A 144,179-nucleotide genomic window follows, 5' to 3' on the forward strand; every position below is an offset into this window, starting at 1 on the left:
AGGTGGGCTGGCTTCATGTAGATGAGTGGGGCTTCATGTAGATGGGGAAAGGCCTTAACAACTAGGCATAATAACTGGAATAAACTATAATGGAATTCAAGATTGTCCAGCACCAAGGCAACAGATGCAGATTCAGATTTACTAATAGTTGTGCACCTCTTAATGAATTTGCTGAATCCATGAAGAATATGGGCAAGAATATGGGCAGGATATATGTTTTCATATAACAATTGCCGTTGCAACACCGGGCGTTTTTAAATGGAAAAATACATTTAGTTGATTTCAATAGAATCATGGCCGGAGTGTATACACTCTGTATACACTCCAGCGAGGATTCCTTCTGGCCGCACAAAAAACTGACATGTCAGTTTTGTGCGGCCACTATTCATTGAATAGCAGCCGCAAAAAACTGACAGTGGAGACAATGTGAATTGGAACGCGGGCACACCGGAATGTGCCCACATTCCAGTTCAAAAGAAATGAAGTTCATCCGGCAGTACGGTCCAGGATAAACTTCACTGAAAGTGGCTGTTCTTTGACAGAGCTGTGTCACAGAACATCCGCTGTCATACATAGTGTGAACTCGGCCTTTAAGTGGTTATAATTCCAATAATACCTGTATGATATGGAACTGCTACCTATGCAATTTCATAATCTAAAAAGCAATGTTAGTGCAAACCAGAGCATTGCTTTAACTACACAAACTTCCACCCAGTGACAAAAAATATTTTTTAAACTTCTGAGAGCAAGCACCAAAAGGCATGTCCTTTCCAGTATATTCTGGGGCCAACCTCGCTATAAATATAAATCTTTAGTTTTTCTAATAAGCAATACATCCTCTAACTTGTCACAATTTGGGAACAAAGAGGTCTGTGGAATTACAGTGCGAATGTTCTGTGCAAGAAACTGGCTGACAACAAAAAAAAAAACATTATCCTGTGGTTGCACAGCATGTGGCCAGTAATGCTATTTCTGATGTCAAGATTTCAAATGAATACTTGATGGTACCCCCTTTAAATCCAGACTGAGGCACATATTAATAAAGGAATTTGCCAACCGTGCAACTTGATTTAAAGAGCTGTGACCTTCTCGCTCTCAAGAAGAAAAATCCCATTCGCTCTGCTGCATCTTTGCTTTTCACCACTTTTTACTGTCTCCTGAAACATTAGAGATCCCATTCTCATTTGGGGAAATGCCAAGAACTGGCAAGGCATTCTTTATGATACTAGGACACAAGGGGAGAGTGAACACCTTTGGCAGTTTAAACTTCACTTATGTTTTGATGCTTGAATGATACGTCTTAGTAAGTCATGGGAAAACTGTGAAAAATGATTTTCTGCACCATGTCTTTTGGCTTTAAATGGAATCACAATCATACACAACAACAATAACATTAGTGTGAGAACGTTATGTTGCTCAGCTATTTCCAAGAAAACCTTGGAAACTTTTTTTTTCCATGGGCTGAGCCTTTATTGTGTTTCTTTCCACGCTCCTTCCACTTGTGAGGACCACAATCATACTACTGTATATGGACATCATAACATAGTTTAGATTTTAGATCAGCAAAAGACAAATAACGGCAAGATTTTCCAATTGCCGGACTCTAAAATACTTGAATTGGATCCAAGTTAGGTCAGTTTTCCATCTAATAAATATTATTTTAGTAATGAATATGGAATTTAGACATTGCATTTGAAACACTGGAAATGGCACACATCAACATATCAATTAATTTGATGTGACTATAAGATTCAGTAGATATACATACCATGAAATAATATAGAATATTCTAGAATATAAATTATAATGTATTCATAAATAAATAAATGTATTTAACAATGAGGCTATGTTCACACAGTGTAAAAGTACGGCCGTTGTTGCTGTACTTTGTGCGCTGGAACACACCACCTTATCTTCTATGGGATCCCGGCCGGAGCGTATACGCATTGTATACGCTCCGGCCGGGATCCCAAGCGGCACCACAAAGAACTGACATGTCAGTTTTCTGCAGCCGCAATTCAGTGAATTTCCGCCGCAGAAAGGCATGTCAGGCCGTTTGCTTCATTGTGTGCTATGAGAGTTCTGATGGGGGTGCGTGCTGATGCGCCCGCTGCGGTCTTTGCAGAGACCGGCCGTTCCGTGACCCGGCCGGTCCTTTACGATGTGTGAACATAGCCTAAAATAGTAAAAGTCTATGTTTTTACTCTATATAAGATAGATGGCTATGGGCTATATCCCCACTACGTTTGAACTTGTCTCGGGAGTGACATCCCGCTCAGCCAATCAGTGACTAAGACGGGACAGTGTCACTGCCAGTGATTGGCTGAGCGGGCTGTCACTCCCGAGAAGAGTTTAGAAGTAAGGGTGCTGCAGTAAGCAGGGGCAGGGCCGGTTTTAGACTAAATGTGGCCCTGGGCAAAGTTGAAGGTGGGGCCCCAAATGCTGAAATATTGTAGCAGCAATTTAAGGTTCCCATACACGTTTTGGTGGTACCTGCTGCTCGTGGTGGGTTCGGCCATCAGTGTAAGGTGAATGGGGCTCTTTGTACAGTCCTCTGACATGATATCAGTGGACATATGGGGTTGGGCTTGATGGAAAATCAACATCCAACCTCTTTGTTCTCAGAGAGACAAGCCGACATCAGATCTGTCTGGCTATGGCTTACCCCTTCTATAGAGAACACAGAAACGCTCAGCTGTGCCGAACATTCCTGTGTATGGGGAGGATGGGGCCAGATGAGATTTTATATATATATATATATATATATATATATATATATATATATAAAAATCTCATTAGTGATGTGTGTGCAGCCCTTGCTGTATATAGTGAACAATGAAGATATATACTACCTGACCACATTCCCTGGTGTCCTCAGGCCTTGTCTGTGGGATCCCCCAGTCCCAGCTCTCACTTCTGGTCCTCTCTCTGAAGTGATCGGCCATTCAGCCAATCACTGGCCGTAACAAACAGACAAGGCCTGAGGACTCCGGGGAAAGTGATCAGGTAAGTACCAGCTTTATTATGTTATACGCACAATCAGCAGACAATGATTTTTACACTTGCCAAAAGACAATGATCATTTGATTACTGTTGTCTCTATATACACAGAGCGATATCGGCCAGGTTAGGACAATTTTCCTCCGTGTATTATGGCCCTTAGTCACATTGAGTCAATTCAGAAGGTTACATGCCGGGACTGCCGCTACATGCCGGGACTGTAGCTACATGTCGGGACCGCCGCTACATGTCAGCACCGCCGCTAGTGGTGTAAACACAAAAACTATCTATATGCATGGTTTTAAAAAAATAAAATAAAAAAAATCACTATATCAGGACCAAATATTATCTCCATACCGTTATTGATGAAAACATACTATGTATAGGCCAATATTACCACCATAAAGTGACCGCCCCATAATGACACTATATACACGCCAATATAAGCACCACACCATGACCGCAACATAATGATTCTATATACACTATATACAGACCAATATTACTACTATAGACTGACCATCACATAATGACTCTATATACACTATATACAGACCAATATTACCGCCATAGAGTGACCACCGCTTAATAACTCTATATACAGACCAATATTACCGCCATAGACTGACCACCGCATAATGACTCTGTATACACTATATACAGATCAATATTACTGCCATAGAGTGACCACCACATAATGATTCTATATACAGACTAATATTACTGCCATAGAGTGACCACTGCATAATGACTCTATATACACACTATATACAGACCAATATTACCGCTATAGACTGACCGCCACATAATGACTCTATATACAGACCAGCACACACCATGACCACCACATAATGACTCCATATATACACCATATACAGACCAATATTACCACCCTAGTGTGATCACCACATAATGACTCTATATACACACTATATACAGACCAATATCATGTGGCGGTCACTGTATGGCGGTAATATTGGTCTGTATATAGTGTATATATAGAGTCATTATGTGGCGGTCACTCTATGGCGGTAATAACTCTCTATACACACTATATACAGACCAATATTACCACCATAGACTGACCACTGCATAATGACTCTATATACACTATATACGGACCAATATTACCACCATAGACTGACCACTGCATAATGACTCTATATACACTATATAAGGACCAATATTACCACCATAGCCTGACCACTGCATAATGACTCTATATACACTATATACGGACCAATATTACCACCATAGACTGACCACTGCATAATGACTCTATATACACTATATAAGGACCAATATTACCACCATACAGTGACCGCCACCTTATTTTTTTCTCAATAAAATACACTGTGTTGCCTTAGTGACATCATCATACACTATACATAGGAGCTGCAGCCAATCAGCGGCCTCAGTGGTCACCAGAGAATGGCTGCAGCTCCTATACATTATACAAATCCAAACCATCCAGTCTATACACTACACACATGACATGTAACAGACACTACATTCATCCATTATACACCTGCATTCATACACACACTACATGTACAGTATACTTACCCCCTCTAACAGCATGCTGGGTGTAGTTGTCCTTGTCCATGGCAGCAGCAGCAGGAGGTTCTGCTCCTTACACTGCAGCCCTCTCCTCTATCGTCCCGACAGCTCCACACCAGGAAGAGAGAGGAAATCACATGGTACAGAAGGGAGGGGGAGGGGGAAGCTACACACTCCGGAGCAGAGCGTCCTGTAGCCTCTGTGTGACCCCTGATAGCAGCCATAAGCTGCAGCCAGGGATCACTGAGAGAGGCTGCAGGACGCTGTCTGTGCGGTCCTGCACCTAACACTCACTGTAACTGGGGCAGGGGGCCCCTGGGGGATGGGGGCCCTGGGCAACTGCCCTCTTTGCCCCCCCCCTAACGCCGGCCCTGAGCAGGGGACACCAGAGTGGACCTAAGCACAGCCTGGCTCTAACAGTGATGTGATGTATTGATGCTGAGCACACCATCACTAGGCAGGAAGGGGCATAGAGTATACATCAAAAGTTAATGTTTAATGCCAAGGAAAGCATAGAGTTTTCCAGAGAATACAGAGCTCATCAACTCTGGAAAAGGGGGAAAAAAAAGAAGTTGGTGCATGCAGCATCAAGCTCCAGCCCTTCATAGATAATCAGCAGTTTTATTCATCAAAAATATGTAACATTCCATCAGTACAAACTGTTGTTTCTGCATAAAACAATGAAATATGCATACATATATACCCCACCCAATACATCATTGATTCAATCTATGCAATCACTATAGCAACTAGTGTAAACAAAGCAGATAATCAAAGTAAGGCTATGTTCACACAACGTCAAAAACATTGAAAAGGCGGCCAATGTTCATATTTTAAAAAACGTCAGGTTTTGCAGCTTTTTAACTGACTGCAATGGCAATGCATTGAAGTCAATGAGAAGATGGACGTCCAATGCACACAGAGTATTGAATAATGGAAGTTTTTGCCACGGACGTCAAAATAATGATCATGATCATTATTTCCGGCCGTCTTTTGCAAACAGCGGACGTTTTTAATTAGTTGTTCACACACAGTTTTTCTTTTGTCACCGTTCTTTCTCCGTTTTTACCATTAAACTCAATGGACTTTTCAATTAAGACACACCCAAAGTCCAATAAGTAACCAAACTAGAAAAATGTACTAACAGCCGTCATTGCAAGGGCAGGCCAGACAGCTGAATAACGTCCGTTATTTTAACCTCAAAATAACAGACGTCATTTTAAACAGAGCTCAAAAGACGTTGTGTGAAAAGAGCCATCCAGTGTACAGTATATTTATATCAATCACCCCTAGTGATCAGAGATCACACATGGTGCCTATTATAAACATAGATCTATGGTAATCACTATTCATTTGAAAATGTGAGCTTTCATGTTATTATACAGTGTAAACGTATATACATAGTGCACATAAATACATACAAAAATACTATGCAATAATGTATGCTTCAAAAGCAACCAAACCTTCAAAAGCATCTTGTAATTGTTCCGTTCAGAAACACCTACAACTTACAATCTCTCCTACAATCTTCCCTTGACTTTGTAGATTGTAAACAGGATTGTCGCTGCATATGTACCAGTTTTTAATTTATTCTCTATTCTCTAACAACAGGTTAGGTAATGAGAATGCCTCTTTAAGGGGTTCATCTTATGTATGATAGTGCTAAGAGTATTCATGAGAATGGATGTGAGTCTAGGGATGGGCAAATTTACAGCAGGAACGAAGCGAAGCACTTCATTCCTACTGGCATTCTGCTTATAAGTCTGCTCCGCTCGTTGCCGCTTCTCCCCAGGTGCTGGGAAAAGATGGATCCCTTCCTTCTCTCAGTTTCCCAGGACTGGATCCATTTTTTTCCGGCACCCGAGGAAGAGCGCCACGAAGCGGAGCACAGTTTAAAGCCAACAGCCCAATGAGGGGAATACTTTGCTTCGTTCCTACAGTAAATTTGCTGATCCCTAGATGTGACAAAAGTAAGACATTAGGGGTCGTGGTCATGCGGATGTAAAAAAAAAAAAAAAAATAGTCAATGAAAGCGGTTAAAGGATGTCAACAATTGTTCCGATGAACAGACACAGTGCACAGTAGAGAATTTAATAGCCAAAGAAACAAATAGGGGGAGATTTATCAAACATGGTGTAAATTGAAACTGGCTCAGTTGCCCCTAGCAACCAATCAGATTCCACCTTTCATTTTCCAAAGAGTCTGTGAGGGATGAAAGGTGGAATCTGATTGGTTGCTAGGGGCAACTGAGCCAGTTTCACTTTACACCATGTTTGATAAATCTCCCCCATAGTGTTTATGTCCAAATTTACAACTCAGCATCCCTCAGCATAAACAGTTTTCACATCTTTATTCTACAATCTTTTTTTTTGCCCAGGCAGTTTAAACCTTATCAATACCTCCATGTACTATCCTGTAACAGTTAAAGGACAACTCCTGCGGGACCCCCCCCCCAAAAAAAAACAAACACAGACACACACAGACACCATACTCACCATCCCTCCAGTGACGATCGCCACTCCATTCTCCCGCCGTCCGCCTCACTGTCACCTGCGTCCGCCGTCCAGCGATGTCTCTGACTTCCGGGTCCTGGGGATTGAAAAGGCTGCCAGTGCGCTTGCGCACCGGCAGCCTTTTCATTGGCTGGAGCGCATCACATGGCTTTCAGCAACCTCAGCCAATCAGGGCTGAGCAAGCTGGAAGCCATGTGATGCGCTCGAGCCAATGAAAAGGCTGCTGGTGCGCATGTGCACCAGCAGCCTTTTCCATCCCATTCACTCTCTATGAAGACGCCGAGGAGGAAGAAGACCCGGACCGCCCCCCCGGCGCTGACGTCGTCGTCACCAGATGCCGCCCGGGAGAAGAGGACCATGACGATCGTAATAGGTAATGTATACATTCTTTAACTTCCGGGGGAGGGGGGTCCGAAAGTTGGAGAAGGGTGCCAGACCGGGTATTTAACCACATTACAAAGTTATATAACTTTGTAATGTGCTTTAAATAAGCTAAAAAAAAATCGTGGGAGTTGTCCTTTAATAGCCGCATAGGCCAATTTTACCACGTAACAATTTCAGCACCTAGTGGAAGCTACACCATGATAAATTGCTGTTGTTCAGAAGGCAAAATGAACTCCAATGCACTACTGGATAAGTATCTCTAATAACGTTGCCTTTTACTGTATGTGTATATAGAAAACCTGGAGCTTTAACCTATGTTCACACAATGCAAAAGTAAGCGCAGATAACAACCATTGTTGCAAAATAATGGCCACTATTAACCTCTTAAGGGCCAGGCCGGAAATGGCCTTAAGGACCTGGCCAATTGTAACTTTAGCATTTTCGTTTTTTCCTCCTTGCCTTTCATTTTTCCATCTACAGGGCCACATGAAGGCTTGTTTTTTTCAACAGGTGTACCTTGTAATGGCATCTTTCAATCTGCCATAAAATTAATGACGGAACCCCCAAAATATCATTTATGGGGTGAACTTGGGTCAAAAAATGCAATTCCGCAAATTTTGTGAGGCTTCCATGTTTAAGTAATGCACTTTATGGTAAAACTGGCATTTTTGTATTTATTCTATAGGTCGGTCTGAACACAGCGATATGCATGTTTACTAGGTTTTCTAACGTTTTACTATTTTTATTAGCAGTAAAACTTTTTTTTGCAAAAATGTATATTTAAAATGTCCCTATTGTAACTCCTATGGTGCATTTATTTGTTCACCTATCTACGGGGTCGTATGGTGTGTCGTATGATGCGTCATGATCTCTAGATTTTATTAGTAACATTTTTTTCTAGATAAAACGTATTGATCGCTTTTTATAAATTTTTTTATAAATAAAATGTTATTAAAAAAAGCAATGTCTGCGTCTTTTTACCGCTTTTTGTTCACGCCGTTCACCATGCGGGAATAGTATTGTTTTATTTTAATAGATCGGACGCACGCTATGGTATATTATATGGTAATTGACTTTATTATTGTTATGTGTTTTATGAATAAAATGGGAAGGGGTGGATTTTCACTTTTATTGGGGGAAGGGCTTTGGGGCATTTTATAAAACATTTATTTATTTATTTTCCATTTTATATTTCCCTTAGGGAACTATCACATGTATACATTACATTGAAGACACTGATCTCTGCTATGCCTTAGCATAGCAGGGATCAGTGTTATCTGCTATCTTCTGATACAGCCTGCCTGTGGCAGACTCTATCAGAAGACCGAACAGAGGACTGCATGGAGGTAAGCTGTATACCTCCGGCAGTCAGGAAATGCGATAGGGACCTGCGGAGGTCCCGAACGCTAAGTGACTGGAGATGCTCTGGTCACTTATAGTTAAACGCCGCAGCGCGATCTCCACGCTTAAGGGGTTAATGGCAGGTGGCCGGGTGATTGCGGCAGCCCGCCATTGAGAGTAAAGGCCTGGCTGTAGATAGCAGCCGGTCACCAGCTATGGAGCGAGCTCAGCTTTTGAGCCCGCTCCATAGCCCGGGACCACTCCAGGACATACATTTATGCCCTCCTGCGTTAAGCCACAGGCAGTGGGGGCGTAAAAGTATGCCACGATCATTAAGGGGTTAATGAGCTTGAACATTAATAACAATAATGGACATTGTTTGCACTTATTTTTACAGTGTGTGTACACATAGCTTTTAAAAATAAATAAATAAGAAAACAGAAACATGGAAGATTCTTAACAGAAAAACACCACTGGGTCCATCTAGTCTGCCCTTTTAGTATTTTCTTTCTTATTATCTTAGTATATATAAATGTTTATCCTAGCCATTTTATATTGTGTTATTGTACATTTACCAACCACATCTGATGGAAGGTGTTCCAAGCATCTACTACTCTTTCAGTAAAGTAATATTTTCTCACCTTGCTCACGTCGGAACTCCGACTACAGTAGAGATAAAATATTTAATTAATTCACAGTTTTGACCAAAAAACTACAGTATATTCAATTGAATTTCCCCTTAAAGCACAGTATGTTACCATGTACAAGCGCGTGCACAAAATATAAAACAAAACTTTACGAAATTACAGCGTGCTACTCGAGTGTACATTAGGCTTGTGAGATAAACCATATGGATATATGAACATGACATCATATATCTAATAATGCCTGCCAAGATTATTTAATTAACAAAAATTAGGTTTATTTTTACAAGGCAAATACATTTAAATGCCCATCACATCAGGAAAAGTGCTTATGATTCTGCCTTAGTTTTTGATATCCCCTAATTTCTCCATGCTGAGGCAAATTTGTCACACACGCACAGGTCTGTTTGATTTCATTAAACAGAATATTTAAGCATAAAAATTGTTTAATCGTCTTGTGTCATTAGAAGATGAATTTCATTTTGCATATATTTGCATATTTCAGGGAAAATTAAAGCTGCTACTATGCAAATGAGGCGCAGGTTGTGGTTGAGGTGTTTATTGTTTTAGCTTCAGGCTCCTCCACTTGAAAAGATTTCAAGGTGGTTGTAGAAAGATGAAGAGATTATATTTCATTGAATCACTTAAGAAATCACAAACATTTTCTTTTTGGTTTAATAGCTTAATAAGATCAAACAACAATCTTCCTTTTGGGTACAGTAGACATAAATTTCATATAAAGGGGACATACTGTATGAACTGACTGATGGTGCTATATGTATCACACTGATATATTAGTTTGACCTTGGAATACTAAACCAGATAAGAACACCAGAAAATAATATACTATTGGTTTGATTCATTTGACTTTAACTTGTTTCTTTTAATTTGGTTTTAATAGGATAGAAATATCTCATTTAAAATAATGTTATGGCACATAGTGATACTATATTTTGTTGCAGGGTCTCCATTTATTATATTAATTTTGTCCATATAGATCACAATATATAAGTTAAATACCCGTATTTTCCGGCATATAAGACGACTAGGCGTATAAGACGACCCTCAACTTTTCCAGGTAAAATAGAGAGTTCAGTATATACTTGCTGTATAAGACTACCCCTCTTAAAACACACATTAAAATGATAATAAACATCAGACAATAGTGAGATCTAAGAGGCAGAGAAGGAGTAACAGTAATACCGATAGGACACAAGGGCGGGCTAGACGAGTCAAATAGGTGTGTTTTTCTGGGTACAGCGCCACTCTACCGTATCACTTTTTTCCATACCCAGGATGCCTGCGACTTGCTATTCCCTTAATACTGTTGCAGCATTCGGCAGGAATGTGGCTGTTTTTTTTTTAGCTCCCCCAATGTATGTGGCGACCGCAGATTCTCCAGTCCGGTTCCAAAGTTTTTCAGCACCCACCCTATAAGACGACACCTGGCGTATAAGACAACCCCTGATTCTTAAGATGATTTTCCAGGGTTAGAAAGTAGTCTTATACGCAGGAAAATACTGTATTTACAATATTTATATCTTTCAGTTATCTATTACATAAATCTGTTTGTGTTTACACAACCTTGCCTCTGTCAGAACAAAAGGTATGGGCATTTGCTTGCAAAATCCTTCTCTCTCCTATGTAATCTAAAAGGGAAGTGTTGGAAGGTCAATATATATTTTATACAGTCGACCAACTTAAAGAATATGAGACATGTTAAAAGTTATTGATTGCTGTGGGTCTCACTGCTGAAACCCCCTGGGATCAGGAGATATAACCGGACAGAGAGCACGGTAGCTGTGTGGTCCACTCCACTGGCTGTATCTCCTGATCAACTTATTCCGACAATGAACTTAAAGAGTCAATGAGGCTATAATTGTCAGAATTAGCGAGTGGCCAGGGAGTGAATGGCACGCGCACCGTGCTTTCTCTCTCTGGCTATATCTACTGATTGCAGAGGATCTCATCAGTCAAACCCACAGTGATCAATAACTTTTAACATGCCTAATGACATGTCAAAAGTTATTTTTAATGACAGTGACTCTTTAAGTGTATGGGGAATTAAGGTAAACAAGACAAAAGAATCAATGTTAGTTACAGAGTAGAACGTACTATTATTAAATATATTTAAAGCGACTCTGTGCCCACAATTTGTCCCCGCAAAACCACTTATACCTTTGGATAGCTGCTTTTAATCCAATATCTGTCCTGGGGTCCATTCGCCAGGTGATGCAGTTAGTGTCCTAAAAAACAACTTTTAAACTTGCAGTCCTGTGCCCAACGGCCATGGCTTGGAGGATCTGTGCCCCTCCGTTCCTCTTCCCTGCCCTCTTTACCATTTTTCCTATTCCTTGCCAGTGAAAACTACACAGGTGCCTTAACGATCCAGCCCATGTGCCGTGCTAACACAGGTGATGAATAGTAGAAAATCTGCCTGGATAATTCCTAAAGATGAAGAGGGCAGGGAGGAGGGACAGAGAGGTTGTGCCAGCCTACTGCATACACAATCTAGGCCACGTCCGTTTGACACAGGGCTACAAGTTTAAAAGTTGTTATTTAGGACAATAATTGCATCACCTGCCGAACAGACCCCAGGACAGATCTTGGATTAAAAGCAGCTATCCGAAGGTAAAAGCGGTTTGGGGGGTCAGATTGTGGGTACAGAGTCACTTTAACCTCTTAAGGACATAGGACGTACCGGTACGTCCTATGTCCTCACTTGCACTTCAAAGCGGGGCCGCGCGGCGGCCCCGCTTTGAAGTGCCGCGATCCCGGGTGCCGCGTGTAGCCCGGGACCGCCGCTATTAGTGGGCACGGTCTGATCGCCGTGCCCGCTAATTAGCTAATCGGAGGCAGCTGTCAAAGTTGACAGCTGCCTCCGATTACCGGAGGCAACGTTTCCCTGGTGTCTAGTGGGGGAGATCGCTCCTCCGGGACCTTGTCCCGGAGGAGCAATCTCCGTTACTGATGCCGGCCGGGGACGCGTCCAAGATGGCGCCGTCCTCGGCTCGGCACTCGTTTACTTCCGGCTGCAGCAGCCGAAAGCAAACGAGTGCCGATCTCATGGATCTCTGCAGCATATCTATGCTGCAGAGATCTCAATGAGAGATCACAGTGTATATACTAGAAGTCCCCCAGGGGGGCTTCTAGTATATGTGTAAAAAAAAAAAAAAAAGTGTTGTTAATAGTAAAAAGCCCCCTCCCCTAATAAAAGTCTGAATCACCCCCCTTTTCCCAGGTTTTAAATAAAAGTAAACAAATAAATAAATAAATAAACATGTTTGCTATCGCCGCGTGCGTAATCGCCCGAACTATTAATTAATCACATTCCTGATCTCGTACGGTAAACGGCGTCAGCGCAAAAAAATCCCAAAGTGCAAAATTGCGCATTTTTGGTCGCATCAAATCCAGAAAAAATGTAATAAAAAGCGATCAAAAAGACGTATATGGGCAATCAAGGTACCGATAGAAAGATCAAATCATGGCGCAAAAAATGACACCTCGCACAGCCCCATAGACCAAAGGATAAAAGCGCTATAAGCCTGGGAATGGAGCGATTTTAAGGAACGTATATTGGTTAACAACGGTTTGAATTTTTTACAGGCCATCAGATACAATATAAGTTATACATGTTATATATCGTTTTAATCGTAACGACTTGAGGAACATGCATAACAAGTCAGTTTTACCCCAGGGTGAATGGCGTAAAAACACATTTCCCCCAAATAAAAGAAATGCGTTTTTTTTTTCAATTTCACCACACTTCGAATTTTTTTCTGGTTTCGCAGTGTACTTTATGCAAAAATTCAGCCTGTAATTGCAAAGTACAATTAGTGACGCAAAAAATAAGGGGTCATGGGGGTTTCTAGGTGGAAAAATGCAAGTGCTATGACCTTTTAAACACAAGGAGGAAAAACCGAAAACGTAAAAACGAAAATGGGCCATGTCCTTAAAGGGTTAAATATAAGTGCCATCAACTAGTTAAAGTTAAAGTTTGGAATTCCCTAAAATCCTTTTAGATTAGTTGCACTGATTAGTTGCACTACAAAAGATACTTGTATTATTTGTGTGGCCATTTAATTAATATTGCTATCAGCTGTACATCCCCTGTTTACACAGGGAGATGTGTATCTTATATCGATATATTTTAGCGCATAACAAAAGATACGATCAGCCAAGGATCTGGTGTTTTCCTGATCCTCAGTTGATTGCTGTCACTTTAATAATAAACATACTTGTCACGGCTACCCGATTCACTCCCTGTTTCCTGCTCACCACAGCTGCAACTGATGCTCTGTGCAGTGACAGGCCGCTTAGCCAATCACTGGTCGAGACAGGACTGCACTACTGCCAGTGATTGGCTGAGCATCCTGTCACTTTACAGACAGCTTCAGAAGCTTTAATAGCAGCTGCACTGAGTGGGTAAATGGCAGCAGGGAGCCTGGGCAGGTAAGTATAATCTTTATTATTATACCTTACATCCGTTAGCTGCTGGTTGGGCATCACTATTCCACAAAACCAATGATTTTTAAACTTGATAAAAGTCAACGATCAGCTGATGATTGGCCCTTCAGCTGATCACTGTCTCCATGACACAGCGTCATATCTGCCCAATTAGCCTGATTCGGCAGATTATCGCTCTGTGTCATAGGGCCTTAAAGTGTCACTGTCGTGATTTTTTTTTTTTGCAGAAATCAATAGTCCAGGCGATTTTAAGAAACTTTGTAATTGGGTTTATTATCCGAAAAATGCATTTTTATCATGAAAAAGCAGTTTGAAGCTCTCCCCCCTGTCTTCATTGTTCTCCTATGGAGAGAGCTAAAGAAAAGACCAAAACAGGACAACAAAGAGTTAATCTACAAATCCCTCACGGGATATCTCTACTGACCATCACCAGTGACCTGTCTGAGCTCGGATTACAGCTGTCACCCAGCTCTGTGCCTGTAATCCTCTGTTATCTGCTTTCTGCTGCCGGCTAACTCCCTCCTTCCTCCTCCCCCCTCCCCTCTCCCTAGAACAGACAGGGTACGACTCCTGCAACAAGTCACAATTTTCAGATTTTTCAGAGTGGATGAAAAAGAGGAAGGAGGGGGGGACCTGGGAAAAGGCTTTTTACATGCAGATAATGGCAGATTTGGCTAATAAACCCAATTACAAAGTTTCTTAAAATCGCCTGGACTATTGATTTCTGCAAAAAAAAAAAAATACGACAGTGACTCTTTAAGTATCCTAACTCTTTTGCTTATTTTTGCTTTGCAATAGGTGTAAAGTAAGTGATTATCTTGTGACAAGTGAAGTGAGTGACAGTTTTATGTATTTTTCTTTTCATAATATTTAAAGTGTTACATCTGTCTTTTACATTTTAAACAATGTAGTGGACACAGTACAAACCTGTCCATTACACTAATATCATAGCTATTTAGATTAGATAAACATGACTGAATTTCTATTAGGGTATAATAATCTTTTCATAGTTTATGTTGCATACTATATGGCTAGAATCTACTTGGAGTTGTGCCAATGCCCTGAGCTACTCATCTTGTTTGAATCTAAACATTTACACCTTGTCTTGTTTTACAGCACCATGTATACCAAAATGACAGCACTCTAATCATAGGAAATTCTGTTTATTGTTATGTAGCAAACATCGCTCCAGTTGTGACAACATGTATGGCTTTTCCATCACAAGCCACCACTTCATAGAACTTTTCTAATTCACAAAATGCCCCTTTTATGCAAAAAAAAAAAAAAAAAAAAGAGGCCATTATTATATTGATAAAACAGAATGGTGACTGCAGAAGTAGAGTAACCTGAGAGCATATTTTCTGACTGTCAGACAGGGTCACCAAAACCAGACTAAACAGTCTGACTGCAGGGTAGAGAACTAGTGCTGTCTGAAAAATGATCCTCGGAACAGAAAAAGTAAAGTGAAAGAGGAACAGAGCAGACAAGAAGAAAAACCAGCATTTAAATTCCAAATATTACGCAGGATAAAGATTACCACTGAGATTAAGCTTATTTTCTTCTTGAAGAATTTCGATTTTCCTAAGTACCTTGCCACCTTGTCCTATACATGTCTAGTATAACACTGCTAACAATGATTGCTCTTCTATAGTTAAAATTGTCCTTTACATCATGTATGTAGATCAGATCTTTGTACTCTAAGGCTAGGTTCATACTGCGTTTTCAGCATCCGTTTAACGCATCCGTTTTTTGCAAAAAACGCATGAAAAACGGATTGTAAAAAACGGATTCATTTGTGTGCATCCGTTTTTCCATTGACTTCCATTATAAAAAAAACGGATCCGTTTTTTTTGGCGGACCAAAACGGACCAAAAAACGTTGCTGACCCTATTTTTCTGGACGTTAAAAAAAACGGATCCGTTAAACGGATGCTGAAAACGCAGTGTGAACCTAGCCTAAGGGAAATAGATTTCCCATTTGTGATATATATATATATATATATATATATATATATATATATATATATATATACATTTTTTACTTTTTTTTTCTTTTAACTGTGCAGAGCTATAATGAAAAACTATATACAAAATGATTGTTGGAATTTACTTTGGCCTATGAAGTTTGCCAAAGTATGACATTTAAAACAGTGAGTATTCCGTGTTTAAGATATACTTCATCTGTGTTTAATTCAGCATGCAAAAAAATTTGATGCCTCATTGAAATATACTTGCTTTTGTACTCAAATTGGAGCAGACTACTGATATAAGTAGACAAAACACATTTGGCTTTATTTAAAACCATGTTAGCATGAGAATGTCAATTTTTTTTTATTTTTTTAACTTTACTGTTGTTTTCTCAAAGGATATGTAAAGGAATTTGTTGCTATTAACATTGTTATATTTAAGACCTGGGCTCTAGAGCGAGCAGCATCCTATTAAATAGAGGACAATGCTTTCTGGTACAACATCAGATTTCAGTACCGGGGGTAGATATTAAAGACTAAATTCATCACCTTTTCCAGTTCTATAAAAGCAATGGTGGACACAAATGAACTATAGAAGGTTGTTAACAACATAGAAAACATATGCAACTTTCTGCAAAACAATTCTTTGTAATATCTATGTGGTAGTGAAAAGGATATAAGGCACTCACCACAATCCCCATACAAATATTTTTTATTAGGTGTCTATTACATCTTGGTTCAAATGCAGGGAGAGAGGGCATGATGAATGCTACAGCCATGATCCCTCTTTCTGCATTTGACCCAAGATGTAATGGACATTGAAGAAACAATATTTGCTCGTGGATTGTGGTGAGTGCCTTCTCTCCTTTTCACTACCACTTGGATGCTATGATAGTACTGTTTAGATTAGTGTACCCTGAAAGCGAGCATAGTGTCCAAAGTGCTAGTGCCTCTGGTGTGCTGGGTTTCGTTGTACTCAGTCAATTTCTTTTGTTGTTCAATTCTTTATAATGTGTTGGGATTTTGGTTATGTGCTTTGAAGTGTTTCAAGACTGGAACTGGTTTTTATCTTAGGCCGGGTTTACACAGTGTATGACAGCTTACATTCTGTGACACAGCCACAGAATCAGGCTGGTCTTTACTTTGTTTTTAAGTGTTTTCAATTGCTATACAGCATGTTTTCATATTCTTGTATGTGACTACTGCCAATGGACTTAAAGGGGAACTCCAGTTAGAGGTTAAAAAACCTTCTGCAGAAACATAAAGCATTACTTACCTATGTATTCCAGTTTTGAAACTACAAAAAATCCATTTGTTTTGGGGGTTTTTGTTCTGTTTTGTGTTTCTGCACTTCCTGGTTGTGCAGTTCTACACAGTACTACAGGTTCCAGAATGCAATGCTTTTTCTCAGCTGTTCATCACAGTCCTCCACCCTGCACATTCCCCGCCTAAATCTCTTGCAGAACATCTAGGCTGTGTTCACACATTGCAGTTTCATTGTGTTACTGAATTATTTGCAGTACTTTATCATTTCATTGTTGTCCCACCCACACAGCACGCTGTATTCTCTACCTGTAACACCACACAGTACGCTGTATTCTCTACCTGTAACACCACACAGTACGCTGTATTCTCTACCTGTAACACCACACAGTACTGTATTCTCTACCTGTAACACCATACAACACACTGTATTCTCTACCTGTAACACCACACAGCACACTGTATTTTCTACCTGTAACACCACACAGCACGCTGTATTCTCTACCTGTAACACCACCTAGCACACTGTATTCTCTACCTGTAACACCACACAGCACGCTGTATTCTCTGTCTGTAACACCACACAGCACACTGTATTCTCTACCTGTAACACCACACAGCACACTGTATTCTCTACCTGTAACACCACACAGCACACTGTATTTTCTACCTGTAACACCACAAAGCACGCTGTATTCTCTACCTGTAGCACCACACAGCACGCTGTATTCTCTACCTGTAATGTCACACAGCACGCTGTATTCTTTACCTGTAACACCACACAGCACACTGTATTCTCTACCTGTAACACCACACAGCACACTGTATTCTCTACCTGTAACACCACACAGCACACTGTATTCTCTACCTGTAACACCACACAGCACACTGTATTCTCTATCTGTAACACCACACAGCACTGTATTCTCTACCTGTAACACCACACAGCACACTGTATTCTCTACCTGTAATACCACACAGCACACTGTATTCTCTACCTGTAACACCACCTAGCACACTGTATTCTCTACCTGTAACACCACACAGCACACTGTATTCTCTACCTGTAACACCACACAGCACTGTATTCTCTACCTGTAACACCACACAGCACACTGTATTCTCTACCTGTAATACCACACAGCACACTGTATTCTCTACCTGTAATACCACACAGCACACTGTATTCTCTACCTGTAACACCACCTAGCACACTGTATTATCTACCTGTAACACCACACAGCACTGTATTCTCTACCTGTAACACCACACAGCACACGGTATTCTCTACCTGTAACACCACACAGTAAGCTGTATTCTCTACCTGTAACACCACACAACACGCTGTATTCTCTACCTGTAATACCACACAGCACACTGTATTCTCTACCTGAAACACCACACAGCACACTGTATTCTATATCTGTAACACCACACAGCACGCTGTATTCTTAACCTGTAACTCTGATATTGGAACAAAGTAAAAAACCTTAGGATTTTCTTTTATTATTTTCATTTCCACACACATATTATGATCAAGCATCTTTTATCTTTGAAGTTGAGCTCCACAATTAGGCTCTGATCCTCTCTGCCGTTTGGCATCATTTACTTGTGTTACTGCATAATTTTTGTGAATATGCTGCAGTACTGCAATGACACTCCAACATGTATGAACAGAGCCCTAATTTCACTGCACACTTCTGCACATTTAGAGAAATCAGTGCAAAACCTGCTTCTGGCTGGTTAGAGATGGTGAATCACTCAGGGGGTTGGGGGATACAGCCAAGCCTTCTGGGACATCATGCCCTCCCCCCTGTCTGCATCATCAGCCTGTCCTCAGCAAACACACACAATGTGAGACAGAGGCATGAAATATTTGTCTCCTAAGGTGGAAGAGCAGTAGGAGCAGGAGACAATGTGGATTGGCACAGAGGCCCTTTTTTCTTCACTTCCTGGATTTCTATCAGCTACCAGTGTGGCAGAACCATACAGATATGGTAATACATAATATAGACACATCTACATAACTTTTAACTTCTGCGGAATAGGAGTGGCGGCAGCAGACCACCGCTATCTTCTATGGGCTGCCTGGACGATCTAGCAATCACCCTGGCAGCCCCCCGAGGCTCCCTGTGCCCCCCCTGTACTTACCCGCTCGCATGTGTCATATGCACTTACTAAATCTGACGGGATTTTCACAAGACAAAACAAAAACCCAATCTTGCCAACGCACTAGAGATGGCTGATTGTAAGAAAGCAAACCTAAAAAAAGACAGTTTGTTTAAGAAACATGTTGGTTATGGCAAGTATAAAGGCACATGCCCAAGACACGTCCCCTTTTCAGGTGAGTCATGTTTTTGGTATTTTTGTGTCACACAGCATTAGTTAATAAGGCAAACAGTAAACCAAAAGGGAAGATGGATTAAAAAGAAATAAAAAAAAAATAAAAAATCTAAAATTGGTAAATCCAACCTCTCCACCTTGGCCAAGACTAAAGGACACCAGGCACAAAAGGTCTTGCAAAAACTGTAACACACCTGTCCTCAGGGTGTCTGTGGTATTACAGTTCAGCTCCATTCACTTTAATGGAAATTAAATTTATTTGAGATAACAAATGGGTGGGGAGAGGACACAGTCATTGAGACCTACCCTGGTCCCACCAACCTGATGCTGCCTACTTGCCTTAAATGGTCCTAGGCATCTGCAGATAACCAACATGTCGGTCCCTTACTTGAGGCTATGGTGATAACATATAACACAAACAGGACACACCAAGAGATACTGTAGTCGTACAGGCTATCGGACGATGCAGCAAAAAAAATCAGGAATCAGATAACAAAGCACACAAAGGATATAGGAAATGTTTGCATGCTGTTGAAACTACTATAATAGCCAGCGAGTACTGGCAGAATGAGGGGATGTTATAAAGGAAGTCAGGGACCACCTACCAGCAGAGGTGGTTGGTAAATCTACAATAACAGAATTTAAACACGCCTGGGATAAACAAACATCTACCCTACGATAATAAGAAAGAAAATACTAAAAGGGAAGACTAGATGGACCAAGTGGTCTTTTTCTGCCGACAATCTTCTATGTTTCTATGACCCGGTCCAGAAAGTGATTGGACCAGCTCCTTGATCTTTACAATAAAGCACCTGTAAAGAGCTATACTGACTGGTAGGGAGCTGTACTGACTGACCCCCGGTGCCCTGGTTGCTGAGAGTCACTGCCCGGGAGCGCTGCATGAAAGACTCGGAGCATGCTCCCACAACATGCTTATTGTGAAGCTGCCAGAGTGTACACTCCCGGAGGTCCAACCGAGGAAGAAGACACCACTGGAGCACTGGAAGGTACATATATATATATATATATATATATATATATATATATATATATATCACATTTACAGCATTCTATCATCTCTTTCTTTACAATGTGTTGTAATTTGTAGAGTGTAAACTTAAGGGAATCCAGAAATAAAGCTCCGAATCAAGAGTTTGCCTTGACTTCTGTTTGTGACTGTGCCAGATGAATTCAAGGAAAAGTGAGAACCAACCTGGATTGGATCCAAATAAGACTTCTGGAATTCCAGGAATTGCGAGCACACTGAACCAATGACAAGTATATGTGACAATGAGTAACCTGTTTTCTTGAAATAAATATTTAAAAAACCCACCGTACATTCAAACTATTCTGATTTTTACAATTCTTTACTTTTAAGAGACGAATGGCACTACTAACTAAAGGAGATTGTAGGTGCCTTTGATTAGAGTGTATTCTGTTATCAGGATAGTGCCAGTCATAGGGGAACATTTATCATGCCAAAAAGGTGTATTTTTTGGCGGAAAATGGCCAGATGCAAATAAATTTTTTCGCAAATGGCCGTTTTGCGAATAAATTTTCGCATCTGCCCATTTTCCACAAGCTTCACCAGGGGGGGCGAGAAGGGGGTGTGGAGGGGGTGGAACAGGGGGTGCGGACTCTGGGTCTGTTTGATTTATGTATTTTTTTAATGTCCCCCATAGTATTTTAATATGATTGTTAGGCTGTTAGCTCCATAATTGTGTTTCTGAACCTGATCATCAGACCCTTAAGGTAGTATTACACAGCACAATATTGAGGAGGAAGCATGCGCCAACCTGTCAGCTAAGTGCTTGCTTCCTCCTCATTCTAGGCTTGCTGCCTGTCCTATTACCCACACAGACAGCAAGCGGGGGACAGTGGGAGGGGATACCCAGACAATGCTTAACCCATTGAAGTGAGCGGGGGTCGCTGCTGTTGCTCCTATTGACTGATGTACAGCAGACTGTTGCTAATGTGGTTGGGCCAATTTTAACGTTTCCAAAAACCACAATCAGCCAACGTTGCCACTATTACACCAGATGGAATGGCAAGTAATCGGACAAGTACAGCTCATAATCAATAGTTTTGTTTTTAAAGGCCTTTAGACTTATATTCTCAAAGCTATTCATACCAGCTTCATGGCTACAGACAACCCTTTAATCTGGTGAGTTATTTCTACTTAGGTTCTCTCTGCCAGCTTGACTAAAGGAAATGGCCTGTAGAAAGCCATTGGGCACCCAAACATTGGAGCAAGCAGGAAGTGAGCAAGTGTGTTAAATTCTTTTGAAGGGGAACCGATCACCATGTTATAGGAAAATATTTAGTGTACCTTTTGAATTATTGATTGAAATCTCTGATGTTTCCATGCTAAAAAGTCCAGTCCATTGAGTGTTACCGCCCACTAGACTCCTTAACATAGAATAATCCTGGATTTCAATCATCATGTTACTGAAGCTTTTAGCTCACAAATATATATCAATCTGCTCAGTGTTCGTGCTCTATAACAGAATGGCTATAGATTAGATAGCATTGTCTTGCTTACAGGTTGCCTTTCAACATATTTAAGATATGTATGAAGAGCAAAGCAGAGAGGGGCAAAGCAAATCACCTTACAGAACTGTTCTTTGGTGGGGGCAAGGGATTATCCATAATCCCTAACACTCATCCAATCAGCTGCAGGCCCCACTGTGATGTCAGCAACCCCTCGCCCCATCTATATAAGGCGACTAGCTTCCTGGAGGCAGCCAGTCGGCTGTGTATAGTGGTAAATAGGTTGCAGCAGGCAGTTAGAGTTTGGAGAGAAATGCAGAGAGATAGGGACAGAGAGGAGAGGAGGGTGGATTGTAGGTGGTTTTCTGTGGCAGCAGTGAAGCCATTTTCCAGTATACCAAGTAACTGGGTGACTATTGTTCATTATACCAAGTCACTGGGTGCTGGGTGTGCATTATAGGAAGTCACAGTGTCCATCTTAATACCTTACTGGGTGCTCATTTGCCAATGTTCACTGCTGTCCTGGGAGGGTATTGATATTACGCCACTGATCCACCAACGTCCACTACTGTCCATGGCGTAAACTGAATGATTGACAGGCTCAGTGACATATTTTTTTAAAACAATTGACATTTTCCAATTCTGACACTGTCATGGCAACAGCTGTTGAAAAAAATGCTACTCTGTAATAGTCCCACTATTGTAGCTACTATAGTTTGCCTGTTTTAATAAAAATTTGGGTTTGTATGCGATATGCTAATACTTGCGAATTCGCAAAACGGCTTTCCAAGTGATTCGCTCATCTAAAATTATCTGCATGGCAGAATAATGGAATATAAAGTATATAAAAACTTGGAGCAACAGCTCAGTATAGATACTATTAAGAATACATAATTAAATACAGTACGTGAAGCATTAATTTCTAGAGAAATAAAAATAGTGATATTACTGAATGATTGGACTCCTATAATTTGTGTGCAATTGTGGTACTTTTATTAGAACGCAGGTGAAACCAAAATAAATACTTTCCTCTTCCTGTAGTGAGATCTTTATTGTTTCCCATGATAAAAGTACATTGTTCTTTATTATTTTACCGCACACCACTTGCTTCACTTTAAGAGCAGAGCATCTGCAATGATCCTACATTTCTTCTCCTCAATGTGTTGAGGCAGGGATACTGACAGGGACAAGTGACAGCTCTCTAATTATACCCTTACTGCCACTGCTGTTCTTGTTTTGGATGTGTTGCTCATTTTCTTCTGCTCTTCTCACTGAATAATGCATAGTCCTTTATCAGTATTCATGCACTAACACTGGAAACTGCCAGCCTAACTAGCTGATAACTGATTCAGTTTGTAACAAGTGCCTTTGGGACTTGCTAGGAAAAGTAGCCAAGAACAGATGTACTTTAATACTTCCTACGGACATGAAAGAATTCCATAGAATGCTACAAGCATAAAAGCTATTATGGTTACTCGTACTTTACAGTATGTTTCCAATATAAGTGTGTACATCATTTCGTGCATTGATATTGCATACAACTACTGTTGTATTATCAATATTGTCTTTCTTATCCCATCGCATTTCTTCAAATATATTAGCATTTTGGTCTATGGCAAAATGAACGAATGAACGCTATAAATCACTCATAATATACTACTCAGTGAAGTCGCATGCACACGTCCGGAAAATCTATCTGGATTTCTTATCTGGAAATCTGGATAGATTTTCTGATCCATAGGGTTCTATTACACATGGACACTATAGGTCCGGACATTATAGGACATGTCCAATTTTTTTGATGCCCCGTAGAACCCTTACACCGTATACAAGAAGCTGTTCTTTTTTCCAGCTCTCTGGCATATGAGCAGAGTAAGACGAAGAGCTGGAGAGCTGCACTGCTGCCATGCAGAAGGTAAGTATGTGCTTGTATAATTGTTTTATTTCCTTTCCATTTTTAGGAGATATTGATATATTTAAAAGTAACCCCTTAAGAACCGGGCCTGAAATGACCTTAAAGGGGTTGTCCAGGATTTTTCAATAAACTATCATTACATTGACCTCTGTGGATGTTGCATATTCTACATACACTTCTATTTTTTATTTAGAGCGCTTACTGTGTTCTCAGACTTAGTCACATGACCACTCTGCCTGTGTTTTCTTTACTTCCTGTGAAATTCTGTTCCCTTCTGTTTCCTGTTCCTGCCAGTGAGGGAACAGTGAGTCATCAGGTGGGTGGGGTTATGCATATATTTCTTTAGCCACATCCCTAACATCTAACTGACATCTAAACCCAGAAGAAACTGCAGCAGTAAGGACAGCATGACAGACTACAATCTCTGTACAGCACTGCAGCATGATTTGGAGCTATAAACAGTAAATAAAGGAACTATGGGAAGCAGTTGCCCATAGCAACCAGTCAGATTCTAGGTTTCTTTTTCCAAGGCCTTTTTTAAAAATAAAAGAAGCAATCTGATTGGTCGCTATGGGTAACTGCTCCCCTGCAGAGGCTTTGCTAAATCTTCCCCTATATTGTTACTATTGTAGTGTAAAGATGTACAGTGTTAGGGCAGTGCTGCTGCTATGTGTGTAATATGGAGAGGAGAGAGAATACTTCACCTCATGGCAGTCACCATGTCATCTATCAATCTATTGCTGAGGTAAACTTGTAACAGAATCCTGCCTCATTGAGACCCCGCCCACCAGTAGGATGGCTACTGCAGTGTATGTGTTATCTAGGACTACAATTCTTATCATGTACATGTGTTCTGGGGTTTGTAGTCCTGCAACAGATAAAAGTGTGAAAAAACTAGTTGATGGAGTTGATAACATAAGTAATTGGCAGACATTGAGCCACCATGCTGCTCAAAAGTACACTTGTACAGACATTACCTGCCTATGGTTAGAGTGGGTGGAGCTACAGGCTTGCAGAGCTGTGATGTCACTGCTGACCCCTGTGACCTGGAAGTTCTTTATGTAAACAAACACAAATTTAAAAAGCAGCAACAGAGGAGGAGGCCGGGGACACAGAAGAAAAAAGGTGAGAGAAAACAACTCAGGGAAAGCGACAGATTACAAATTATTCACATTTCCAATAAGAAAAAAAATGTTGGACAACCTCCTTAAGGACCGAGCTAATTGTCACTTTTGCTTTTTCGTTTTTTCATCCTCGCCTTCGAAGAGCTATACCTATTTTAATTTTCCACTTACTGGGCCATGTGAGGGTTAGTTTTTCTTTTTAAGAACACGTGTACTTTGTAATGCCATCTTTCAATCTGCCATAAAATGAATGACGGAACCCCAAAAATATCATTTATGGGGTGAATTTGGGTCAACAAATGTAATTTCGCAAATTTTAGGGGGGTTCCATGTTTACGTAATGCACTTTACGGTAAAACTGACATTTTTTTCTTTATTCTATAGGTCAGTCTGAACACAGCGATATGCGTGTTTACTAGGTTTCCTAACGTTTTACTATCTTTATTAGCTGTAAAAAATAATTCTTTGCAAATAGGTATATATAAAATGGCCCTGTTGTGACTCTTATAGTCCTTTTATTTTTTTCACCTACGGGGTCGTATGGGGCATCATTTTTTGTGCCATGATCTCTAGTTTTTATTAGTTTTATATATTTTTTTTTCTAGACACGTATTGATCACTTTTTCTAAATTTTTAAATACATAAAATGTATCTTAAAAAAAGCAATCTCTGCATTTCTTTACTGCTTTTTGTTCACGCCATTTACTGTGCTTTATTCATTAATAGATGGGACAATTAAGCAAGCTAGGGTATATTATATTTTAATAACCTTTATTATTTTTATGTCTTCTATGTATAAAATAGGAAAGGTTGGTGACTTTCACTTTTATTGGGGAAGGGACTTTGGGACACTTTTTAAAACTTTTATTGATTTTTTTTTCTTTTTTTCTTTTTTACACTTTTTAAGTCCCCTTAGGGGACTTTTACATTATTAGGCTATGTTCACACACCGTAAAACTACGGCCGTAGTTCTGAGTGGCGGAAAATAACCTTACTTTCAATGGGATCCGGGCCGGAACGTACGTACATCGTATAAGCTCAAGCCGGGATCCCATGCGGCGCTGGAAAAAACCTGACAGGTCAGTTTTCTGCGGCCGGAATTTAGTGAATTCCCTACCGCAGAAAGACCTGTCAGTTCACACAGTGAAACGAGCGGCTCCGGCTGCTTGCTTCACTTTGTGCTATGGGAAGCTCTGATGCGGGCTGGGGTCACGGAAACGGCCGGTCTTTTCCGTAGTGTGAACATAGCCTTACATTAGATTTCATACACTGGTCACTGCTATGCCATAGCATAGCAGGGATCAGTGTAATCTGTGAGCTTCTGATAGAGCCTGTGGCCTGTGGCAGACTCTATCAGAAGATAAGACTGCACAGAGGTAAGGAGTTCAATGCGTTTAAGGGGTAGCACAATCAGCCCACCCATACAATGGTGTCTTTGGAGCCAGCGGAAAGGCACACGGCCGTGGGCGCGTTCTAGTGACGGAATGCGGCAGAATTTATCCACGAGAATTCCTCAGTGTGAACCCACTCTTAAAGAGATCTCTCTCTGACACAGAAAAAATGGATCTATGTGTAGTACTATTTTTGTTCTCTTTACATATATAGACTTATAGAAGTTCATGCAGGAGATCTATGAAGCACAACTATTCAATCAAAAGGATTAATTAGTGGGAACTCTGTAGAAAATTATTCAGGGAAATAAGTTGTTACAGCACTATATATTAAAGAGATCTCAGCAGCTGAGTGTAAGATATTGTTTTGTATACAGCTCCATGGAGGGAGACAGGAGAAGTAAGCAGTGGTAACTAAGGCGTTACCAAGGGACAGCAATGCACTGCTGGGAAATACCACAGCCTCCTGGTCACATGATCACACTGGGTACAGAAAGTGAGTCCACCAGAGCTCCAGAGAGGTAAATAAATTAACTAAAAGTGTGAAAATGACACTGAATGGCTGTTTTCACACCATTAGTGCCAGAATGGTATATTGTGTATTATTCCAGTGCTCTTTTATTACCATTTTTATTTAGTGGGATAACAAGTGCTCCACATAAGCTGAGCGTTTGCATATGAGTACACAAGATTTAATATACATTAATTTAACACTACTGAATATTACAAACATACTTGCCATGATGGTGTGGGATGCCACAAAAACTAAGTACAGAAGAGAGAGTTCTGCGCTATGTATTATTTACTGTATGGCCCACAGGGGTAAGTAAAAGGCAAAGCTTTGCATCTGGCACGGAAAATGTAGGGCCAAAGTAGTGTCAAATCTGAAACTAGTTTGACAAGTCAATTTGAGTGAAACCTCTGAAAATAGGTCTTGAGAGGTTTGCTACTTTTTGATCTGGACCAGAAGGAGCACATGAGGGACACTCACTCAAATACGAGTAAGGCTATGTTCACACTACGTAAAGGTACGGCCATTGTTGCCATCGGCCGTACTTTATGCAGTGTGGAACATTGCCTACATTTTTATGGGATCCTGGCCAGAGTGTATACACATCGTATACGCTCCGGCCGGTATCCCGTGCGGCCGCAATTCAATGAATTGCGGCCGTAGGAAACCCTGTCAGTTAACACAAAGAAGCAAGCGGTCCCGGCCGCAAGCTTCATAGTGTGCTGTGGGAGGTTCTGATGCGGGCGCGCGCTGATGCCCCCGCATCAGAACCCTGCAGCTAGAAAGATCATCTGGCAGGTGCTAAAGTACCGGCCGGGATGATCCTGGCAGAGACCGGCCATTCCGTGACGCAGCCGGGGTCACGGAAAGGACGGTTGTTCTCGTTGTGTGAGCATAGCCTAAAAGTGAAAATGCAAGCAGTAAGGGTGCTATAAGGCAAAACCATTTTTAATGATTATTCATTGCAAATGAGAGCTACCAGAAATCGTTCACCATATTTTATAGAATGATAGTCCTTAGTTAAGATCGTTACTACGTTCATTTACTCCACCTGATCCAAGCAAAAAAAGCAAACAATGTGGAATTATGCTGCGTTTACACGGAACGATTATCATGCGAATTTGCGATAACGATCGAATTTGAACCATAATCGGACATGTAAATGCAGCTAACGATTAAACAACGAGCGAGAAATCGTTCATTTTCACCTTTCAACAAGTTCTCAAATCGTCATTGATCGTTTGCAAAAAATTTGCAGATCGTTCCGTGTGAACAGTTGTTCACCGATTCAACCAATGTGGGCAATAGGCTTTAAGTGATCGCAAAACGAATTTCCATACGATATATCGTACCGTCTAAAAGCTGAATGTTATGAAAAAAAACGTTACTCCGACATTGTTAATCGTGCGATTGGGCGAATTATCGTTCTGTGTAAACATAGCATTACTCTAAATAATTAGCGAACAATTAGCGAATGACTAACAATGATCTTGTTGTCAGCACAAAATCAATGATCAACAACGCATGAATAATTTTGCGTTGGTCGTTTGACCATTGCCTGTTTTTACACAAAACGATCATTGTTTCAATATGAATTATATAATAATTTTTCGCAAAATAATCATCCAGTGTAAGACTATGTTCACACAATGTTTTTTGCGCTCCGTTTTAAATGACGTCCGTCATTTTGAGTCTAAAATAACGGACGTCATTTAGCAGCCTGGCCTCCTCTTAGTGCAAAAACTGGTGTTTGTAAATTATTCTTTATTAATTATTTATTATTAATTATTGAAAAACCCATTGAATTTAATAGTAAAAATGGAGAAAGAATGGTGAAAAAAGAAAAGCTGCGTGTGAACAACTAATAAAAAATACCAGCTGTTTGCAAAAGATGTCTGAAAATAATGATCATGTTAATTATTTTGACGTCTGTGGTAAAAACGTCCGTTATTCAATACATTGTGTGCACTGGACATCCTTCTTTCCATTGACTTCAATGTATTGCCATTGCAGTCAGTTAAATCATAGCAAAAACGGACGATATTTTAAACTTCAAAATCAGCCGCCTTTTCTCTATTTTTGACGTTGTGTGAACATAGCTTATTAGCGCCCTAAGTGTTCCTCAGACATAATTTACTAACCCCGTCTAAGTGGTTTTTAAACATTTTTGTGCTTACTCTTAAAGTGAAAGTTATAATCTGCTGCTAAATTCTAAAAAGGCAGAGGACAAAGAGTGAGGCTTTTATTTTGAAGGTCAAGTACTCCATTACTAATAAAACTTAAAGTGACATTGTCACTCCCTTTCCATATCAGGAGTTCTCAGCACCATTCTTAAGCTTATATAAATGGACCTTTCATGTATTACGGTAAAAAGGATATCTTGGTAGTTTCTCCTCTCAAAAATGCATGTTATTGTGGGTGGACAGTGCCATATGGGTGGAGCTTCACAGCCGTCATTGTCGCATAGGCCCCGCCCCCTGTAGCATCATAGGAATGGGCCAAAGTAGAGGTATCGGCCCCAGTAGAGGTATAGGGGATGGGGTCTAGGCCTCTAGGTCGGCCCATTCTGATGACGCTGCAGAGGGGGTGGGGCCTATGTGGCAAAGATGTCACAGATGGGTGGGGCCTACTGCCCCATGGTTAACAGGGATATGGGGCACAATGGCTGCAGAGCCCCGCCCATATGGCACTGTCTACCAACAATAACATGCATTTATGAGGTGAGACACCACCAAGAAATGCTTTAGGCCAGTTTCACACTATTAGAGGTGACCGAACCTCGAGCATGCTCGAGTCCATCCGAACCCGAACATTCGGCATAGCGGGGGCTGCTGAAGTTGGATAAAGCTCTTAAGCTGTCTGGAAAACATTAATACATGGATATGTTTTCCACATAGCCTTAGGGCTTTATACAAGTTTTGCAGCCCCCGCTATGCCGAATGCTTGGGTTCGGATAGACTCATCGCTCATCTCTACACACTATGTAAAAACAAAGGCCGTATTTCATAACAACGGCCGTAGTTGTGCAAACAACGGCTGTTGTTAAGAAATCCGGACATTGTTTTTACATAGTGTGAATAGGTGCAGAATAGGTCTGTCTTTTTCCTGTAAACAGATACACCAAGAATATAGTTTTGCAGCTATTTTTAACTTCTCTCCAGGTCTACAAAGGCTTTCTCTTTTATTTCTGTCTCAGAGAAGGACCTTCAAATAAAATTTTCTAACTCACCTCTATCCTTATCTAGATTCAGAGCTATTGCGTTGTCAACATGTATGGAGGGTAAACCCCATCCACAGGCTCCAACTTTCCTGGGTGCAGATGATTCTGCTCCATAGACATTCCTTTTTTTTAAATAGAGATTGAAGATTGTGTAAAATGAATGTAAAGTCATGTTTATCCTGCTCATATACACAGTGAGCTTAGAATCCAGTCATTCAAGAAAATATCAGGATAAGGCTATGATCACACTACGTAAAAAAACACAGCCGTATTTCATAACAACACAATTACGGCAGGTGTTATTAATTACTGTCGTGTTTTTACGTAGTGTGAACCTGGCCTCAGCTTGTATCTAGATATAATATAAAATAAATGTTATAGTGGTGTAAATTGCAAAAGAATGTATCCCATAACAAGACAAATTCTGCATTGCATCCAGTTTAATTGTATTCCTTTTTTTTTTCTTTTTTTTACAATATCAGAACAATGGAATTAATGTGAAGCCCTTGTGTGCATTTTACATGCTGCAATAAATATATAGCTCCAGGTTAAATTGCAATGTACTCTGAGCGGCTGAAGACTCAAAGGTGTCTTTGTCGCATGAAGAAGGCATCAAGTATCTGAAACAAGATTATATTTCAAGATTCTGAACATGGAGCCAAGAAACTCCTAAGCTCAGTTAAACTTAATAAGAATGCTGTTCGGGGCTTTAAAGTTTAAATAGACCTTATCTTAACCCATTAACTGAGAAGAGAATCCAATGTTCTTACTGACTAAAGGTTTAAAGAGCCCAAACTCAGAAAATTGGAAATGTCAACTACAATATTGGCCACAGACACAATGTTTGGCTGATTAAAACCATTTCTACCATGCAGCAAATAACAATCCGGGCCAATTAGATTTTAGCATATTATAGCTGTGGGTCATGGTGGTAAGAATTGTCTTTTAATTATTTTAGTGGAAATCTGTGATACAAAAAAAAAAATGTTATTTGTAACTGGCATGATATTCAGGCATTGTTTGACTTGAGTGTATGGGGCTGTATATCTTGTTTTCCTCTGATCTGGAGTCTGTATGTCCAGATATAACAAAGGAACTAATATGGGGACTGTTACGAACACAGATAGAAGGACTGAGACAGTGTATCCTAAGCTAAGCCCCGCAGTGGGTAACTGGGCGACAGTACTCCAGGAAAAACACCAATAATCAAGTACGAAGAAATAAGCTTTAATTTAATTTTCGCTACAATTACCACAGTGCAGGGATCCCACAGAGAATAGATGCGTTTCAAGTGCAGTCTCGGCGACAGTCCCTAGTAGTGATTAGCGAACATGTTCGTAAATATTCGTATAAACTTGATGCTAATTGTTTTTTGTAACCAAAAAGACGTACCTTGGAACTACTACCGGTTGCGGTACTGCAACAAAATTGATGGAAAGCATTTTGTCTTTTTAGCCGGGAGGTTGATTCAACCGCAGTGGTGCTCAACCCACAGAATACAAAGATCTTTATCCAACTTCAGTTTAAGAAAGAACGTGTGGCACTCACCAATGGGTATTTGCAATAAAAAGGTATTTTAATTTAATTCAAGTCATGGAAGAGTGACATATAATACAGGCAATTGACTGTTTAACGCTTAATACATCCTGGCCGAGAGGAAGCGTGTGATGTATTAAGCGTGAAACGGTCCGTTGCCTGTATTTTCTGTCACTCTTCCATGACTTGAATTGGATTAAAAGACTTTTTATTGCAAATACCCATTGGTGAGTGCCACACGTTCTTTCTTAAATTGTAATTGTTTTTTTTTTTTAATTTGCAGATCACAAACAATTTGATCAATAATCAGAATGGTTAAAACGATCAAACATATTGGAACTTACAAACATATACAACTGCATAATTTACGCTTTGCGCCTAATGATCTGTACACATGTGCGTAACTCTAGACCAAAACGTACACTTTTCCCCCTCTCTTGTCTCCAGATTGGGTGGGGTTTCAAACTCAGTTCCGTTGAAGTAAATGGAGCTTAATTGCAAACTACACCTGAACTGGAGACAAGAGGGGGGAGGGCAGTTTCCGTAGCGCTAGATAACCCCTTTAATTCTGGCTCCGTTTTACTTTAATTTCTCAAAAACATCTAAAGGATTGATAAACTTCTTAATTATCATGTTTAACACATTGAGGGGATGCAGTTTTCTAAATTAGGTGATATATGAGGGCTTCCTAACATAAAAGCCTATCATATCCAATTCATAACTGAATTTGTTCCTAAAAAAATTAACTTTCTTAAAAATTGCCTGTGTTATCTGTCACTCGTCCATGACTTGAATTGGATTAAAAAACTTTTTATTGCAAATACCCATTGGTGAGTGCCACACGTTCTTTCTTAAACTTTAATTGTTTTTTTTTTTTTTTATTTGCAGATCACAAACAATTTGTTAAATAATCAGAATGGTTAAAACGATCATTTTTAAACATATTGGAACTTATGAACATATGCAACTGCATAATTTATGCTTTGCGCCTAATGATCTGTACACATGTGCGTAACTCTAGACCGAAACGTACACAATCTGTACGCAAATTAATACAAATGAAATGCATGAAATGCATGAAATGCAACTGCATGTTAATTATTTGTTTGTGAACGTTCGGCAAACACAAACCAATCACAATCTTTTTTTTTAATGTTCGTGTTCGGGATACGAACCAAACATTGGGATGTTCGCTCATCGCTAATCCCTAGCCTGGGCAAATGTAGCACAAAACACAGACAGATGAACAAATATGATAAAAATAAGTCAAAGTCCAATGTCTAAAAAAACAGTCAGTGAACAGAATCCAAATACACAGTCAAAGTCCAAGCAAGAGATCAGGGCAGGCAGATAAGTAATGGCAAGGTAACAGGAACAAATGCGCTTAGCTGAAAGTACAGCAGGTCTAGGAGACAACTACAAGTGAATCAGAAGACTTGTCCAACAGTCCCCTGGATCTGCCTCCTGATCCCAGAATGAAGTACAGCTGAATACAAGGGAACTGACTGGCAGGGAGATCAGTCAGTCACAGAGATAACAAAAAACTAGATCAGTTTAACCGTGAGATGACCAGAGGAAACATGCAGTGCATATGGGTGTGGTTAGAAAAACCATTACCGAGGCAGAGGGAGTAGGACAGTGTTCAGAAAAGTACAAAGCAATCCCAACACCCTGATTATCGATGCAGTCTTGGCCGTACACTGGGAGCCGAGGGATGCACTAAGCTCAAGACAAAAACAGGGACAAAAACAAACAAACAGGGACAAAAACAAACAAACAAAAACGTTCTATTTGGGCATCCTCCAGTCTAATCAGGACAAAAGAACAGAGCGAAATGAACAATTGGTTGCATTAATTATCATATGAAATTAAACATAACTAAATAACGGAAATTATATTATATACTGTATGGTTACAACAATACCAAAATGAGAAGTTTAATACTATTAGAATATATTGTGATGAGATGAGACCTGTACTAGAATTAAGGAGTGTAAACAAGGTGTTATATATCTTTTCCTGGCTTTTTACTCAAAGTATGAGGTAGGTTTTTATTAAGATTTTACAAGGAGAAGATGACAAACATTAGCTGCGAAAATATCTTTATACAAATAGTCAGGTCTTAAAAAAAGACAAGTCACCTTGCAGTGGGGCTCTATGTACTGTACAGATAATTCTGTGCTATGCTTTAAGATCTCTCTATTTTTCTGCAGTCATGTGGCATTACTAATCTCTTTGGGAGACAGTATTGCTTCCTATCAGCTTCTGGAAGATTACAGTAAAGGATATTAAGAGAAAGAAAAAGGTGGATTGTAGGCACAAATAGCCAAGCAGGGCTTAGCCACTTGAGCAATAGTGTAAAACATACTTTTGTGTTATGATATGGATAATATATGGATTAAGCATTTGCCAATTTACAGTACTCGCAAATCATGCAACCCTTATGATAAGAGGTCTGTATTGGATTATATTCAGATACTTGCTGTTACTCCACACATACTATGGTTATGTAGCTTTTCGGCACCAAGTTTAAAAGGGTTATCCAGCACTACAAAAACATGGCCACTTTTCCCCCCTGTCTTGTCTCCAGATTGGATGGGGTTCCATTGAAGTAAATGGAGCTTAATTGCAAACTTCACCTGAACTGGAGACAAGAGAGGGGGTGGGGTGCGGTGGGAGTGGCCATGTTTTTGTAGCGCTGGATAACCCCTTTAATTCTGGCTCTATTTTACTTTAATTTCTCAAAAACATCTAAAGGATTGATAAACTTCTTAAATATCATGTTTAACACATTGAAGGGTGCAATTTTCTAAATTAGGTGATATATGAGGGCTTCCTAACATAAAAGCCTATCATATTCAATTCATACCTGAATTTGTTCCTATAAAAATTCACTTTCTTTGAAAAAAAAAATCTAAGACCCTAACAAAGGAAATTGACATTTAACAAATAATTGCAACATAAAATAGACATTGACATAATTTACACAAGAGTTAAATTTAAATTTAGATTTTACATTTAGAAAAATGCAATAAAAAAAAATAAAAAATAAAAAATAAAACGTTGTTACACAAAGTTTTTCTCACTGAATGTAATCCCCTTTACCCCCTCATGTCAAAGATTATTTTTTTTTCCTTCTCCTGTTTAAAAAGCCATAGGGCTTTAATTTTTACGCCTAGTCTAACCAAATATACTTTGGAATGAGACTTCTAATTTTTTTCAGTAAATATGCTATGAAATTATACAGTATATAGCGGGTGAAATTGAAAGGGAAAAAAAAGTTTTTAAAATGTCCTGCTTATAGGGATCAATGCAGTACAAATTTACTGTATTGATCAAAGTTATCTTCACTCTATTGTTTCGGGCTGCTAAATACAGCCTGTAGCAATTGCCGATGCCAGGCAGCCTGGAAGTTCTCAAAGAAGCCTTGGACTGCAATGAGAATAGATCGGCTTCCTTTGATCTAGATGATGGGGGCCAATATCACCACCGGATCACCAATGACAGGTAATCCAAGCCATTTCAATGCAACCATCCATTTTTACAGTGACATTGAAATGGTTATGTAGTGGCCCTTAGCTTTTGATAGCACTTTGTGACCCCTCTCTATACCCCCTTACCTGCACTGTGACGCTACTGTACATCATGGTGTGGAAAGGTCCATATGGTCAATATGATGGATATTTTTGTTAGACAGCTGTCATTTAACAGTAAATAAAGGCCATTATTTTAAAACAACGGCCATTGTTTTAAAAGTGTCCCTTATTTGTTCTTACTTACCCTGTTACTTACATTCTACTATGTAGGAGAACAAAAGGCAGACTACCAAGCATAATGGAATGGAGTGCTCAGGGTCCTCGACGTTCATGTGTATATAAAAAGAATGACTGCACAGTACAACGTAAGTGTAAGTTCTGTTTAGCATTACTTTGACTAGGCTATGATGTCCTCATAAAGGACGGCATAAATCTTGGGACAGAGCTCTTTAAGCCAAAAGGTGAACACGCCAATAACTGTTTGGCAAAATTGCAAAAAATCCTAAAAATCACCCCCTATTCTCAAATTACTATTGTATGTATTATTGTTGTATGTGAATAATTATCTGTGCCAAACTTTTCACAAAGTCAAGACAGAACCTTTCAGCACCATAAGATTTCATGCACGTAGCAACACCTATAGGAAACAGTTCTTTAAAATGCTGTCTCACTAATAACTTAATCCTATATGTATTTTCCATATTTTCTGACAGTAGGGAAAAAAAAATCTCTCGGAGAAGTCTCAGTAGATGCAAAGATAGAGACAAAAAACCTTAGTGATGTCTAAGGAAAAAAGGTAATAAAATATATTATCCGCCCTCACACCTCCGTCTCTCCACTGTATACTTTAAACAAACTTCTCACATCCTTAAGAAACATCTCCTTTACAAGTAACATGGACTTTTTACAGCAGTAATGCTGATCCTTTGTCAGCTTGCACAATGTTAACGGGCTATGTAAGTTTTTTTTTTTTTTACATTGCAGAATGTATATTGCAAATGGAAAATCAATATTATAATAAATGACTGCATTCACAGTCTGAATCTGAACAGGTAATGGGTTAATCAAACATTCAGTGCCGGGGATTTATTTTCTATAATCCTTTAAATCCCAGGATAGGAGCTGCGCTCCACCGCTCCTTCCTGCTGTGTCTGAAGCGAAGGGAGTTGCATTTTGTAGCACATTGATCTGCCTCAAATTCCATGAATGAAGTTTCCTTCCCCGTTGCCAAAAATTACACAGAGCGAGCAGCTATAAAACATGGCATTCTGCCAAGCTTCATAACACAGCCATGATGTAAGGGCCTAAATACACAACAGAAATAAATGTAGTCTTGCACAGAACATTAACACCTTCACTGCAACAAGTGGCCATGAATCTCCAGACATAGTTTCACATGGTATTGCGGTAAATATATGTGCAATGTAATGAAGGGAAAGCCGTTACTTGTTCTCATTTTCTTCCTCCCCATTTTTTTTCTAATGCAAACGTTCTGTCTCAGTACAAAGGATTCCGAAGCGTACAGAGTGTTTTCTGGCATTGATAGAGATACATAATATGTTTGTACTTGTCTTCGAGCCTCATATTTACCATTAGGAAAAGCAAATATGACTCAAACTAAATTATTCTTGCTAATATGTTCATAACAGTTTGAGCTTCTTGAAGAGAACCATTTGTACCGACTGTCTTCTAAAAATACACGGCAAGGACAATTGTGTTGTAACCAAATTATTTAGGAGAAGGTCAGAAAAGATTATTTGCATGACTTATTTAGAGTTATAGGGCATTTTGGGTAGCCATGTGAATATTATTAATTTATGTAAATGTATTATTGGTTTATTTCCCCTCATTTGTAGAATGAAGGCTGTGACAAGTGGTTTAAATATCTAAAACAAAGGCCTGAGGGGCTAGTAGGATAATGCCCTATAAATCTCAACAATGGAAGAGATTTTTTGACTGCCAAAACAGAATATTTTCTGCTGGTGAAGAGATCACTCTATAGAAATATTAAGCCGAGAATTCAAATCAAATATGAACAAGTAGTAGCTGCAATAACACTAAATGACTAAAGAATCAAGTGACCTCCATCTCGCTTTGTGGGCCTGGTTAGATGTAAAGGACAGACCCCATACATGTGTAATGTATGTAAGCCAGGCACCATTCTAACAGCGACAAAATCCTCCACGCCACAACTGGGTCCAATGGGCGCAGGTCCAGGTAAAAAAGCAAGGCAAAATAAAGTACAAAAAATTATTACAAAAGGACACAATGCATTTCGAGATCGCACCGATCCCTTTCTCAACTGTCTGACACTTGAGAAAGGGATCAATGCAATCTCGAAATGCGTTGTCGTTTCGTAATAAAGTACTTTATTTTGCCTTGCTTTTTTACCTGGACCTGCGCCCATTGGACCCAGTTGTGAAGTGGAGGATTTTGTTGCTGTTACTATCCCGTTGTGGTTGCCTGGGAGTGGCTGTGGTTCATAAACCTGCTGTGGTCTAATGTTGTGCCTTGTATTTGCACAACACCATCAGGTGAGAATCTCCATTTTTTTCTTTTTCCTTATGCCCTTTTGCCTGATTTCTACACTATGGAGCGCCGTTTATTTTTATAAGGCACCATTTTAGACATCAGCATGTCAAATGACCCGTGTAACAGAACGGCCAGTGTCAGTGAAGTTCATCCCTGACAGTACTGCTTTACCCCCCGGATGAACTTAATTTCTTTTCATTTGGAATGCGGGCACACTTGGGTGTACCCACACTCCAAATCACCATAGCGCACAATGTAAAGTGTGGCTGGAGCCAGACTTTACATTGTCTGCACTGTCACTTTTGTGCGGCCGCTATTCAGTGATTAGCGGCCGTACAAAACTGACATATTATTTTTTTGTGCGGCCGCTTGGAATCCCGGCCAGAGTGTATACTATATATTTTTTTTTCTTTTCCAAATTTCCTTAATGAATTGGCGGGAATTCGCTTCGCTCATCTCTACCTACAATATTAACAACATAAGCTGATGAAAATGCCCCTTTAAGGTTTCTGTTTCTTTTATGATCTAACTTAGCATTAAAAATTACCTTGTATAGAAACACAATAAAACCTGTAAGTGATTGTTAGTGTCATGCATCAGCTTCTGACTTATTTTCTACTGGTGTATATCAGGCTTATGATTAAGGTAAAAGATGTGTACATTTCAGAAAACCCTCTTATAATATCATTAATGAGCTTTCTTTCCTAGTCTGCCCATATTCAGTAAGAATTGCAAGTTTTCCAAAAAGCAATGAACCACCAGGGAAAGCCTTATTCTCAGGTTCCATGGAAGACCTGTAGGAAAGCACTCATCCCCCCCCCCCCCCAACACCCACACGGCAGCATCTCCATATTTATACAGTTTCCCTGCTCCCAGCATCATACTGGATATGATGCAATGCCGGGGAGTGGGGTGGTGGATTCCACTACAGGCCTTCAACGTCTGTGTCATCCATGAATCAGGGAGTGTGGGAGTAAGGCCTAACAAGCTCTCTGTGATGATTTTCATCTATGACAGCTTAGAATAAGTAAGGACAGTAAAACATGAATATACTATTTATCAGTCTATCCGTCCTTTTATGTATCAAAAGATATAAGCACACCGTTTTGTTATTGTTCTTTGATTACCTTGTGCAGATTTTTGATACAATGTCAGTTAAAATAAATAAATAACATTAGTCAGCTCCCTAATTCCAAAGTATATATCAGCTATATAAATCCCTATGCTCAAGTCAGGCTTCACTGATTTTATACAGTGTATGCATATTTTCATTGCCAATCTTCCTATTTAATTTTGCATGTACTTTATGCTACAGTAAGGTCAGCAAAATATGTCTGGATGAAAAAGAATTATTTTTAAATTCATACCATTTATCCAGCTATTTGTAAAATATCGTCTGCATAAGCAATTTTCTTGTTTTGAAAACATTGCAGTTAGAAGTATTTTTTAAGTTCATACTTACAACAGATCTAAACAGAATATGTTCTCTTATGGGAAATACAAAGTTGCTATTTTCCCAAGAGCTCTACTGTTTATGACCTCGGAAGGAACAGTAGTCCATAATTTGCTATAAGAAGTAATAATATATACAGTAGTCAATCTAATTATTGCCTGGGCAATGGGGGCCTTTACAGAGTTCATGGTTCATTCAGCGATCAGCCAATCAGTGGCTGCATAGGATTCCCTCCACTAATTGGATGAGCAGAGTCTTACCTGCCTCCCGCCGCTCCACAGCCTGATGCTGCAGCGCCATTAACGATCCAGGATGAGCTGCGCCTGTGTCATCCGTGGCGGGTCCCGGCTATCAGTGATAGCCAGGGAACTGCCGCAAGTCTCAGCACTGAAGCCCCGCTCCGGTGCTGAGAGTTAACTCTATAGATACTGCGGTCAGCATGACCACAGCATCTATAGGGCTTCTGACAGAGAATTCTCCCACTACAGAGGGAGAATTTTCTGCCGGTGTCCGTCGTGTTTCTGCGAAGTGATCACAGAGCCCTGATGGTAGCCATGGAAACCAAAATCCTCAGGCTTACGGATTCCTGGCTACGGAGGTCGTGGGGGGAGGGAGATAGGGAGGGAAGGGCTGCGGAGGTCCAGTCCGATCGTCGATCTGCTCACTGAGCGTGCACAATGAGCAGATCGCCTATCACACTGTTCAATGTTATGCCTATTGCATAGCAATACTCAGTGTATGTAATCAAACAAATGTATGTAAAAGTACCCCAAAGGGATTTAAAATAATTTTTTTTTAAGATTATTAAACTACCCCAAAGCCCCTCCCCAATAAAAGTTCAAATCACCCCCCTTTCCCATTAAATAAATAAAACATATAAAAATAAAAAAATATATAATATACACTGCCGTTCAAAAGTTTGGGGTCACATTGAAATGTCCTTATTTTTGAAGGAAAAGCACTGTACTTTTCAATGAGGATAACTTCAAACTAGTCCTAACTTTAAACAAATACACTCTATACATTGCTAATGTGGTAAATGACTATTCTAGCTGCAAATGTCTGGTTTTTGGTGCAATATCTACATAGGTGTATAGAGGCCCATTTCCAGCAACTATCACTCAAGTGTTCTAATGGTACAATGTGTTTGCTCATTGGCTAAGAAGGCTAATTGATGATTTCACACATCTGAAAACAGTCTAGCTCATTACAGAAGCTGCAAAACTGACCTTCCTTTGAGCAGATTGTGTTTCTGGAGCATCACATTTGTGGGGTCAATTAAACGCTCAAAATGGCCAGAAAAAGAGAACTTTCATCTGAAACTCGACAGTCTATTCTTGTTCTTAGAAATGAAGGCTATTCCATGCGAGAAATTGCTAAGAAATTTCCTACAACAGTGTGTACTACTCCCTTCAGAGGACAGCACAAACAGACTCTAACCAGAGTAGAAAAAGAAGTGGGAGGCCGCGTTGCACAACTAAGCAAGAAGATAGGCACATTAGAGTCTTTAGTTTGAGAAACAGACGCCTCACAGCTCCCCAACTGGCATCTTCATTAAATAGTACCTGCAAAACACCAGTGTCAACATCTACAGTGAATAGGCGGCTGCGGGATTTTGGGCTTCAGGGCAGAGTGGCAAAGAAAAAGCCATACCTGAAACTGGCCAATAAAAGAAAAAGATTAAGATGGGCAAAAGAACACAGACATTGGACAGAGGAAGACTTGAAAAAAGTGTTGTGGATGGATGAATCCAAGTTTGAGGTGTTTGGATCACAAAGAAGAACGTTTGTGAGACGCAGAACAAATGAAAAGATGCTGGAAGAATGCCTGACGCCATCTGTTAAGCATGGTGGAGGTAATGTGATGGTCTGGAGTTGCTTTGGTGCTGGTAAGGTGGGAGATTTGTACAGGGTAAAAGGGATCCTGAATAAGGAAGGCTTTCACTCAATTTTGCAACGCCATGCCATACCCAGTGGACAGCGCTTGATTGGAGCCAATTTCATCCTACAACAGGACAATGACCCTAAACACACCTCCAAATTGTGCAAGAACTATTTACAGCAGAAGAAGGCAGCTGGTATTCTATCGGTAATTGAATGGCCAGCGCAGTCACCAGATCTGAACCCCATTGAGCTGTTGTGGGAGCAGCTTGACCTTATGGTATGCCAGAAGTGCCCATCCAACCGATCCAACTTGTGGGACCTGCTTCTAGAAGCGTGGGGTGCAATTTCTCCAGCTTATCTCAACAGATTAATAGCTAGAATGCCAAAGGTGTGCAATGCTGTAATTGCTGCAAAAGGTGGATTCTTTGACGAAAGCAAAGTTTGATGTAAAAACGATGTTATTTCAAATACAAATCATTATTTCTAACCTTGTCAATATCTTGACTCTATTTTCTATTCATTTCACAACGTATGGTGGTGAAGAAGTGTGACTTTCATGGAAAACACAAAATTGTTTGGGTGACCCCAAACTTTTGAACGGTAGTGTATATACCGTAGTGTGCGTAATTGTCCGATCTATTAAAATATAACAAGCGTCATCACTAACGGCGAACAGCGTAGACAAAAAGGGGGAAAAGTGCACAGATTACCGATTTTTTTGTTACACTATATATAAAAAAAGTTAAGAAAAAGTGATCAAAATGTCTGATCTTCACAAATATCGTATTAATAAAAACTAGAGATCATGGCGAAAAAAAAATTACATCTCATACAGCCCCGTAGGTAAAAAAAAAAAACTGTAATAAGCGTCACGGTAGGCCCATTTTATTAATAATTAATTGTAAAAAAAAGGATTTCATAAAATAAATAAATATATATATATATATATATATATATAGCATTAAAGAATCTGTGTATGAATCTGCATATGGTTGTGTTCAGGCTGACCTATAGAATAATGGTATCTTGTCGCTTTTACCATATAGTGTATTAAATAGACACAGGACCCCGCCCAAACGTTAGATAGAAAACTGAAAGTGAAAAACACAAAAATGAAAATTTGTGCAGTCCACTGGGTCATTTTGGGCTTGGTCCTCAAAGGGTTAAAGGAAAAGTCCAACAAAATTTTTTATTAAAGTATTGTATTGACTCCCAAAAGTTATACAAATGACCAATATAAACTTATTACGGGAAATGCTTATTAAGTGCCTTTTCCCCTACAGTTACTACTATATCAAGGCTTCACTTCCTGGATAACATGGTGATGTCACTTCCTGGATAACATGGTGATGTCACGATCCGACTCCCAGAGCTGTGCGGGCTGTGGCTGCTGGAGAGGAAATAGGAGGAGGAGTAGAAAATAATTATCATGATCTTTTGACATCCGCTGTGATAACGTTCGTTATTGAATACATTGTGTGCATACGACGTCCGTCTTTCCATTGACTTCAATGCATTGCCATTGCAGTCGGCAATAACGGACATTATTTTAAACAGCAAAAGTGGACGCCTTGTCTGAACATAGCCTTAATTTGAAAAGTATTAGGGAGAATATTAACAAACAGGGTGTAAACTGGCCCAGTTGCCCCTAGCAACCAATCAGATTCCACTTTTCATTGCTCACAGACTCTTTGGAAAAAGTTAGGTGGAATCTTATTGGTTGCTAGGGGCAACTGAGCCAGTTTCACTTTACACCATGTTTGATAAATCTCCCCCATAGAGTTTATAATTTGGATGAATCTTATAATCTGTCAACAATCAGTACCCGCTAATAGCAGAGTAAAGGGATTTCACAATATAATTTATAATTGAATTAGAAACTATGTAAACCATTACATAAGCATTCACCTTTAATAGTAATTGCAATCATTTCCGGTTGTCTTTAATAATCGTATCGAAATTGTGTATATTTTAGTACGAGGTTATATACAAAGGCAAACTCAGTGATACCTTATTTTGCAAATTCCATGTTACCAAGTCCATTACCGTTTGTTTCAGTTCAATAAAAATATCAATGCAGCATGTTTAGAAAAATACATTATGTGCTGAGGCAAAGAAGTTAGATATACACACTGTCAATGCCTCCAGTTAATAGAATTGACCTTTGTGGATAGCAATTAAAAGTGGGTACAAAAGAAATTGAGTATGTTCTTTTGCATTCACTATTAGGTACTATCTAGGTCAATTCCATTATCATATGGTATTGGCATATTTTGCAAATGGGAAACTTTTTTTTTTTTCCCTTTAAGTCTTCAGCTGCTCTTCTGTTGGAGCATTAATTTGAATGCATTTGTTAAAATGTCATTTTTTTTAAGTGTTTGTCCAGAGACAATAGACAGTGGATTTGGGGAGTGGGATCATTATAAAACAAAAAGGAATTGTGTAGAGATTATTCCAAATTATGCTACAATTGTTAATGATTCAGCATAATTATTTTTTACCTGCTTTATTAGCTATTTTAATTATAACTCCCATTACAATAACATGATGACAATCTCTCAAACCGTAATGCATATTCACTGGGTAAAACATATTAAAACATTCTAGTTTTTATAATAAGGGCTTGCACAGACTAAAATTAAAATTAATTTTGTGGCGACATTCGTTACAAAAGTCGGGGGGGGGGGGGGCAGGAAAAAAAGAACTGCTTAAACTTTTTTCGAAAATATTAAAATGTTTTAACAACCATATTTGAACCTATACTCTTTATGTCTCTTAAAGGGAACCAGTCAGCACAATTGTGCTGAAATGGTTCCCTGCGGCACAGTATAGAGCTACTGTGCAGCTCACAGAGCATACCAGCCTCGGCTGCAGCAGTAGCTTTACAAAGGGGAAAAAAGATGTATTATTGGGCCATGTTCACACAACGTATATTTTTTCGTAAAAGTACAGCCGTTGTTGCCGATTGCAACAACGGTCGTGCTACACGCGAAAATACACGATACCTTGCCTTCTATTGAATCCCGGCCGGAGCACATACACATAGTATACTCCCCGGCCGGGATCCCTAGCACCACAGTAGTAAACTGACATGTCAGTTTTCTGTGGCCGCTATTCAGTGAATAGTGGCCGCAGAAAACCCTGTCAGTTCACACTATGGAATGAGGGACTCCGGCTGCACGCTCCATAGTTTGCAGTGGGGAGATCCGATGCGAGCGTGCACGAATGTGCCCACATCAGAACTCTGCGGCACTAAAGACCATAGTTCTGTACCGGCCAGTCTCATACAGCATGTGAACATAGCCTTACATTGTACAAGGCCAGGAGAGGGGCAGCAACTAGTCATCTGAGCTTCTCTGCCTGTCAATCATCCCAGCCCCAGCACTGCATGCTGACAGGACCCTCAATTGCTACCTCTCTCCCTTCCTCATGCAACATAATAAGACTTCCTCACCTTTATAAAGCTACTGCTGCAGTTGTGGCTGGTGTGCTCCGCGAGCTTTATACTATGCTGTAGGGAACCATGTCAGCACAATAGTGCTGATTGGTTCCCTTTAATAGTCAAACACTATATTTTATTGTTTCAGCGACCGGCTCTTATGAATTTGCCTATTTGGGAACCCAAAGTCCAACCTATTGCTGGTTTGTAGAGGAAGCTGATTATTTATTTATATGGGCATGGATAGTAGAATAACCTTAGTGAATAGGAACCATTGTAATTAACAAAAAGTAAATTAATGAGGCTTCAAAATTCTGTCATTTTCTTTTTATAAGACGCACTTTTAAGCTAAAAAGTGTCTGCGTCTTATAATCTTTAGAAAGGTTGGTCAACACCCTCAGGCTAGGCTCACACAACGTTTAACAGTGTCTGTTGCATAGCAACGGACGCTGTTAAACAGCCGGCCCTCGGGCTGAACTCAGCCCGCTCCTGCAGCCGATACCTCTGTATCGGCTGCAGGAACGTTCTTTTTTTCACAATTGATTTGCGGGCACCGGCAGCTGTGCCCGCAAATCAATTATCCATTCACTCCAATGCAATGTGCGGCCGCGCTGCACATTGCGTTGTGTGAACAGCTGATGTTTCCGGACGCTGTTCAGTGTATGTACCTGTATCTGTGGGTATGTTCATGTAGTAGAGTTGTGTGTGTATCATGATATAGCAAAGGTGTGTGTCTGTGCAGTATATTGATTAGGTGTGCATCTGAAAGTATGTTCATATAGCAGAGCTGTGTGTGTAGCAGAGCTGTTTGAGTATGGTGATGTGGCAGATGTGTTTTTGTGTCTGTATATTCATGTAGTAACACTGTGTGTGTGTCTGTGGGTATGTTTAAGTAACAAAGCTGTGTATGTGAGGTATTAGAGCTGGTTGTGTATGATTCAGCAGAGCTGGGCGTGTATTTTGCATGCTGAAAAGCTGTGTATGTGTAAGTAAAATTTACTGTCATGGAAAGGGACCCTGTTAATTATTTGTTCCCTGACTTGTATTTACCCCTTTACCACCTTAGACATTTAAGAAGTTTAATTAACATAAACTTTTTTTTTCCTGGTTTCAACTTCCTAAAATAGGAGTTCCTCAAAAATAGGTGTACAGGTGTGTGAACCTAAGTCTAAATTTAGTTTAATAATGTGCTAGCTTAGCATATGTTCTCACACCGTCAAAGTTAAAGCCGTTTAACGACAAATAACGGATGTTATTTTATAACAGCATCTGGTATTTGTATATTGTTTGCCGTTAAATGACGGCCATCCAATAAAAATGTCTGTCATTTTGACAGTGTGTGAACATAGCCTTAGGCTTTGTTTATACACAGCAAAATACGACTGTAATTTTGAGGGAAATTGAAGGAATTAATGTGCTTTATGTCTTTGAGTAATGGACTGTTACTGTACACACAGTGGAGAAAAACATTTGTAACTGAGTATGGGTTTAAATATAATGAACATGCTCATTATTTATTATTTGTTTTTTTCTGAAAATGCTTTTATCCACTTGTTCACACTTTATTTTCATTCATTCTGGCAATTTTTGGTTATATTTTACTGTGTGAATATAGCCTTAATATATACCACAAAGTACATCCTCTTTAACCTGACACAAAGATAGAATGGCGCCGTCATGGGCAAGCCAGTGCCGTGGTCTTTTTTTCGAACCGCGGCCCAGTTCCCATGTACGACGACGTTCTATCCACGGTTACCGGCCGGTGCTCAAGCACTGGATGCCTGCCAGCCCGCCCCCAGTGGGAGGGAATTCCCTCCCCTCTATGACATGGCTCCATTAGAATCGCGTCATAGAGAGGAGGGAATTCCCTCCCACTGGGGGTGGGCCGGCAATGACGGCTGTTGGTACATTATTCTAGTTTGGGATTACTAACTGCCCTTTTGGTGTGGCCTAATTGAAAAGTCCATTGAATTTAATAGTAAAAATGAAGACAGAACAAATAAAAACTGTGTGTGAACAACTAATAAAAAACATCCGCTGTTTGCAAAAGACGTCCAAAAATAATTGTCATAATCATTATTTTGACGTCCGCGGCGATAACATCCGTTATTCAATACATTGTGTGCATTGGACGTCCATCTTACCATTGACTGCAATGCACTGCATTGCAGTCAGTTAAAGTCGCGGCAATAATGGACATTTTTTTTAAATAGCAAAAGCGGTGCCTTTTCTCTATTTTTGGCGTTGTGTGAAAATAGCCTTAAAGTGGGGACATGATCGCAACTTTTATGTATGTTAAAGGACAAAAAAAGGTTCAGGAGCGAAGTGATTTTAGTAAAAAGCTCAAGAACAAGAGGACACAGTGAGAGATCAAAAGCAACATGATAAAATATTAGGTTTCTAAAAGAGTAGTAGATGCTTGGAACAAACTTCCAGCAGATGTGGTTGGTAAATCTACAATAACAGAATGTAGACCTGCCTGAGATAAACCTAGATCTATCCTAAGAAAATAAGAAGGAAAATACTAAAAGTGCAGATGGATCCAGTGGTCTTTTTCTGCCGACAATCTTCTATGTTTCTATTACTTTATAACACCATGCCGTGGTTGTAAAATGACAGCCATTGTTTGCCGTTAAATTATGGCCGCCCAATAAAAACTGAAATCTTTTTGAAAGTGTGTAAACATAGCCTTACAATGTATGTGCAGGCATTTTTCCATTGAGTTGTAGCTTTAGCATATTAGATTATTAGATTTCAAAAACAGCTTTTTTTACAGCTGTATTTTACTTTAATTTTACTGTGTATGAACCATGCCTAAATGTTTTGATATCAATCACTTAAAAATTGCCATGTTTTACTATCTATTGAGCATTGCAATTTCTTAATTTCCTACGACTTTTCATGAAGTATTAAGATTTTTATTCTAGAACAAACTGTTGCTGGAGTAGATGACCTCCTGTATCAACACCCATAGTCTATGCCAAGTTTAAACACCATAGGAGAAATTCGTAATATAATCCAAAGTCAAAACAGATTTTTTGGCTAAAACATGAAGCATTACGATGGCTGCTTGAGATATTTTTCCAGAATTAAAAAAAGAACACTTGGCAAGGGTTAGTACATCTAAAGAGTGGTCTAATTAAAAGGAAGGCTAAAAAAAATATCAACTTCTTTCGTTTTGTCCCAATATTTTAGATTTTCTAATTCTCATAGCAGCGTGTGCTTGGAAAAAATTGCAAAAGGATTATGATTTCCAAGGCATGATACACTTTTTACCCATATTGATTTTCACTGTTTTAAACTCTTGCTGTCTGTGTTACTATAGCTATCACAGAATATAATTGGAAACATACTGACCTGCATATTTTTACAACGAACTGTGGACATCAGAAAGTCTAGTACAGTTTGTTTTGTAATTTTTTGGCCTCACATTAGGTTCCATGAGAAAGTAATTACTTACACTAAAAGGCATTTTACTTTTAAATTTAAGATTTTATTTTACAGTGAAAAAAACAACAACTCAGTTTATGTTAATCATATGAAACACATGGTTTTATTTTAATTTTACTAGAGCAACAAATAAGTCTTTAATACCAGAAATTAACATTACTGGTGTTGTGCCTGGTGTTAGCTTGAAGTTTGTCTGCATTGACCGAAGTTAATAAGTAGAATAATATTGTTGTCACCCAAGGTATGATGTGTTGACTTGACACAAATTGAGTAATGTTATTAGCAGAATCCTTAACACCTTAAGGACCCATGACGTACATGTACGTTATGGGTGCCTCTCACTTAAGGACCCATATTCTGTACCTGTACGTCATGGAATCCGGCAGTGTTTTGAAGTGAGCTTAGGAGCTGAGCTCACTTCAAGGCATGTGGGGACCATCTGCTATATGCAGCCAGGTCCTCATTGATAATGACGCGGATGTCTGGGGCGGGGACGACGGCTTGCCATTAACTCCTGCAGTTAATGCAGAGCACAGCTCCTGTCACTGCCCGATTGGGACCCCTGCAGTGTGACTGCGGGGGTTCCGATCATTGTATCTGACTGCCGGAGGTCCCTTACCTTCCTCCCGGCAATCAGATCGGCAATTCATGTATAGAGTCAGGTAGGCTCTATGCAATGATCGCAGATAACACTGATCAATACTATGCTACGGTATAGCAATGGTCAGTGATAGAAAAGTAATGTAAAATGTCCCCTATGGGGACATAAAAAGTGTAAAAGAAAAAAAGTTTTAAAAGACATGATATAGCCCCTCCCCCCATAAAAGTTTAAATCACACCTTTTTCCCAATTTTATAAATAAATTGTATAAAAATAAATAAACATATTATATACCGTCCAATCTATTAAAATAAGTCAATATTGTTCCCGCATGGTGAACAGCGTAAACAAAAAGCTATGGAAAAAACAGAAGCCAGGATTGATTCTTTTTATTACATTTTATTTAAAATAAAATAAATAATAAAAGTGTATGGAATAACGGACATCTTTTTTATACAGTGTATTGAAGATTTACAGTGTGAAAAAGATGTTCATTATTCCATACACTTCAAAGCAATTTATTGAAGTCAATTAAAATGATGTGATAACGGACATTATCGTTTATCATTACGTAAACATGAACCCCCCCCCCAAAAAAATGCCAAATTGTATTTTTGTCCCAGTTTCACCCCATAAAAGATATCTTGGCTGTGCCATCATACATGGTATGGTAGATCGAAAGGCACTTTTACAAAGTACACCTGTTCCTGAAAAAAACAAGCCCTTACATGGCCCAGTAGCTGGAAAAATAAGAGTTATAGCTCTTAGAAGGCGAAGAGGAAAAACAAAAATGCTAAATTAAAAATTGTTAAGGTCCTTAACCCCTTAGTGACCGCCATGCTGCCCTTTCACGGCGGTCACTAATAGGCTTTACTCCGATGCGTACGCCTTTTAACGGTGGACACATCGGAATCAATCACCGCCCAGCGGCAGCAGTATGGGGGATCAGCGGTCAGTGTGACAGCTGACCCCCCCCTGAAACTGCCCGGAGGATTCTCCACTCCCGGCAGTTTAACCCTTTAAATAGTGCTGTCAAAGCATGACAGTAGCATCTATCGGGTTCTGGTCGGCGCCGTGGGTATACCGACCTGATCAGAAGTCCCGCGGTGAAGTCCGGCACCCGACGATCTCCATGGTGATCCCGGGGTCCTAATGAAGGCCCCCGGGCTTACCATGGATATGCCTCTGCTCAGCCATACAGAGGAATGGCCGAGCAAATGCCTGTCATCAAGTAGCTGACACATAGCCAATACACTGCATTACATCGGTAATGCAGTGTATTGTATCAGTGAGCAATGATCACTGATTAGTAATACACTAGTGTACAGTAATGTATACTAGTGTAAAAGTGAAAAAAAAAATGTGCACCAAACACACAAAACACCCCCAATAATAAAAATGCATTACATTCCCCATACACTATAAAACGTGAAATAAAAAAGATCAAAACCACAAATCCTATACATATTTGGTATCGCCACGTCAATAATGACCCAATCTATAAAACTTTATCAATAATTATTATAGTTATTAACAGTATAACACCCACCACCGGTAACGGACATTGCCAGCGCAGCTGAACGCTTTCATCTCTTCTCACCGTGAATCCACGGTGAGAAGAGATGAAAACATGTTCCCCCCTGTCCCCAGAATTAACCCTTGTGACCTGGTCACTGACCCTCCCCTCCCTGAGCGGCCATCTGATCCAAGAAGGCTGCCGCCATTACTGTGAACAGAGTCTGTTCACAGTGATGGATTCCTAAAAATGATTAAAGCTCCATTCTCTCCACCACCGGAGATGGCGGAGAGCATGTGGCAATGATCGGGGACCACCCGGTGTGGTCCCAGTACAAGCGATCAGTGGTATATACTATATACCGCTGATCGCTTGTTCCAAATGGTGCCGGCACTTTTTTTTACCCCTGTCACCAAAGTCAAGTGCCCCAGATTACCTGTAACCACCCCAGATTACTCATAGCAACCCTAGATTACCCATAACCACCCAAGATTACCTGAAACCACCCCATATTGCCCATTACCACCCCAGATTGCCTGTAACCACCCCAGATAGCCCGTAACCACCACAGATTGCCCGTCACCACCCCAGATTGCCCGTCACCACTCCAGATTGCCCGTCACTACCCCAGATTGCCCGTCACCACTCCAGATTGCCCGTCACCACCCCAGATAGCCTGTACCCACCCCAGATAGCCTTTAACCACCCCAGACAGCCCGTAACAACCACAGATTGCCCGTAACCACCCCAGATTTCCACAGACTGCCCATAGCTACCCCAAATTGCCTGTAACCACCCCAGATTGCTCGCAACCACCCAAGATTGCTCGCAACCACTCCAGATTGCTCGCAACCACCCCAGATTGCCGGTCACCTCCTCAGATTGTCGGTCACCTCCCCAGATTGCCCGTCACCTCCCCAGATTGCCTGTCAACCTCCCCAGCTTGCCCATCACCTCCCCAGATTGCCCGTCGCCACCCCAGGTTGCCCATTGCCACCCCATATAGCCAATGAACACCACTAGATGGCCCGTCATCACTCCAGATAGCAAGTGAACACCCCCAGATTGCCCATCACCACCCCAAATAGCCAGTAAACACCCCCAGATTGCCTGTAACCACCCCATATAGCCAGTAAACACCCCCAGATTGCCCATAACCACCCCAGATTGCCTGTAACCACCCCAGATTGGCACAGACTGCTTCTAACCCCCCATTGATTGCCCATAACAACACCAGATTGCCTGTCACCACCTCAGATAGCCAGTAAACAACCTGAGATTGTCCATAACCACCCCAGATAGCCACTAAACACCCACATATTGCCTGTAACTAAAATGACACTCCTTCTCTTCTTAGCCCGGCTGTGTGCCCATACAGTGGTTTATTCCAACATATGGGGTACCATTGTACTGAAGAGAACCTCTGTTACAAATGTTGGGGTGCTTTTTCTCCCTGTTCCTAGTGAAATTGAGAAATTTCAAACTAAACAAACATGTTATTGGAAAACCTTCCTCCAATACCTGTGGGGTCAAAATGCTCACCACACCCAAAGATGAATTCTTTGAGGGGTGCAATTTCCTAAATGGGATGACTTTTGGGGGCTCTATTCTGTAGATATTACAAGGGCACTGCAAACGCACCTGGCGCTCAGAAACTTCTTCAGAAAAAATCATGCACTGGAAATGCTAATTGGCACTCCCTTTCTTCTGAGCCCTGCTGTGTGCCCATACAGTGGTTTATGCCCACATATGGGGTACCGTTCTACTCAGGAGAACCTGTGTTACATATTTTGGGGTGAGTTTTCTCCCCTCTTCCTTGTGAAATTGAGAAATTTCAAACTAAATGAACATATTATTGGAAAAATTATATTTTTTTCATTTTTACTGTCTTCTTTTGAATACTTTCCTCCAATACCTATGGAGTCAAAATGGTCACTGCACCCCAAGATGAATTACTTAAGGGGTGTACTTTCCAAAATGGGGTGACTTTTGGGGGGTTCTACTATGCAGACATTACAGGGGCACTGCAAACGCACCTGGCGCTCAGAAACTTCTTCAGAAAAACGCTCACATATGGGGTAAGGTTGTACTCAAAATTTGGGATGCATTTTCTATGTTTATTCTGAAAATGAGATACTTTTTTTTCCATTTTTTTTCCGACCTATAGCGGTTTCCAGTATACAAGCCTCCTAAATCAACATAAAAAAGAACTGGTCCCTAAAAAAAAAATCAGTTTTGAAAATTTCATAATTTGCTGATACATTTCTAAGCCCCGTAACACCCTAAAAAAGTCAAATATGTTTACGAAATGAAATCAGAATAAAGAGGACATATTGATAATGTGACTTCCTAACTAATTTTTGTCATATGACTTTCTTTTTTTAGAAGTCTTTTTATTGCCCTGGCTTATCTATGGGATGTATTTACCCCCTCATACCCCACCCCCTTATTCACAGATGTCTCTCTTTTCTTGCTTGTAACATCCCTAAAATGTTGTGCTGTTTCTGTAAGTCATTCATTTGTGAACTTGTCTGACGAAGGGATCTTGTGAATCCCGAAAGCTCACAACTCTAATAATTTTTTGTTGGCCAATAAAGGTATCACTCCTAAAATACTTTGATTACAAGTACAGATGTAGCTATCGTCACTATGATCGGGTTGACGCGTCAGCCCGTCACAGTTATCCTGACGCGTGAAAAGAAATTCAAGGCTTTAACATGTAGTTTCTACACTTCACCACCAGGTGGAGCATGGATCAATGGTACACTACACTACAATCATATATGGGGGTCGCCCACTGAAAGTAAGAAAGCAGTTTTACCACTGCTTGATTTTTAATGTGTTTTACAGAAATATATCACATTTTTTCCTTCTAATTTTTGCATATTTTGTTCAAACATCCACTAATGGAACACAATATACAAAAATTGAAAAAAAATAAAAAATAAATATAAAAAGCATTATGGGGCTCCTCGGCTGTATGCTGTCTCCTGACTGATATTCCCATCACCTATTGTGGACATGGAATCTGTTGTTCCTGGTGCCCTGAGCAGCACCATTCTCCCCACAGATTGAGCTGCCAGGATCGCTAGGAAGGAGCCTCCTGTATGAGACAAGCAATTTGCCAGAACTAGATTTCTTTGATGCAGATTGGGAATGTCTAAGAAAGAGGTAACTTTCTTAGGGTGTTTTATTTATATCTCTATGTCCTGATGCCCTCTGAAGCAGAATTCCCATAAAGGTATCACAGAAGAAAGCACTACAACTCATATGAAGCATTGCTGGCTATAATACTGACTGTCAACCCAATTGTCAGCTTTTGAGTGTTGCTGTGGTGTCAGACACTTCAGAGTGGGCAGTAACAAGTTTTGTTACAGCAAAGAAATAATAATTATTGTAGATAATAGTAATTTATCACCTTCTTACTGTCCCCTCAGAAGCCTCTGACAGCAGGGATAGGAGCAGCAGTGAAAAGCCGGCAATAAGAATGTCAGCATTATACTGTGACCTGTTCCCTATCCCCCTCCCCCATGTAACACCTTCCCTAGCACTTTAGAAGCCCCCTCCCCATGTGCAGACCTCCCCCTCCCCCCAGTACAGTATAAAGTCACTGCCCAGAATTCCCTGACTGACTGACAACCTTATTGTTGGCATTTGGATGCTGCTGTGGTGTCAAAGGCTTCTGAGTGGACAGTAAGAAGTTGATACATTCCTATCATCTGCAATAGTATCTATGCTTCTGTTGTAATAAGTTTTCCATAAACAAATAGTTATTATTGTAGTTAAAAGTAATGTCTTATTTTGTCCCCTCAGAAGCCTCTGACAGGGATAGGAGCAGCATTCAAATGTCGGCAATATGGATGTAAATTAGCATTATGCTGTGACCTGTTCCCTATCCCCCTCCCCCATGTAACATCTTCCCTAGCACTTTAGAAGCCCCCTCCCCATGTGCAGACCTCCCCCTCCACCCTGTACAGTATAAAGTCACTGCCCAGAATTCCCTAAGGAGAAGGCAGTGACGTCTACACACATGAACATAGGAATACACGTCATACAAGGCTCATTTGCATAAAACCAAGATTTCCCAAAAATGTGCATTTTGAGTTTAAAATGACGGATGTCATTTCACTGTTTGGCCACCCGTCAGTGCAATGATGGCTGTTGGTACATTATTTTAGTTTAAGTGGACTAATTGTCCTTTGGGTGTTTCTTAAATTAAAACTAAAAATTAAACTAAACTAAAAACTAAAAAAATGATGTTCGCCTTTTGCAAAAGATGTCCGAAAATAATTGATATGAACATTATTTTGACGTCTGTGCAACCAACATCCATCTTTTTATACACTGTGCATTGGAAGTCCGTCATTTCATTGACTTTAATGCATTGCGTCTTTTGAAATAGAAAAAGTCCATGAACGTTATTTAATACTCAAAACAATGACCGTTGTTTTCCAGAAAAAAAAACTGTCATGTGAACATAGCCTTTAGGAGACAAATAAAGGGTAGATTGAGCAATACATTTTTGTATGGATTTCAGATGGTGAGGCCCCAGCATCCACTTCGTCAGTCTGGTGAGGCCCATGCATCACTGCATTCTGTTAGGTGAGGCTCCAGTAGAAAAAGTTTGAGAAGCCTAAGGGTACAAATACACACACCGTATACGCAGCAGATACGCAGCAAATGCGCAGCAGATCTGCAGCAGATTTGATGGTGCAGTTTTGATGCTGTGTTCAGTTATTTAGATCTAATCTGCTGCGTATTTGCTGCGTATCGCAGCAGTAAATACGCTGCGTATACGGTGTGTGTGTTTATACCCTAAAGGTCCTATTACACGGAGGGATTTTTAATGATTAACGACTAACGATAAATGATCGCAAACAAGATTGTTTATTGTTAACCTGAAATTGTTCACCATATTACACAGAACGAAGGTTGGTAGTTACGATCATTACTACGATCATTATTACGATCGTTTACTGTTTCTGATCCCAGAAAAACAATGAACAATGTGCAATTACACTGAATGAACAAATGCGGAACTTGAGTGAACAAATGTGGAATTACAGCGAACGATTAGCAAACGATTAATGATCATTTTAGATTCAGATTTAGATCAAAGATCAACGATAAATCATACAAACAATTTTTTGATTGTTTCCCACAATTACACACAACGATTATCGTTTACATTTGAACAATATAACGATTTTTCGCAGGATCCCGTTTACACGGAAAGATTATTGTTCAAAATTTCGCAATAATGATCGCATTTGAGCGATAATCGTTCCGTGCAAACACAGCAAACAATCAAGTGATGAGCAAAAAATCTTTCATTTTGATCTTTCAACATGTTCTCAAATCGTCGTTTATCGTTCACTAAAAATACGCAGATCGCTTCGTGTAAACAGTCTTTCAAAGATTTACCCTATGTAAAAGATGGGCTTAAGCGATCTTAAAAACGATAGCAATAATGATTTTTCTTGTGAATTTTCTTACGATTTTTCAAACGATTTATTTGTCTAAACGCTGATCGTTATAAAAACAAAATTGTTGCTTCAAAATCGTTAAACGATCGATTGGGCGAATTATCGCTTCGTGTAAACGCAGCATTAATCTAAGATTTAACAGAGTTGTTGGATTATTATGGCAATTAGTGAGACATTTTACATTTCTTTTGCACTACTGTAATTAAAAGTAGTGTGACATTAAAAAATGACGTTATGCTTTGATTAAAAAAACTACATAAAAAATATATATTTATGTTGTTGGGAAGTAATATTGTTTCTTCTAGAAACATGCATTTTATTCAAAATTTACAATCTTTTTATATTATATACAGTCATGTTTTGTATGACCTAAAAAGATGCAAAAACTATTTTCAGACCCTACGAATATTTGTCCAGCGATATACAAAGGTTTCACTATACACTTGCATATATCGGCCTGTTAAATGTATACTGTATGTTCTCATATACAGTTGTATTTAAAATGACAGTTTTTTGTGTAACATCATAGGCGCTTGGTGCACCGGTGCACTGTAGCCTTTATTGATGCAGAATTATAGGGAATTTTGTTTTTGCCTTTTGAAATTACAATGCTCATTAATCCCTACCACATGTAGAAAGTTATTGGAACAAAACATTGTGGTGTGTAGAGAAGAAGCTCATCCTAGGTTCTAGAAGCAACTTCAAATGAAAAGAACATTTAACTCATTTACTGCCATTCTACATCGCCATTTCCATGGCCAAGGGCTTTTTTTCTCATTTGCAATAAAACATTTTATAGTACAATCAAGTACTTTTCTTGCATGAGCAAAAAGTCTGCCTATAAATCATTATTTCAACAAATATAGAAAAAGTGCACTTTTTAACTAAATGTCTGTGCACATTAATCTACCTTTCTATTGTGACCTTAAAAGTAACATTTTTTATTAACAATAGCTATTTAAGAATTTTGGAGGGGAAAAAAATCTTGATCACTTCTCTAAAGGTAAGAGGTCTAGTTATAATAATAACGATACTAATTATCATCATAAACAAATCATCATTAGGCTATGTTCACACACCACCACCACAAAATGATGGACATTTTTATTGGATGACTTTCATTTAATAAAAAAAATAACATTTTTTATTTGTCTTTAAATGACAGCCGTTCATTAAAAATAGCTGGCATTTTGATGGTATGTGAACGCAGCATTATGTTTGCTTATTTTTAAGAATCAACTGGTAGGTGCACTTCAACTCTGAGGCACAGAAACTATTTTAAAAAAAAGTTCCACATTTTTCTTTTTTTAGATTTTTTTAAAATCATGTTGCATTTATTGCATGGCTAAGTATTTCATAGAATATGAAAACAGAACATAATATTTGGCACAGAATAATTTGCAATTACAGAGGTCAGACATTTCCTGTAGTTTTAACCAAGTTTGCACACACTGCAGCAGGGATTTTATCATTTTTTTTCCATACAGATCTTTTCCAGATCTTTCAGGTTTCGGGGTTGTCACTGAACAACATTTAATCTCAGATTACACCAAAGATTTTCTATTGGGTTCAGGTCTAGATACTGTCTAGACCCCTCCAGAACCTTGAAATGCTTCTTATTGTACTGTGGCTGTGTATTTCAGGTCATTGTCATGCTAGAGGACCTAGCCACAACCCATCTTCAATGTTCTTACAGAGTGAAGGAAGGGGGCTGTTAGCCTAAATCTCAAAATACATGGTCCCATCCATTCTGTCCTCTTTGTAGTCAAGCACCTTCAAAGTCTGATGTTTCTATCCCTATCCTTCACGGTTAAAGGGGTAGTGCGGCGGTAAAAAATTATTCACAGAATAACACACATTAACGCACGGTTATGCTCAGCCAATTGAGGCTGAGCAGCTGGTGACGCGGCCGGCACTCGAGAAGATCGGAGGCGTTCGGGCCGGCCGGCCGAAGATGACGTTTGGCACAAGATGGCGGAGACATGTCGGCACGGATCAGGTATGTATAATGCACTACACTTCCGGGTACACAGGTGGGGGTGGTGGGACACGGGGAAGGGGGCCATTCACAGACATAACATACATTACAAAGTTGTATAACTTTGTAATGTGTGTTATTCTGTGAATAATTTTTTACCGCCGCACTACCCCTTTAAGACTGTGTTCTATTTTGTTTTTGTTCTCTATTTTTGTCTTATCTGACCATATGACCATCTTCCATGCCTCCTCCTGGATCATCCAGATGGTCATTGGCAAACTTCAAACAGACCTTGACATGTGCTGGTGTGAGCAGGGGGACTTTGCATACAGGACCTGTAGAATTTTAATCCATGACATCATTAAGTGTTACTAGCTTTCTTTAGGTCATTAAGCAGATCCCCCTGTGTAGTTCTCAAAACCACCCTCATCCCATAAGGCAAGATCTTGCTTAAAGCTGCAAACTGATGAAGATTGACAGTCATTTTCTGTTTCTTCTATCTTATAATAATTGTGCCAACAGTTGTTTTCTTCTCACCAAGCTGCTTGCCTATTGTCCAGTAGCCCATCCCAGCCTTGTACAGATCAACAATTCTGTACCTGGTGTCCTTATACCAGGTACAGAATAGTTGTTAGATAGTTCTTTGGTCTTGGCCATGGTGGGGAGGTTGGAGTGTGTGGCCAGGTGTGTGTGATCATGGAAGGTGTGGGCAGGTGCTTTATACAGTATATAGGTAACATGTTCAAATAATTAGTAAAGTTATTAAGTGCAGAGCAGGAGGGCTTCTTAAAGAAAATTGACAGAATTCTTGCAGGTTGGTAATGATCAAATATTTTTGTTGTTAAATCAAAGTGATACAAAAACTTTTCATGCAATAATAATGTAATTCATTATTTGAAAATCATATAATGTTATTTTCTGGATTTTTTTTTAAAGCAGATCCTGTCTCTTACAGTTGAAGTGTACTTACGATAAAAATGACAGACTTCTCCATTATTTCTAGGTGGGAAAACTTGCAAAATCAGCACTTATTTCCCCCACTGTATATATTCAGGAGTTTTAGGCAGGTGTGGAGACAGTGTTGCTTTTAAAAATAGATGTGTTAAAAGATTGACAAAATGTAAATTGAATGAACAGAAGCGAAATCCTCCCATACTGCAATGAAATTCCTCTATTGCTTTTTGTTGGAAATTGACTTGATGGGGTTAAAAATCACAATGCATTGCAACTTCTTCAAGTGTTTTTACCCTTAGCCGTCAAAAGAGCATAACTTTTTCTAGATACACTTGTACACAGATTTTGAAGGAATTTGTCATGGACGTTATTCCAAAAATCTTGGGGAATGAAGCGTTGCTCTATTCCTTCTGTCTCTTAATGTAATACCAGACAGACTGGTTGTCCGATGTTCAGTTTTTCTTTTATTTACAGCTGCTGGTACATATAAACAGGGCGGTATTAACAGCTGCTTCTGCCCTAGGCACTAAACCTGAAGACGCCCTATCTTCACTCACCAATTAGCATCAGGATTGGTAAATAATAGCTCCAGACATCACATTTAACACAGCCACGCCAGACCTGACAAATACCACTATACACTATACCCCCCGAAAAGACACCAGATTTACTGGCAAGTCTGAAAGGGAGATGGGAGAGTAGGAAAAAAAAATATTTTAAAAACTTGCTTCCTTCCCCCTGCTCCCTGCTGCTGCCCCCCTGCAAGGTGCTGCCATAGGCACCGGACCATGGGTGCCTAGTGGTAAATATGACCCTGCATATAAAGCAATAAACATCTTATGCTTACTCCTCCGCTCTCCCCCGATGACTGCAGAGCCTCCCCTTCTGAGAAAAACTTGTCTCAGGAGTGACAGCCTGCTCATCCAATCACTGCCTAAGAAGGGACAGCCCCGCAGCAAGTGACTGGCTGAGAGGGCTGTCACTCCTGATACAGGTTCGTCTCAGAAGTGGAAGCTCTGCATACAGTGGAGGACACTGATGGAGCACAGAGAGGTAATTATAGAATGTTTATGGTTTTATATGTACCAGCAGCAATTTATTAAAAATAACAAACACTGGACAATTACTTTGAGGATGTTGAGTTTAAGGTTTTGTGGGGCCATATCATTACACATAAGTCTTGATGTTTTTCTTTATGCTGAAGATAGTTCTTAATAAGATTTGCTGTATATTTGAGGTCATTGTCCTGTTGCAAATACAATTTGCAACCAATAAGACACCTCCCTGTTTTCATGATGAATCTGCATTGAGGACACCATTAATCCGGATCCATTCACTTAAATGCAGCCCCAAAGTTGCAATGATCCTCCACAATGCTTTACTGTTGCCTGCAGACACTTCTCATAGTACAGTTGTTCCTTTTTAAATTTTTTAAAATACTTTAAATTGTGACTAGTCAGTCCAAATCACCTTCTGCTGTTTTTCTACACAGTTCAGAAATTTGGCCTTGTTTCCACACTAAATGTATGAATTTTTGGCTAAAATTCTTGCATAAAGACCCCTTCCGGATAGACTGGTCCAATAAGTAGATGGGTGTACCTAAGTCCCACTGGTTTCTGCCAGTTCTGAGCTGCAGATTCAGCTTTAAAGGGAAGTAGCATGATGTGTATTTCATCTGCTGCACTAAATCTCCTTGTCGATCGGTATGTTTACCATCAGCAACATAGGCCGTTTCTTGAAAGAGCATGAAGAGCACTTTTAACAGCATCTTGAAACCAAGTCTGCTTTGAAATCTTTTCCTGGGAGAGACCTTGCTGATACAGTATAACTACCTTGTATCTTCTTCCTATGGTGTGTCTTATCATGGTGTGTAACCTTTGACATGAAACTGAGTTTGGCTTTAACCAGTTTTAAACCTACACAGCTGTTTTCGTTCATGACTGTGTTCCAACCTACATATGTATTTAGAAGAACTGATGCTGTTTTGAAGGCAAAAAAAAGGTCACACTAAATATTAATTTGACTTCTCTTTTTTTAATTCATGTTACATTTTGTTAGTTGACTTGTTTTGAACAATCTCCCTTCCGAGCTAAAAACTGTGTACAAATGTACCTAGAAGAATTGATACTCTTTTGAAAGCTAAGGGTAAAATAATTTGAGGAGTTTGTTTCGTTGTTGAGATGTATAACATAACTTTCCAATATAAAAATGTATGGGGAGAAAAAAAGACAAGGAGGATGGTGCCTCGTGTAATCCTGTTTGGTAGATAACAGTCAGGAAGAATATTATAGGTGGGTTTTCACCTTAAAGCCCCTTGGTTTTTTTGCATATCACCCCAATGGATGAGGGGTACCATTAGTTGTGTAGAGGGTTGCTGACCGGGTGTCCCAGACGACGGGATGCTCCCACAAGGGGGGCCCCTTCTTTCAAGGTAAGTACAAAAACATAATAAAGCATAAAATCAACATAAATATAAAATTTATCCCTTCATCAGATTGTGTATGCACCTTGTGCCTGGCTATGCATTGTACAGTGGAGGGTGTTTGAAATTAGTGCCAAACCAACCCACAAGCGACAGGGTCTGCATATAGTAAACAAATGCACATCAGACAGAGTGTGGGTACACTCTGTCTGATGGTCTAGCGGATGATCTAGCATGGAAGCTGTCCTGTTTAAGGTTGTAACATTTGAGTTGCTTGTGTCAGAGCTTCATAAGCAAGTGATTCTGTATGTGCATAGACCGTTGTATATACCGTCCCAAAGCACGTTATTGATTAATTGCTTTAATATGTTTTTGTTTTGTAACTTTCACTTTGTTTTTATTTGACTTTGTCAAATTAACCTATTACTACCACACCGACTTTGGGAGACATCTGTTTCTTGGCAGTGCCAGGAGTCCTCTCCAGATTCTTCTTTGCCTTTCCAATATAAAGTCATGAAAAATTGTAACTTCAGTATTGGCAACTACAATGCAACCCAATGATTTTTGTTGTTTTTTAACCCAAAGGCCAGTCATAGCAAATATTAGTTTGATTTAGGTCTCTCTTTTGCTCACTCACTTTACATTTTGTTAATTGATATAGAGTCTGTCTGGTATTAAATGAAGAGACAGAAAGACTTGGGCAAGTCTTCATCCACAGAAGATCTATGGTTGGTTTCTAGGATGATTGGAACAACATCCCTGACAAATTTATGAAACTGTTTGCGAGTATATCTTCAAGTAAAAACTGGTCACACCAAATATAGATTGAAAAATCAAATAAATAAACTATGGGGCTATGTACCCACTAAGGAACGTGCCATTATTTGACTGCAAAAGTGGCCATCTATTGATAATGATGGCCACAAATCGCGATCATTATTTGCGTCCGTCATTGTTAATAGATGGACAACATTTACTAATACATGCCATCTCGTAGGTGGAACACAGCCTTAAAAATTATATATTATATGTTAAATGTTCTGACTTTGTGGTGTTTTTATCCACACTTGCAATAAAATTTGCATAATTCACAATGTGTATTTACATGTGCGAAAGCTTTGGATTTTCTTAAAGGAAACATGCTTTAGTTCATGTGTAGTCAGGGCAATTTTTTCACTGACACAACCAAATGTCTGCATAGCAATAAACATTGAATAGGCTATGGCATTTTCAAGAGCATTGGGCCCCTTCAAACAGATAATATTAATTAATATTTTTTTTAACTAAAGCTATTAATGTACAATTATAACTTTTCTACACATTGCAAAGTGCATTATATATATATATATATATATATATATATATATATATATGTCCAAAAATATATAGCGACACGTCCAATTGCAGTGAATAAGTGCTACATTTTTTTCCTTAAAGGGTTTGGCCACTTTATAGTAAAATAGGTCAGTACAAAGTATTAGTAAGTTTATTTACTGTATATACTTACAGCAGCTCCCTGTGTACCTCATAGAGCTAAAATCAGACTTCCCACCTCCAGGCTGGGCTGCCCTGCTCTGTTTTGTTTCAGTCCACAAAATGGCTGACATGGAGGAGCATGTGACCATGCCCTGTCCACTGTGTCCTCCATAGACATATACAGGCTCAGTGGTGGACTCTGGGGAGCAGGGCATGGTCATATGGACCAAAACACCACAGAGAAGGGCAGCCCAGCCTGGAGGAGGAAAGCCTGGTATTAAATCTATGAGATACACATTGAGCTGCTGTCAGTAAGAGCAGTGAGTACAGTTACTAATACTGTACACTGAACAATTTTACTATAAAGTTGCCAACCCCTTTAAGCTAATAAACACTTATTCACTGCAATTGGAAGTGCCGCTATATTTTTGGACTTTATATTGCTATCGCCTTGATCAGGCGGTGATAGCAGACACCCAGCCTTCATTATCCTGGTTCTTTTTTTTTTTTTTTTTTAACACACAGCCTGCTAATATATGTTTTTAGATTGTGTCTTTTTCATGATATGTCCATTTTATATAGGGAATATAATGTATGTAGGTGGCAGGGCTGGAGGCTGTTATTTTAAACATAAACCGCCTTTAGGGTGAGTTCACACGTGCAGGATCCGTGGCAGATCCACAGTAGATTGATGGCACAGATCTGATGCTTTGTTCAGTTGTGTAGTTATATTGATATCTGCCCCATCAAATCTGGTGCGAATCCTGTACGTGTGACCGCATCCTTAATGAGAAATTATTTTTGGGCAAAGTTCCCACAGCGTCTTTTTAGGTGAAATAACAGTTGTTGTTTTTAAATACCTCAAACAACATGATTTTTAATGGTTGTCTTTATTTTTTTTTAAAAAGGCCATTTTGTGACTAAAAAAATATATATATTTAGAAAATATTTGTAAAATTGTATTGCTAGAAGTATACTTAACTACTACTAAAATGGAAATAAAAGGAAATGAAAAAGTTAATAAACCTTTAATGATATACGTAAGCTCAGGTTTATAAAACAGTGAAACTGTGGCAGTTTAGCAGACTATAAGATCTGCTATGATTGAATTTGTAATGCCTATTAGTAAGTTATGAATTAATTGGTTTGGAGATAATGACATTATTAAGCACTGTGTAGGCTCATACATTTTGAGGAATTATTGTTGCCACTGTTGATGAACACGAATGACAGTCAGAAATAAAAGGGAAATACAAGGCCAACTGCTGTCTATTTTTCCCAGAAACCTGACAGATGTTGTTGTTGCCTTTCGATTATTAGTAGATCAGTTACTGTGGATAATAATCACTTGTAATCCCAAAATATATTATACTTAGTTCTGGAGGGTATCCCAGTTTTAGCTACTTGTAAGGATAGATAGATAGATAGATAGATAGATAGATAGATAGATAGATAGATAGATATCTTGAGGTATAATCAGCAGCACAGTTACAAGTGGCGGGTGCCAGTGCACAAGTCCTCTAACCACAGGTTTCTCAGTAATATGCAAAGTAGTTGTCACGGCACTCCAGATAAGGTGTAGCAAATAAGTGTAATTTCTTCGAGAAAAATCAGCACAGCACACATAATCAAGTGGCAACGTTTCTGTGGCCTCTCACCACCATTTTCAAGCCCAAACAAGTGAACAATTCATTTCCTTAAATACAGGTGTATCATTAAGCACAATACATTCATTGGTTCTTCTTTATGTCAATCACAGGTGTTAGTCTCAGTGAATTACCATGCAGGTGTGCATGTGTGGAATGCACAAGGCTAGTGAATAAATAGGTATACAAAATTTCATGAAATACAAAAGTGCAATTAAAGTGTTAACATCACATTATTGTTAAGTCAGTGTCCCATAGAGTCCATTCAAGTCCATAAAGTCCATTTTCCAGATCGCTAATACACGCAAGTATCAGCGACAGACTCGCTTGAAAACCCGGGATACATCGGAGCAGGAACTGGCCGCTAGAGCAGTAGGAGTAGACAGCGTCATGTAACTAAGGTAACGGTTGACGTCACCTCAGAGCCGGCTGACTGGTCAGGCTCAATTGGGGAACGTACTAAGATGGGAATCTCGGCTTGGCTGTCCTGCAGACAGCGCAATAACAGTTCATCTTAGCTGTAAGGCAAACAGCATGATTCCGATGTCATTCAACAGTGCGTCCAAACTGGGTGGAATCCACCCCCACGTACACACTGTCTCACCACCAGGACCCGACAGGTCGCTGTAGAAAATCTGTTCAGGTGCCGCATCCCATCAATACCGCTTGGTCTGTACTGTTCCCAACCACTGAAAGGTACTTCCTCCTTGCTCAAGACAATGCAGTCCAGTTACTTGTTCCAATGCTTCCCGTTTACATATATCCATATCTATGAGATAAAAAGAAAACATGTAAGTATCAACTTGACATAATAAATTATTCACATTATATTATATAAAGATATCAGGTGAATCGTTCACTTCACCTCAGAAGAGACCCACACATCATGGGAGACTGGCTGCTACTATGACTATCTATTCAGATGTTTAACAACTTTGTACTCCACATTAAGTCCGTAATCTCCACGGGCATCAGTCTTAAAAATCCACTCTAATTCTTTTCTTTTGAGAGTCAGTTGTCTATCGCCACCCCTACTAAGGGGGCAGATCCTGTCTACAATCATACATCTGAGATCCCACTCAGAATGACCCTTTTCAGTGAAATGTTTTGCCACTGGTAATTCTATTTTGCGTTTCCTAATGGAATATCTATGTTGGTTGATCCTCGTTTTAAAGTCCCATGAGGTTTCCCCCACGTAAATGAATCCACAAGGGCACCAAAGGATGTACACCACCCAGTCCGACACACAGGTAAGATACTGTTTAATCTTGAATGTTTTTTTTGTAATGGGGTGTACAAACTCAGAGCCCTTTTTCATGAGCTTGCAGTTGACGCAGTTCAAGCAAGTAAAGGAAACAGTATTTCTTCTACCAATGTACCTTTGTGTTTCACTGGCTACTGTCTTCACTGTAGTTTTGACTAATTGATCCCTTAGGTTCCTACCTCGTCTATACGACATTAACAGGGGTGTCTGGAACTCCGGGATATTAGTGTGGCTATTTTTAATAATATACCAATATCTATTCACCACCGTGTTGACTTTAGGTGATAAATCAGTATATGTAGAGACAAAGGGGATTCGGTTGAGTCGACTGTCCCTGGGTTTGTCCTCGAGCAGTGGCTCCCTCTCTTCCCTCTCTATCTCCTGTCTACATACTGCTAGGAGTCTCTCTGGGTATCCTTTCTCTTTAAAGTTCTGTGTCATATTAGTAAGTGTCCTGTCCAAGTCAGTCTGTCTCTCTATAATACGTCTGGCCCGTAACATCTGGCTCCTAGGAAGGCTCTTGATCATTCGACGAGGGTGACAACTCCTATATTGTAGCATATTGTTACAGTCCGTGGGCTTCACATATATGTCCGTCACTAGTTTCTGTCCATGCCTGGTAACCAAAACATCCAAATAGTTAATTTTAACATAGTCACATTGCATAGTAAATTTGATTGTACGATCCACTGTATTAAGGTAGTTTACAAATGTCACCAACTGTGACATGTCACCATGCTACACCATGAAGACGTCGTCTATGTAGCGCTTCCACATACCCACATGTTGGAAGTGGGGCGCCACATAGATCGACGTCTCCTCGATGTACATCATCACAATGTTTGCGTAGGTTGGTGCATAATTGGCTCCCATCCCTACTCCACGTTCCTGTCGATAAATCTGGTCATTAAAAACAAAATAGTTATTAGTGAGTGCAATGTCCAATAGTTGTAGGATGAAGTCTTCCTCTCTGGGTGTCATGCATAACTCACTTAATTTGTGCTTTACTGCCCCTCTTTCTGTCTCTGCATCAATTGACGTATATAGACTAACTATATCAAGTGTCACTAAGATACATTGGTTCGGTATCTCAATCACCCCAATTTCTCGTATAAATTGTGTAGAGTCTCGTACATAAGATTTCGCGTTGGTAGCAAGTGGCCTCAAGACTTTATCAAGAAAAATTGAAACATGGCTCACTGCCGAGTCTCGACCTGAAACAATTGGTCTGCCTGGTGGACGCACCGGGTCTTTATGAAGTTTAGGCAAAAAATAGATTGCTGGCATTCTTGGATTTTCTACTATCAGAAATTCAGACAGTTTTTCATCTATAATATCTAATGCCAAGGCCTCTAGCACCACCCTCTTAATACATTTAATAATATGGAATTTGGGGTCATTCTGAATTACTGAGTATACTGCAGGGTCATTAAGTTGTCTATATGCTTCCTGTAGATATGCCACCTTATCCATAACCACAATAGCCCCGCCCTTGTCTGCGGGCTTAATGACGATATTGTGGTTATCCATAAGATCCTTTAAGGCGGCCATATCCGAGGAAGTAACATTGGGATGAATAATGTTGCCATTTTCATATTGCGCCTTAAGTTGTTTCAACTCATTTCTGACCAAATTAGCAAATGTCTCAACCGCCACAGACACATTGACAGGCATAAAGTCACTATCTGTTTTGATGTTAAACTTATTACAACTGAACCTGGGTGCTATCACAGTGTCAGGTATGGGGGTACGGCTATCAAACCATACCCGGAGGTTGAGTCTCCTGACAAGTTGTGAAAAATCCAAGTCCAGTTGAAACCAATCGACACTCTGGCTAGGGCAAAAATTTAAACCTTTCTGGAATACATTCATGTGTGCAGAGGTTAATGTAATAGAGGAAATATTTACCATGTTGTTTTTTTCTTTGTGGTCGTCCTCGATGTGGTCTTGCTGCCTCTTTGTTGTTTCGCTTTTGTCAACTCTGTGTCTCTTTTTTCCGGCTCTGCGAGTTTTTCTCCGCTCGCGCCGGAAAATGTTAACCCCTTCCTGACTGCAGCCGCAGCCCTCTCTCAATCTCCCGAAGCTCTCCTGGCAGCAGAGGGTCTCCGAGCCTCTCCGATGAGACACTCGGCTGCCCGGGAGAGGTTTCGCCGATCTCCGACTCTGGCACAGTTAGTGTACGTCACACTGATTGTGCCGAGAACGGTACGGGAGGCGCGCCAATGCTTGGAATGGGCCCCAGGTGAGTTAAATGTTTTTGTTTTTTATAGTGGTCACCCCATACCGTATGGGGCGACCATACCCGGTGTATAAGACAACCTCCGACTTCTAAGATTTTTCGGGGGTAAAAAGTCATCTTATACTCCAGAAAATGGGGTAATATTATTTTTGTTATTAGCAGTAGACACTCACCATCAGTGATTAAACACCCTGGGGGGGGGGGGGGGGGCATGTATATTTTTGCACAAGTGTTGCCTAAAACAGGTTGATTAATAAAGCACACTAGGGTAGTAATGGAGTCCTGCTGCACCATGCTACCTCTTGACAAAAAACAGAGAAATTGTGAATGTGGCATAAAATGGGGAAATCTAGCAATTTTTCCGTGATGAGTATTGTGCAAAAAGATACTCCATGTGCAGAAACTGAGTATTAGGCGATGTTCCCACAATGTCTTTTTAGGCAACTGTTGTTACTTTATGACGGCTGTCAGTAATGTTCATGAACATTATTTACATCCGTCATTATAAAAAAACACTAGTTTTTTTTTACTTTACCTAAAAAAGACCTTGTATGGCCTTAGCAAAAAGAAAAAAAAAAGAGCAAAAAAAAGAGCACAAACACATTGATGTTGTTGATTACAGTAAGCTGATCAAGTTAATTTTGTTCAGTAAGGGGGCCCAAACTACGGATAGGAGTACAAAGAAGGGACATACTGTAGGACCAACTCACTGCCAAATTACAATTTTGCGCCTTACCAATTTTATTCTAAAAACACTGAGCTTCCAATTCTGTGGAACAGCTACTTTGACAAACAAGACTTTTCCTTATTTTATGTTTGGCCTGATTTCTGCTTTTTGGCCTGCTTCACCTTATATTTTACCAGGCTGGATAATTTATAGGCATTGTCTAGGGAGCCATGGGCCCTTGTGCCAGTGTGACCAGTGTGCCCCCTCCCCCCACAGCAACATCATAATGCGCTCCTGGCTACATTGATAAATCTGCCCTGATGTTGTACCAGGACAAGTTGTGTTAAATTATGTAATTTTTTGCATTACCGAATGGCCTTTAAGAATAACATTAATTTGTATATATTAAATGTTATGAACATTTTCAAGCTATTTTTTTTAATATTAATTGATTTACATGGCGTTGAAATTAATTTTATATATTAAAAGATTCCTCCTGCTCAAGTTTTTCTTGGAGACTATCGTGTTGTACCATCACATTGACCCAGATTTATCAATTTACCTGAAACAAAAACATTCTGCTTTTGCTCTCAGCAACCAATCACAGCTCAGTTTTTATTTTACCATGACTTAAGATATGAAACATAAATTGTGATTGGTTGCTGTGGACAAAATCAGATAATTTTGATTTCCACCTGATTGATAAATCTGGCCCATTCTAGCCACTTTACTTTACACATTTAAACAGGAATATTGTATTCTACAAGCTCTTACTGCATACTATTAACAATTAGCATATTTTAAGAAAAACAAGACACTTTTAGATTGTTTGCCCGTAAGTGATTGTTCTGCCTTGTGCAGACGCATTGATTAAATCAGTTCTAGGAAAGAATCTTTTTGGAAACAAATGTCAGATCTGGGTGCAGTAATATTTTTTTGCACATTCCCGATGCTCCTGGCAGTTTCCTTAGAGCTACTTTTGAACTATAATATTTTGCAGGTTACATTTTTGACACATTTCTAATTGACTGTGGTTCAGCTGTACAAACCTACAATAGTTTCTAGTAGGCATTTAAATCCATGGTACATTTAGTTATAATGACCCTTTTAATTCTGTATGCATATCAAGAGATGGTAATGTATGGCAAAACAGTGCTTGCTTTGTTTTGCATAGAAATTGTCACTCAACATTGTAAGGGAGAAAGAGTATTGTATGTCTTTTACTTTAGATGTAAATGTCTAATATAAATTATAGAAGTTTGTGCCCTTTTGGATTTACACTATGAACCCCCATTATATAAAAATGATGTGCAGGACACAAACTAGAATGTTCTATCCATACTGTAGTAATATCACTAAGATTAAAGGTGCCTTCACACGTATCTGATCTGCAGCGACAGTTGGTGTTATTGGAGTACTATTAATCCACAAATATCCCCAGGAAAAATAACTGACATACAGTATAGTACACCACTATTAGATGGTCTACTCAGTCTGATAGTGGTATAGTATACAGCTAGTACAGCTAATACAATGATCTGGAAGTCTTAGATGCATCCATGCATGCTTTCCCTGCTGTGCCAGTTCAACTTCTATAGTGTTTCCATCACATTATGCGGTTTTTGGGTGGACCAGACCGATCCTCTCTGCCAAGTAGGGGATCCTGAAAAAATGTTTTAATCTCTCATTGACTTAAATGGGGTTTGATACTCCATCAGAAAATATTCAACAAGAATAACAAGCATTTGGGTATTTTGGTGCTCGCTCATCTCTACTATCTACAACTCCTATATATACCTTAGCTGAGTGGCCATATATAATAGTACAAGTATTATCTGTCTTCATGTTTGTGTTGTGGTATTTTTCACAGAGCCCTCAAGTATTGTATTTCCTAATTGTTAGACACGGGAACTGTAGTGTTTACTAATCCTGTTTTCTTCAATCAAGAGCTTTGAAAAAAATGTCTAATTACAAAAGTCTCACTTCATGACAAAATGTTTACATGGTAAATGAGACTCATGATGTGTGACAAGATGATTATAAGTAGGTGTTCTAACATTGATGTTCTCTGCCTATTGTCTTAGGGCCATTGTTATTCCCAGCAAAGACACAATAAAAAAAATATCACCTTCAGCATATGAAACTACATAAATTGACACCTCACGTTTAAATAAAGGAATCAATCAACTTAATTACACAAAATATCCACAGCATGAGGGCTCATACAAACAACAATGCCCTGTGCCCACTTATTTGTTCTCTTATTAACAATGTTTATAGAAGACAATACCTATGTAAATATGACATACATATCACACACCAGCTTAAAACAGCTCTGTAACCACAATCTGCCTCCCTCAAACCACTTGTCCCCTCATAAAACTTTTTTAATCTGTCCTGGGGTCCGTTCGGCAGGAGATGCAGTTATTGTCCTAAAAAACAACTTTTGAACTTGCAGCCCTGTGTCAAATTGTCCTGTCCCTCTTCCCCACACTCTTCATAATTAGGAATAGCCCTGGGCAGGATCTCCTATTTATCACTTATCTAAACACTGCACTTGTGGTGGATCAAACAAGTGATGATTAGGAGAAATCCTGCCCATGGGCATTCCTAATGATGAAGAGGGCGGGGAGGAGAGACAGAGAGGTGGTACAGGCGTAGGGCACAGACACTCTAGGCCACGCCAATTTGACACAGGGCTGCAAGTTTAAAAGTTGTTTTTTAGGGAAAAAACTGCATCACCTGCTGAACGGACCCCAACAGAGATTGTGGATTTAAAGCAGCTATCTGGTGGTACAAGTGGTTTTTGGGGGATGGTAGATTGTGGGTACAGAGTCGCTTTAAAGTCAGGGTCTTTAACTACAAATGCCAACAACTGTAAACAGCCTTTGCGTCCAGTACAGCCTTAAGGCTATCTTATCAAATATAAAACATAAAGTAATAAAAAAAGAATTCACTGATTCACAACAAAACTGCATTCTTTCGCCATACACACTGGACCAGTAAATTATCTGTTAATATATAATAAGTACTTGGTTTTTTGAATTAACGCTTGGGAATCCACCTCCCATTGTACATATTATAACATACTGAAACCTTGATAAGTTATTCATGAAAAGTTAGGTATTGCATACTGATTGGTAATAGTTTGGATATTTACAAAGGACAATGTGGTTTATTGGCTATATGAAAGGTTTTTGTTATGATTGTACCTGTTGGGACCTTAGTGTTGTCCTGGGCTGGTAAGGTACGACCGAGACTGAGTTTTTGGCCATGAATTAGCACTTATTTTGTGTGTAATTTGCAATTGTCTGAGCTCTGTCTGAACACTGTCCTACTCCTTCTGCTCTGCTCAATAATTTATCTGCCCCACCTGTTTATCTGCCACCCTTCTGGCAAATTCACATTTAGGGTGCCTTCACACCTAGCGGATCCGCAGCCGAATTGACGCTGAGGATTTGCAGCAAAATCCGCTGCGGATCCAGTGCCATTCATCCCTATCAGAACACATACTCACAGCATACTTGACATCCCACTGTGAATATGTGAGTTAACCCCCCGCAGCCCACCACCGAGAGCATACATTACCTGCTCGGCAGCGTGGCTGCATGTGTGGCTCTCGCTCAGCCAATCAGTGCTGCCGTGTGAAATCCGCTGCGGATCCGGTAGGTGTGAAGGCACCCTTAAAGTGATATTGTCCACACCTTTCCATATAAGGAGTTCTGAGCACCATTCTTTAACTTATATTGTGGATATCTCATGTTTTACTGTATAAAGGATTTCTTGTTGGTCTCTCCTCTCAAAAATGCATGTTGTTGTTAGTGGAAAGTGCCATAGGGGTAGCTTAATGACAGTGGAACCCTATATTTCCACCCACATCTGCATCATAGACCCCTCTCCGTGTAGTCATCTGGGTCTAGACCTTGCCCCCTCTTGGGGCCTAGACATCAATGATTCACAGAGGGGCAGAGATATGGAGGTTTCACAATCAGTAAGCCCCTGCCCCTATGGCACTGTCCACCAACAATAACATGCATTTTGTAGGAGAGAGACCACAAAGAAATCCTTTATACAGTAAGATATGAAATGTACACAATATAAGCTTAAGAATGGTGCGGAGAACTCATAATATGGAAAGGAACAATATTACTTTAACCTTTGTTTTGCTTTGGATTGACACTCTGTCTTTTCCCTACTCTTACTAGATTCTGGACCTCTGTTCCAATCATGTTCTGGACAGGACCTCTGATCTCCTATCTATACTCCCTTGGTCTGTTAACTATTTGCAAGCTATTTGTCTTCTATCGAAGGGTGCCAACGTATCTCCCAGTCATGGATGTAGGTGAAGTGGCTACAAATCATTGCTTGCACCCTGAAATGGGGCACTGCAGAGCATGAGTGACACAATGAGTCTCAGGAGAACCCATTGAGAGCAAACTCGTGAATGTAATCATACCCATGCCTTTTGGGGAAGAGAAACACTGGACTGTGAGGACCACAATTTACTTTGAGGCTGATCAGGATAAGGTCAGGGACAGGTCCAATCTTGTATTGGTCTGTCTACATATTCTATGGATCAAGTATTTACTGTGAATTACCAAATGTGCCTACAAACGGTGAATAGTAGTGTTGAGCGAACATGCTTGGGTGCTCAATCAAGGTTGATGCTCAACCAAGCACCTCAGGGTTCTTTTTACTTATTTACGCTACTGTACTGATCCTGTGGATATTGAACCCCTTCAGGGACTGATTTTGGCCTTCAGGACCAGAGCCCATTTTTAAAAATACAACCTGTCTCACTTTATGCAGTTGTAGCTACATGATGCTATAACTAGAGAATACTAGTGAATACGATTTGATCGAGTAGGTATTTGATCGAACATTTATTCGAAAGATTCAAATTCAATCGAGTAGTGAGGCGAATATGCGGGAAACATTCGAAAGCCCTCCCATCGCAGTTGGCACTTTTTTGAATCCAATGACCATGCAGGGAGGCTGTAAGGGACACTGGGAATATGCACGTAGCACGAAAATGGCATCTACCCTCATTGGATAGCTGAACCACATGACCTTGAATCTTTAATACTTGGCTCCTGCCTCTGAACCGCAGATGAGCTTTCAACCTAGCCAGGGAAAGATCTTGCAGGAGGGAGAGATAGGTTTTAGTAGTTAGGCAGGATTACTACAGAACCCAAAAGTCCTTTTCAGGGCTAAGATCAAGCGAGTAGTCATCTCTGAATCAAAAGCACTTCTCAGTGCTAAGACAGCAGCAGCAGTAGCATCAGCAGGTGTATTCATTACAGTACCCTGTATGTACAAGTGACTTATAGTCTCCCTGTTTAACACCACTAAGGGCACGTTATACATATTGTTCCAGTAGCCCACTAAGGGCACCTGATATATACTGTTTCAGTAGCCCAGTAAAAGGCACGTCATACATATTGTTCCAGTATCCCAGAAAAAGGCACGTCATACATACTGTTCTAGTAACGTTCGTATAGCATTACGCGTGATACGCGCGAATAACATGACGCTCTGTGGATGCACATTGCAATCATGTATGTAACACTGCGCAAGAAATACAAACGAAATGTGTGAACATTGCCATAAATGTTCATAAAGCGTTCGCAAATATTTTTCCTTCGCAACTGCAGAGAGTGGCATTATACTGCGATTTTAGGGTGTTAGGTGCACCCAGGTATGCTCCACCTAATGTCCCAGTGTCATTCTGGAGGTGTTAGCATAGTTTAGAGAGGTTTTCTGAGGGACTTTGTGACCTCCAAGTGGTTGAATTTTGATTTCCAAGTGCCGCAATTTTTTTTCCCATAGACTATAATGGGATCGAATACTCGTTCAAATAGTCGAATATCAGTACCTATTCGATTCGAATTCTCGAAAGTAGAATATTTCACTACTCGCTCATCTCAAGCTTCTTTTTGATTCTGAGATTGTTTTTTGTGACATACAGTACTGTACTTTAGGTTAGTGGTAAAATTTGGCCAATATGCAACTAATTTTTTTTGTGAAAAATGCAATTTTTTTAAGATGCTAAAATAGTATTTTTCGCATTTTAAATTTTCTGCGGTCACCGCACAGGTTTAATCATGTAATAATTTTATTGCCAGCGTCATTACGCACGCAGTAATACTAAATATGTGTACTTCCCCCCCCCCTCTAACATTTATTATTGAATTTGGCGCTATAGGGGTTATATATGAATTTTACTTTAACATATATATATATATATATATATATATATATATATATATATATATATTTACAGTATATATATATATATATATATATATATATATATATGTGTGTGTGTATGTGTGTGTTTTTAAACACGTTATTTTATTGTCCCACCATGGGGACTTCACTGTGCATTTGCCTATTTACAGGCATATTACATGCTAGCATTGCAATGTAATATGCCCCTGTAATAGGCAAAGGTAAAAAGCCTTAGGCTGAGCCTGATCAACCACTGTACATTGCACCCTACAGCCCCGATGGGGAACTAAGGGAGGATTCTCCCTTCATGTAGCACTATTGTGAATGGGATCACACTGATCACAGCACCTATAGGATTAACTACCAAGATCCGGGCTTGGCCCAAATCTCGGCAGTTGCGACAGGTACCTGGCTATTACTGACAGCTGCAACTCCCCCCCCCCCCCCCATCGCCAATGACACGGGCACATCTCCTGCACCTGTGTCATCCATGTAACCGGTATGCAGAATTTGACGTGCCGGTACATGATCTGGTGGGAAGGAGTTAAGCAGTTCCAGAGCTCCTGGCATCATCTTCATTATCCAAACTTACTTGTCTGTGCTCCTCTCAATGCCCCCCAGCGCAAGCTACGGCTGTCACTGAGCAGAGGACTGGAGCCGACATCGGAAAAAGCGCAAACTGCGCAACTGCACAGCATCATAGGTTTTAAAACATTAGAACCCTGGTGGTATACCAGTAAATTCTAATGTATGTTGCAGAAACCTATTGCATTTTTTTATTTAAAATTTTGCATATTTTGTTCAAACATGATGTCAGTGACAATGACTGCTCTTTGTTGGTAAAAGAAGTGTCATGGACTTCTCCCTCCTGCCCCCACTATTATACCATGAAAACATGAAAAATACATTCAACACATTCTAATGGAAATATGCAATCACGTCATGTAAAAGTACAAGTTTATTTTTATTAAATAAAGACGAGACCTCATAAACTGGTGCTTACACAAAAAATTGTATGCAAAGTATTCTATGTACAGTGCAGTGACATGCAATGACATATTGCTTAGAGTAAAAAAAAAACTGCATTGTAGCTCTTCCTGAACTAAGCCATCAGAGAGGTTCCCAGTGGCTTCTTGCCGTCCTGCCAACCCTGATTTATAGATCTTTTCCTTGTCCAAACAAGTCCTATCAGTTTAGGTTTTTGTGGTGTGGAGAAGCTGACCTAATGACTTCTGGTTTCGGCAACATTAAAATGATGATGTGTTCATTTTAAGTAAGGACATTACACAAGTATTTGCTCTGTATTCAAAGGACAAATCATTTTTAGAGTTGATTCTACTGTTGGTTTAGTCAATAACAAATTTATTTTTTAATGGTTAGCAACAATAAGCAGCACTTTTTATTGGCACCTTTTACTATACCATAGAATGTATTATGAAAAAAGAAGAAAAATTTATGGGGTGCGATTGAAATAATGTATTTCTTAATCTTGTGTGTGTGTTATTTTCATGGCTTAAAAAGGCATTTCTGGCATTGACAATAGCACAACTGCTAAAGAGGCTACTATGAGGCTCAGTGGATAGGGGAGCCCACTCAGGGACCACACAATGTTGATTGTTTTGAGCAATCATCTGAGGCTTAAGGGGTCCCGAGGGGAACATGGCCATCCAAACCGCCTAATAATTAACTTTTGTGCAAATTTCAACTATATATTCTCACCTGTATAAAGTTGAAAGCTTTCAGTATATCCCACAAGTAGCATAGCAGTCTGCAACCTTGGTGCTGATTATGTCGGTGCCTTCAGTGTGGAAGAGTAAGGAGGACTGCTTGCATAAGATCAATTTTACTTGCTTCTTAGAGGGTGAGGACCGGCTGCTATCAGTATCAGTATCCTCACAGTTAAAAACGGCAGAAGCGATCACACTGCCTCCCGTCATTAACCCCTTACATGGTGATGAACATGTTTTTTAGTTGTCAGTGACAAGAGCGGAGCTCCTGTCGCTGTCCGATCAGGACCCCCAAAGTGTGACTGCAGTTCACTTTCCCTGTCTGTCAGAGATCTCCTTGCCTCTGTGCAGTCAGCTTGGCAATCTTCACATAGCCTCTATAAGAAGATCAATGCTATCCAATGGCATATCATTAGCCAATGTTAACAATCTAATGATCGCTTGTAATAGTCCACTAGGGGGACTTTAAAAAGTGCAAAAACTTTTAACCTCCACTAAAGGTTTAAATCAGCTCCCTTTTCCAATTTACAAAAAAAAAAAGAAATGTAAATATTTAAATCTATTAGAAAAAAATTATAAAAAATGGTCAAAATATCCAATCTACACAAATATGATACAAATAAAAACTAGGTTGTGGTGCAAAAATGAAGCCTTAAACAGCACCATAGGTGAAAAAATAAAATCACTATAACTCTTTGAAAGTGAGGAGGAAAAGATGAAAAACACAAAAATCCACTGTGTTTTTAAGGGGTTAAAGTAAACCACATTAGCTGTCCTGTTACACTAGCACCTGTCAAGGTGTGAAATTGTCACTGTTGCTGGGATTATTCTGCTAGTTTAGGCTGTGTTTCAAGCATTCAGAATACATTCTGAATAGCCGGCTGCCTTTTGACTCCTTTCCTGCTCCTCCCCGGGTGCCTAGAAAATCTAGATCCAGTCCTGGGAAACTTCTCCCAGTTTTCCAGGAATGGATCCAGCGGAGCAGCACGGAGCAGGACTGAGTTAAAAGGCAGACAGCAGATTTCTGAGATAACAAAGCAAATTACTTCGTTATTACTGTAAATTCGTTCATCTCTAGTTTTGAACACCTTGATAAATCACAAACCCAGTTCTTACCCAATAACTTGACAAAATTGCTGATAATCTCGACAACGTTGCATGGGGGTGGGGGGAGAGGTATTGGGAGTATGGTTTCCAGGTATTCAGAATGTATATGTGGAACACAACCTCATGCTGCGTTTACACAAAGCGATAATTCACCCAATAGATCGTTTAACGATTTTGAAGCAACGATTTTTATATCGATCAGCATTTAGACAAATAAATTGTTAAAAAATTTGTAAGAAAAATTGCTATCGTGATTGTTTTTAAGATCACTTAAGCCCATCTTTCACATAGAGTGAATCTGTTAAAGGGGTACTCCAGCGGGGGGGGGGGGGGCACTTTTTTGCTGGGACCGGGGAGGAGGTGGCCGAAGGAAAAGACATCCACTCATCTCCCCCGATTCCAGCGGCAGGTCCCGCATCGCCTCTCAGGTCCGCTTAGCCACTCAGTGACAGACAGTATCCTCCTCTACTCCAAGGCGGGTAAAACAGGCGCAGGTCCAAGAGGTAATAGTGATATAAAATATCATAAAATTTATTAAAAGAATTATGCCAGCGACACAACGCGTTTCGAGGCCGGTCCGGTCTCTTTATCAAGTGTCTAATGACTTGAAACGGATCTGAGCGGACTTCAATGAGTGGCTGAGCGGACCTGAGACGTCATGTCTCGGGCCTGCGCCAGACACCCAGAAGCGTCCGGAAACCAGGTACCGGAGCGCCGCAATGCGGGACCAGTCGCTGGAACCAGGGAAGTGAGTGGACGTCTTTACCCTTAGCCACCTGCCCCCCCCCCCACACTGGAGTACCCCTTTAAAGACTGTTTACACTAAGCGATCTGCAGATTTTTAGCAAGCGACCAACGACGAACATGTTGAAAGATCAAAATGAACGATTTCTTGCTCGTCGCTTGATCGTTTACTGTGTTTACACCAAACAATCATGGCTCAAATGTGATCGTTATTGTGAAAATTTGAACAATTATCGTTCCGTGTAAACACAGCATTACCTTCTCCTGTACACCATTTTGCTTGGGTTAGCTGCTTAGTAATTGCCTCACAGCTGGTTGATTAGTGTGGATTAAATGTTCCTGCTGCTCAGCTCCAAGCTTTCTTGGAATATTAGTTTCTGCTTGGTGACTTCACTTTAAATATCCCTGTTTTTATAGTGCCGTGCAGATTATAGAGTTTGCTCTGTGCATTTTTAACCAGTATTGATTGGATTTTTCTAGTACCTCGTTCTAGCCTAGATTTGCTCAATGTCAATCCAGTTAGTTCTTGTATTTGCTATCGGTTCTCCTCGTTTGATCTTGTTGCATTGCTCCTTAGTTTAGTATTGCCCAGTTCAGATCTTTGTCTCTGGGTCATCCTGTTTGTATTAGGGTCAGATTTGCAGAGCTGGGTATTCACCAGGGATATTTTCAGGGACAGTGAGAGTTAGTGGTGTTTGGTTTTAGGGTCAATGTTCAGGGTTAGATCTAAAGAAAGATTCAGTGAATACTAGTTAAGGTCAATTTTCATACTTTGTTTCGGTTAAATATTCATCTGTTTCAATTTTTGACTGCCACCTTAACCATTCATGTGTGCCATTATCTCTTTCTATCATCTTCTGTTTTTTTTTTTTTTTTTTTTTTTTTTTTTTATCTTGTGGTGGGTTTCTATTCTTGTTTTTTTATATATGCTTGTCTTGACACATGATTATATATATATATATATATATATATATATATATATATATATATATATATATATATTTCATATGTCTTATTGTTATACAACAGCTCTTTAAATTTTGGAGGTATTTTGTCTTATATGGCAAGAGTATTGCATTATGGTGGTAACCTTTTTCAGCAAGATTATGTGCCCTACATAAATTATTTAGAAATGGTTTTAGAGACGTTACAAAGAAGCATCCTAAAGAAACAATTTGGGGAACATTACAAAACGTTGTGTACGCTGTGTTCACACACAGTAAAAATATATGAAAATATAATAAAATATAAAAAAAATTAAAAAATAAAAAGTCATTCCCTTCACCCCCAAAACCAGATGTTAAATAATAAACATATTCATGTTCTGAATGGTCATAATCAATTACTGTTGTTATTCTATATGGTGTGTGCTCTACCATCTAATTTCCCATTAACTTTAATGGATTGCATTATTACATTAAAAATATGGCTGTATTTTTTACCTAAAACTTATGGACATAATTTTTTTTTTATTTTACGGTGTGTGAACATAGTCTTGGACTACAAATGTCTCAGATCTCAATTCAAAACATCAGTGTGCCGAAAAATAAGTCCAATTAGTAGAGATGCTGAAACGGTGCTCCATGGTAAAGATCTTAACAAGTTGAACCGGGTGAGTAGGGAAGATGAAAACTCTCACCTGGGTCGGTTGTACAAACCGAGGCAGGACACTCACAAGGGCGGGAACCAAGATGAACCGCAGCCACTCCCATGAACTACTACTAAGGGATTAGACAATGGGACAACTTTCCTCCACTCCAATACAGGTCATTGGGCACAGGTGCAAAAGCAAATGGTAGATGGTAAATGTAAGTTAAAATATACAGTACTAGAAAATGTACCCGGCGCTGCCCGGGTATAAAGTGTCAGTGTCTTAATTAGATTTGTTCTAAGGTGCCCAGGAGGCCAATCTAAAGGTATTGTTTCATCAGTGGAATTAGTGTATACCTGTAGTGCATAGTTGGAGGGGATCTGTATACCTACAGTGTATAGTTTTTAGGGATCCCACATATCTGTAGTGCATAGTTGGGGGGTGGGGGGGCTGTATACCTATAGTGTATAGTTGAGGGAGGTCCTGTATACCAGTAGTGTATAGTTGGGGGGGGCTGTATACCTGTACTGTATAGTTTGGGAAGTCCTGTATACCTGCATTGTATGGTTGGTGAAGGTCCTGTATACCTGTACTGGATTGTTCGTGGCTCCTGTATACCTGTAGTAAATAGTTGGTGCTGTATACCTGTAATGCATAGTTGGTGGATATTTTGTATACCTGTAGTTTATAGTTTGAGGGTCCTGGATATCTGTAATGTATAGTTGGTGGAGGTCTTGTATACCTGTAGTATATAGTTCGGGGGTCCTGTATACCTGTAGTGTATAGTTTGAAGGTCCTGTATACCTGTAGTATGTAGTTGGTGGAGGTCCTGTATACCTGTAGTGTAAAGTTTTGGGGTCCTGTACACCCGTAGTGTATAGTTTGAGGGTCCTATATACCTGTAGTGTATAGTTGGTGGAGGTCCGGTATACCTGTAGTGTAAAGTATGGGGGTCCTGTATAGCTGTAGTATAGAGTTGGTAAAGGTGCTGTATACCTGTAGTTTAGAGTTGGTGGAGGTCCTGAATACCTGTAGTGTATAGTTTTGGGGTCCTTTATACCTGTAGTGTATAGTTTGGGGTCCTATATACCTGTAGTATATAGTTGGTTGAGTTCCTGTATACTTGTAGTGTATAGTTTTGGGGTCCTGTATACCTGTAGTGTATAGTTTGGGGTCCTGTATACCTGAAGTATATAGTTAGTGGAGGTCCTGTATACCTGTAGTGTATAGTTTTGGGGTCCTGTATACCTGTAGTATATAGTTTGTGGAGGTCCCGTGCCCCTGTAGTGTATAGTTTTGGGGTCCTGTATACCTGTAGTGTCCTGTAAACCTGCAGGGTCGTATTTACTATTAGGCACCAATGGTCTGGTGCCTAGGGTAGCACCTTACAGAGGCGCAGTACCCCCCCGTTCAGAAAATCTGGTGTCTTTTCGAAGGGGGGTATGGCAGTATTGGTCAGGTCTGGTATAGCGGTGTTATCCAGTCACAATATGGCGGTATTGGTCAGGTCTGGTATGGCAGTGTTATCCAGTCACAGTATGGCGGTATTGGTCAGGTCTGGTGTAGCAGTGTTATCCAGTCATAGTATGGCGGTATTGGTCAGGTCTGGTATGGTGGTGTTAAATGTGACGTCTGGAGCTATTACCTACCTATCCTGATGCTAATTGGTGAGGGAGGATGGGGCATCTTCAGGTTTAGTGCTTAGGGCAGCAGCAGCTGGTAATACTGCCCTGTATACCTGTATAGATGGAGTATGGGGTCCTGTATACATGTCCTGTATAGATGGCGGTATTGGTCAGGTCTGGTATAGGGGTGTTATCCAGTTACAGTATGGCGGTATTGGTCAGGTCTGGTGTGGCGGTGTTATCCAGTCACAGTATAGCGGTATTGGTCAGGTCTGGTGTGGCGGTGTTATTCAGTCACAGTATAGCGGTATTGGTCAGGTCTGGAGTGGCGGTGTTATCCAGTCACAGTATGGTGGTATTGGTCAGGTCTGGTATGGCGGTGTAATCCAGTCACAGTAAGGCGGTATTGGTCAGGTCTGGTATGGCAGTGTTATCCAGTCACGGTATGGCGGTATTGGTCAGGTCTGGTATGGCAGTGTTATCCAGTCACAGTATGGCGGTATTGGTCAGGTCTGGTATGGTGGTGTTAAATGTGACATCTGGAGCTATTACCTACCTATCCTGATGCTAATTGGTGAGGGAGGATGGGCGTCTTCAGGTTTAGTGCTTAGGGCAGCAGCAGCTGGTAATACTGCCCTGTATACCTGTGTAGATGGAGTAGGGGGTCCTGTATACATGTCCTGTATAGATGGAGTAGGGGGTCCTGTATACCTGTAGTGCCCTGTATATACATGTACTGTATAGATGGAGTAGGGGGTCCTGTATACCTGTAGTGCCCTGTATATACATGTACTGCATAGATGGAGTAGGGGGTCCTGTGTACATGTACTGTATAGATGGAGTAGGGGGTCCTGTATATACATGTACTGTATCGATGGAGTAGGGGGCCCTGTATATACATGTACAGTATAGATGGATTAGGGGCTCCTGTATAAATGTACTGTATAGATGGAGTAGGGGCTCCTGTATACATGTACTGTATAGATGGAGTAGGGGCTCCTGTATACATGTACTGTATAGATGGAGTAGGGGGTCCTGTATACATGTACTGTATAGATGGAGTAGGGAGTCCTGTATACATGCACTGTATAGATGGAGTAGGGGGTCCTGTATACATGTACTGTATAGATGGAGTAGGGGGTCCTGTATATACATGTCCTGTATACATGTACTGTATAGATGGAGTAGGGGGTCTTGTGTACATGTACTGTATAGATGGAGTAGGGGGTCCTGGATAGATGGGGTAGGGGGTCCTGTATACATGTATTGTATAGATGGAGTAGGGGGTCCTGTATACATATACTGTATAGATGGAGTAGGGGGTCTACCAGTTATTACTGTGGATGTTGTGAGGCAGCTGCCCTAGCAACCATTCACATTCCAGCTCCCTGTGAAAATGAAAGCAGTAATCCTATTGGTATCTAAGGCTTCCAACTGCCATTTACTGCTGGAGACATGCAGCTAATTATATCACCTGTGTTTGCAGTGTGGAGATTTTCCCATTCATCTCTATGGGGCGCCGCTCTTCCCCCTCCCCTCCTGTATATCTGGCGGGGACGGGACCTTCGCAATTACCTTCCCGGGCACCTAATGTATCTGTGGGCCAAATTTGGGGTCAAACGGTTCAGACGTTTGGAAGTCTATTTGGGACAGACAGACAGACAGACTTTCTTTTTTATGATATAGATATAATTTATGCAGACACAAAACGTTTTGAACTGACTTCTTTTTCAAGTTTCTTACCACCTGACACTTGAGAAAGAAGTCAGTTCGACTTCTAAACATGTTGTGTCTTAATAAATTATATAAATTTTAACTTACGTTTTACCATCTACCATTGCTTTTGGACCTGCGCCCGATGGCCTGTACTGAAGTGGAGGAAAGTTGTCTCATTGTTTAATTAGTATCACCTTAGTATCACCTTGCATATTGCAGGACATATGGTGCGTTTACACAGAGATATTTATCTGGCAGATTTTTAAAGCCAAAGCCAGGAATGGATTTGAAAAAAGGAGAAATCTTAGTCTTTCCTTTACGACCTGTTCCCTGTTTATAGTCTGTTCCTGGCTTTGGCTTTGGTTTAATGATCTGTCAGATAAATCAGATAAATGCAACATTAGGGTCCTATTAGATGAAGCGATTTATAACGATTAACAACTAGTGAGAAATTATTGTTTTTTTTTGTTTGACATTGTTTATCGGTAACCGGAAATCGTTCACCATATTACACAGAACGATAGTGGTTACTAGGACTGTTTACTCCGTCTGATCCTAGCAAAATAATGAACGATATGCAATTACATTAGTGAACAAATGGGGAACTACGGCAAACGAATGTGGAATTAGAGCAAATGATTAACAATGATTTTAGCATCAGATCTAAATCAATGATCAACGGCACACAAACATTTTTCGATTGCAATTACACAAGGCGATTATCGTTTAAATTTGAATAATATGACATTTTTCTGCACAATAATCATCCCATATAATCATCCCATATTGTAACTGTGACTGCAATGTTTTGCAAAAAATCCATTCTTGATGGCTTTTTGGTCACAAGTTGCAAGTCATACAAAGCTTTGCTACCATAGATGTCACCAAAGTTGCTGTGTAGCCCTAGCTTTAAACTAAAATAGGCAGTATTGCCTAATAAAGTGTACTGACCATTTTTATTCCTATATTATGCTATGGAACACAGGGGAACATGGGAATGTTGCTTAGCCACATACTATTTGACTCTGCCTGGTCATGTGACCATATAAATAAATCCAGGATGTTTAGAAGGGTGGGACTTGCACATTCAAGGACATGGTGAGGCGGAACAGACAGAATGACAATTAAACAGCAATTTTCTTAATTATGGCCCCTTTCACACTGAGCAAGACCGTCGGAATACTGCGGTGGAGCATTCTCAGTGTGCTGCTTTGAGTGAATGAGAGGGCACGCACTCCTCCACAGCCGCCGCTCTCCGCTCAAAGAAGTGACATGTCATTTCTTTGAGCGGAGAGTAGCAGCTGCGGAAGAGCGCGCACCCTGTCATTCACTGACAGTGAGACACTGAGCAAGGCGGAGCTCTCCACCACGGAATTCCAATGATCTTGCTCAGTGTAAACAGGGCCTATATGTACAATACAGGAAAGGTGCACAAAATTGAATGAAAACTCTGAAGGTATAAGAGGAATAGTACAATATTAGGCTATGTTCACACTACATAAAAGTACAGCTGTTGTTGCCATCGGCAACAACGGCTGTACTTAATGCAGTGTGGAACATTGCCTCTTGTTCTATGGGGTCCTGGCCGGAGTGTATACACATCGTATACGCTCCGGCCGGGATCCCATGCCGGGCCGCAAAGAACTGACATGTCAGTTTTCTGCAGCCGCAATTCAGTGAATTGCGGCCGTAGGAAACCCTGTTAGTTCACACAATGAAGCGAGCGGCTCCTGCCGCTTGCTTCATTGTGCGCAAGAACACTACAGCCATAAAGATCTTCCGGCTGGTACTGCAGTTCCGGCCAGGATGATCTTGGCAGAGACCGGTCTGATACGACATGTGAACATAGCCGTAACATGTATTACAGCTAAAACTAAAAATTAAGTGATCATTCTATTCTGTTGACATATTTTTTTAATGAGACCTATGCTGAATAATAAATGTGAATATGGACTAATTTACTGGGACAAAATAAAAGTGATGTTTTAAAGGTAACTCTATGTTTTCAGTGTGATAGAGGAGGACCCTGTTTTCCTTACTCATGCCTGAAAAACAGGGACACAGCTCATGAAAACTGTAATTAGAACAAACAAACACAATTCACTGCTTTTTACCACTTAAAATCTTTAGACTCATGGCTTCCTCACACCTAAAGACTGAGTTTTACGCTTAATGTAAACTCCAGCACTGTTATTGTCACATAGCAACATTAGCACAGGGCCTTTAAGGCCGTATTGCCGTCACTATACTAGGGAGGAAGCACGTGCCGAACTGTCATGTCAACGCTCACTTCTCCCTCATCCCCTGCTCGCTTCCTGTGCTATTATACATACAGACAGTGAGCAGGGAGCAGCAGGAGAGATGGCCCAGACGGCCCAGATGATCCATAGATCATCCAGGCTGCCCATTTAAGATTTTTCAACATGTTGAAAGACCACGATCAGCCAACATTGTGCATGTTGTGGCCTTTTAACATTACCTATTACACCAAACAATTATTGGCCAGAACGCCAGTATTCGGGCATGTACGGACGATAACCGTTTTATGTAATAGGGCCTTCAGGCTATGTTCCCACTACAGGATTTTATCGGAAAGGTCGTCGTAATAGTGAATAGACAGCCGCCTTTCCCAACAAAATTTGGCTCGTTTCCACAGCGTTAAAGTGAGTTTTCAATTCCTAATTTTATGGTATGCATAATTGATCAGTAAACTGTTGAAAGGTGAAATTATTTCATTTTTACAAAATACATTTTACACACACACACACACACACACACACACACACACACACACACACACATTTATTACTCTACTTCTAATCTACATAGAAATAAGTATGGTTTGTGCACAGAGCTCTACTCCAGATAGGTTGGAGTATGGCCATATGTACTACAGGTTTCTAGCTCCGACAGAGATGGTATTCAAAAATAGTTTATTCAATGTAAAATGATTTATATTTAAGCACATATATTGGAAATGTTGGGGAAATACAAATAAGTATGTGCACTATTATTATTATTATTATTATTATTATTATTATTATTATTATATTTTATTTTACAATTTTAGTGCTATATAATATGTTGGCACTATCTATCTATCTATCTATCTATCTATCTATCTAATTAATTAATTATTTAATTAATTGTTAAGATTATGTGCTCTATGTTGCAATAAACAGTGTTTTATTTGGACTTTAACTGCCTGGGAGTGCTGCATATCTATCTATCTATCTATCTATCTATCAATCAAGAACCTTACACAATACATTATTTTGAAGAACCTTTTTTTCCCAAAAAAATTACAAATTAACCATAGTGTACGGGATAAGGTACATTGTATTGCATCTGACCATCTGCTGCCTCTGTATGCTTCAGTTTGGCACATGTTCTGTATTTATTTTAACCCAATATGCATGAACACTAGATTAACTGGGTTAAACTGTTAATGCCTTCTGTCTATGGAAGGCTGCTTTTAGTAAGTGGCTCCCTGTTGCTTATTTGACTATAGGCCCAAATCAGATGTCTCAGTGGGCTTGTTACATTAAGCAGACCCAAGTGGTAGGAGATTTAAAGCATCAATATGAAGTGCTTTATCACTTCATACTGTGTTCTTGGCTGCTTTCATTGGCCTCACTTCACAGGGTTTTTGGCCTGCAAGCAGAGGCCTCTCGGCAGGCCTATTACAAATTCTACTTGTTGATGGTTGCCTTGTTTCAGAATTTAATGGTAGAATAATATTTACACAGTAAACTCCTCTGGAGGTGTTATAAACACCATAAAAAGGATTTTCAAAGCTTAATGAGTGTTAGTGAACTCAAGACAGGATAATGTGGCAACTGTGTGTTATAATCTGATTTGGCATCTTCGGCTCAGCAGGAGTTACAGGGTGTAACATCTTTCCTCTTCTTTACTGTGTAATATTATTAGTCTGGCACATTGCTAAATGCAGCATTTCAATAACTCCAGATGACTGTACGTTATACAAAGGCGGGCTCAGATCCAGGCAGACATTGGGAAAATAATGCAGCCGAAAAATATGCGACTGTGTGTTATGGGGAAAAAAAATATGTACACACAATATAAAGATAGTAACAATAATAGGAAAAAATATATAAAAATAATATATAGTATATAGTATAGTATATATTTACGTAGGTAAAGGTAAGACACAAGTGGTGTTATGTCAGTCACAGAAGGTTAATAGTAGTAATGACAATATTTTATATGCATTTATAGATTCCAGTGTTATTGTTATCTTTTACAATTTTTCACACTTTTCCAAACATATTACAACAAGTACAACATATTAATTAATAAGACAAGATATTTAAAGTGGTTGTCCAGATTATTTATTTATTTATTATTTTTATTTTTCATTGTGCTCAGGGTAGGGTTAGAAAATATTAACATAAATGTACTCACCTGCTGCCAATCTCCCCCTGGTGCTGCTGCTGGTGCTTCCTATGCTTCCCTCAACATCTAGGAAAGGGGTGTCAAACTGTGGCCCTCCAGCTATTGCAGAACTACAATGCCCATCATGCCTGGACAGCTAAAGCTTTATTTTATCATAAAGTATACACAGGGGTGGATTAACTTTACCATAGGCCCCGGGCTGTTTACCAAGCTTGGGCCCCCCACCCCACTGTAACTTTGACAGCACTAGTGTAGTAAAAGGAAAATGAATGAATGAGTCATAGATGTGCTGCCAATTTTTCCTTTTTCTGTTGAATGTGGGGTGTGTGGCTACCTCCTGTTGGCTTGCACTCCCCCCATGTCCCAAGGGTGCTATAAAAACAGATCATTTGGCTCCTATCTACCCAGTTGTAGGCTTATTCAGCCCAGGAGAAGCCATTGCTAGTGTGAAAATGCTAGAGTAGGGACCATGTCTCGAGGGTGCCTTAATGTGGCAACATGGTACACTCTGTTTGATCAAATAGTTTGCTAAGATCCTCACTTTTTAATATCTACAAAGCAGGTGCTTACCATGTGTACGCTGGGAGGAGTATATACAGTGATCCCCTCCACCTGTCGGTTGCTATTGCACCTTCTGTTTTTTTTTGTCAGCACTAGTGTAGTGTCCATAGTACAGGATAGATAATGTCATGATGCCAGTTTTTGTGCAAAATTGCGGTAAAAAAGCTGTAAACTTTTTTACAAATCATGGCAGAACTGTAGCCAGGAGACAATACACCACTGAAAGTATAAGTCTTTTTGGGTGGCCATGGGCCCCCAAGGAGCTCAAGGCCCTGGGCTACCGCCCGAAAAGGACCTATTATAATCCGCTACTGAGTATACATTAACATCTAAAGACACCTAAGAATGAAAAACACAATCCCAACAAAAAATACATATTAGAATCATGCATTTCCAGGAATTTAAAAAAATATATTTCTATTGTTTACAAAATATAAAAAAAAAATAAAAAAATAAAATCACGTATTTATAAAGTGCAACAAATAACACAATGACAACACTGACCTAACACATAAACCTGTGTGTCATAAAGTGTACAGCAAAACAGCAAGAAAAACTGTGAGGTGACATTAAAAATATAAAAAGAAACATTTGGTGGGATTTCATTTTTATGCCATTTACTGTGCAGTAAAATTGACAAGTCATCAGTCGTGTCAAAAGTTATTGGTCCCACCAGGTCTCACTCCGCTGGGAATGGGAGACATAGCTGGGGAGTGACTGCGTCAATCTACTTCCATTGACGGAAAGAGTAGTATCGGTTGTACCTACTGGAGGAAGTTTTTGAGGGTCAGAGGCCCAAAGTACGAGTAAGAACCAAAACTGGAAAGCTACAAACGGCAGAAAGAACAATCACTGTATGCGGTCTTTTTTTAACATGACTACTCACAGAGTTTAACCCTGAGGGTTGAGAGAGGAGTAAAGTCCTAGAAGTATTGGCAAGATGTCTGCAATGAGTCTAGGTGTCTTCAACCTGTTGTTAATCCTTTCTCTGTTGTTTAGGAGATTTGGTACAACATTGGATGAACCATTTCTCTGCTGGGAATAGTGCAGGGAGTGTAGCCATATAGGCCAGTGGCATCGAGGGGTGTTAGACTATTTTTTTCTCATGAAAAATCTATGTCTTCAGGTGAAAAGGGTATAACCATGGGAAAGGGAGATTAGTTTCACATACCTTATCCAATAATGGTTTGAGGCAATATAAATAGTTGACAAGTATGACAGTCAAAGGACAGCAGAGAATTTCCGCAGGCAGCATCTAAGTGTAGTAGCCCGCAAAACATATCCCTAGGAGGGCTGTTTTGTGTAGGACAAGCTCTGAGAGCTCTGTAGATGATTTTTTACTTAATGGAGGTTAAAATGTCTGTACCCAATACATTGAGAGACGTGCAGAGGAGATGGTGTGGCACTAATCTCCTCTGCACGTCTCTCAATGTTCTGAAACCATAGACTTGAGGAATCTCGTCCTGGTATCCTGGAGCGGCAGCATCGAGGCCCATTTACTATTATTTATGTGACTGTAGGTGTTGTGCTCTTAGCACAACCCTACCAGGTGAGTGCAATCTGCACCATTTTTGTTTATTCACATTGTGAAACAGATTCACCCAGGAAGCGCCTATTTCTGTGTTTTCAGCTTTTCTCTGCATGTACCCAATACATGGGAAGAATTTCTTGTGCCACTGTTGATAGGGCCTATGTGGCATAGTTTTCTGGGATGTCTCTAAATCTGGTAATCTGGTAAGTTTCGTACATTCATCCTCAACGCTGTTACCATGCAGTTTGTAGTTTAGTCTCTAGGCTAGTATAGCAGTTTTGAGCACTGCGTTGCAAGGATACTGCCCACAATGCACCAATCCACCTCCAGTCAAGGGAGTGTGTGTGTGTGTGTGGGGGGGAAGCAGTCCGGATTGGTTCACTGGGGGTGGTAGTCCTAGAGATTAAATTACAAACTTTACGTAAACTGTGCAGAGGATGAAGGTAAGAAACTTCCTCCTTAATGCCCTATGTGCAATAAGTACATATCAGCAGGTTATATTTGTCTAACCTGCTGATAGTTTTCCTTTAACACTATGGAAGGATTATTGCTGAAGCACTTTGGCTACATACTGATTACTCTTTCCATATTATAAAAAATAACTGTGTTTTATATACTCATGTGGTAGTCACCCTCCTCTGTGCTTTATAAATCTTGATCTTAACTTGTGTGTTGTTAGTACGTGTTTTTTTCTTCTTTTTACTGAAGCTCCTTAAAGGATTTTTTGTCTTATTTTGTATTGCCTGGTATATAGGTACAGCATGTGTAAACATAGACTCAGGCTATATTCCCTCTATAGCGTTTTAGCACCAAAAGACATCCCATTATTAATAATTACGGCCGCACATAATACTGGGTGCGGTGAAGACAGTGTTCCATCTAATAAATCACTGGGTGCTGGGAATACAGTATGCCTTTCAATTAAAAATTTTTAAAAAATGTTCCCTTACAATTTACCAAAAGATTTTCTCAGAGTACGGCCAGTGTCAGCGGCGAAGGTGGTCCAAGTGAAATAAAGACTTGTGGGAGTGGTGATTGGGTGTAAGACCTAATTCCAATTGCGAGTACTGTCAGCAAGAGAGCTCCTGGCAGGCCTAGCAGATTGCCTAGACCCTGAGATGCTGGATTTGGCGGATCTATTGAAGGAATCTCCTGTGAGGCAGGAACTTGGAAGAAGAACAGTGTGTATAGCCAGGCAGGGGCAACTTTTGTCCAAAGTATGGGATAGTACTACATGGCTATGGAGGATTAACCCTTTAAGGACCGTGCTTACTTTCGTTTTTGCGTTTTCGTTTTTTCCTCCATGTGCTTAAAAGGCCATAGCACTTGCATTTTACACCTACAGACCCACATGAGCCCTTATTTTTTGCGTCACTAATTGTACTTCGCAATGACAGGCTGAATTTTTCCATAAAATATGCTGCGAAACCAGAAAAAAATTATATGTGCAGTGAAATTGAAAAAAAAAACGCAGTTATTTTTCTTTGGGGGGTTTCATTTTTACGCCGTGTGTCCTATGGAAAAACTTAGTTGTTATATATGTTCCTCAAGTCATTACGATTAAAACGATATATAACATGTTTAACTTTTATTGTATCTGATGGCCTGTAAAAAATTAAAACCATTGTTAACAAATATACGTCCCTTAAAATCGCTCCATTCCCAGGCTTATAACACTTTTATCCTTTGGTCTATGGGGCTGTGTCAGGTGTCATTTTTGCGCCATGATGTGTTCTTTCTATCGGTACCTTGATTGCGCATTTTTTTCTGGATTTGATGCGACCAAAAATGCGCAATTTTGCACTTTGGTATTTTTATGCGCTTACACCGTTTACCGTGCGAGATCAGGAATGTGATTAATTAATAGTTCGGGCGATTACCCACGCGGCGATAGCAAACATGTTTATTTATTTATTTATTTATTTTTATTTGTAAAATGGGAAAAGGGGGGTGATTCAGACTTTTATTAGTGGAGGGGATTTTTTATTAATAAAAACACTTTTTTTAACTTTCCCTTACAGTAATATGAAGCCCCCTGGGGGACTTCTATATACACAGAACTGATCTCCCATTGAGATCAATCCTGTGTATATAATAGAGCAATGATCCATCAGATCGGTGCTCTATTATAATGGTCTGCTGCAGACCATCTGAATAGATTGCCGAGCCGGGATCAGCGTCATTCCGACGCTGAGCCCCGGCCGGCTCATTAGAACGGATCTCCCCTCCGCGATCGTATCGCAGGGGGGAGATCCCCCACTGGACACCAGGGAGAGGGGGCACAGCTGCTATTCAAATGCAACTGTCAGCTTTGACAGTGGCATTTGAATAGTTAATTAGCCGGCCGCGGCGATCGGCCGCGCCAGCTAATACACGCGGTCCCTGGCTGCACTTAGCAACCGGGGACCGCGCGCTGCAGAGAGGGCTCACGCCGGGAACCCTCTCTGTTTACTCTTAACGGCCGCATGACATGCATGATTTTTCAGGATATGCATTGTAACTGGACAATAACTGTTCTTGGGGTTTTAACCTCTAGATGGCCCTTGACGGACAGTTATGTCATGCATGTCTGTCACCAGACGACCCATGACGTAACTGTACTTCCTGGGTCTCTAAGGAGCTATGAAGCGCGCTAAGGAGCAAGCTTCATAGCAGGTGGGGGTCGGCTGCAGTGAGCAGCTGGACCCTCACCATTAATGACAGGCTGCAGTGATCGTGCTGCAACCTGTCATTAACCCCTTAAATGCTTCATGGCAGCTCCTGTCACTTACCAATCGGGACCCCAACAGTGTGACTGCAGGGGTCCTGATCGCTTTCACGGACCGCTGGAGGTCTCTTACCTTCCACCGTGCGGTCCAATCGGCGCTCTGCTGTTGAGTCTGCCACAGGCAGGCTCAATTAGCAGAGCACTTGTAACACTGATCAATGCTATGCCTATGGCATAGCAATGATCAGTGTATGTAATCTATTGATTGCATGTAAAAGTCCCCCAGGGTGACTTAAAATGTGTAAAAAAAAAAAAAAAAAAGTTAAAATGTTTCCAAAGCATCTCCTCCAATAAAGATTAAAATCACCCCCATCACATAATATATATGTAAAACATATAAAAATATATAAATAAACATTTTATATTCTGTAGAATGCGTAATTATCCAATCTATTAAAATATAACAATCGTCATTGCAAACTGCGTAAATGAAAAGAGGGGAAAAAGCACCAGGATTGTCTTTTTTTTTTTTTTTTTTTAAATTATATATTTAAAAAAAAATAAAAAAAGTGATCAAAACATTCAATCTACACAGATATGGTATTAAAAAAACCTCAAAAACACAGAAAATGCAACAGCTCACCGCAACAGCAAGATACAGACCCACCATAGACATGAAAATAATTAAAAGCAGCCCCCCCCCAACTGCCCAAAAAATTCCCACAAAAATAATGAGTCTCTTGGTTACTATTTGCAAACAGCGTAAACTGCCTCAACACGATAAGGTGGACTCATATCGAGGCAGACCCTACACTGTATGTACACTATGGCCTCTCCATGGCGTATAATACGCCTATGCTCTGGGCATGCAAGATCCGTCTAATACCTGCAAAAATAATTGCATCACCTGGGTGAGACAGGTGGAGTGCACGACCAAATAGAGGCAGCCACTCCCCCAACTGGAAAACAGAAAAAAAAGGAAAAAATTGGTCAGCTCTCCTAGAACACTGTTCACACTAGGCAGGAGCACGTTGCCATGGCTGAAATTGCAAACACACAAAAACACAGAAAAATGCAACAGCTCACCGAAACAGCAAGATACAGACCCACCATAGACATGAAAATAATTAAAAGCAGCCCCCCCAACAAACAAACTAAAGATCATGACACAAAAAAGGACACTCAATAGAGCCCCATAGGTGAAAAACTAAAACCGTTATGAGCGTCACAATAGGCCCATTTTATTAATAATTAATTGCAAGAAAAAAAGGATTTCATAAAAAGAAATATATAACTTAGAAAAATCTGTGTAGACTTACATATGGTTGTGTTCGGACTGACTTAATGAATAATGTTATGATGTCACTATTACCCTATAGTGCATTACGTAGATACAGGAACCCCCCAAAAGTTAAGTTTTTTAAGATTTCACCAATTCATGTTGTCATAAATAATATTTTTGGGGTTCCATCATACATGGCATGGTAGAATGAAAGGCTCTATTACAAAAGTACACCTATTCCTGGACAAAAGAACAAGCCCTTAAATGGCCCTGTAGATAGAAAACTGAAAGAGCTAGAGCTCTTAGAAGGGGAGGGGAAAAAACGAAAATGCAAAAATGAAAATTGACATTTTTTTATTTTAAAAAAATAGAAAAAAGGCGATTCAGACTTTTATTAGGGGAGGGGATTTTTTTTTATTGATGACATTTTTTTTCTTTAACTTTTAGTACCCCTGGGGGACTTTTATTGTCACGGCACTTATCTCTCATAGAGATCACCGCAGTGTACTTACAATGCACTGATTCATTAGATCAGTGAAAGATTGCTCAGAAGCAATCTATTACCAGGCCACGATAGGCGTCATTAAGATGCTGTGGCCCAGCTGGGTAGTAAGAAGGGATCTCTCCTCCATGATTGCATCACGGGGGAGACGATCTCCCCCACTAGACACCAGGTATGGGGCTGTAACACTAGTTAGATGCAGCTGTCAGCTTTAACTTAATATTTACATAGTCTACATAGTACTGACTGGCATAAAGGACCGCTAATGGTTTTATGCAGACCTGCAGCAACATGTGAATGCACCATTAGGGTGATGTTTTTTGGGAGTGGCCATATCAAGGGTGGAAGGGTCACTCCCATGCCCCATCAGGAGTAAACTCCTTTCCCATTCATTTAAGATGGAAACAGCTTAAACCTCCCAAAAGAAGCATTCATGGGTTGCATCTTGCACTTTGTCAAATCAATAACCTGGAGTTGATATATTTGCATGTCTTGGAAAAAGCCTGAGGTCCATATTCGCCAAGGTTTTTGAACACATTATTTTTTCTATAATTAAAAAAAAATCCAGCATGGTGGGAAAATCTTATCCAGCTTAAGGTTGTTGGAAAATTTGCCACTCTTTTGTTTAATATAATCGATGTTAAGTAGAGATGAGCGAAACTCGAGCATTCTCGAGTCGATCCGAACCCGAACTTTTGGCATTTGATTAGCGGTGGCTGCTGAAGTTGGATAAAGCCCTAAGGCTATGTGGAAAACATGGATATAGTCATTGGCTGTATCCATGTTTTCCAGACAACCTTAGAGCTTTATCCAAGTTCAGTAGCCCCTGCTAATCAAATGCCGAACATTCGGGTCCGGATCGACTCGAACCTGAACCCAGTTCGCTCATCTCTAATGTTAAGCCTTCTTGAATCTGGGCTTTTATCTATTCCATTCTACATCACATGGTACATTCTTTAGTGGTCCATGTAAGTGAATCACAATTGACTAGATTTTCATTTTTATTCTTCGGCAGTTGGATGGCTCATTCAGCTTAACTGTCGGAGTAAAGTAATTTTACTTGACATGTAAAAAAATAGGTTCTGTGTGTGTCTATTTATTGGGGGCTTTCTTTCTTCTCTCGTATATTAAAAAAAAAAAAAAAGTCCCACTACAGTTACCACCATCAACTGTCTCTGCCAGACCCCTCAGGGTCAAAGGGCATCTTCTGGTGTCTGTTCTAGGCCCATGAGGGTAGAACATAGAGTGCTGCTGCTGCCACCCCCCGGTGCCTCTTCTAGAGCCTTCTAGGGATAAGACATTGGGGCTGCCACTTTAGAGTGTCTACTGCTGTCCTGAGAGAAAGTGTCATTCAACGCTGGCTTCCAATGATGTCCATTCAGAAAAGGTAAGTATACAATGCTGATTCACCAACTGTTGCTGTCCTAGGAGAAAACTTGATTTGATGCCACTAGTCCACCTGATGTCCTGGGAGAAAGTCTTATTTTACCAATCATTTACCATTATCCACTGCTTTCCTGGGAGAAAAATGATATTACGTCGCTGATCCACAAAGATCCACTGCTGTCCATAGTGGAAAGTGAATGATTGACGTACAGATGGATATATATATATTTTTTTTAATAATCATTTTCCAAATTTTGAAACTCGTAGATCTGTTAAAAAAACAAGAACATTCCTCTTTAATAGACCCACTATTGTAGCTACTTTAGATTGGTTGTTTTAATGAAATTTGTTTGAATATGATTCGTGAAGATTGGCGAATCTGACCCAACAAGTTTGCAAGCCTCGCAAAACGGATTTTCGACTGCTTTGTTCATCTCTAATTTTAATACCTGTGCCATAAAAATAAATAAATAATGTTTTGTATTCTGAATTTTTACAACCTATTTTTTCCAAGATATCTTTTTAAAAACGTCACAAAGGAGCTTTTTGAAATGAGCGTATAGTACTATATCAATCGATGAATCCCTCTTTGTTCAGTTGGCCCCAGATTATCCTATGTATCAAGCAGCCATATGTTCTGTTGATGTGAAAACAGTTACGGATGGAGCAAAGATCCTGAAGAAAGCAAAACTCTTCCCAATTACAAAACTAAAATACTAAAGAAAAGGAGAGAAAAAATGTCAATGAGCCACATTCAGCTCTTGGCCTCCAGTACAGGGTTGCAGTTTTTCATTCTGCACAAAGAAAAGAGATCAAAGGGTTTATGCAAAGGCATTTTTTTACACCGAGCTATTTTTGGCAGCAAATTCTCTCACTTTTAATATTGTGAGAATTGGGTTATAATGTCATTAAAGCCTTTAAAGCTTTCTTTTTTTTTTTGTGCGTGTGTTACAGTGCCATATGCCACCTGTTTTGATCTCCGACGAAAAATAAAATCCCCACAAAGATGAAGAAGCAGTAGTGTTAAACAGTAAGCTACATAATTGTAAATGAACTGTCTAGCAATACTGTGAAAGCAGTGCGTGGTAATCTCATTTAGTGTGTTCTGAGCAGTCGGAGTGGAACAATTTCTCAAGGCAAGCTGCATATTCACAGCAAAGACAGAGGAAAAGAAGCAGCAGGGGTGACTTCAGTCAAAACAAAGTGATGGGTTAGTTTGCTTCTTGAGTACATCAAGCTGTGATCAGAAGGGACGATGCTGGGCAGCTGATTGCCACTGGCAGTGTTACACTGATACTGTTAAGAAAGTGTGAATCATTTCTATAGACAAAGCATATGTTAGCTACCTAGATGTAATTCAACTTATCCTTGTTCATTTTCTGCCATTTTACTTGGGTATATATATATATATATATATATATATATATATATATATATATATCTTTCATTTCTATATCACTTTCTCTATTTAAAGAAAATGAATATATTAAATGGGGCAATTTGGAATGCCTATTAGAATAGTCTCTAAAAAAAAAAAAAAAAAAAAAAACCTAAAAAAAAAAATGTTATAAAATTGCAGTTTATTGTAGACCTTGTGACACATGTTTTGTCCGAATCTCTAGAAATACAATTGGGGAAACAACATGAAGTCAATATGAAGTCATTCAATCTACTTTAGAATTTCAGGTAAGTCATTAACGATTGGCTAATATGGAAAAATAGCAAAATGATCTCAATTATTTCTGCATTTACAGTATTATGATAATAATGCATTACTGAATTCTAGCCTTATTTTTCCGCTGAATGGTAATGAGCACTGTATTGATTGGATGCAGATCGCTAAAGGAAAATAAATGAAGAAGAAAATGTGGCTTGAGCTTCATAAATGGATTTGAACCAATGACATTTTTGAAAAAAAAAAACAAAAAACAAACAAACAGATTTCTGTGATAAAACACCAGATAAAAGGATATTATTTTTGTATATGTTTGTATCATATAAACCAATAGGTACAAATTCATCTCGTTTTGAGACTATGTTCATACAACACACTTTAAAAAAAAAAAGAATAGCCAATGTTTTCAATTTACAATGGCCATTGTTTGCATAATCCAATAATTTGCAATCAAGTCAATGCAAACAATGGCTGCTGTTTCACACAATGTATTGAACAACGGCTGTTGTTTGCTACAGTCGTCTAAATAATATTCTTGTCAATTATTACCGTTGATGTTCATAGACTTAAATTAAATTTTCATTTAAAACAACGGCCGTTGTTTTCACAGGACTGTGTTTACTGTGCAACAGAACACACACAGTGATCACGGGGGGCTGGGATGGCACACTGGCACACAGTGATCATGAGTGGGCTGAGATGGCGCACAGTGAACATGGGGGCTGGGATGGCGCACAGTGATCATGGGGGGGGTCACTAGCTGCATGTTCCCAAAGTAGTGGGTACTGGAGTAGTGGGCAGAGGATTACTGATTTGTGAAGACTGTGAGTTACGGGGATAGATCTCCTGGATAATGAACTTTGTCACTTTCAAAGTCCATTACTTCTCCTGCAGCAGGCTGTGAGCAATGGCGTCTGCTCCATGGGGGCTGTGAGTGACGGATACCCTGGATCGGCGGGGCTGGAGTAGCAGGCACCGTGGCTCACAGTCTGCTGCAGAAGAGGTAATGAACTTTGTCCCCCTGTGACTTTGTGAGAACCGTGTACTGGTGGGAAAAGGAACTTGCCAGTCACTGCTGAAAGCCGCACCGCTGACCTGGTGAGAGCCGCTTCTGTGTGCATTGACCCGGCAAGCTCCTTCTCCTGACGGGACTCAGGTCTCACAGGGGGACAAAGTTCATTATCGAGGAGATCTGGCCCCATGACTCACAGTCCCCACGGAGCAGTCAACTTCCACCTGATACTCCAGCTCGGGGATCCAGGGGATCTGGCCCCGTAACTCAGAGCCCCCATGGAGCAGTCATCCTCCACAGCCAGCAGAGCAGTATGACATTATGTATGTCACCCACAGGTCCCTGCATCCCCCTACCCCTGGAGCAGTGTCAACCAGCTGATACCCCCATTGCCCCACCCTGCCATAAATAATCTCTCGGCTGTTATCCTCCCCAGCCCCGAGCATGACATTCTGTGTCACCCATGGCCACCTGCATCCCAGTAGTCATCCTTCAGCAGCATGACATTGTCTGTCACCCACCCACATGGTCACTGTGACTTCTTGTGGGATTGGTTAGCTAACCAAGCTCATGGAGCATGTGACCCCATCTCCGACGGATGGGGGAGAAGAAGAAAATGGTGTTGGAGAGGATAGAAGAAGATTTCTTCAATAAAGAGGAAGAATTAACATGGCAAACTCAGGAACAGTAGAAAAAAGAAAATAGAACCTTATTACACTTATGTAAGTATGCTTCTACATTTTATTAAATAATAAAAGTTTTGAGGGGAATACCCCTTTAAACTGATTCGGAGCTCCCAATATAATGATTCATGATGCTGGAGGTTCGTGAATCCAGTCTATAGCACATCTTCCGTGTGCAGAAGGCATTCAATGGAATGTAGCCGTGCCCCCTAAATCATCAAAAGTCTTGTGCTGGGGATACCGGTCTTAATAAACAACCCCACCCCCTTGTGAGTCACATTTATAATGTGAGCAGTTTTTTTTTTTTTTTTTTTAGGAGAAAACTGGTAAGAAATGTCATACTATGTTTTGAAGCTGTTCATTCAATGATTAATATTTACCCCGAAGATGAATAATCCAGCTAATCGAGCTGTCTAACCAAGGCCCTGTCTTTAAATGTATTTCTATCTCTCAGCTTTAGATATAGCCAAATCAGAGAAAAAACTAAATTGGTAGCCTGGGCAATTGTTTTATTTTTTACAATGCATATTCTGTGATAGAAACCTGAATACCTTATGCCCATGCAGAATAAATTGCTGCTATGCTATAGGTATATGTGCAGTTGGAAAGGCGTATTCCTTATTTAAAGGAGGGAAACATTTTTATTTTTAATTTTTATTTTTACATATTTCTTATATTTTCATATATTTTGTTTGCGTTTTACTTTATTAGTTTACTATTTCCCTTCTTTACTATTACCTATGTGTCCCCTGCTGTTCCCATATACAAGTTAATGTTAATAGTGATCTAACGTGACTTCCTGTTCCGGCGCGTATGGGATGGCAGCAGTGTGAGTGAGCTCCTCCACCCTCAGCTCATAATATCGCTCCCCGCTCTGACTCCTGACATTACCGGCCCTGCCGGACCACATCTCTGACTGCTCTAAGTGCCGAGGAGTCGGAGGCACCACTTCATTAAGCGGGGAACCAGTTATACACCTCCCCATAAACCCTCCTTCATTTACCTCACAGCTCTGTCACAGGGACACCTAAGATGGCGCCGACACGAGGTGCTGCTGCTGAGGCACACACAGAGGAAACACATACCTCACAAACCCCAGTGCCGGACCTCTGTGACACCATAATACCAGGACTAAATATGTCTTGCAAGGCACTGGCAATTCAAGTGTCCAAGATGATATTAAATGACATAAAATCCTCCCTTGAGGCCACTATAGTTTCCTCCCTAGCAACCATACAGGGAGATATAGCAACGAATACCTCACAGATTACTGAACTTCAGGAGAGAGTCAGCCTGTTAGAAGATGAAATACATTCTACAAAAATAAAACTACAACAGAATATGAATGTCACAGCTTCATTGCAAACAAAGACTGATGATCTAGAGAACCGCTCTAGGCGCAACAATTTACGTATTATAGGTTTACCTGAATCCATTCCAGCCATGCAATTACATGCTATATGTTCTCTAGAAATTCCCCAAGCCTTGGGTATCCCAGGTCACATTACTGTGGAAAGAGCGCACCGTGTGGGACCCCCACCAGCCAAACAAAAGCAAGATGCAAATAAAAAAAGATCAGAAACCCAGACAAGTGATTGTCAAGTATCTGAATTATAATGATAAAAACAACATTTTACAAAGCTTTAAAAAATCTACAGTTGATGTTGCAATTCGTGCCCACAAAATCCTCATGTTTAATGACTACTCTGCAGCAGTGGTTCAAAAACGTAAAGCTTTTGCACACATTTGCTCAATATTGGTAAAAAATCAAATACGATTTGCTCTTCTTTATCCTGCCATACTGAAAGTTTTCAAATCGGATGGTTCAGCCTCTCTTTACAGTTCTCCTGAGGAAGCCATTTCTTCCCTTAAAGATGTAAAGGGTCTCACTCCACCTATTCAAGACAAGCACAAGAGACGACGTTTGGATAGTCCTACTGACACGGTAGAAAAAATGGAATGATTATGAACGCCATCTTTATTCTGTTGGACGCTATGCTGCTCATTAAAACTGAGTATTTTTTCTCTATTTAGCCCTATATATGTTGACTAAATACTATATTAGGGACACCTTGTTACTACATTATTATTTTCTTTAGTCTAGGTAGTAATGCATTTGGTGGTGTGTGTGTGTCTATGTGTAAGTATGTATTTATGTATGTATATATGTATATGTGTGTGTGTGCATGTATATGTATGTATATGTATAATTACACCTTGTATGGTTTTAAGTTTAAGTACAACTTCTTTAAGTACTAATCATTATATACTGGCTCTTCCTTTTATTTTATTTTATTTTATTTATTTGCTTCCCTGTGACAACTCACACATTTCTCAGGAGGGTAGGGATGTGTATGTCTTTAATTTTAATATATACTCATTTAGTGGAGCGGAGGTTGATGTGATCTCTCCACCAGTTATTTCTTTCTCTTTATTTCTTCTCCATAATGCAGAGTTTGCGAATGCTCCGAACATTGGACAATACGAAAAAAGTGAAGTCCACATCTCACTTTATTCGCTTAGTTTATATTGTTAACTGTTTTATTCTTAGGTATATCACCTTTAGTTTGTCTAAAAATGCTACATGCTATCCTCTTTTTCTGCCTGAAAGGGTTACCCACTATGTTATTGTGCTTCCAGGGTCTCTTCTTAACACTTCCTCTTCTATTAATATTGTATGAAATTAATCACTTGGAATGTTAAGGGACTACGTTCCCCATCTAAGAGGACTTCTATACTGAAACACCTTAAGAGACTAAGGGCCGATATAGTATTATTGCAAGAAACACATTTAACTGAATCGGATTATTTCAGACTCAAACGTTTTTGGGTGGGTGCAGTTTATGGTTCACCAGCTATTAACCGTAAAGGCAGGGTAGTTATTCTTACACATAAAAATTTAGCCTGTACGGTATTATCTCAATATCAAGATGATGAAGGCAGGATATGTCATCTTCTTATTGACACTCCAGCGGGCAAATATAGCATATATAAAGTTTATGGTCCCAACACTAAGAGACCTGATTTTTTTTTAAAAAATGGAAAACCTCATTCTGCAAGATGACAATAATCTTAAAATAGTTGGTGGAGACCTAAATACTGTTCTTAATACAACTGAAGATAGAAAAATAACTAAGACCCCTACTGTATATACTTCCTCAGATAATATTTTATCCAACTTCCTTAATTCTACCTCCCTATCTGATTCTTGGCGTCATCTACACCCAGATGGTAGAGAATACTCTTTTTACTCTCACTCCCAAACTGCCTGGTCAAGAATAGACTACTGTTTAGTGTCACCGGACTCTCTTGGCAGAGTAGAAGACTCTGAAATTCATGATATAGTAATTTCGGATCACTCCCCTGTTAGTTTACAATTAAGAGATATTTTTCAGAAGGGATCCGATATTATTTGGAGATTTCCTTCTCATTTAGCTAATGATGAATCATTTATCAAACTATTAAAAAAATGGTGGTCAGACTTTTATTCTAACAATGCTGAACATACACAATCCCCAATACTTTTCTGGGAGACTGCAAAAGCAGTTCTAAGGGGCCAAATAATTTCTTATGTGGCTGCCCAGAAACGTGAAGCACGTAAAAACTATCTTCAACTTTCCCAAGATCTGCGCTCTACATACGCTCTTTTCCTGTCTTCCCCTACAGATGACAATAAATCTAAATGGACAGCAGCTAGACAAGCTTTCGAAATTGCACAGGAAAAAATCAATGCTATATATAGAGATCAATACATATCCCGTTTATTCCGCTATGGTAATAAATCAGGGAAAATGTTAGCTAACCTTGCTAAAGGACGTAGACCTACTACACATATCCCTGCTCTCAAAGATACAGCGGGTAATGTACAAAAAGATCCTAAAGTCATATCACAACTTTTACAACAATTTTACCGCTCACTATATTCCAAAGATAGGCTTGATCTAGCTGCTGGTAAGAACTTTCTAAAGTCATTAACTCTACTGTCTCTTGATACCCCTTCTCTTGATTCTCTCAACGCCCCAGTCACATTGGAGGAAATTACTGCCACTATCTCTACACTTAAAAATAACAAAGCTCCAGGCCCTGATGGCTATAGTGCAGAATTTTATAAATCTATGTCTTCTGTCATCTCCCCTACCCTTCTTTCTACTTTCCAAACTATTCTGACTGACCATCACATGCTCCCCTCGGGCGATACTGCATATATCAAAATACTCCGACATCTCCTAATTCGTAAAGGCCAATCTCTTTAATAAATGTAGACCTAAAATTGTTGGCAAAGATTATGACCAATAGATTGGCAGACATCCTACCATCACTAATAGGCAGCCATCAAGTTGGCTTTATAAAAGGACGTTCTGGTGTCACTAATATAAGAACGGTACTAGCGGCCCAGTCTGGTGTCCAATCTGGGGGTCGTTCCAGCCACTCTCCAGGTCTGTTGGCAGTTGACGCCGAAAAGGCTTTTGATAATATCAGCTGGGAGTGGCTGGACATGACCTTAACAAAATTTGGTATCACAGGTCAATTCAAAGATTTTATTTCCACAATATACACATCTCCGAAAGCTAGAATTCATACCCCGGGTTTCCTTTAAGATAGCTTTCCCTTACAAAAAGGTACCAGACAGGGTTGCCCCCTATCCCCTCTATTGTTCAATTTGGCGATTGAGCCTCTTGCTAGATATCTTATTTCTTCTGACTTTTTCTCAGGCATACGGGTTGGTTCCCAAATCATCAAAGTTACATGCTTTGCTGATGATACTTTAATATATTTAGATAACCCAGATCTACATGTTCCGGCAGTATTAGATGCCTTAAAATGTTTTGGTTCCTTTTCTGGGTATAGAATCAATATACATAAAAGTCAACTTCTTTACCTAACTCCACATAAGAGGTCTACTTCGGGTCCTGCGGGGGTCTCCATCGCTAAATCCTATATTACTTATCTTGGAATCCAGATTGGCAGAACTCCCTCCTCACTATATTCCCTGAACTATCGCCCTATAATTAAGAGAATAAAACAAGATTTCCAGAGATATGAATCTCTACCATTGTCAATTCTAGGACGTACCCACTTAATCAAAATGATGTGTTTTGGAAAACTGTTATATCCAATGCAAACAATACCCCTTTTACTCAAACATTCTGACGTTTCCCTACTTCAATCATATTTCACTAAATTTATTTGGCAATCAAAGAGACCTCGTATTGCCTATTCCACTCTCTGTCTCCCTACTTCTAAAGGTGGTGCTCAATGCCCAGATATTAGATTATATAATTTAGCCGCTTTCTTTCACCATGCTAAAGATTGGATTTTGGATACGTCATATTTCTCCAATATTTTAATTGAGAAAGCTTTAGCAGCACCTTGGCCTTTACCCACCCTGCTACATGCTAAATTACCAGAACTCCCCCCAGAAATTAAGAGAAGTGTTATCTTTAAAGACACCATTGCCACATGGAAGGCGATACGAAAATTATATGGTTTACCCTTTTGCCTATCGAAAAGATTTCCTCTGTGGCATTCACCACTTTACCCACCTGACTCAGACAAATTAGATTACTCAGAGTGGCAGAGTGCACATGTTTCTTCTGTTGGGGATCTGCTGGATACTAATTCCAACACTTTCTTATCATGGGATATCGTCAGAACACGATTTAAATTGTCTTCATTTAATTTACCTCAATACGATTCTATAATTGAATTTCTTACTTCCAGAGTGCGGGACATAGCAGAAGCAGAAAGTGATATAGAATTTGATAATCTATTCCCAACACCACCGGTTCATAATTCTTTATCACATACATATGGAGAACTTAGATCACGCTCTCAAAAGAATTTATCTAGACAAATTTTTTTCAAAAAATGGTCCTCCGTAATTTTTTCAAAGGATCTGACCCAACAAATATTGAGAGGATCTCAACTAGTGCATTCTGCCACTCAGGGCCGCTTTAACCAGAGGGCACATGGTGCACGTGCACCGGGCCCCCTGGTTAAAGGGGCCCCCCCGAGCAGGCCGGCCGTTGCTATGTGCGACCAGTGCGGTCGCACAGGGCTCCGGCCACCAGCCTGTCAGGGGGGAGCGCCATGGATGGGTAATCTACTTACCCCTCCATGGCGCCCCCTGCAGGGCCCCCCCGTCCGCCGCTGCCCCCGTCCGCTGCTGCTGCGGCGCTTCAGCGCTGCAGCAGCAGCGACACTGACAGAGAGAGAGCCATTGGCTCCCTCCCTGTCAGTCACTCACTCTTGTGGCCGCACTTCCTGCGGTCACAAGAGGCCGCACTCTCCCTCTAGCGCCCGACGTCACTGGAGCGTCGGCGCGAGGGTAAGGGGAGTGCAGCCTCTTGTGACCGGAGGAAGTGCGGCCACAGGAGGGAAGAGAAGAGGAACGCGTGGACCCAGGTGAGTAAGTGTTTGTTTTTTTCAATGTTATATGGGAGGGGGAGCTATATACTACGGGGGGGGAGGGGGAGCTATATACTACGGGGGGGGAGGGGGAGCTATATACTACGGGGGGGGAGGGGGAGCTATATACTACGGGGGGGGGGGGAGCACAGGGGAGCTATATACTTTGGGGGAGCACAGGGGAGCTATATACTATGGGGGAGAACAGGGGGCTATATACTATGGGGGAGAACGGGGGCTATATACTATTGGGGAGCACAGGGGAGCTATATACTATGGGGGAGAACAGGGGGCTATATACTATGGGGGAGCACAGGGGGCTATATACTATTGGGGAGCACAGGGGAGCTATATACTATGGGGGAGAACGGGGGCTATATACTATGGGGGAGAACGGGGGCTATATACTATTGGGGAGCACAGGGGGGCTATATACTATGGGGGAGAACGGGGGCTATATACTATTGGGGAGCACAGGGGGCTATATACTATGGGGGAGCACAGGGGAGCTATATACTATGGGGGAGCACAGGGGAGCTATATACTATGGGGAGCACAGGGGGCTATATACTATGGGGGAGAACAGGGGGCTATATACTATGGGGGAGAACGGGGGCTATATACTATTGGGGAGCACAGGGGGGCTATATACTATGGGGGAGAACGGGGGCTATATACTATTGGGGAGCACAGGGGGGCTATATACTATGGGGGAGAACGGGGGCTATATACTATTGGGGAGCACAGGGGGCTATATACTATGGGGGAGAACGGGGGCTATATACTATTGTGGAGCACAGGGGGCTATATACTATGGTGGAGCACAGGGGGCTATATACTATGGGGGAGCACAGGGGGCTATATACTATGGGGGAGCACAGGGGAGCTATATACTATGGGGGAGCACAGGGGAGCTATATACTATTGGGGAGCACAGGGGAGCTATATACTATGGGGAGCACAGGGGGCTATATACTACTGGGGAGCACAGGGGGCTATATACTATGGGGGAGCACAGGGGGCTATATACTATGGGGGAGCACAGGGGGTTATATACTATTGGGGAGCACAGGTTAGCTATATACTATTGGGGAGCACAGGGGCTATATACTATTGGGGAGCACAGGGGAGCTATATACTATTGGGGAGCACAGGGGTCTATATACTATGGGGGAGAGCACAGGGGGCTATATATTATGGAGAGCACAGGGGGGCTATATACTATTGAGGGGGAGCACAGGGGGGCTATATACTATTGGGGGAGAGCACAGGGGGGCTATATACTATTGTGGGAGAGCACAGGGGGGCTATATACTATTGGGGGAGAGCACAGGGGGCTATATACTATTGTGGGAGAGCACAGGGGGGCTATATACTATTGTGGGAGAGCACAGGGGGGCTATATACTATTGTGGGAGAGCATAGGGGGGCTATATACTATTGGGGGAGAGCACAGGGGGGCTATATACTATTGTGGGTAAGCACAGGGGGCTATATACTACTGGGGAGAGTGCACAGGGGGGCTATATACTAATGGGGGAGCGCACAGGAGGGCTGTATATAACTGGAGGAGCACATGAGGGTCTATATACTACAGGGACACCTTAAAACTATGGAGGCACAGAGGGGTGTAACTATGTAGGAGTACAGAGGGGTGTAACTACTGTATAGGGGTACAAGGGACCTAACTACTGTATGTGTTGGAGCCTAAAATATTTGTCTGGCAGATTCTGGAGAGAAGATTCACAGCCAGGAGAAGACTTCAAGGTGGCCCACGCTGGATGGAGAGAAAAAGAAAAGGTGACAGACTCTGATCGGAGAAGACGCCTCCGGTGAGTCACTGGATGTAACTTCACTCTGTTATAGGCTTGTACTGATAGGGGTCATGGTGTGGCGGTATTATGTAATGGTATCAATGGTGATATCTTTCTGTTTTGTTTAGTGCAGTTTTTATGTAATATGTAATCACTGAATGGTGGAAATAGTGTTATAAGGTAACTACTGTATGTATTGGGGCTCTTGATACAGTGTGGGGGCAAATTCAGTACATTATACAATGTGCAGAAAGGTAAGGGGGGGCCCACTCTTGAGGGCTGTGCACTGGGCCCACCAATGTATTAAAACGGCCCTGCTGCCACTCCCAATGTGGTTCTACGTGAAATACATTTCCGCTTTATACACAAGGCTATATATGCCTTTAATATTCCTTTTTCCAACTCCCACACTTCTCACATAAACAGTTGCCCGAAATGTTCACTTCCTAAAGCAGACTTGTTTCACTGTGCCTGGGCCTGCACGCGAGTGCAGGAATTTTGGGACTCTGTGCGGCTCTATCTTTTGTCCACTTGGGGCCATGCCATACCACTTCTCCCTCTTAGTTATCTTTTTCATTTTATTGATATAGACTCTACTACTCCCTCTCCTAAATTACTTACTTCTAAAGGAATTCATTTAACTCTATTAGTTTCCCTGAAATGTTTATTAAGACACTGGATACTGGATACTCTACCAGACATTTCTGAGGTAATCTCCGCTCTGAAGGAGATCTTTCATTGGGAACTTTTGGATGTATTGCGCACCAAAGAAAAATCAACAAAAACATTTATGTGCAAATGGACACAATTTCTAATTCATGATTTTACTATAGAAGAGAGAGACTCTGTCATTAATCAATTTAAGGACACTGATTGGTATTGCATGGCCGCCCAAAAGGGAACTCTGGGAGCACTCCAAATATCTTAAGCTTTTCCCTTTCTCTGTTAAAGACAATTCTCTCCATTCTATTGGTAGCATATTTGAATATCTGACATCTATACCATGTTTTAAGGTGATATTATAAATTACTGTTTTTCTACTTATGTTTTTGGTAAGACTACATTGTATTGTATATGATAATATATCTTTTAAGGTTATTACAAAGGCTCATTGTATCTGTATGATATTGTAAACATACAATCCTTTGTTGCCTGTGAGCGACTTTCTTTTTGAATATGTAATGAATTTTCAATATGTATGTTCAAATATTTCATAAGCCACTAATAAAATATTGTTTAAAAAAAAAAATAGTGACAATAGTAACAGTAACAATCCATTAAATCACTGTGATCTGAAAAGAGAGGCGTTAAGAGAAAAAGCAGATCAAGTATTCATGACTTTAATCCCACTTTGCAAGAGGGAAGCACTTTGATGTAATTACTGATGCCAAACTTTTCTGTCAACTGCCCGAATGCAGAAGCCGAGCTGAACTTCTGAATTTCTGCATAGTGCCCAATATGAACATTGTTTTGGTGGCTTTTAATGCCAGGAAAAAGATTTTTCGTCATCCGGGTTGTCAGTGTCAGCTTTGCAGTTGATTAAATAACATAGTGTGGTCACCATGGGTTATGGTAGCATATACTTTTTTATGACCATACCTATTATACATAGTATTTTTTATTGTATATTCGAATATAGAATAGATTAAAAGTATATTTTAAAAAATCTTCACTTCTAAATTTAGTAATATTACACTTTTTTGAAAAGGTGTGCATTATATTGAACCTTCAGCGTAAAGATGTATACTCTGAAATAAATGTATTCGTCATTTGCAAACATTTGCATATTAATACTTTGCATATTAATTACTACATAGAGTGGGTGGGCTAATGAATTCCACACTTCCTTAGTTTAAGTCAATTTACTTCATCCATATTCCAATTACTTTTGGGATTGATATTCTGTTTCTATTGAAATTAGTCAAGCCAGACTTAATTTGCACTGCCCTTTCATTAATCCAATTAATTAGCAACACTGATGTCTGCTGCTTTTGTAATGTAGCTTTGTTCATCTTTTCTGTAGATAATAATAACACAATGCATTCAGTTTTTGTTTTTTTTAAGATAAGTAATTTTTTTTTCATTTTCAGAGACTTAATTTACCGTTACTTCTTGTTAATGGAAATTGTTTTGGTCTATAGTGAAAGTGATTTCGTTTAGCGAAAAGTTATTGAGTTAGACTTTATAAGCTGATCGCTAATTTGCCTATTTTATTTTCCAAAGTAAAAAATATAGTTCGGCATTTCAGGTAGGTTAATACACAGAAAAACTGTTGCAGACAATTTTGTGACTATGATATCCACCTAAGTGGGGCTTGCAGAAATCCATGTGCTACCAAAACAACCTCATTCCAGCGTAGAATTTAAGGCCTTATTACATGGAGCTGTAATGTGCCCAGTCAGGCTGATTCAGTAGATTATCGCTCCATGTAATAAAGACAACAATCAGCCGAAGAAATTATCATGGGTTGATCGTTCTCTTTAAACATGTTGAGAAATTATTGGCTGACGACTGAGCATAGCTTTGTGTAAAAAAAGTAATAATCTTTATACATACGATGTCCTTGATTCCCGGTGTTCTTCTAGCTTCTTCCAGCTTCCCAATGCTGCTGGAACTTCTGAGGCTGCTCACCCAATCACTGGCCATAGCATTGATTGGCTGTTCAGCCTGTCTTCTCACAGTCCAGCTCAGAAGTTCCAGCGGCGGTTGTGGGGAATCGGAAGAAGCAAAAAGAACAATGGGAATAGTGGACAGGTATGTATAAAGTTAATTATTTTACACTTAAAGCAAGGGTTGCACTGACATAATATATATAGCCCTTGCTGACCGTTTTTCGAGACGCGTAATAGGCTTAGTAAGTGAGCACCGATCTAGCAGATCGGCTCTTGCTTATTCAGAATATGGGGCCTTTAGTTTCAGTGATAGTGTCAGTGACAGTTTTCAGTTTCAGCAGCAAATCTTGCATGGCTAAATATACACCCTACTCCAACAAAATATAATTTTAAAGGGTTTTCTGTATTTATGTAGTGTTTACCAGTGTGCTCAGCTGTCTCAGTGAAGCAAATATGCCCCCCTCCCCATGCATTTTGAGCTGGTCGCCGCTTTGGATTGACGTTAATAAAATAGTTGCTGTCAAAATCCTTTGTCTGTGTTTTTATTTTGTCATACCAGTATCATGGAGGCTGGGTCCAGGGTTTCCTTGCCCTAAGTCTGCTATACTGCCTTAGGCTATGTTCACACTATGTATCTATGCGGCTGTATTTTTTATGCAGCTGGAAATGTGCGGCTGAAACTACGGCCGTGGGAAAAAATAGACATGCGGCTGAAAACACGGTCATATACTTGGAAATCTGGTTCAACTAAAAATAACAAATAAAATCTTTAGAAAGTGATGGAAACACCTCTGGATGCATCTGGGAAAGCAGGGAAACAGTTTACAGGAATCGCTATTACCAGGGTTTGCGAACCTCTGCAGTAATGCCGATGCCTCTCCTGGTTAATATATTTAATTAATAAAACACATTTTCGTTGTAATAAAGTCCCTTTTGTTGTTCAATAATTAAATTTAAACGAATCCATCATTTTGCAATTAAATATACTGTTAAAATAAATATATATAAATAAAACTGTTATATCCATTTTGCAATTAAATATACTGTTAAAATAAATATATATAAATAAATGTATATTTATATATATATATATATATTTATTTTTTGACAGTATATTTAATTGCACAATGATGGATTCATTTAAATTAAATAATTGAACAACGAAACTGATTTTATTACAACAAAAATGTGTTTTATTAATTAAATATTAATTAGTACAGGAAGCTCCATTAAGCCGTTAATTCATATTCCCGGTAAATAGAGCATTCTGTACTAATCAACACTTTACTTTAATTAAAACATCAAATGTTTCTTCTAATTATGTTATCACAATAGCATTATTAGAAGAAACATTTTGAATTTTATGTGCGCTCAGCTGATTGGCTGATCGGCTGAGCGCACATATAAAGAGCCGGTCCGCAGTACAGTGACTTCGTTGTGCTGCAGACGAGCAAAAAGGACACATCGGGGTGAGTATAGGGCTCTCCCCATCCCCTCCCCAGCACTGCACATATCCCAGCAAGGAAGGGGGGTCACTTAACCCCTTCCTTGCTGGGATGGGTGCAGTCTGACATCAGTCTGGCCCCCAAGGGGTTAAGGGGGATGCAATACATCCTCCCTTAACCCCTTGGGGGCCAGACCGTAAGCAGTGATCTGTAAAGATGCTGCATACTGTAAGGAGCACAACACACTCACAATGATGGGTGTTGTGCTCCTGTTTGTGTGTTTTTTGTGTGTTTCTCCCTTTTTGTTTTTCAGATATCGGTATCCTGTGGATTACGTCGGATTCCATGGACTACGACGATGACCAGCGGTTTCTTTGGTGTTTTTTTTTTAATAAAATGGTCAATGAGGGGGGTGGGGGTGTTTTTATTTTAATTTTAAAAAAATTTCACTTGTGTGTTGTCTATATTTCTTTACTTTATAGACTTAGTAGTGGAAGCCGTCTAATAGACGGAATCCATTACTAAGTCGGGGCCTAGTGTTAGCCGTATAAAATGGCTAACACTAACCCCCCATTATTACCCCAGTACCCAATGCCACCAGGGTACTGGGAAGAGCCGGGTGCCAGTGGTCCCGGAGTGTCAAAATTTGCGCTCCTGGACTGGGGCGGCAGCAGGCTGGTAAGATATAGGCTGGGGAGGGCCTAAACCAATGGCTCTTCCCACCCTGGTGTTATTAGGCTTCTGTTGCTTGTTTTTTAACCCTGCTGGTTATGGAAATAGGGGGGACTCTATGCGTTTTTTTTTATAAATTAATAATAAAAAAAAAAACGCATAGGGTGCCCCCTATTTTTATAACCAGCCGGGTTAAAAACCAAGCAACAGCAGCCTAGTAACACCAGGGTGGGAAGAGCCATTGGTTTAGGCCCTCCCCAGCCTAAATCTTACCAGCCTGCTGCCGCCCCAGTCCAGAAGCGCCAATTTTGATGCTCCGGGACCACTGGCACCCGGCTCTTCCCAGTACGCCTGGTGGCATTGGGTACTGGGGTAATAATAGGGGGTTAGTGTTAGCCATTTTATACCGGCTAATACTAGGCCCCGACTTAGTAATGGATTCCGTCTATTAGACGGCTTCCACTACTAAGTCTATAAAGTAAAGAAATAAAGACAACACACAAGTGAAATTTTTTTTAAATTCAAATAAAAACACCCCCACACCCCTCATTGACCATTTTATAAAAAAAAAAAACATCAAACAACCGCTGGTCATCGACGTAGTCCATGGAATCCGACGTAATCCACAGGATACCGATATCTGAAAAACAAAAAGGGAGAAACACACAAAAAACACACAAACAGGAGCACAACACCCATCATCGTGAGCGGTGTTGTGCACCTTACAATATGCAGCATCTTTACAGATGGCTGCTTACAGTCTGTCCTCCAAGGGGTTAAGGGAGGATGTATTGCATCCCCCTTAACCCCTTGGGGGCCAGACTGATGTCAGACTGCACCCATCCCAGCAAGGAAGGGGTTAAGTGACCCCCCTTCCTTGCTGGGATGGGTGCAGTGCTGGGGAGGGGATGGGGAGAGCTGTATACTCACCCCGATGTGTCCTCTTCGCTGGTCCGCAGCACAATGAAGTCACTGTACTGCGGACCGGCTCTTTATATGTGCGCTCAGCCGATCAGCCAATCAGCTGAGCGCACATATAATTCAAAATGTTTCTTCTAATAATGCTATTGTCATAACATAATTAGAAGAAACATTTGATGTTTTAATTAAAGTAAAGTGTTGATTAGTACAGAATGCTCTATTTACCGGGAATATGAATTAACGGCTTATGGAGCTTCCTTTACTAATTAATATTTAATTAATAAAACACATTTTTGTTGTGATAAAATCAGTTTCGTTGTTCAATAATTTAATTCTAACGAATCCATCATTGTGCAATTAAATATACTGTCAAAAAAGAAATATATATATAAATATACATTTATTTATATATATATTTATTTTAACAGTATATTTAATTGCACAATGATGGATTCGTTAAAATTAAATTATTGAACAACGAAAGGGACTTTATTACAAAGAAAATGTGTTCTATTGATTTAATATATTAACTATTATAGGCATCAGCATTCGTCATTATTGCCGGCTATTTTTGAAGTACTCCGTACGGACCGCCTGTCAATTCACGGCCGTGAATTTGCACAGTTCCAGCCGCAAACAATGGTCTTGTTCATTTCTTACGGGTCCGTTTACGATCGGGCCGTAGGCTTATACATAGTGTGCACTGTGCAGCCGTATATCGTATACTTTCCAGCGTACGCATGAATTGGAAAAATACCGCCGATGATTTACAGCCCGCAATACAGCCGCACAGATACATAGTGTGAACATAGCCTAAAAGGGATTCTGTCAGCTGTAATTCTAGTTGTTTTGACCAGGGGGCACATGGTACCTTTCATATATCTGTCTGTGCTTCTATAACATAGAAAGTGCTTTTATTCTATAGTACAAAAAGTCAGTGGCTTTCTGAAGCTAATGAAGTTTACCAAGCTATAACGCCTCCTTATCCCCCCCCCCCCAAAGCTAACCCTGCTTCAAACTCGGCTTCCAGGTGTCAATTAAGCAGGGAGGGGGGAGAAAGGAAGCATCCCTGCTTACTGAAGATCAGGAGCTTGGAAAAGTCTTACTGACTTTGTGGTCAGAAGATAAAAGCATTTTTCTACATCCTGAAACCACGGATAGATATATACAGCATGTGTCTCCGTGACCTAAGAGCTATCTATCAGTGTCTGCAGTTTGCGGTGTACATTACAGCTGACAAATTCAGTTTGTTTGTAAATCCAGCCTTAAATAGGTGATATTAAATGGGGGTAACTCAGTTCAGAAAAATTGTATTTACATAAATAAATATATATATAATTTATTAATATAGTGTTATCACTAATAGTACTGACTTCACCGTAGTTTTGTTGGCTTCACCAGGAAAAAGATAACAGACGAAATTCAAAATTGCATTGCCAAATATGCAGATAGTTGGTTGTCATTTATAGCCTTGCGACAACTGCAATGGCAATGGTCACTGCCAGGGTCATTTACGACCATTTAACCTTCTAGATGCAGTGGCCAATAGCAACGTTTGCATCTTAATGGTTTACAGAGGGAGTTAACACTGTTAACTAAAGATGAAGCAATAGATGAAGGACCTGGAAGTGGCCAAACAGAGGGATGGAGCTGTAGAATAGCGGCAGAGGTGCCGGAGAAAGGGAGATAAGTGTGATTTATTATTTTCACATAACCCATCCCCGGGCATATTTAACCCCTTAGTGACCGCCGATACGGCTTTCTACGGCGGTCACTAATGGGCCTTATTCTGCTGCCATCAGCTTTTTACGGCGATGGCAGAGAATAAGGCTGCGGGGCCGGGACGGCCCCCACCCCATCCCCCCGGCTACCGGAGGTAGCTGAGCGGTTGGAGCCGTGTGTGGGGTCCGTCCCGGCCCCCCCCCCTTACCGACGATCGCCGCTATTAACGTTATAGCGGCGGCCGTCGGTAAAGAGGATTACCGGTGCTGCCGCCGATGAAATAAGTGTCCCCCAGACCTCAGATCAGACCCCCCTAGTGCCCCGATAACTAACCCCCCTCCCCCGGCGGCCATCATTTCCAAGATGGCCGCCGCCATCGCTGTGAACCGACTAACGTCGGTTCACAGCGATGAAAGAGTTTAAATGAATGAAAGCCCCATGCTCTCCGCCACCGGAGGTAGCGGAGAGCATGGGGCAGTCATCGGGGACCCCCCTGTGGGGTCCCGGTACAAGCGATCAGCGGTATATACTATATACCGCTGATCGCTTGTACCATGTGCATCCAGGCACTTTTTATCCCCTGTCACCATGAATGATTGGTGACAGGGGATAAAAAGTGATGTCCCCCCACCCCCCAAGTCGCCCCCCACCCCCCCTGTCACCCCCGTCCCCCAGTCACCCCCCCTTCCCCATTTACTCACCGGATCCACGGAGCTCCTTCCTCCTCGACGTCCTGGCTGGTTATGAAGTGCGCATGCGCTTCACAACCAGCCAAGCTCTGAAAATTTAAAGTGACAGAGACCAATTTGGTCTCTGTCACTGAACTATGATTACTGTGATAGAAAATATCACAGTAATCATAGTAATACAGTGAAAATGAATATGTAAAGTACAAAAAGTGACAAACATACAAAAAAATAAAACACACACTTTTTATTATAGTAATAATTGCAGTTTACTCCCAAATTACCCCTAACCCCTCCCCAGATTACCCGTAACCACCGCACGTTGCCCGTAACCACCGCACGTTGCCCGTAACCACCGCACGTTGCCCGTAACCACCGCACGTTGCCCGTAACCACCGCACGTTGCCCGTAACCACCGCAAATTGCCAGTGACCCCCTCCAGATTGCCCGTAACCACCGCACGTTGCCCGTAACCACCGCAAATTGCCAGTGACCCCCTCCAGATTGCCCGTAACCACCCCAAATTACATGTACCCACCCCAGATTACCTATAAGCACTTCAGTTTATCAGTAACAATCCCAGATTGTCTGTAACCCTTCCAGGTTGCACATAACCCCCCCAGGTTCCCCGTAATCATGCCAGATTACATGTAACCCCCCAGATTGCACGTAACCACCGCGCGTTGCCTCTGACCACGCCACGATGCCTCTGACCACGCCACGATGCCTCTGACCACGCCACGATGCCTCTGACCACCGCACGTCGCCTCTGACCTCCACACGTCGCCTCTGACCACCGCACGTCGCCTCTGACCACCACACGTCGCCTCTGACCACCCCAAATTGCCAATGACCCCCTCCAGATTGCGGTGCCCATGTCAGATTACAGGTACCCACCCCAGATTGCCTATAAGAACTTCAGTTTATCCGTAACCACCCCACATTGCCCGTAACAACCCCACGTTGCCCGTAACCACCCCAGATTGTCTGTAAGCACTGCAGGTTGCCCGTAACCAGCCCACGTTGCCCGTATCCACCCCAGATTGTCTGTAAGCACTGCAGGTTGCCCGTAACCAGCCCACGTTGCCTGTAACCACCCCAGATTGTCTGTAAGCATTGCAGGTTGCCCGTAACCACCCCACGTTGCCCGTATCCACCCCAGATTGTCTGTAAGCACTGCAGGTTGCCTGTAACCACCCCACGTTTCCCGTAACCATCCCAGATTGTCTGTAAGCACAGCAGGTTGCCCGTAACCAGCCCACGTTGCCTGTAACTAGCCCACGTTGCCTGTAACCAGCCCACGTTGCCTGTAACCAGCCCACGTTGCCTGTAACCACCCCACGTTGCCGTAACCACAGCAGGTTGCCCGTGACCACCACAGGTTGCCCATAACCACCACACGTTGCCCGTAACCACCCCGCGTTGCCTGTAACCACCCCACGTTGCCTGTAACCACAGCAGGTTGCCCGTGACCACCCCATGTTGTCCGTAACCACCCCAGATTACCTGTAACCACCTCAGGTTGCCCATAACCACCCCTGGTTGCCCGTAACCACCCCACATTACCTGTAATCTCATTTTTTTTATTTTATTTTAGTAACTGCGCTATTCTAATAACTATTACTAGCTGCGGTTTTGCTCCTGTAAATTGGCGCTCCTTCCCTTCTGAGCCCTGCTGTGTGCCCATACAGTGGTTTATACCCACATATGATGTACCGTTTTACTCAGGAGAACCTGCGTTACAGATTTTGGGGTGCATTTTCTCTCCTGTTCCTCGTCAAATTGAGAAATTTCAAACTAAACCAACATATTATTGGAAAAATTCGAGTTTTTCATTTTTACTGGCCAATTTTGAATACTTTCCTCTAATACCTGTGGGGTAAAAATGGTCACCACACCCCAAGATGAATTCTTTGAGGGGTGCTCTTTCCAAAATGTGGTGACTTTTGGGGGGAATCTATTCTGCTGACACTACAGGGGCTCAGCAAACGCACCTGGCACTCAGAAACTTCTTCAGAAAAATCTGCACTGAAAATGCTAATTGGCGCTCCTTCCCTTCTGAGCCCGGCTGTGTGCCCATGCAGTGGTTTATGCCCACATATGGGGTACCGTTCTACTCAGGAGAACCTGCTTTACATATATTGGGGTGACATTTCTCTCCTGTTCCTCGTGAAATTGAGAAATTTCAAACTAAAGGAACATATTATTGGAAAAATTTGAGTTTTTCATTTTTACTATCTACTTTTGAATACTTTCCTCAAATACCTGTGGGGTCAAAATGCTCACCACACCCCAAAATAAATTCTATGAGGGGTGCACTTTCCAAAATGGAGTGACTTATTGGGAGATTTTACTCTGCGGACACTACAGGGGCACTGCAAACGCACCTGGCACTCGGAAACTTCTTCAGCAAAATCTGCATTGAAAAAGCTAATTGGCGCTCCTTCCCTTTTGAGCCCTCCTGTGTGCCCATACAGTGGTTTACGCCCACATATGGGGTACCATTGTACTCAGGAGAACCTGCGTTACAAATTTTGTGGTACTTTTTTCCTCTTGTTCCTCGTGAAATTGAGAAATTTCAAACTAAAAGAACATAATATTGGAAAAATTTTAGTTTTTCATTTTTACTGTCTACTTTTGAATACTTTCCTCTAATACCTGTGGGGTCAAAATGGTCACCACACACCAAGATGAATACTTTGAGGGGTGCACTTTCCAAAATGGAGTGACTTATGGCGAGATTTTACTCCGCTGGCACTACAGGGGCACTGCAAACGCACCTGGCGCTCGGAAACTTCTGCAGCAAAATCTGCATTGAAAAAGCTAATTGGCGCTCCTTCCCTTCTGAGCCCTCCTGTGTGCCCATGCAGTGGTTTATGCCCACATATGGGGTACCAGTGTACTCAGGAGAACCTGCGTTACAAATTTTGGGGTACTTTTTTCCTCTTGTTCCTCGTGAAATTGAGAAATTTCAAACTAAACGAACATATTATTGGAAGAATTCGAGTTTTTCATTATTACTGTCTTCTTTTGAATACTTTCCTGTAATACCTGTGGGGTCAAAATGGTCACCACACACCAAGATGAATTCTTTGAGGGGTGTACTTTCCAAAATGGGGTGACTTATGGGGGGTTTTCTCTCTGCTGACACTACAGGGGCTCTGCAAACGCACCTGGCGCTCAGAAACTTCTTCAGCAAAATTTGCATTGGAAAAGCTAATTGGCGCTCCCTTCCTTCTGAGCCCTGCTGTGTGCCCATACAGTGGTTTACGCCCACATATGGGGTACTGTTGTACTCAAGAGAACCTGCATTACAAATTTTGGGGTGCTTTTTGTCTCATATTCCTTTTGAAAATGAGAAACTTTAATCTAAACGTATATATTATTGGAAAATTTAAATTTTCAATTTTTTTACTGCCTAATTGTGAATACTTTCCTCCAGCCCCTGTAGGGTTAAAATGCTCATTATACCCCTAGATTAATTCTTTAAGGTGTGTAGTTTCCAAAATGGGGTCACTTATGGGGGTTTTCAGGATACCAGACTTCTAAATCCATTTAAAAAAAGAACTGGTCCCTAAAAAAATCAGTTTCACGAAAATGTGATAATTTGCTGATAAATTTCTAAGCCCCATAACACCCTAAAAAAGTAAAATATGTTTCCCAAATTATGCCAGAATAAAGAAGACATATTGGTAATGTGACTTAGTAACTAATTTATGTGCTACGACTTTCTTTTTTTAGAAGCAGAGAATTTCAAAGTTCATAAAATGCAAATTTTTTTAATTTTTCATGATATTTTGATGTTTTTCACAAAAAACACACAAAGTAGTGACCAAATTTTGCCACTAACATAAAGTGCCATATGTCACGAAAAAACAATCTCAGAATCGCTAGCATACGTTAAAGCATCACTGAGCTATAAGAGCATAAAGTGAGACAGGTCAGATTTTGAAAAATTAGCCTGGTCATTAAGGCCAAAACTAGCTGCAGCACAAAGGGGTTAAAGATCTCCCTTGCCCAGAGTATCCCGTTAAAAAGCACCAACTGTGCTTGATTTTTGGGACTATTGGTGGTCAAAGCGCATGGACTACAACATTTTAAGGGAAAACAGAGTTAAATCTGTATAGTCTGGAGGAAAGAAAGGAGGGGATGGTACTGATTGGAACCCCTTTATATTTTTACCCTTAAAGAAACAGACAATTTGCACCTGATATTGTTGTTTTGTGACATATTGTACTTTATGTTAGTGAAAAAAATTGGCATCACTTGGTAAGCTCTCTTTACTGTTTTTAATGTTTTACTCCTAGGAGGTATAGACCATTCTTACATCTAACGTGACTGGAGTTATTGAAAAGTGATTAGAACTAATTAGAAACCGCGGCAACTCATCTACAAAGTGGCAAATGGCAAAGTGGCAAAGGGAAATATGTCAAGCCAAAAATGTATTTCCAAAAGAAAAGACTACCCAACTGCAGACATTTTTTTTTCTCTAAAAATAAAAAAAAAACTTATTGGGAAGGGGGCAATTATTATTATTATTATTATAATTAACACTTTCTTTCATTTTTCTAAAAAAAAAAAGCAAGAAAGAATAAAAAAAAACCATTAAGGGAGAAGTCCATCAAGTATTGTATTGCCCCCCAAAAGTTATACAAATTACTAATATACACTTACAGTATTATGGGAAATGCTTATAAAGTGTTTTTTTTCCCCTGCACTTACTACTGCATTAAGGCTTCACTTCCTGGATAACATGGTGATGTCACTTCCTGGATAATATGGCGATGTCACTTCCTGGATAAAATGGTGATGTCACTCCCTGACTCCCAGAGCTGTTCGGGCTGTGGCTCCTAGAGAGGAGAATGGCAGAGGGATGCTTATTGTCCCTCCAGTACCCTGGGTCCCTCAGCGTCCCTCTGCCATTATCCTCTCCAGCAGCCACAGCCCGCACAGCTCTGGGAGTCGGGGAGTGACATCATCATGTTATCCAGGAAGTGAAGCCTTGATGCAGTAGTAAGTGCAGGGAAAAAAAAAACACTTTATAAGCATTTCCCATAATACAATAAGTGTATATTGGTGACTTTTGGGGGAAATACAATACTTTAATAAAAATTTTTGCCGGGCCTATCCTTTAAGTCTTTTTTGTCCACTTAAAAGACTTCAGGCTGTGACTGTCAGATCACTGATATAGTATACAGCAGTATAGAATATGTTTATATTGCTGTAATGTAACTGGCAGTATGACACTGACAGTTACAGCCTGTGAGACCCAACCTAGGGTTATCTAGTACACCACAACTGCCGAGGACAGTGCAAGCACCAATCTCGACAAATGTGACAAGCTGTGATTGACCACATGAGCTCACCTTCTAAGCCCATGCAACAAACAGTTAATGCCAAAGAAGAACATGTATGGTGCTGACTGATTGCTACTTTCTTTTTGCACATTAAGGCTATGTTCACACTACGTAACAGACCGGCCGTTCCGTGACCCCGGCCGGGTCATGGAACAGCCGGTCTGTGCCCGGATCATCGCGGCTGGTACCTAAGTACCGGCCGAACGATTCGTCCGGCCGCAGAGCTCTGATGCTCCGGCGCCGCATCGTATCCCTGACGGAGCATATGCGATGTGTGTACGCTCTGGCTGGGATCCCATTGCAAATAAGGCTATGTTTAACTCCTCAAAATTACGGCCGTAGTTCAGCGACGAGAACTACGGCCTTAGTTTTACCTAGTGTGAACATAGCCTAAGGGGTTAGAGGATTACATGAGGTAGAGAAATTAAGAACAAGAGAGCACCATCTGTGGTTAGCTGAGGTTAAAAGCTGAAAGAGCAGATGCATGGAACAAACATCCAGCATAAATCCACAGCATCCATCTTTGGTGACCTTTGATGCTTTGATCTATACTAAGATAAAAATAAAAAAATGAAATAATATAAGGGCAGACACGGACTATGTTGTCTACGTTTTCAGTTTTAGCATTGTCATACAACATGCTATCATTCTTATCATAATGCCCACTACTAAAAATGTGTTTAAACATATGAATGAGACAAAGAATATGATCCCTATACTACCAGGGATATCATTTCACAACTATAATAATAAATGTTTTTTTATTTCATAAACCAAACCCTGGAAGAAAGACGATCACCAAGGCAACTATCTACTTTACTGATTATATCAGTCTTTTCACTGCAGCTCCAGATGTAAAAATATTTTGTTTTTATTTGTTAAATCACTTTGTTTATTTGCATTACATTAAGAAGCACCATCAAAACATGTCATATACTGTCAGATTTTGACATGCTGTCTACTTTCCATTTACTTAAATGGTGAGCATGAAATCCAAGGAAAGTGCACTAAACAGAGAGAAGCAAGAGCTAAAATGATGTGGCATATCTGTAGCATAAGAAATAAATGCAAATGAGCTGCAGTATGAATTGTTTTAGACATCCACCATGTAATTGATTATATTATCCTTTTCAGAAACAAATGGGTGTAATATCAGGCTGGCAAACCAAGAAATGGTCATTTTCCACTCTCAGTACTTAACCCATACACACAAGTATTTTGCAGAAACACCTATGTTCAGACCTCGTAAGAGACCGGCCGTTCCGTGACCGGAGGGGGTCACAGAATGGCCAGTGTCTGAAAAGATCATCCCGGCTGGTACTGCAGTACAGCCCGATTGATCTTTAGCGCCACATCCGTGCGTGCCCACATCAGAATTCCCCACTGCTCACTATAGAGTTAGCGGCCAGAGCCACACGCTCCATATTCAATGAATATCGGGCACAGAAAACTGACATTTCATTTTTTTACGGCACCGCTAGGGATCCCGTCCAGAGTGTATACCACGTGTATACACTCCGGCCGGGATTCCCTCATAAGACAGCACTACGTAAGTTCCGTGGGAATCACGGCCGTGATTCCCACGGAACTTTCGTTGTGTGAACATAGCCTAAAGGTGTATGATAACACTATATCGACAAAAATATTGGGATAAACTTCTTGACCATTAAATTCAGGTGTTTGATTTAGTCCTTTTGTCCCAGGTGTAAAAAAGGAAGTCTACCATTAAAAACATTTATGAAAGAACGGGTGATACTAAAGACTTCAATAAATTTGGGCATGGTACTTTAATAGAGTGCCACCATTGCAATAAGTCAGTTTGTGATCTTCAATAATCGAATGTTACCAGAATTATTGGAAAGTGGAACCGATTAAGAACCATGGTAGGTCAAGTAAAGTTACAGAGAACAGTTGCCAGGTCTGGAGTGCATAGTGAATTAAAGTAATCAACATTCTGCTCACTTAATGCCAGGTAAGATTTTGGTCTCTTGTGCCCTACAGTGATGGGTGAACCGTCCTGTCAGGGTACTAAAAGCCCAAGCCATGGTTATCTGGGCTTAGCTAAGTGTCTGAGGGTGTCCTAGTTAACTGCACTGTGAGATAGGATACGTAGACCTTCTTTATAGTAGCTTTGTCCTACTGAGGCTAGTTCCTCTTGTGTTTAGGATACTGCCCTGCTCTTTTTAGACGTGTTTTAGGCATGGGTTAGGGTGTTCCTGGACTGTTTTCCCTTCTAAAGTCCTCAACATTGCATATTAGGTAGAGTTGAAGTAAATAAAGAACTCGTTTCTAGCTCCATCTGTACTCATTTAGTGCCTAGACTCAACAGAACTTTGTCCCTGTCAGGGGTCCTGGCAGCAGCCAGGCCCTGGCCTAACTACAGCAGGAACAGTAGGTTTTGCGTCTTCCCTCTCTGAGAATCTGGTAAGAACTGACTGTTCACCTCCTCCACCAGTGTCTCCTACAGCGGCCTAAAGAGAACTTCCCTGTGATTGGTGGGGATGAGTGTGTGCATAAGAAAGAAGAAAGATAATTGGTTAGAAGCAGAGAGCACCTCATATTGACCTTCCTCAGCTGTGCAATACAAAGGAATTAGAAATACTGACATCTAGTGGTGAAACTGTAAAGTACCCTTCACCACCACTTAACTTGAAAAGAGGAAGCTTTTTGAGAGGTGAAAAGGAGAGTTAACCCCTTTAAGTTCAGCACAAAACTGTGCTCTGGGAGCTTCATAGCATATGCTTTCATGGCTAAGTGGTTACAGGCAAGCCTTACTTCACTATGTACAATGCCAAGTGTCAAATGGAGTGGTGTAAAGCAGTGGGTAAGTCTTCTGTGAAATGACGAATCACAGGTGATCTGATGGATAAGTCTTGGTTTGGCAAATGCCAGGAGAACTTTACCTGTCTGGCTGCAATGTGCCATTCATCTTTTTAGGGTATGTTCACACTGAGGAATAGGTGAGAAATTAAACACTAAATCCAAACTTAATTTTACATCTGAAATTCCTCCTGTAAAATATGTACAGAGCAATGTCCCATTGTGTTCAATGGGATTTTCTTTCTGTTGTTCACACAGCATAATTTATGCGTGAACTGTTTCGCCACTGATCCACTTCGACATTTCTTTGGGCGGATTCCAAGAAATCTCATGGAAGTTATTCGGGCTTTGAATTTACGGTTTCCGCTTGTATTCCACTCAAACTCCTCTGTAATTCTGCACCAATTTCACACAAATTTCGAATGAATTCTGTGCCAACTCCAAAAGAGGAATTTTTCCTCTAGAAGGTGGTCGGTGAGATGGACCTTTTGGTTTCCATGGTCCCGCAGTCTGTGATGATGACAAGATGGTGGAATGTCCTTGATGTTGACATGGTGTGTCATTTTAAACCAGACAACAGAGAGACGGCGGGGGGGGGGGGGGGGAGGTGCAACAGTAACTTCTTTGCTAAACAGCATACTTGACACAGGCACTTGCACAATCTAGTCCTTTACAGTTTTTTTTAATAGCTGTCGGTTTAAGATGACTTTTTGTGCTTGTGCGGAGACGTGTTTGAAGTCACCTGCAACAGAGCAGTAACCAGCAGGACTTGATCCTTTCCCATCTCCAGTCATAGGAGACTTCTGAAAGGGTTGTAGGTCAGGCCGGAAGCCGACTAAGAACGGTCACTATATATGTTCATGGGAGCTTTCTAACTAGGTATGTAGGCCAGGCCAGAAGCCAACTAAGGACAAACACTAAAAATATCCAAGGGTACCTCATAATCTTCTTCCTTGACCTCAGAAAGCGGTGGTTCAGAGTTACTTATCTCTGCTACCACATAAGATATACTCAGGTCACTCTTTGCTCTAGCTGCCTTTCTCCTTCACTTCAGTCCTTTCATGAATAGTGTCAGACTGACTGAACTCTTCTGCCTACACTCTCCTGTCACACCTCCAGCTGTGCTCCACTCTGCCTGCTCTTTTCCTCACAACTTAACTCAATGGTTTCCTGTCACTTCTCCACTAACCTAACCTTTTCTCACTAACTGAAAACATTTCTTTAGAAGGCACTGCTGGCTATAAACTAGGTGAGTGTGTGTGACAATTTGTAACCCAACCTCTGCCTGCCAGTTACACTGGTATCAGAGAATATGCATAATACATCTTACATTATTACATCCTTTTTAGAGATGAGTGAAGCAGCTGGAAATTCGTTTTGTGAGCAAAATTTCAGTCAAACTTGTTAGGATTGGTCAATCAAATCTCATTTAAACAGCCAAGTTATAGTACCTACAGTACTGGGATTATTACAGAAGGGCAAATTTGTTAAAGCACGTTGTAAAAGTGTTAAAAATTGAAAAACCGCAAAATAAAATTGAATCAGCCAGTCAATCATCCAATTACCGCCATTCCTATCTTCTCTGTCCCTATATTACTGTTAGTCTCTCCCTGATCTGCCTGCTGCCATCCTGCTCTCTTCTCCACACACACAGCCGACTTGCCACCTCCATTAACGAACCACCTTATATAGAGGGTAAGAGAGAGGTGCTGACATCACCCACAATCAGCCCTCCTATCCTATCCTCTCCTATCTTCTGCTTTCTACAATCTTGCTCTCTCCTCCGCACACAGAGCCGACTGGCCGGCTCCGTTAACGAACCTCCTTATATAGAGGATGACTTGCAAACATCACAGAGGGGCCTGTAGCTGATTGGATGGGTGCTAGGGATTATGGTTAATCCCTTTCTCCCACCCAGTAAAGCTCCAGGCAGCATGTGCGGCCCCCATTTTGTTAGTTTTTTTGCGAATTTCCTTAACAAATCGTTGGGAATTCGATTTGCAGAACAAAGCGAATTGACAGCGTGGTTTGCAGTGAATCTTGATTCACCAGATTCGCTTAGCTCTAATCCTAATAGAGTGGTACCTTGGTTTAAGAGTAACTTGGATTGAGAGCGTTTTGCAAAGAAGAGCTCACTGTTTGCGACTGGGTTTAAGAGCATTGCTTTGGTTTAAGAGCTCCCTGTACTGGGTAGGAAGGGTAGTGGGGGAGGGACATGGTCTGCATAGCGGGGTCTACAGCGCTGTACTCTGACCCAGGAAGTCTCCCTCACCTTCCAAATCATAGCAGATCCACTTAAGGCTGGGGCTTACATCAGGGGACTGGACTGTGGAAGTAATCTCTCCATAGCTGTAACCCTTCTCTCCCTTGACAGAGAGTGCTGCTAAACTTTGCCCACATCTGCCCTGCTCATTCCTTCATGCTCTCTGCAGTCTCTGTCCGCCCTTGTGTTTTCCATCCTCCTCATTCCTGCTATAATGTGTCTGCACTTATACTAAGATATACTCACTGCTGCTATATTGTGTCTGCACTCACACTCAGTTTATCTCATAGCTTATCTTTGGATTACAAGCACAGTCCCGGAATGAATAATGCTCATAATCCAAGCCACCACTGTACATTAAATACTAACATATAAGCCATGTTTCAATAACGTCTTTTTTTTTTTTTAAGGCGAAAAAACAGCTGATACATTGGTTTACACATTGCAATTTTTTTCTTTACTAACAAAATGGAGATGCAAAATCAAAACAAGTTAACCCCTGAAAAATTTCATTTTGGAAACATAATTATAAACTCATCCTTTATTTTACCCCAGACAACGATTTATCTTTTTTTTATGTGCTCACTTTGAGTGTTATAATAAATACCTTTTTCGTCAACAACCAATTAGACAATTACACACAAAGTATTACATAGCTTTTTCCCATAAGCAAGCTCTTTAGAAAATTGAATCTCGGAAATTGCACAGCTTTTACTTCATCTATCAAATTGCAGTGTTCACTTTATTTTATATTATCTTGCGCATGTGACTCTAAATTTGTCATTTTCGAGAGGCCAACTTGAAAAGAAGTCTGTTCTGATATTGTTATACCTATCAGTGCTGGGGCACAAATACATGTATATTGGAAAATGCTGTGTATCCAGATACATAAAAATGCAGACTTGTACTTCATTTACACTTGACAAACAAGATTTATTTTCCACTTCAGCATGCATTTCTCGTACGTTGTGTAACTGGCTATGTTTTAATTATAAAAGGATGTGACTGCAGGGCAATTCTTTACAAAAGAACACTTAGTTACCTAGTGGTCCTTCCCTGAATGGTACATGCTTTAGCTACAGCCTTTTTATTTCTTAGTTATACAACCAAAACAAAGATAACTTGTCAGCATAAAGTTAAATAAACGTTAAAATTTACAAAAAAAAACACAAAACACTTTTAACTATTATATATGTAATCCACCCAAATGAAAATAACACTTTCTATCATAGTAAGAATAGGCTATTTATAGTGGATATAGAAACTATGAGTCAATTAGAAAAATGGCAGATAATAATGTGGTGTGCTAAACTGTGCTAAGCAAGGTCCTAAAGATAAATATATTTAACCCTTTAAGGACCGTGCTAACTTTCGTTTTTGCGTTTTTGTTTTTTCCTCCATGTGCTTAACCCCTTAAGGACAGAGCCTGAAATGGCCTTAATGACAGAGACAAATTTTATGAATATGACCAGTGTCACTTTATTCATTAATAACTTCGGGATGCTTTTACCTATCCGGCTGATTCTGAGATTGTTTTCTCGTGACATATTGTACTTTACATTTCTGGTAAATTGGAGTCGATACTCATAACGAATCTTTATGAAAAAACCCCAAATAATGTGAAAAAATGTTAAAAAATGCATTTTTCCAACTTTGAAACTTTTTTGCTTATACAGAAAGTGGTTATACCACATAAATTATATATTAAATAGCATTAGCAACATGTCTAATTTATGTTGGCAGCATTTATTAAACTATCTTTCATTTTTTTTTAGACAATAGGAAGCTTAAAACATTAGCAGCAAATTTTCAAATTTTCAGTAACATTTCAAAATCAGATATTTTTAGGGACCTGTTCAGGTTTAAAATGTATTTGAGGGGCCTGTATGTTAGAAAGCCCCACAAAGCACCCCATTTCAGAAACTGCACCCCCCACACTCTGCAAAAGCATATCCAGAAAGTGTTTTAACCCTTTAGGGGAGTCACAGAAATAAAAGCCAAGTGTGTAAGAAATTTGAAAATTTTAATTTTCTGTGCAGAGATTTTATTGTAATCCAATATTTTTCATAATTATAAAACTTTTACCAGAGAAATTCACCCCAATATTGATTGCCCCGTTTCTGCAGTTTATAGAAATACCCCATATGTGGCCCTATTGCGCTATTTGACGCAACCACAAGCCTCAGATATAAGGGAGCGCTTAGTGAATTTCAATGCCTCCGTTATATTTGGTCATTTTTGACTGTACCACTTCAGGTTGGCAGAGGCTCTGGGGTGCCAAAACCTAAAAAACACCCCTAAAGGGACACCATTTAGAAAACTACACCCCTCAAGGAATGTAACAAGGGGTGCGGTGAGCATTTGCACCCCACAGGTGCTTCACAGATTTTCCGAACAATATGGCGTGAAAAAATAAAAAATTATTTTTTACACTAAAACGTTCTAGCCTTCAATTTTTCATTTTCTTAAAGGGATAAGAGGAAAAAAAAGACACAAAATGTGTAGCAAATTTTCTCCCGAGTACGGAAATACCCCACATTTGGCGATAAAGTGCCAAGGGGGCGCAGGACGAGCCTCCAAAGGGAAGGAGCGCCAATTGGCTTTTGGAAGCTGAATTTCACTGGAAAGGATTTCAAGGGCCATGTCGCATTTACAGAGCCCTCGTGCTGCCAAGACACTGGAAACCCCCCACAAGTGACCCCATTCTGGAAACTACACCCCTCAAGGAATCTAACAAGGGGTGCAGTGAGCATATGGATTCCACTGGTAACGGGCACAAATGTGGAACAATGTGACGTGAAAGGGAAAATTTTCATTTTTTCACTTTCATGGCACAAATGTGCCCGTCATCAAGGGGTCCATATCCTCACTGCACCCCTTGTTAGATTCCTTGAGGGGTTTAGTTTCCAGAATGGGGTCACTTGTGGGGGTTTTCCAGTGTCTTGGTAGCACGAGGGCTCTGTAAATGCGACATGGCCCTTGAAATCCATTCCAGTGAAATCCAGCTTCCAAAATCCAAATGGCGCTCCTTCCCTTCGGAGGCTTGCCCTGCGCCCACATGGCGCTTTATGTCCACATGTGGGGTATTTACGGACTTGGGGGAAATTGCTCTACACATTGAAAAATTCAAAGCTAAACCAACATTATAGTGTAAAAAAATTTAATATTTTATTTTCATGCCACATTGTTCCACATTTGTGCCAGTCACCAGTGGGGTCCATATGCTCACTACACCCCTTGTTACATTCCCTGAGGGGTGTAGTTTCCATAATGGGGTCACTTGTGGGGGGGTTTCACTGTTTTGGCAACACAGGGAGTTTTTAAATGCAACATGGCCCTCGAAATCCATTCTACTCAAATCCAGCCCCAAAAAGCTAAATGGCGCTCCTTCCCATTGGAGGCTTGTCTTGCGGCCGCATAGCGCCTTAGGTCAACATGTGGGGTATTTCCGTACTCGGGGGAAATTTCTCTACATGTTTTGTTCTGTTTATTCTCTTTTAACCCCTTGTGCAAATGAGAAATGTCAAGACTAGATCAACGATGTTGTGTAAAAATAAAATTTTTAACACTAACACATTGGCCTAGCTGTGAATGTTTCATTTTCACAAGGGTTTAAAAGAGAAAAAACCCACAAAACGTGTAGAGCAGTTTGTCCCGAGTACAGAAATACCCCACATGTGCACATAAAGCGCCATGCGGCCGCAAGACGAGCCTCCAATGGGAAGGTGCACTATTTGGCTTTTGGAGGCTGGATTTGGCTGAAATGGATTTCAAGGGCCATGTTGCATTTACAGAGGCCCTATGCTACCAGGACAGTGGTAAACCGCCACATTTTGGAAACTACACCGCTCAAGGAATCTAACAAGGGGTGCAGTGAGTATATGGACCCCACTGGTGACGGGCACAAATAGGGAACAATGTAACGTGAAAGTGAAAAATTTCCATTTTTCATTTTCACAGCACAAATGTGCCAGTCATCAAGCGGTCCATATGCTCACTGCACCCCTTTTTAGATTCCTTGAGGGGTGCAGTTTACAGAATGGGGTCACTTTTGGGGGGCCTCCACTGTCTTGGCAACACAGGGCCTTTGTAAATGCGACATGGCATTCACCATCCATTCTAGCCAAATGGCGCTCCTTCCCTTCGGAGGCTTACCCTGCACCCGCCTGGCGCTTTATGTTCACATGTGGGGTATTTTCATACTTGGGGGACGTTGCGCTACACATTTAGTGTTTTTTTTTTGTCTTTTAACCCCTTGTGAAAAAGAAAAAATAAAGACTAGATCAATGATTTAGTGTAAACATTTTTTTTTTACAATAAATGTTGGTCTAGCCTAATTTTTTTCATTTCCACAAGGGGTTAAAAGAGAAAATAAATGCAAAACGTGTAGGGTAATTTCCCCTGAGTACGAAAATACCCCACATGTGGATATAATGGGCCATATAAGCACAGGGCAAGCTACCAGAGGGACAGAGCGCCATTTAGAGGCTGGAATGGAGGATGGAGGCCATGTCACATTTACAAAGCTCCTGTGCTGCCAGGACAGTAGAAACCCCCCACAAGTGACCCCATTTTGGAAACTACACCCCATAAGGAATCTAACAAGGGGTGCAGTGAGCATATGGACCCCACTGGTGACGGGCACATATGTAGAACATGTGCTGTGAAGATGAAAAATACCATTTTTTTCATTTTCACGTCCCAAATGTGGCCGTCACCAGGGGGCCATATCCCCGCTGCCCCCTTGTTAGATTCCTTACGGGGTGTAGTTCCAGAATGGGGTCACTTGTGGGGGGTTTGTACTGTCCTGGCCGCACAGAGGCTTTCTAATTGCATCATGGCACGCCTCTAATGGGAATGAGGGCCATGCCTATTTAGTTGGGGAAAAGGGACAATTTTAATTAATTTGGGGGTATTAGGCCAATTATTAGTTTATAAGGTTGAAAATGACAGGTGTCCATCAAATTCAACCTGTGTTGATCCAGAGGAAGGCAAAAAACCCTCGTGAGGCAGACGACAGTAGCCTCATCACAGGGGAAAAATTCCTTCCCGACTCCATATTGGCAATCAGACTAATCCCTGGATCAACGTGACCCCTGAAATAGGAATAAGGGACAGAATTTAGAAAATTTAGAACTCCAATGACGTGTGGTACGCCTTGAAGCAATCCTTTATGCAGAGGCCGGGGTGATCAGGACAGGTGTCACACTGGTAAGTGGTGTCCTTCCTGATCCCCCTTTTATGGCACACTCTGCATTTCTTTTGGGATCTCCCCTTTTTTCCAGTGTGGGGAACTTCACCTGGAAAATGTTGTCCCTGTACGATACGGGGTCCTTCATATCCAGAAGTTATCAACGTACAGGTGATAACCTTTATCCAGCAGTGGGAAGATCAGTTCCCAAACAATCTTCCCACTAACTCCGAGGATGGGGGGGCATTCTGGGGGCTGGATTTGGATATCTCTACCCTCATATACTCTAAATTTGTAAGTGTACCCTGAGGTACTCTCACAGAGTTTGTATAGTTTCACGCCATACCGCGATCTTTTGTTAGGAAGGTACTGGCGGAAATGGAGTCTTCCTTTGAAGCTCAGGAGGGACTCATCTACTGAGATGTATTTCTCTGGGATATACATCTCAGTAAATTTGGCTGAGAAGTGCTCTATGACCGGCCGTACTTTGTACAGTCGGTCATACGAGGGATGATCTCGTGGGGGGCACCTTGCATTGTCATTGTAATGCAAGAATTTTAGGAGGGCTTCGAATCGAAACCGTCCCATGGCCATACTGTAAAGTGGGGTACTATAAATAATATCCCCACTCCAGTATTGCCGAATTGTCGGGTTTTTTTACTAGGCCCATGTGCAGCAGGAGCCCCCAAAATTTTGTCATTTTGGCTGCATCAGTAGGGGTCCACGCCATGGGCCTAGCAAAAGAAGAGGAGGGGTTCTGGGCCAGGAATTGGTGCGCGTACAAGTTTGTTTGCGCCACCATCAAATTTACAAAGTCATCAGAGAAATAGAGCTGGAAAAAGTCTATTTCTCTGAGACCTGTGGGGTTTATTTGGATTCCCGCCGTTGCCATAAAGCCAGGAATCCAGGGCTGATAATTTTGGGGGTCTGGGGTCCAGATGGGGTCACCTATCTGGGGGGCGGGGGGCAGGATGGGGTCACCTGTCTGGGGGGCAGGGGGCGGTATGGGATGACGTGTCTGGGGGGGCGGGGGGTGGGTTGGGATGACGTGTCTGGGGAGCAGGGGACGGGATGGGGTCACCTGTCTGGGGAGCAGGGGGCGGGATGGGATGACGTGTCTGGCGGGCAGCCCGAGGCGTCCTCCTTGGACGCTTAGGTCGATAGTCATCATCACTGGATGATGATGATAATGATAATGATGATGAGGATGAATGGAGGAAAGAAGGATCCCCCCATTCATCCTCACTGGCTGTTTCGGTGTCGGAGGCAATAAGCGCGTATGCCTCCTCCACCGAAAACACTCTCTGGGACATTATTCGGGGATTGGTGTATGGGGGGTATGTAAATGTGATGTAGTGCAGTGGTGTAGTGTAAAACTTTATTTCAAGTAGTGTAATGTGTAATGTGGGGTAGTGTAGTGTAATGTAGTGTTTTATACGTGTTTTTCACAGTAAGGGGGGGAAAAAACCTACGCCAAAAAAGGAGTTGCTGATAAATGCCGCACTTATGTGCGGTACTTATCAGCAGACAGTGGCGGTAGGATATAGAAAAAAAAGGGGGGGGGGGGAAACCCTACGCCAAAAAAGAGGAGTTGCTGATCAGCGGCGCACTTACGTGCGATGCTGATCAGCACTCAGTGGCGGAAGGGCGCAAAAAAAAAAAAAAAAAAAAACCTCTTTACTCCAAAGCCACTGATTAGTGTATTATATACAATAGTCAGCCGCTAGGGGGCAGTACAAGTACCTGGACGAAGATATCCGAAGAAAAACGACGAAAGCCGACGAGAGCCGAGTGAAACCGACAGGAGCCGAGCGGAGACGACGGAGAATCACGTGGACGCCGCGGGACCGCAGATCTTCCGTCCCGACGCCGGGATCCGGTGAGTATGGTCCTCACACACCACACACACCTTCTCTGCACCTCTTGGCTACTAGCTGAGGGGAGTAGAGAAAAGTAATAATATTTATTTTTACTATGATAGGCGCTATTGGCCGGCCGGGCTTGGCCGGCCAATAGCGGCGATCTGGGGGGTGGCACCATGGCCCCCTCCAGTATACACAGTAATGGTGATTGGTGCTGTCTCGTACAGCACCAATCACCATTAAATTCCGGGAACCGGAAAATTGCTGTAGTTGGCTGATTTGAATAAATAAGCCAATTACAGCGATCGTCTGCACGGGGGGTGTAATCCACCCCCCGTGCTGACAAGCTACGATGGTCTGCTGTGTATTACAGCAGCCATCGTTACCGGATCGCCGTGTGTTTACACACAGCGATCCGGTAAACATCGGGCGTATGTGTACGCCCGTTTGCGTTAAGTACCAGGCTGCGGGGGTGTACACATACGCCCGATGTCGTTAAGGGGTTAAAAGGCCATAGCACTTGCATTTTACACCTACAGACCCACATGAGCCCTTATTTTTTGCGTCACTAATTGTACTTCGCAATGACAGGCTGAATTTTTCCATAAAATATGCTGCGAAACCAGAAAAAAATTATATGCGCAGTGAAATTGAAAAAAAAAAAACGCAATTATTTTTCTTTGGGGGGGCTTCATTTTTACGCCGTGTGTCCTATGGAAAAATTTAGTTGTTATATATGTTCCTCAAGTCATTACGATTAAAACGATATGTAACATGTATAACTTTTATTGTATCTGATGGCCTGTAAAAAATTAAAACCATTGTTAACAAAAATACTTTCTTTAAAATCGCTCTATTCCCAGGCTTATAGCGCTTTTATCCTTTGGTCTATGGGGCTGTGTCAGGTGTAATTTTTTGCGCCATGATGTGTTCTTTCTATCGGTACCTTGATTGCGCATATGCGACTTTTTGATCGCTTTATATTACATTTTTTCTGGATTTGATGTGACCAAAAATGCGCTGTTTTGCACTTTGGGATTTTTTTGCGCTTACACCGTTTACCGTGCGAGATCAGGAATGTGATTAATTAATAGTTCGGGCGATTACGCACGCGGTGATAAAAAACATGTTTATTTATTTATTTATTTATTTTTATTTGTAAAATGGGAAAAGGGCGGTGATTCAGACTTTTATTAGTGGAGGGGATTTTTTATTAATAAAAACACTTTTTTTAACTTTCCCTTACAGTAATATGAAGCCCCCTGGGGGACTTCTATATACACAGAACTGATCTCCCATTAAGATAAATCCTGTGTATATAATAGAGCAATGATCCATCAGATCGGTGCTCTATTATAATGGTCTGCTGCAGACCATCTGAATAGATTGCCAAGCCGGGATCAGCGTCATTCCGACGCTGAGCCCCAGCCGGCTCATTAGAACGGATCTCTCCTCCGCGATCGCATCGCACCAGGGAGAGGGGGCACAGCTGCTATTCAAATGCAGCTGTCAGCTTTGACAGCGGCATTTGAATAGTTAATTAGCCGGCCGCGGCGATCAGCCGCGCCGGCTAATACACGCGGTCCCTTGCTGCACTTAGCAACCGGGGACCGCGCGCTGCAGAGAGGGCTCACGCCGGGAGTTTACTCTGTTTACTCTTAACGGCGTTAAGGAATAAGGACATTAAAAGGCTATGTTCACACAATGTCCAAAAAAGGAAAAAGACATCCGCCTTTGTGTAAAAAAAAAAAAAAAAAAAAAAAGACATCCGTTGTTGCATCATTTTATTTGGCTTCAATAAATTGCGTTGAAGTATATGGAATAACGGACATTTTTTTCACACAGTGTATTGAAAACGTCCCCACCTCAAAAGACGTCCGTCATTTAATACACTGTGTGAAAAATACATCTGTTGTTCCATACACTTCAAAGTAATTTATTGAAGTCAATCAAAATGATGCAATGACGGACGTCTTTTTTACACTTTTTTGCACTCTTATAGCTCCACCCCCTCCTCTCTGAATCTAGCTCCGCCCACTCTACCCATAGGCAGGAAATGTCTGTATTACTACAAGTGTCTTTTGAGCAGCATGGTGGCTCAGTGTCTGCCAATTACATGTTATCAAATAAACTAGTTTTTTTTTCTTTTTTTCTTTTTTATCTGTTGTAGGACTACAAACCCCATCACACATGTACATGTTAGAGTTGTAGTCCTGGATTACATATATACACTTATATATACTACAGAAGCCATGCTACAGGTGGGTGAGGTTTCAATGAAGCAGCATTCTGTTACCTCAGCAAGAAATAGATAGAATGGTGACTGCCATGAGGTGAAGTATCCTCTCTCCTCTCCATATTACACACACAGCAGCCTCTCTCCTCTCCATATTACAAACACCAGCAGCCTCTCTCCTCTCCATATTACACACATAGCAGCAGCACTGCCCTAACACTGTACTTTTTTACACTACAATAGTAACAATATAGGGGAAGATTTTGCAAAGCCTGTGCAGGAGAGCAGTTACCCATATGAACCAATCAGATTGATTCTTTTATTTTTAAAAAGGCCTTAGAAAATGAAACCTAGAATCTGACTGGTTGCTATGGGCAACTGCTTACCTCTTCTTCTGCACAAGTTTTTATAACTCAGCCCCATAATTCCTTTATTGTTTATAGCTCCAACCTATGCTGCAGTGCTGTACAGAGATTGTAGTCTGTCATGCTGCAGCTTCTTCTGGGCTCAGATGTTAGATGTTATGGGTGTGGCTAATGAAATGTGGATGCATAACCCCGCCCACCTTATGACTCACTGTTCCCTCACTGGCAGGAACAGGAAACAGAAAGGGAACGTGACATCACAGGAAGTAAAGAAAACACAGGGATGGTGGTCATGTGACTGAGCCTGAAAACACAGTAAGCGCTCTAAATAAAAAATAGAAGTATATGTAGAATATACAACACCCACAGAGGTCAATGCAATGCTAGTTTATTAAAATATCCCGGACATCCCCTTTAATGAAATGCATTATTGTCTTGAAGATACAGTTGTATTTTGTACCTCAAAATTATGGATGTATTTTACTTTTTTTTTTTTTTTACACTGTGTATGAGAATTAAGACACTTTTATGCAGGATGGGTAAGCTAGATTTGCATATTACAGTCTTGGCATTATAAATGATTTAAGAATAATATCTATATTTTGGGTTAGCTGGGGATATACAGCGAAGTTTCCTAATGGGGAAGTAAAATTTCCAACAAATGAGTAGTGTAGCAAATTTATATATAAATTTATCTGCACCAAAATCTGCATAAAATGGTGCAAATTTGGCAATGGGAGTTTACATGCTTTTACATGAATTTCCAAGCAAATTTTAAGACTATAAGAAAAATTACAGTACAAACAAAGCAAAATTATTTAACATGTATTTTTCTTTTAGTGACAAAAAATTAGCAGCCAGATATTACCTGAAAGTCAATAGACAAATATAAAATCTTAAACTTATAATTATCTTTTTAACTTGTCATGTAATGTGTTGGGTCAGTGGCAGCTCTTCCAAAATCCACCATGCTGTAGCTAGGGACCCAATGAGGCTGATTCACTAACAATCTGTCAATTTTAAGCTGGCATGCTGCCGGTTTTGTCTGTTTTTTTTTTTTTTTTAATTAATGTGGAGCAAGCCAGTAAATCTGGAAGATTTTTCACGGAACAAAACTAGAACCCAACCATCCTGCCACTCTAGAGTTGGCTGTTTTTTAGAACAGAAAACCTGTCAAAAAAATGTTTGGTTGCTTAGTAAATCTGTTGGTTGTGGAAGGTTTTAAAGAACACACCCATGACACACCAGCGGCACACCCACTTGGCAGGTTTTTCAACTAAAATGACAGGTTTGTTGGATGTTTAGAAAAATTGTGTTGCAAACCATTAGTAATAACTGACAGGGAAAATGGACAAAAACAATTAGTGGTTTTTTTTCCCCTCCCATAAACGTCAATTTCCCCCCTGCTTTAACCCCTATGTGACCCTGGGCGTACCTGTACGTCCTGGGCCGCCTAGGGATGTTGAGAGCGGTGCGCCCCCCTCTGAACCACCGCAGTCCCGGGTGCCGCTCGTAGCCTGGGACCACGGCTATTAGCGGGCATGTCCGATCGCTGTGCCCGCTAATTAAGTATTCGGATGCAGCTGTCAAAGTTGACAGCTGCATTTGATTACTTACTGCAACCCATCCCTGGTGTCTAGTGCGGTGGATCACCCCCCGCGATGTTGTCCCAGAGGAGCGATCCACACATCCGTCTCAGGCTGGGGTCTGTGCCGTAATGACGCTGATCCCGGCTTGGCACTCAATTGCTTCCTGCTGCAGCATAGATCTCAAAAAGAAATCAGTGTGAATATACTGGAAGTCCCCGAGGGTGACTTCTAGTATAAGTGTAAAAGTAATAAAAAAAGTGTCATTATTAATTAAAAAAAAAAAAAACTCCCCTAATAAAAGTTTGAATCACCCTTTCCTCATGTTATAAATAAAAATAAAAAAATAAAAAATAAAATATTTACATGTTTGTTATCGCCACGTATTTAATTGCCCAAACTATTTATTTATCACATTCCTGATCTCGCACGGTAAATGGCGTAAGCGCAAAAAATCCCAAAGTGCAAAATTGCGCATTTTTGGTCACATCAAATCCAGAAAAATTGTAATAAAAAGTGATCAAAAAGTCGTATATGTGCAATCAAGGTATCGATAGAAAGAACACATCATGGCGCAAAATATGACACCTTACACAGCACCATAGACCAAAGGATAAAAGCGCTATAAGCCTGGGAATGGAGCAATTTTAGGGAACATGTATTTGTTAACAATGGTTTGAATTTTTTACAAGAGTTATACATGTTAGATATCATTGTAATCTTAGCAACTTGAAGAACATATACAGTATAACAAGTCAGTTTTACCCCAGGGCGAGCGACGTAAAAACAAAAAAATCCCAAATATTTTTTTATTTTTTTTTCAATTTCACCACACATTGAATTTTTTTCTGGTTTTGCAGTGTACTTTATGAAAAATTCAGCCTATCCTTGCAAAGTACAATAAGTGGTGCAAAAAATAAGGGCTCAAGGGGGAAAAAATGCAACAGCTATGGCCTTTTAAGCACAAGGAGGAAAAAACGAAAACGCAAAAATTGAAATTGGCCTGGTCCTCTAAGGGTCAAAGTGTCACTGCTGTTATAACTTTCAAAATGTAAATCGTAAATTTAAAATGTAAATTTTTTTATATAATTTTTTATTTATCGGCCCTTCCTGTTTTCTTACTCTTTTTTTTCTCATCAAACAGGAAACAGAAAACAGGAAGTCCTGTGTATCCCAGGCCATCTGAGTGCTGACAGAGAGAAGGCAGTCATGTGACTGACAGACACATCGAGCCGTGACTGCCTTCAGGACTGGACCTGGATTTCTGGTTCAGCTTTGATAACAAAAAACAACAACAACAAAAATAAATGTATATTGCGAACTTGCTTTATTTCACATTTATTGTTGATTTAGATTTTGAAAGTTATAACAACTGACACTTTAATGTACGTGTACATTTTTTTTTTTTTTTTTTTTACAGAATTTGTCACATTCTTCAGTAAATTTTTTTGAATCTCATAATTGAAGAATCACATGACTTACATTTAGAAGAAAAACAGCCACAAATGTATGCTAAACACACTTTTTTGGGTGGGGTGAGGTGGGGGTACATGAAAACCTCCTAATGAAACATATACAAGAAGCTTCAGTTGGCTGTATCCATTCACTTACCTCTTTTACAAAAGAATAACACAGCGCTGATTTTTATTGCACACTCTTACAATTTCATAGTATAACATTGAAAGCTTTTCTATTAATATGACACTGTTTCCCTGTTGCCAGTTTCACTAATATCTGCTTAGAGACGTTATAAAAGTTAAGGATTACAATATTTCTTTGAAATTGTATTTACTGTAATCAGAACTGAATTACAGTTTCATTTTATTGTAAATATTCGACATCTCTGTCACCTCACATTCTCTACTGAATCACAACCAACAAAGCAGAAAACTGAATTATTCTCAGCTGTTAGATTGCTTAATTTAATATTTACACTGAGTCCCTTCTTGTCCCTCTCAAGAATGAAACAAGTATTTGTGCTGTGTCACAAAACATTAACTACTGTCAAGGTAATTCTATTCTGGTTGATAATCTGGAAATGTGCTAAAAGGTGCAGTGCCTCTTGGTTAGTTTGCAATATTGTTATTGTAATTATTATTGTTAGTAGTTGTAGTGAGAAAAGTACTGTGGTAATTAAGATTAAACTGGTCCAGTAGAGTACCACAGGATTTTCAGGCAGGCTAAGGTCCAGCAGAAGATATCCTCATAACATTTGACTTTATGGTCATTCATTTATCACAAGGGTCTTTTTCTAAAGCCCCCATTACATGGGGTGTTGTGAAGAGCAAGCGAGAGCCGACTGTCATGAATGTGCCTGTGCCGAACTCCGTGCGCGCCTTGGCTCGTGCTGTGTGCCTGAGATGGCGCTGATTTCAGTGTTTCTGTATGTTTGTGCGGTGTCCTGGGCCTTGTCTGAACACTGGCCTATTTCCTTCTGTGTTTGTTCAGCCACACCCGCTTTGCCTGAGATACTCCTGGCCACTCCGGAGTTAACTCTGATGCTGGTTAGCTTGTCTGGTCAGGTTGCTCTTGCCCCAGGTGTTCTGAGGAGATCAGGGGGCTGATCCAATCAGCTCCTGCACTGGACCTCTGGTCTCCTATATAGTGTCTGCCAGCCTGCCTCTCACTGCCGGATATTGAGCTTGACTCTGCCTGCTTGTGTTCTGATTTATTCTGTCTTTACTCTGACCCCCTTTGCCTGTATTTCTGACCATTCCTGCTAGCTGCCTGCCCCTGACCATATTGCCTGTATATTGACCGTGCTATTGGATTGTGATTTTGTACTTTTGCTGCCCGATTGTTGTGACCCGGACTGTCGACTATTCTTTATTGTGTTTTGTCTGTCTGTCTTGTCTTTGTGTCCCACCAAGCCAGTACAGCGACCGCCGCCAAGTTGCCCGCCGCCATCCTAGGGCGGATTGGTAGGGGCAGTGGGCGGGGTTCAGCGTCAGGGCTCACTGTCTTGTATTGTCTTGCTCTCCGGTTCCTGACACCGACCTTTCAGGTCAGCACTCGCTTACTCTTTACTCCCCCGCATGCTTCCAGCGCTATTACATGCACCGACAGCGAGGGAGGAGGAGCAGATAAGAGCGGGGGGGGGGCGTTAAGCTGTGGGAGTGCCTGGGTGATCTCATCTGATTGTCCAGGCAGCTCATTGGAGACAACGGTCGTCTGCTGCTGCTGCTCCTATTGTACTTCCTATCGTTCCTTCCCACTTTTTATCGTTTCTAGGCTGATTGTTGGCGTTTCAGCCTGTTGAAAGGCAATGATCAGCCGACATCATGTATGTTGGCTGATCGTTGTCTTCTATTACATAAAGGATTATCACCCGTCACAGCTGATATCAGCCGTATACGGCCCTATAATAGCTTCATGTAAAAGGGCCTTAATTTGCGACTAAAGATCTCCATTTACCTTATACTTATGTTAGCAGAACCCACTGCTCATGGCTGATTATGCTGCTGATATACTGTAAGGTGTATGGGGCTGGCTAGAGCAACCACCAATAGATGATGTCAGTTGTGATAGGGGTTGGCCATAATGGAAAATGAAGGCAGACCCCTTTGTTCAGAGAGAGCTAAGCCGCAGCAAGAGCTCGGCTGGAAAATTGTTTTTATTAAAGGTGTATGGGGCTTTAACCCATTTAACCCTACTGATAATTTGTCATGCACATGATTTACTGATGGGCCAGTGGAACTTTAAAAAGGTGTTGTTCAGCAAACAAGAATTACAGATAAAGACGTTCAAAGAAAACTTGAAGAGTAGAAATCTGCTAAAAATTGCAAGCAGGGCCGATTCTAGCCTTTCTGCTGCCTGAGGCGAAAATTAAAATGGCGCCCCCCCCCCCCCCAATAATTAGTGATCAACTGCACACATAGATATATATATATATATATATATATATATATATATATATATATATATATACTAGCAGCAATTATACCACACATATAGATATATATTAGCTATAAATATACCACACACATAAAAATATACCTGCCGGCAGTGTATGTACTGCATAGTAGGTACCAGCAGTGCGTATACTGCATGCAAACACATGTACCAGCTGTGTGACCAGTTACCATCACTCCCCCTGTCTCTGTGCCTTAGGCCATGTGCACACTATGTATAACACCGGCCGTTCTGTGACCCAGCCGGATCACAGAGCGGCTGGTTTTACTGAAGATCATCAAGTCACCACAGTACCGGATGGATGATGTTCATTCCTTTTGAATTTGGGTGCGGGCGCACTCATGTGCGCCCACATCCGGATTCACCGCTGCACACAATGGAGCGTACGGCCGGAGCCACACACTCCATTGCAAGAACTAACAGGTTCTCTGCGGCCGGTATTCAATGAATGAGATGGAGAGATAATGATGAACTATAAAGCATGGGATCCGCATAATTGCTGTACCCTCACCATGCTGTATAAGTCACCTCCCTTGATGCAGTAATCCTCCAGAGTGCCCAGTAGAGGATTACAGCATATGATCAGGGTAGGTGACCTATAAAGCATGGTGCCCCCTGTAATGGTGGATATCACCTAATACCCCCAAACAGCATCTTCGTTGGTGATACTGACCTCCTAATAGAAAATACCCATACCCTTCCCTCAGCAAAGACCCCCTAATACCAGTCACCCCCACAGTAAGCACCTAGAAACACTGCATACCCACCTCAGCATATATCTACTGTATAATACACACATGCACATTCACACACACACAAACACACACACACACACTTATGCAATTCACACCATACCTTCTGTTTCTGATCTGTCTCCTGGCTACACAGGTCCTGGGAGGCTATGGAGAGTCAGGACCTCAGAAGACAGAGCTCATGGTGCAGAGGAGGGGGGACAACACACACAGAGGAGGGGGGACAGGACAGGCAGCACACACAGAGGAGGGGGGACAGGGCACTCAGAGGAGGGGGGCACAGGACAGGCAGCACACACAGAGGAGGGGGGACAGGGCACTCAGAGGAGGGGGGCACAGGACAGGCAGCACACACAGAGGAGGGGGACAGGCAGCACACACAGAAGGGAGGGGGGCACAGGACAGGCAGCACACACAGAGGAGGGGGACAGGAAGCACACACAGAAGGGAGGGGGGCACAGGACAGGCAGCACACACAGAGGAGGGGGACAGGAAGCACACACAGAAGGGAGGGGGGCACAGGACAGGCAGCACACACAGAGGAGGGGGACAGGAGACAGAGCTCTGCAGGGTCAGTTTCCTGGTCTTCTCACTGTTATGACCTCTGCAGGCTGCCGTGCTGAGTCCCCTCCTCCTCCTGCTTCCAGTCCCGACACTCAGGCAGCACACAGTGGAGGAAGCACCGGGATCACAGGGAAACTTTGTAGTATTGTGCATCCTCCACTGTTTGCTTTGCAGATAAGGCAGCCGGGACCCAGATAAGGCAGCAGGAGATAAGGTAACACTGCTGGGCGGCTGCTGTCATCTAGTTAAGTCAGAAATGACTTAACTACAATGACAGGGCAGGATTGTGCCGCCCCCTCAGGGACCTCGGAAGCTGCCGCCTGAGGCAAAATTCTCACTCTGCCTCATGGTAGGAACGGGCCTGATTGCAAGCATAATATTGGCCAGATATAGTACTGTCCCTCATATACACACAGCATAGCCTAAGGGTGCCTTCACACGTAACAGATCCACAGCAGATTTCACGCTGCGAATTTGCAGCGAAATCCGCTGCGGATCCAGTGCCATTCATCCCTATAAGAACACATACTCGCAGCAGGATTAATATTGCGCTGTGAGTATGTGAGTTAACCCCCCGCAGCCCGCCGTTGAGAGCATACAATACATGCTTGGCGGCGCAGCTGCATGTGAGGCTTCTGGCTCCAGTCCCACTTAGCCAATCAGTGCATAGCAGCACTGGATCAGTCACCATGAAAATTCTACATAAGCTATCAGCATCATGTTATAGCACAGGAGGAGCTGAACAGATTCATATGTATCTTTATGGGAAAAGATTCAGTATAACTTGTAATTTATTGATTGAAATCTCTGATGTTTCTATGCTAAAGAGTCCAGTCCATTGAGTGACACCGCCCATTGGACTTCTTAACACAGAATGAGCAGGGATTTCAATCAACATGTTACAAGTTATACTGAGTTATACTTTTCCCACAAAGATATCTGTCTATCTATCTACCTATCTATCTATCTATCTATCTATCTATCTATCTATCTATCTATCTATCTGCTCAGTTCTTTCTGCTCTATAACATGATGGTAATAGATTAAATAGAATTGTCTTGGTGACAGGTTCCCTTTCACCTGAAAAAGCTACCTTTTTGGCTATTGCCATATTCCAGTATAAACAAAGTAATTCATACCTTTATTTCTATAATGTGAACAATTTCATCAATGGCTCCATGGTACCATTGGGTACCCTATTTGCACACTAACCACGATTACCATCACAATAAATAGATGAGGGGATCAGGCCAGCCACAACTGGGGATACTCAAAACTCAGTTCCCCATCTCTCTCCATAATGGCGTCTGCACAAGGTATGCCTAAAAACTCCACTATAGGTGTGAGTATGATGTCTTGTGATTTCTGTGCACATCCCCAATAAGCATATAGAAACATAAAAGATTTTGATTAAACCGAATATTTGCTATACGCAAAAAGTGGATAAAGAAACTAAGAATGGTCCGAACCCTCCAAGGTTCGGGTTCGTATGAACCCGAACACTCGTCATCAGATTCCCGCTGTCTGCCCGCTCCGTGGAGCGGGTGAATACAGCGGGAGGACCGCCTGGAAAACTGGGATACAGCCTATGGCTATGGCTGTATCCCAGTTTTCCAGGCGGTCCTCCCTCTGAATCCGCCCACTGCACGGAGCGGGCAGACAGCGGGAATCATTACCGAGAGTTCGGGTTAGTACTGAATCGAGCTCTGTTCGGACCATCCCTAAAAGAAACCTACAAAGCTGGCTTTCACTGCATGTATTTATATCCAGTGACGTGTAGGAGGCCCCTCCGCCTGATAGCATGCATAGTGGGTAAGCATAGAAATAGCCATGCTATCATATCACAGTGGTAGAAAATGATACATCTTTATATTTCATAGACTGGGACATTTTTCACTTAGAAGTCTTAAATAGATTACAAAATGTGTTCTAAATAAAGTTACGATATATATTTACTTGATTATGACAGCATCCAGAGATCCTATCTGTCTGAAAGATGCTTGGGGCAGTGTTAAAAAATCATGAAGTATGAAAAATGGTACGGCTTGCTGAGGGGTGATGTAACTAAGTGAAATATTGTAATATACTGTTCCTTATACCAACTGTGAACATTTATTTTAGTCAAATGAACATCACAGCAGGTAACGTTCAATTATTTAAATATATTCAATGCCAACTGCTGCCAAAATTATTTATTCTGAAATGCATTTTAATCTATTAAACAAATAATGAAATATTAACTAAAACTATTTACTGCTCATTCCATCAGCCAGGACTACTATTTCT

This window comes from Dendropsophus ebraccatus, chromosome 3 (genome assembly GCF_027789765.1).
Source record: "Dendropsophus ebraccatus isolate aDenEbr1 chromosome 3, aDenEbr1.pat, whole genome shotgun sequence".
NCBI classification, from domain to species: Eukaryota; Metazoa; Chordata; class Amphibia; order Anura; family Hylidae; genus Dendropsophus; species Dendropsophus ebraccatus.